This window comes from Phocoena sinus, chromosome 1, assembly GCF_008692025.1.
Source record: "Phocoena sinus isolate mPhoSin1 chromosome 1, mPhoSin1.pri, whole genome shotgun sequence".
In the NCBI taxonomy this organism is placed as follows: domain Eukaryota; kingdom Metazoa; phylum Chordata; class Mammalia; order Artiodactyla; family Phocoenidae; genus Phocoena; species Phocoena sinus.
Genome location: NC_045763.1, coordinates 7,275,302 through 7,402,082, shown reverse-complemented (window position 1 = coordinate 7,402,082; position 126,781 = coordinate 7,275,302). Strand labels below are relative to the sequence as shown.

At 50.4% G+C, this 126,781-nt stretch overlaps 2 protein-coding genes and 1 pseudogene across 4 annotated transcripts; 1 reads left to right on the top strand and 2 right to left on the bottom strand.

Annotated features, from left to right (window-relative positions):
• Nucleotides 1-5,663: 5,663 nt before the first annotated feature.
• Nucleotides 5,664-32,849, bottom strand: TMEM201 (transmembrane protein 201). 3 transcript variants are annotated; one of them, XM_032638903.1, is made up of 11 exons: nucleotides 29,888-32,849; nucleotides 22,919-23,039; nucleotides 22,080-22,274; nucleotides 20,677-20,853; nucleotides 19,172-19,524; nucleotides 18,484-18,687; nucleotides 12,916-13,148; nucleotides 10,769-10,840; nucleotides 9,792-10,091; nucleotides 8,834-8,971; nucleotides 5,664-7,645 (listed from the first exon to the last, which is right to left on the bottom strand). In XM_032638903.1, the coding sequence occupies exons 1-11, from the start codon at nucleotides 29,998-30,000 to the stop codon at nucleotides 7,548-7,550; spliced, it is 2,004 nt and encodes a 667-aa protein (XP_032494794.1). In that variant the 5' UTR covers nucleotides 30,001-32,849; the 3' UTR covers nucleotides 5,664-7,547. The 3 variants fall into 3 exon arrangements, with proteins under 3 accessions (XP_032494794.1, XP_032494801.1, XP_032494811.1); XM_032638910.1 differs by lacking the exons at nucleotides 5,664-7,645; nucleotides 8,834-8,971; nucleotides 9,792-10,091; nucleotides 10,769-10,840 and adding an exon at nucleotides 10,936-12,411; XM_032638920.1 differs by lacking the exons at nucleotides 5,664-7,645; nucleotides 8,834-8,971; nucleotides 9,792-10,091; nucleotides 10,769-10,840 and adding an exon at nucleotides 10,936-12,408.
• A 569-nt stretch (nucleotides 32,850-33,418) lies between these two features.
• Nucleotides 33,419-64,298, bottom strand: SLC25A33 (solute carrier family 25 member 33). Its single transcript, XM_032652419.1, has 7 exons — nucleotides 63,998-64,298; nucleotides 54,901-55,080; nucleotides 43,248-43,325; nucleotides 40,769-40,869; nucleotides 38,496-38,562; nucleotides 35,095-35,375; nucleotides 33,419-33,905 (listed from the first exon to the last, which is right to left on the bottom strand). The coding sequence occupies exons 1-7, from the start codon at nucleotides 64,051-64,053 to the stop codon at nucleotides 33,703-33,705; spliced, it is 966 nt and encodes a 321-aa protein (XP_032508310.1). The 5' UTR covers nucleotides 64,054-64,298; the 3' UTR covers nucleotides 33,419-33,702.
• Nucleotides 64,115-112,416, top strand: LOC116741683 (annotated as a pseudogene).
• Nucleotides 112,417-126,781: the final 14,365 nt, after the last annotated feature.

Genomic DNA, 126,781 nt, shown 5'->3' with positions numbered 1-126,781 from the left:
CCCAGCAGCGATGCCCTGACACACAGGCCACCCAATTCTGGCTAAGGTGCCACAGGCAGTGAGGAAGCCCCTACATATGTATTGCTATTAATTTCCACACGCGATTCAAGCTAAGTAGCAAATAATTCAGCTAAGTAGAGGAAAACACCAAACACAGAAAATGCTGCTATGCTCATAAATCTTGGACTCAGATCTTGGTTCTCCAAAAATTGAACAACTTTTAGTTAAAAAAAAAAAAAAAATCACCACCAGAAAACTCTTTCCACCTTCAGAATTGAGGGGAACAGTGAAAGGACCCCAGCAAAATTTCACCTGCACGTTTAGCCCTGGGCAGTTAGGCTACTTAATGCACTGAGTGGGGTAGGTAAACCCCCTGGGACTCACACCCAAAATTGCTTTCTGTGGGACTTCACTGGCAGTCCAGTGGTTAAGACTCCTGCACTTCCACTGCAGGGGGCACGGGTTCAATACCTGGTCAGGGAACTAAGATCCCACATGCCCCACCATGTGGCCAAAAACAAACAAACAAAACCCCCAAACAAAAACCAAACCAAAACAAAATTGCTTTGTTTAACCCCAAAAACATATAGTAGAAGTGTCACCATTTCTGCCCCAGGGGACTGTTTCTTTGACATTGCATATGATTTTCTCAGCAGCAAGGGCAGAGCCGAAACCCAGCATCCCAGTCGGTTTGATTTTCCCCCCTCAAATTCCAGGGCTCGGGCCCAGTGGGAGACTGTCCACGCTAAGCATGGTTATTGGTCCTTACTTGGTTTAGAAGGGGAAGGACAAATATCCCCAGAGTCAGCTGCAGCTTCATCCCTGGTCCTGTCCAGGTCCAAAGCCAGCAGCTCTGCCCATCACCGCTGCCCACGGTCTGCTTGTGCCCCTGAGGTAGGAGGTTCCATCCCTGGGGTAGTGGATGGAACAGCCAGAGGTCATGTCCCCACCTCTGAGGTGCGGCCTCCGGTCCGGGTGGTGGACCTGTTGTCCCTGTGAGGTCCCTCCCCGCGGCCCCCAGATCCAGCCTGGCCCCTTTGCCTTTGTTGGGGTGAGGGCAGGTTGGCGGGGTCACACCAGGCCAGATATTTGCAAATGCCCATCTGCATCCTCCCCATGAAGACTCTGCCTGGACTTCCCTGGTGTCACAGTGGTTAAGAATCCGCCTGCCAATGAAGGGGACACAGGTTCAAACCCAGGTCCGGGAAGATCCCACATGCCGTGGAGTAGCTAAGCCCATGCGCCACAACTACTGAGCCTGCGCTCTAGAGCCTGCGAGCCACAACTACTGAGCCCTCGCACCACAACTACTTAAGCCCGCGCGCCTAGAGCCTGTGCTCCGCAACGAGAAGCCACCGCAATGAGAAGCCCCTGCACCGCAACGAAGAGTAGCCCCCGCACGCCGCAACTAGAGAAAGCCCGCGCGCAGCAACGAAGACCCAAAGCAGCCAAAATTAAATAAATACATAAATTTATTTTTAAAAAAGGGGAAAAAAAAAGATTCTGCCTACCCCGACCCCCAGCCCAGCCTTAAACCACACAGAAACCTCACCTCTGAGGGTGGGTGGCAGACACTTTCCTCCAGACGATCCAAGAAGACAAAACTCCTAAATCAGACCCATTCCCCGGTGACTTCCAGTACGAGGTTAGAGGCGGGCTTCTCTCCCACACCTCACGCAGCCTGGCTCTCACAGGGACCCTCTAGCATCCTGGTTCAGCTCAGAGAGGAGGGTCAGAGCTTGTGTCTCTCAAGCCTGAAGTGGCACCACACCTGCAGGACCCCTTCTCGACAGTGGCTTCTGCCACCTTCTGCCTTCACCTCCCCCCATCATGAGCGGCCCTCCCCACCTACTCCAGGGTCATGGCTTCCTAGGTGGGAAGGGGCTTTGGATGCCTCCTGGCCTCTGTTGTCCTACCTGCCCTCCAGGTCCGTGAAAGACACTCCAAAGGGGCTCTGAAGCCTAGCATCTGACACTCTCCCCCTGGCTTCAGGGAGCCCTAAATGTGTGTCCTTCCCGACACCTCTCCTTGGAGTCGAGACCCGGACATACCTGCATGCTGGCAGCCTAATGGACATTTCATTCATTATTCATTCAGGCATCAACAGCTAATGAGCCTCAAGTCCAAGCCAAGTTCTCTGCTCTCGTGGAAATTATGTTCTGAAGGGAGAGGCAGCCGAGTAAGTAATCTCAGTGGGCAACCACCACTTGTCATTCATGGCAGAAACCGTACGATATTGAGAGAATAATAGAGGAACCCATTCAGAGCGGGCCTCTCAAGGCGGCCTTTTAGTGGGACCTGAAGCTGTGCAGTCAGAGGAGGAGAGCTCCAGGCAGGGGCACAGCTGTCTCCAAAGGACCCCATGCAAAGGCCCAGCCTATGCTCTGCCCCTGCCACCACGCTAGTTTCCCTAGGTCGGGAGGGACTGCTTCAGCCAGCCAATTGTGCTCACTAAAAACCCAGGGGTCAACCTGGACACTCCTCTGCCCCTATCTCCAGTCACCAAGTCCTGTGGGTTGTCCCTGGAACCTGACAGTGTCACTCTGCCTCCATCCCATCCCAGCTGCCATTTTCTCTCTCCTGAACCATGTAGCAGCACCCCTCCCCGCCCCCAATGGTTCCCTGGTTTCGTTCTTGTGCTCTTCCTACCCATACTCACTGTTCTGATAAATCATCTTTTAGAAATGCACATTTGCTGGGACTTCCCTGGCGGTCCAGTGGTTAAGACTCCGTGCTCCCACTGCAGGGGGCACGGGTTCGATCCCTGGTCGGGGAACTAGGATCCCGCATACCGCATGGCACGGCCAAAAAATTTAAAAAAAGCACATTTGCTCCTGTCCCTCCTTTGCTTATACTCGACACTGGCTTTCCCTTTATTTTTAGGATGAAGTCTGAAATCCCTAATGTGCCCCTCATGGTACCCCTTGTGGGTGGCTTCTGCTCTCCTCCTGGGCTCACCTGGAGCTACCTGCACACTCCCTCCCTGGGTTCCTGCCGCACTAACCTTTCGATTCCTTGAAAGCCACCCCAGGGCCTTTGCATAAGCACTTACTCCCACTTACAGTGATACGTCTCATCTTGCCTTAAAGTTACATCTCCAACCTCAAGGGGCCGTGACCCATGACCTCACAGCTCTTTCAGGTGTGTAATTATGTACTGGGTACTTACCTAAGCCCACCCTCCTGCTCCAGGTAGGCTCTGGGGGGCAGAGGCATCTCTGTTCTGCCCACCATTGTAGCCCCAGTGCCTAGCACAGCCTGGCACATTTATCTTGGAAATCTGGCTGGCAGTGGATGAAGATGCTGTGGAAATCCTGGATCTCTCGCCTCCTTCACTGTGACCCAGCTCGCTCTCGCCTGCCGGACCCTTCGGGGACGGAGGGCAGCTTTCCCCACTTCTGCCCCCTGCGGCAAAACGTCCTCAGAGCTGCTACCACAGAAAGCATTTTGCAGCAGTGGAGCCACTCCGGACCCCTCAAACATCCTCTAATGGGGGGCTTCTGACTCTGATCGCCCCTTAGACCCTTCTAAGGAGGTCATCATCTAGGTCCTTCAGCTCCTGTTGCAGAGGGGTCCAGGCATCACACGGTTGGTAAGGTAGCTAGTATGCTAGCAGTGATTTTCAAAACTTTTTCTTTTTAATCTGCAGAACTTTTTTCTGACATACAACCCAAGTGGAGTCCAGCACTTGAAAATTGAGCTTCTCTGCTAGACATGGTGCTGGGCACCCTGCTTGCTGCCCTTCATCCTCCACCAAGTCCCTCCCTGGAGCCTGAGGTGGGGCGGGAACCATCTCTTTACAAATGTGACCAGAACTTCGATCTGATCTTTCCATCCCACCACATAAGCTGTCTGGTAACCAGGTGCAGATTTCCAAAGCAAAAGTCAGCTCCAGATTTTTGAAAAAACAAACAAAAAACAACTCATCATTTTCTGTGGCTTTCTAGAATGCAACCAGGCAACGCATATAAAAAGCTTCAGAATCCTGAAAACCTTTGATAGAACAACTCAACTCTCAAGAATTATCCTAAGAAAAGTCTTCAGTACAGAAGACGTAGGTTCCTACAAGATACTTACTGCTGTCCCAAGTATAAAAGCAGGGAGAAATGATAAGCCTTCTAGATGCTCAGCAGTAAGGGAAGGTAAAATTACCCGCTTGTGCTCAAGGGGAAGGCAGCCTTTAAGAGGGACGAGAAGTCACCCTTGATATGGAAATAGGCCCATGATGGTGTAAAGTGAGAAGTAAAGTGACAAAATGTTGTGGACAGAAAGATCCCATTTTCGTAAAAGAAAAGAAAAAAAAAAAGAAGATATGTATGTAGAAGAAAAGGGTAGGTGCCAATATTTTAATTGTGGGATTATGAGTCATTTTTTTTTTTTGCTCACTTGTATTTCTAGATTTTCTACAACAAACGTATTTCCCTTTTATAAGAAAACAACAGGACTTCCTTGGTGGTCCAGTGGTTAAGAATCCGCCTTCCAATGCAGGGGAACACGGGTTTTGATCTCTGGTCGGAGAACTAAGATCCCACATGCCACGGGGCAACTAAGCCCACACGCCGCAACTACCGAGCCCGCACGCCACAACTAGAGAGAAGCCCGCATGGCACAATGAAGAGCCCGTGCGTTGCAACGGAAGATCCCGTGTGCCGCAACTAAGACCCAACGCAGCCAAATAAATATTAAAAAAAGAAAAAAAAAAAAAAAACAGGTGACGTTAGTAAGATAATAATAGACACACCTAAAGGAAGAAATCCCTCACAGAAACAACTGTGGTTGAGCCTCCCCGCGGCCCCTTCAGCTGGGTTTCCTCTTCCCAGCACAGGGCTGGGTGTGAGCCCTGAGCAAGGGGACCCGCGTGATTTTTAAGGGAGCCCCTGGATCTTCCTGGGCAGGCACCTCGCAGGCTCAACAGAGGAGAGGGCTCCTAAGAAGTGGGCCCTTTGGCCCCCTGAGGTCACAGCCTCAGGGGACATCACACCCCTGAGGTCAGTGAACTGAGGGTGTTTGTGGCTCCACCTGCAGGCAGCTTGGCCCTGCTGCCCCGAAGGTCGGCTGTGACCTGAGTGCGGTCGGAGTGAGCAGTCCAGCCCCGTCCCTTCCCATCTGCCCCGCCGGCCTCGGGGAGCCAATCACCCACCACCCACCCTCCCCATGGGTGCTGGGCCCAAATGAGGCCCTCTGCATCGTGTGGTGCTTTTAATTATCCCCAGCTCAACCCTGGACGGTGGGCTTGTTCCTTCACAGCATCAAAACAAAGCCCATAAAAATGCAGACTCCGCAGTCACCAGGCAGCCTGGGCCCAGAACCTGTGCTGGGACGCTCAGGACGCTGGCCCGCTGGTTGGGACGGGATCTTGCAGAGAGACGGCTAAGCCCCTGCTCACGCTGTTTGCCCAGAGCCTCCCGTCTCTGCTCAGGACACGCCCGCCGCCCAGGCCCGTCCAGGCCGATAACGTCCTGTTCAAACCCTTCAGTCCTTCTGGGGACACTGCCACTCAGAACCCACCACCCCGGGCTCTGTATCCAAGAAACAAGCGAGTGAAATCACTTCCAGGGCAGCCCGGGCTCCCCTGCCGCAGCCCCGGCCCCCAATCCAAGGCCTGGGCTGCCCAAAGAGAATAAAGACGAGACAGGCTGAGGTATAGTTCAAAGGTTTTGGTTTCCTTTTTTTTTTTGCTTTTGTAAAGAAAAATAAGGTTGTGTTTTTTGTTTGAAAGAAAACGTAAGTCAGCCCCCTCCCCGCCCAGCCTCTCCCCTGCCCCTGGGGGGCGCTAGGACCACCGGCCCTGGGCAGGAGGGGCCAGGCTGGCCCAGGCGCGAGAGGAGGGGGCTGGGCACTCAGTCAGGGCTTCCTCAGAGCCAGAGAGGAAGGGTATTCGGGAATGGAATTTGGCTTGGTTAGGCAAACAGTAAAATTAAAAAACTCAACGGCCACGCCCACGGTACGAATGGAGGCCAAGAGGCACCACCTCCGAGTTGGAACCATCTCTGGCAGCTAGAGTCTGGGACGTGGCATGGCCCCTGGCCCCCAATCCCCCCCGTTCTGGGGTGAGGGGTAGGGCAGGAAACAGTAGCTCTCAGGAGTGGGGGGACGTCAGAGCAACCTCCTTCCCCACATGGTAAAAAAAAATTACTAAAAAAGCACCCAAAGCTTAATAAAACTAAACCTCCCCGGCAGGGAGGACTGGGGGTATCCTGCTTCCCAGCAGAACGCCTTGCCTGGCAAAAATGTGTAGAAAAATAAAATTAAACTTTATCCCTGAATGACAGAGTGAAGACCCTTCCCCTGCCGTCTTGAGCCTCCCCACATGAGTCTCAGAATTCACAGAGGCTGCTGCTTCCTCCTGAAGTGGCACGAACGCGTGCACTGACACACGCACGAGTGTGCACGCACACACGCACACACATACACACACACACACACACAGCCCCACACCTGCGTCCAGGGCCCAGGGCAGCGGGACGGGGATTCTGACACCCACAGGCAGTCTCTCATTCCTCACGGCATCTTGAGGGTCCCTGTGCCAGACTGAGACCCATCCTTCCTCTTCTCGGGGGCAGTGGCAGGACCAAGGGGCGTGGGGTAGGAAGCAGGCTGGCCACAGTGGCCTGGAGACGGAGGTCGCGCTGAGCCCACCGCGACAGCAGAATGCTGAGGGTGGGCGTGAGGGTCCAGTCTCATCAGAGACCTGCAGGCTGAGGGGGTCAAACAAGGCCCCTGTGGACAGTGCATGAGGGAGGGGCCTGGAAACGGGGCGGGGCGGGCCCCGGGTAGTGCTCTCACGGCTGCAGGGCTGCTGCCAGGGAAGGTCACCAGAGGTAATAAAATGGGGACACAAGCAGGGAGAAGTGAGTGTGGGGGGTGGTGCTTACACTAGTCCAATTGGGCCCCTGAGACCCAGGAACTCTGAGGGGCCCTGGGCAGGAAACTCACCTGCCTGCCCAGGAGAGCCAGAGGGAAGGCGTAGCCCACAGCCCACAGGAAGGGGCAGGACAAAACGGCAAAAGATGCTGGCCCTCAACGGGGCCTGCCAGGGGAGGTTTATCCTCCACCCGGCTGGAGACCTCCCCTCCCTCCTCCCCCAGGGAGCCTGAGGCGGCCCACGGGACAGAGGGTTACAGTACAAAGATGTAATCATAGCCCGCGGCTGCGGGCTCAGGGCCACAGCTCCTGATCCCGTCACAGCAGTCATGGCGTTCCCGCCAGGCAGGGCTGGATGGTGGGGAGGGACCCCAGGGTCATGCAGCCCCTCGGCGACCCCTGGCTTCAGGATCAGAGTGTCAGCACCAAACACACAACTGATGTCAGCCAAAGAGGTGGGTGGGGAGGGCTGGGACCCCCAAGACCATGCCCAGCCCCACAGTCTGTTAGGTGGGGAGAAGGCTTCCGGGAACAGGGCTCCCTCTGGCGAGGTCCAGGGCCCTGGAGAAAAGGGCGGAGGCGGCAGCCCCTCGAGGAGGGCTGAGGCCGGCAGTGGTGGAAGCGGCATGCACCTGGGCGCACCCTCCAAGATTCTCTGGGTGCTGGGAGGCTGCGGACCGCGGGTCAGCGCAGGCTCTGGTACAGGTAGGCTGAGGTGAAGAGGGCGTTGACAGTCAAGCTCACGGCCAGGAGGCCCCGGATCAGCGAGGGGGCTAAACGACCTTCCAGAGAGAAAACGAGAGACCTGTGAGCAATGTGGGGCTGAGGTCCCGCCCCCAGGGGAGGCGCTCCTGGGCTGAGGCCCCGCCCCCAGGGGAGGTGCTCCTGGGCTGAGGCCCCGCCCCAGTTCTTTCCGGGCACCCAGAGGCCTCCCCATCTGAAAAGACCCGGGAACGTGGGGTCACTGGTTAAATTCTGACTCCTTTTTTTTTTTTTTCCGGCTGTGCCCCGCAGCTTGTGGGATGTTACTTCTCTGACCAGGTGTTGAACCTGGGCCCTCAGCAGTGAAAGCGGAGTGCTAACCACTGGACTACCGGGGAATTCCCAAGTCCTGACTCCTGGAAGATACCTCTCTTCCTGACCCTGTGCCACCAGGCAGGTACCGGGCTAGGGTGGCACACACCTGCACCTTGCCATGGGGTACACCAGCTTTACAGACAGGACAGGACGAGTACCCTGCCCAGGCCTCAAAGGCGATAAGCTGCTGACTGGGGTCCCCCACCCCAAGCTGATGCTGCGGGGTCACATCCCAGACCCCACCTGATTTGGGAGCAGCACCCATTTCCAGTCAGCTCCAAATGATCATTACAGGGAAATCCTGTCAACATACATGTCTCCCACACATCTGGAGGGGGTACCAGGAGCTGACTGCTGGGCTTTACACTGAACTGGGATTTGACGTCACAGCCCGCCCCCATCCCGCAAGCAGAGGAGCCAGGATTTGAACCCAGGCAACTCAGTGCCCTGCGCAGCCTGCAGCCTCTGCACTGGCCCCCAGGGCGCCCACGCTGACACCCTCCTGGGGAACTTTCTCCCAAGGTGAAAGTGTTCTGTATCTGTTCTGTCCAGTCAAGCAGCCACAGGCCACACGCGGCAGTGGAGCGCCTGCAATGTGGCTGGTGCAGCTAAGCAAGTAGATTTTTAATTGTTATTACATTTTAACTGTTAGATGTAAAGAGCCACCTGTGGCCAGAGGCTCCTGCCAGAGGCTCCTGTAAGAGCGCAGATGCAGACCCTAATCTGAGTGGGGATGCTGTCACAGACAGGTGAGATGGGTGGGCCATCTCACCCTCTTCTGTCACCCAAGAGCCCTCGAGGGGCTGTTCTCGGACAGCTCTCAGGAGGTGGCTGCAGACCCGGAGACCCCGCGCTACCCTGCCCCCCTCCCGCACATCACACGGGGTGCAGACCTCGCCAGGTGGGGGCCTCCTCCGCGCACCCTCTGGTGGTCGTGTCCACCACACAGGAGGACGACCGGGACGAGTCGTCCTCTTTCTTGATGGAGCGGCTGCTGCACGTGCTGCCCCCCTCCGGCGCTGACTTCATGTCTGCAGGGAGAAGGGGCGTTTCAGTGGGAGCTCACGGCTCACCCCCAGGGACAGACGCAGGGCAGCTCCACCTCCAATCCCAGGATGGTCCTCAGACGCGGCCGGCCAGCCAGCCCTGCCGGTCCCAACTTGCTCGGCCCGCCCCAGGCAGTGGGCAGTGGGAGGCCAGGTCCTCATTCAGGTCCTGTCCGTGTAGCTGCCGTGTAGGGAGCTGGCTTTAGATCAGGAGCAACAAACTCAAACACCGCCAGGCGGTAGAAGACGACGGCCACAAGCGAGGCTGTGGAGGGGGCAGGTCAGTGGGGCAGGGAGTGGCAGAGGCTGGGGCGTGGGACCTCAGCCTGCCCTTCTACCTGTCTGGCCCAGCGTGGCCAGATCTTCTGATATAATATGAGACACAGGAAATCCACACATTCATGTGAAAGTTCTAGATTTTAAAGGTTGAGGCCTAATTTTAAAAATTCTAAAATACTTTGCGGAAAAACTTCATTTGAGCAAAACAAAAACATCTGCAACCAGATGCAGCCTGATGCATTTTTGACCCATCCCAAGGAACAGAGGAGCCTCCAGGTCAATTGCAAAAGAAGAAAATAAAATCAGCCAAAAAAGGGCAACGTCCTGGAGGGTTCAAGGTCACCAGAAGCCAGGAGAGCCAGGCTAGGGATGTCTGGACTTGGGAGAGTGGCCACACAATCAGATAAGAGCCAGGACAGGCCCCGTGTGACCTCTTGATGGTGTCCCCACCGCTGCACACTGACCAGAGGCCTCCCATGGCCCGCTGGGCTCTCCCGCCTCCGAGAGGGTGGTCAGAGGGCCGTACCCACGGTGTGCTTCGTGTCCCGCGCCGGCTGCCTCTGTGGGACGGGGGGCGGCTCGATGGTGAAGAGGCTGCCATTGCGGGGCGAGTGTTCGTCGGAGCTGCTGGGGGTGTTAGGGGCCTCCCCAGGGGGCGACGGGAACAGCAGCAGCTTCTGCCCCTTCAGGTTGAGCCGGGCAGGGCTGATGAGGGGCCTGCGGTGGCGCAGAGAGCCAGAGCTGGAGGCCACTGAGCCGGCCACGGAGGGCGCTGGGGAAGGGACGGGGGAGGAGGGGCAGCTCCCCGACAGCAGAGAGAAGTAATCTGGAGGGTGGGAGGATGACAGAAACAAAGATGACGATATCGTGTCAATGTCTGCTCTAGTTATAGGACCGGCTGTGGTCCTGGGGCTCTTTCCTGTATTGACCCAGGGAGAAAGGCAAGGCTGGGCCTAGACTGGGGGGCAGAGGGGAGCCCTGCTGAGAACTGAGGTAGGAGGGGCCTGCACCCCACCAGGCACCCGAGAGAGGGGAGAGGATCCCGGAGCCTCAGCCATGCCCCCTCTGCCCCCTTCCCCCTGACTTCTATCCAAAGCCCCTGGTTCCTCCCTCAGCTGAGAGCAAGGCCCGGGGAGAAACCAACCCTGGAGACCTGAGGTCAGCGACCCTGAGCCCCGCTGACGCCGGCACCCCAAGTGCCGCCTCCATCCGTCACCACTGTAAGGACGACAGCATCGTAGCTGATCCTAGAAACTCTCACGCCCATTTCCCAGAAGAGGAGACTGAGGCACAGGGCGTGAAGCACTTGCCCAGGGCTGCACAGCTGGGAGGCACAGGGTTGGGGTTTAAACGTGACCCCCTCTGGGGGCCCGTCTGACCCCAAAGCTCACGCTCAATGTGGCTGCTGTCCCGCCCTGCACACGCTTTGGAAACGCCGGCCCACGCGCTGCCCTGCCTCAGGCGGCTTCCCGGTCACTCCTCTTGGCGTTCTGTCCTCCTCACCTGAAACCGGAACCTCTCTGGATCGGGACACCTGAGACGGTGGGCGGCTCCCACTGAACAGATACCCTGAGTCTGGAGAGGAAAGAGAAAGGCAACACAGGTCCCTGCGGAGGCAGGGCCCGGGCTCCAGCCCCCTCCCCCCCTCACACGGCTGCTCTGCCAAGACCGTCACCCGTGTGGAGCTTTCACGAGGGCACGTTCCCACCTCGCAGATGAGGAGGCCGAAACCCACAGCAGGCCGCACGGGAGGTCGCGTCCCGGTACCTGACCTGAGCCTTGCTTCAGCCGTTTGGAGCCCTGCCCTGCTCCACTAACCCGTCACCTGACCACCTGCGCTGGGCCCGCTGCCCCTTCCTCAGCCAAGTGCGCCCCAAGGGCAGGGGCTCCATCTCATGAGCCCCTTGGTCTCCCAAGCGCCCTGCTGACAGCCGAGCGTGGAAAGAGCCGGCGGCCTCCACGTGCCCGCGTGGGGGCTGCTGCCCCACTGCCCGAAGGGCTCGGAGGGGTCCGTCGGCCACAGAGCCCCGCCTGCCCCTTCCACCCACCGGTCCGGGGACACAGACCCAGGTCAACCCCCAAGTGACTGTGTGAGGATGGCCACGTGGCCCAAGCACAGCCGGAGTCCTTTCAAGAACTGGGGAGGGGCCTTCCTGCTGGGGCTGAGCTGCAGGGACGCAGGGGTGAGGCCTGCAGCGAGAGGTGCAGAGGCAAGTAGAGCAGAGAGAGACAGACGGGAAGATGGACCCTGGTACTGCGCCCGTGCCCTGGACCACCAGGGCCTCCTGACACCTGAGCCAAGGACCCGCCCCAGCAATGGAGACTCCGGGATCCCACCCTGAGACCAGCCTGTGTTCCACAGAACTGCTCTGCCACCCTCGGGGAAGGGGGCCTCCTGAGCCCTTGCCTCGGGCCTCCCAGGGCAACCGGGAGGCTGCCTGTTGACACAGAGAACTCTCTTCTGGGGAAGGGCCCAGCTTCCGGGCCCTCCAGATCCCTGGGTCCAGGGCATTCCATGTCCACTCTGCTCCCCTCCCCCCGGCTCCAGCTGCTGTTCACGGAGCGCCTGCAGAGGCCCTGTCCGTCAGCCCCAGGGCCTGAGCTGGGACTTGCCGGCCACGGGCTCAGGAACTCTGCTGAACAGCCATTTCCAGAGGAGGGCAGGCGGCAGCCACCCTCCACCAGCAACACGGCTCACATTCGGTGACACAGAAGTCCCTGGAGTCCAGGTCTCCGTACCCCTCGGGGCTCTCACCCCTTCAATCCCAGCCTGAAGGCCTCAAACACTCCCCACCGCTCAGCTCACGAGCTGTGTCCAGCGAGCCGTGTCTCCTGCACTGTGGCCCACCCTCTACCTACGAGGACGCTGGACTGCACACAGCAGACGCTGGGCGGGTCCCGGAGGGAAACAGGTCCAGAGGGGTGTCGGACTGGAGGGGGAGGCCCCTGCTTGGGGGAGCTGCTCAGGGGCTTAAGAGAGACACTGCACGTCAGCAAGCCCGGCTTAACCAAGATGCCGCCCACCTTCCTAGAGGCTGGATCCTGCCGCACAGCCCCGCACCCCAGGCCGCACCCCGAGGGTGAAGCAAACCCCGTGGGCACCGGGTGGCTTCCCAAGGTGAGGAGGGTCGTCACGGAAGACCCTGCTGGGGAAGGAGAGGGATGAGACAAAGCCTCCGGTGACAGGGACCAGGTGCTGGTCACTCCGGGGCTCCATAAATGTAGCAGACCTGAACCGAATCCCTGCCCTGTGGACCACACAGAAAGGCCGGGGGCAAAATTCCCAGCCCCCAGTGTCTCAAAACAACGGCAGTTAATAATAACGGTGAGAACGGTGATAAAAGACAAAACCCCACGGGAGGGGACATGGACCCACCGGATGCCTTTAAATACACCACCCGGTTTAACCCTCACGACCACCCACAGAGTGGGTTCCACCACTGGCCTCAATTTTTTTTGAGGGCAACTGAGGCTCAGCATGGTTAAGCCCCTTGGCTAAGGCAGCCAGCGAGTGGACACAGCAGGGTCTGAACCCAGTTCCGCCCGTCTCTACAGCAGAAGCACCACCACCCACCTCGGGCTCAGCCAGAGTGCCCGAGCCCGGCTGCCCCCAGCCCCGCGCTGCCCACCACGGCCCGAGCGCCACTTACCTGCTCGCGTCAGAGAGGGGATGGTTCCCAGTGAGAGGGCCCGGCTGAGGCGGCCGGGCAGCGAGGAGGGCGAGGCCCGGCGGGGAGACCGGAACAGCTGCTGGTTGGCAAGTGGCAGGAAGCTGGGCGGGGCGGGGATGAACAGAGCCGGCGAGGGGCCTGCGACGCTTCGGCAGGGGACGGCCAGGCTGTGGCCGGCGGGGAAGAGGCCGGCAGAGTCTCCCGGGAAGTACCTGCGAGAGAGAGCCCAGCGGGCATGGGAGAGGGGACTGGGTCAGCCCCGGGGGCCCCCGGAGTGGCCTCCGCACGGCGGGCCCCCTCCCCTCCCACGGTGCGAGGTGGGGCACGAGTCGGGGTCCCAGAGGAGGCGTGTGTTAGTTGCAGCAGAAAAGCAGTCCGACCACATTCACGCCATTAGGAGCGGGTGGCTGGGAGGTGCCAGCGTGACCCACCCCTCCCGGCATGCCCCCTCCGATCCCCCTCAGCCTCACAGCAAACTAGGTCCACTACGAGTCTCGGTATTAAAGTGACACTGTCGCCCTCGCCAGCCTCACGCCAACCCTTCACCTCGAAGCAAAAAACGCCCAGCCCTGCGCTGGCCGCTCAATTGGGCCGACGGCCTTGGGCTCCTCCGCGCCGCTACCCGCCTGGTGCCCAGAACCTCCCGGCAGCGGCCGAGCTCGGGGAGCCCCTGCTCCCCAGGGCCTGACTCTGGGAGTCCTGCCGCTGCCCTCTGGTCTCAGACACTCCTCGAAAGCCCCTGGAAGAGCGGGGCGGAAGGCAGCCAAGCTTGGGAATATCTGGGAAGAGGCTCTGGCCGGACACCAACTTGAACTTAGAAAGACCCGTAACGATCGCAAGGCTGCCCGAAAGACGGAAGGTGACAGTGTCTCTTTAACTCGAGAACGGTACAGATCACACAACAGGAGCCGGTGGCCCCAAGCCAGAATATCAACCATGCTTCTGATTAAGGCAACCGATTACAGAGGGGGAGGGACAGAGACAGTTAATACATGATTAGTCCGCCGTCTGGACGGAGCTGCGGGAGGTCCAGCCTTACCTCGGTCCCCAGGGGACAACTGAGCCCATGGATAATGTGCCGATGGACGGGCAGGCGGGCTCAGTCCCTGCAGCAGAGCCGGGGGGCTGCCTAAGGTACCCACCCCGTGCCCACCACGACCTTGAGCTCGGGGCACCACTGGCCAATATCTCCACGCCACTGATTTCCCTATTTCTCATCCCTGCCCCTCTCTTTAAACAAGTTTTATGAGGAAAGTGTGGGGTCAGCTGATGCCCTCCTGGAGAATCGCGTGGCCTCCTTAAAGCCTTCCAAAGCACCAGGAAGCCACCTGGACTTCAGAACCAAGGCCGGGGCCCAGTGGCTGAGGGACACGGGGAAATCAAGCAAATCTACGGCGGAGTCTGGGCAACCTGGCTGGCCCCAGGCTGGACACGCCTGCATTCCACCCGCTGACCCATCCTGCCTAAGCCCGTCTGACCCCTACACCTCCTTTCCCCCAAAACGCCTGCGGAAGGTCCTGCCTCTAAATACAAGATACGATTTTGTGCTGTCATTTTAGAATGACATACCGTTTGGCAGGACAGACGACCTTGAGGAGTGGCCTGCAAGGTTGGGGGACACTAGGCACGACAGTGAAGGGCGGTGAAGGTGCGCTGGGACCTTTGGCCAACTCGCTCCAATCACGCACGAAGCCCCGCCCCCTGCTGGGGCCTGCACCTCCCAGAGGACCCTGTCCGCCCTGTGCAGAAGCAGCCTGATGAGGGCGGGGCACGTGGGCCACGGGGGCGGGCACGCCCGGGCCCTTCCAGCGGGTGGCAGCGCGACTCTGCCTGCGCTGGGCTTCCTGTGCCGCCCCACCGGGCAGCCCACAGGCCAGGCCAGGCCGCGAGTCTGCCGAGGGCCACCTGCAGTAATTGGCAAGTAAGAGGAGAGGGTCCAAGTCGGGCTGCAGGTTTCAGAGGTGGCCAGCTGGGCCCAGGAGAAGCTGGGTCTTGTCAGCCCTTTCCTACGCTTCCCAGATCCTGCTCACACCTGGGGCTGCCCCGGAGCTTATAGCCTGAGTCTCTCATCCACCCGGTACAGGTGCTTTCCCAATCTCTGATGCTACTAAAAATGGTGGCACCGAGGGGGAGACGGTTCTGTGGTCTGACCCTCTCACTGGGACATGCGGTGGCATCACTCAACTAGCAGATCCTTGTGAAGCGCCAAGCGTGAGCCCTTGTCCTGGTTCCGCAGAAGACAGGCCCCAGGAGGCCCGTCAGAGGAGCCCCATCTCCGCCAGGCTCCCGAGCGCTGCACAGGGACCGACACTTCCTCTGGCGAGGCCCGCCCAGACCGCCTGTGCCTTCAAATCCCATCTCAGTGAGGCCCCGGCCCGGATCCAACTGTGTGTGTCCGCCGGGACACAGGGGCTCCAGCGAGGGGGCGGGCGGCTGGCTGCACTGCCTCCCATCTGACACTGAGGGGGACCTTTGATTTTCCAAGTCAATCCCAGGCCAAGCCGGGAACAACAGGAGAGAGGACTGCATCTTAAGCAGCAGTTTATGGAGACGAGGAGAAGCACGGGCCAGCAGGGCGCCCGAGGATGGTGGGCCCTGAGCCGCTTGGTGCCCGCGCTGCCAGCTCCCAAACCTGGCCCGAAGCCCCCGCCCCCGGCACAGAAGCCTCTGGAGGAACGTGAAAGAAAAAAACCAGAAAAGACGTGGTGCCTGACGCCCACCGGTCAAAGCAGGGCCCCGGAGGCATTTATTGAAAATACAGCATCAAAAACACTACATCTATGGCCGGGAGTTGCGGTTACAGTAATTGGAGGATCACTAGACAATCATCCACGTCTGCACAAGAGAGCACGGGACACTCGGTGACAGCTGCAGGCAGAAGGGACACGGGCCCCTCCCGGCGGGCTCCTGGGCAAGCGTTACGAGTGAGCCTGCTCGGCCTGGGGCGGGGACCCCAGAGCTGGAGGGAGAAGACGGCCCCTTGATCCCAGATGGTCTGACTGTCGTCCCCAGCGGAGGGGAGAGAGGCCCCAAGCAGGGCCGACACGTTCCCAGGTAATAAGTAAGCCACGATCCCAGTGGTGCCCGCACTTCCTCAGCTGTCGCCAGTAATGTCGGAAGGTGCTGGAATATGCTCTATGTAATGAAACTTTAAGGGACAGGTGGGTGATTTTAAAACATCACACCAAACACTAAAGAGGCCGGGAAGCCTTCCTCGATGAGCTCCATCTCAGCGACACGAAGGTGTCTTTCCGTCCCCACTAGAGGGCAGGAGCGACATCTGCTCAGCAGGCTCCTGGCCAGCGAGAGAGCTGGTTAGGGTTGTTATAAATAATTTAACTTAAATACACACGTACACACAGATGTCCTGCTTCTACTCAACACCAAGAAAAACAGTAATTAGCATCGCGCTGCCAGCTTCCTTGAGAACAGGAGATTCCAGAGGGCAGGGCACACACAGCCAACAGACACTGGCTCCCCGCCTGGTGCCCGCCGCGCCTTCTCCCCGAGGCTGGCCGCCGGGCCGAGGGACGGCCAGCCCACTCCCCCTCTGCCTCGTCAGCGCCCTTCCATCTCACGCTCCACCCGGGCGCTCCCCACCCGGGCGCCGAGGGGTGAGTGGCGAGGGGTGGCCGCCTCGGAGCCCGAGAACCCGAGGACGGAGGGGCCTGGGCACGACTCCTGTTCCCCGGGGGCTCTGCGAGGGGCCTGAGCCGGGCATGCTCCACCTGCCCCTCAGGCTCAGCCAGCTGGCCGCCCTTTCCTGAGTGTGACCCGCACACGTGTGTGATCCGCTCTTGCCTTCCCTGGGCTCCCATGTGTACAGCGGAGGGGTTGGCGCACTTGGGGCCACACCTGGAGGGGGCTCGTGCCTGCAGCGAGGAGTTGCAGGACCCAGGGCCCTGGAGGGGCGCACGGCCTTGGTCCAGCCTCCTGCCACGGCCCTGGGAGGGCAGCCCCCAGGCTGGGAACTGCCTCAAAACGTGGACGGCACGTCAGCCTCCAGAGCACATCCACGCCAAGGTCAGCACTCAGGGGCCCTGGAGAGGGGTCCAGCTCTCCACCCACAGGCAGTAAACAGGCTGGCACAGCAGGGCCTGGCCCAGGGAGAGCGAGGCTGAAGCCCTGTGGGGTCTGCGGCTGCCCTACAGGGAAGTGGGAAGCAGGAGCTGTGGTGCCCTCCCTGAGGGGCTCTAGGGGCCAGGAGGAGGGCAGTGACAGGCCAGAGAGGGACAAGGTGACAATGACCTGGTGTCATGGGCCTGCGTGTCCCTTGGGCTCCTTACTCCATGCTAACCTTGGGCAGTTGGAACACTTCCCAGGCATCATACTGGAGGAAGGGGGTGAGGGGAGGAAACTGGGGACACCCCTGGTATGGGGGGAAGGGAACAGGGCCAACGAGAGCAGTTCAGGCCCCACGCTGCCTGCCAATCAGGGCCGCCTCGGCCCAGGAAGCCTGAACCCCGGTCCCTGCAGGGAATGAGTGGAGGGCTTGGCCATAAAGGTTGGGGTCCTGCCTTTCGAGGGCAGAACCCAGGGGCTTCCCAGGAGAGTGGGCAGAGTGTGTGTGCCCAGGTTCTGCCTATCTGGCTCACAGTGGTGCCCAAAAGATAGAGAAGTAAAGGAGAGAGTATTTAGAGCTTAGACCTTCCCCCAGCCTGGGCCAATTCTCACCACGGCCTGGCTGTTAAGATACCTGCTGACCACAGGAGAGGCAGGATTTCCTCCTGTCCACCTTGAGAAAGGCCTCACCCTACACACTCATGGTCAAGGCCTGTCTGGGCCTAAGAACTGCACTCTCCATTCCTGGGGAAGGAGGCTGAGGGATAACAGGGTCTCAGAGCAGGGAACCCAGGGGGCAGCCCTGTCTCCTCCTGGTTTCACCAGCTCCACGGGGCTTACAGGGCAACGGGCAGGACCAAAGGGACAGACCAGAGAAGCGACGGTGGGACGAGGTAGGGGACTCTGCTCTGGCCCCGGCTCAGCAGCACCTGCCCATGCCAAGCAGCCCGAGTGGTCAGGCCATGCGGCCAGGGCCCAGCCTGCAGCCACCATCACCAACCCATGTCAGGGGGCCCAGAGGCACGGCAAGGTGAGAGGAGAAGCAGGCAGCAGGCCTGCAACCCTCTTCCCGTGGTGTCAGAGCCAGGAAAAGGGCCGTGGCCAGTGTGGGGTGCCTGGAGCTGCCAGCAGGAAGCCACGGGTCAGAGGCAGGCAGCATGGGCGCTGCCCGTGTTCCAGGCTCAGGACGGTGAGGGGGTCTTTGGCCAGAGAGGTGGAGGCAGTGAGCAGCTAGAGAGCACTCGGTGGGCTGGGGGCCTGGGCTGGGGAATGGCTTGGTGGAGCCAGAAAGGAAAGGGGGGCAGGCCTGACTCCTCGGGGAAGTGGAAGGGCTGGGCCAGGACCGGGGGCCCTAGGCTGGGCGGGGCCGGAAGTGAGGCAGGTAAGAAAGATGCAAGACAGAGGGGCACTGTCTGCGCTGCGGGCAAAGCCCTGGGCCTGTCCGTCCGTCTGTCCTCCCCCCGCAGTCACTGCTGCTTCTCTGACCTTCGGGGCCGGAACCTCCGTGGGCCCGTCGCCTTCCTCGTGGCCACGGCTGCTGTGAAGCCCACCAGGCAGCACAGGGACGTGGTGCTGAACTTGAGCGTGTCCAGCCAGCTGGGCGAGGCAGCCTGCAGGTACTGCTCGGCCAGGTGCAGCGCCAGCAGCAGGGCCCACAGGCCAGTGGAGAAGGCGTCGATCCTCCGGAGCCTGCGGGGAGAGCGGGAGTGAGGGCCCAGCGAGGCGGGATAAGGCGACCCCTCCCACTCTGCCACCTTCATCCACCCCCAGCCCTGCTCAGAGGACAGAACCCAGGGCCATGAGGAGAGCGTGGGCCTCTGAACGCCGCTTCCAACAGTTACAGGCCGCGTGACTCCGAGTCAGTGTTTCTCTGAGCCTCAGTGTTCTAGTCTGTACGACGGGGCTAAGGAACCTCCCTCAGAGTCACTGGGAGATGATGTGGACACCGTTCGGTACAGGGTCTGCAACCGCACGGGGAAGCAGAGCAAAGGCCCAAGGGCGCCCACTCGACCTCCAACAGCCCGTGAGGCAGGTTATCATCAGCCGACTCCGCAGATGAGAAGCCTGAGGTGGAGCAGCGAGGCGGTGTGGCCCCAGTGGCCCCTCAGAGCCCCGCCCCTCCAGCCTGGAGCTCTGCTCCCACCGTGCCCCGCCCGCCCGCCCCCCCACGCACCTGAGGCGGCCGGCCAGCAGCATGGCCAGCAGGCAGGTGAGCAGGCCCAGCCCCACGACGCCCATCTGGTGGCTCTGCCCAAAGGCCCAGGCCTCGTGCAGCTTCTCCGCCGCGTGCTTGGGCAGCAGGCCCAGCAGCTGCCGCCAGCCCTCGGTCCCAGGGGCTGTGCTGTTGTCAGGCGGGGCCGAGCCATTGCTACCAGGCGGCAGGGCCGGGGGCAGGGGCGCCCCCGGGGCAAAAGGGTTGCTGGTGCCGTACAGCGCGGTGGTCAGCAGGAAGGCGCAGGCCAGGAAGGCGAGGGCTCGGAGCACGATGACCTGGAGCGGGGCCTTCACCACGGACGAGCAGAAGCTCTGAGGGAGGGAGGGAGGGAGGGAGAGACTGGTCGGCAAGAGGGACAGAGCCACCGACACCCATCCTGGTGCCCACTCTGTGCACGGGGGTCTGGCCGGGGCCCACCTGCCGAAGAACCCACCAGTTCCTGGTGATCAGAGACGCCCTAAATTCTCACACCCTCTTGGCTTTGTTTCTGGTTCACCACTGGGTCCCATTACTCTGTCTCATTTCTGGGCCGTCACCCCACTGCGAGCTCCTGTGAGGGGAAGAGCCGTGCTGCCACATTCTCCACAGAAATCCTTTTGAAGTGATGGTGGCCTCTTCTTTCAAGCACGTTTTTTTCAATCGTTTGCAAATTCTCATAAAAAATTCCTACTGCGGCTCTAACTGGAATTGTAATAAGTGTACAGATAACTCTGGCCAAAATTAAGTTTAAAAAAACAGCAGTAAGTTGTTCAGTCTGGGAACGCGGTGCAGAGGAGGAAAGCAAGGGTCAGAGCATCCCACTGTGCAAGTGGGCGTGTGGCTGGCGCGTGGCTGTGTGGTCGGGGGCCTGGCTACAGACTGGAAAGTACACACCAACCAGTCAGCGAGATGGCCACAACCAGAGGGCGCCTCCGGGGACCCAGGGGGTGGGTGGGAGTTTCTCTGGGGAGGACGGATTTTACTTCTAAACCCAGTTGCTACTTATATCACATTCTTTAAAGCCAGGACATTCCAGCATCTGAGTACAGTGATACAAATTAACGGTGGTTTTAGCCAGCCAGTCCTGGGCTCAAATCCTGGTGACACCACACACCAGGTACGTGGCCCTCTGCAAGTGACTTAACCTCCCCAAGTCTGGTTTCCACGGCGCCTTGGAGAGCACCCACCACGGAGGCGCTGGGAGGAACCCACACAGGTGCTGGCAGGTGCCCAGGCTCAGCAGGGCAGCTCAGAAACCCCTGTCACGCACGCAAATAACTAACATTCTCCTTAGGACCCCTGCTCCGCTCCGTGTCTGGGGACAGGTTGGGATGTGGCCCCACGGGACAGTTGTTGCCCCAGGGAAAAGGGCCTCAGCTCTGCAGAGCTGCCCCCCAGTCGCTGGCCCAGCCCTCTGGGAAGGGGTTTCCTGCACAGACCCCAGGGCTGGGATGCCTGGAGTGCCCCATGGACGCCCCTCGGACCTGCGCGTGGGTCTGGTCGGCCTCCCGGCGCCTGAACTGGTGGCTGAGCAGCAGGGCGCGCAGCTGGCGGTTCTGGTGCTTGATGTAGTGCTCGACGGCCGCCTGGCACGGCCGGCACAGCTTGTACATCTGCTCCAGGTGGTGCCGGTACACCTCGATCTCCTCGTCATATCTGCCCTGCGGAGGGAGACAGAGGCTCAGGGTCTCCAGGGCGCGACCGTGTGCGAGTCGTCCCCAGTCTGCACCTGCTTCCCCTGCTGCCCAACAGGACAAACGGCTGGGAATGAGGGCTGCCCAGAGGCCGGGACACAGCAGGGCCCTCAGCTGACAGCAGACACTCCAGCCAATTCTGTCGCTCCGAAGGACGCACCTTGAGGCCAGAGTCTGGGACGCGGCCCCTGCTTCAGGCCCTGCTCCCGGACTCCAGAGCTCCAGGAAGGCAGGTGACCCACGGGGGAAGGTAGCTCTGGGCTGACACCACCTGGACGCGGGCAGATGGACAACCCAGAGGTGGGGCTGCCTCCGCCCTTAAGCCCAGTGGTCTAGAAGACACTGGCGAGCCCCTGGCCGGGCCAGGGCCCTAGCAGAAACCAAAGGGCCTTTACGTTTCAGGAACAGCCCAGGAGACTCGAGTCCCCTCCCACCCCTCCTCCCCCAAGAGATGCAGCAACACGCCCCTCCCTCCCTGCTTCCAGGGGAGGGCGGGAGGGTTATCAGTTTGATCTCTTGCTGGGACTGAATGTGCCAGAAGAGGTGCCCTGGCTGCCTCATTGCACATGCCTGCCCTTCTCTCTGCAGCCTCCCTGCCTCTCCCCTCCCAGCCCCAGCTCACCTCCATTTCCCTCCCTCCACCATTCCCAGGCTGGGCCTTGGGAAAGTCAGTGTCTCTGGGCTTCAGCTGGGATTTTCTCCTGAGGTCACGGAACCCCCAGACTGGGTGAGGTGACATCAGCTAGATGACAAGGCTGCTGGGCTCCACGGTGGACCCGGGGGAGGCAAAGCCCTAACACCAAGCCTCTCGGCAGCACCTGTCTCCCCTCCTCTCCCACAAGCCGGGACATCGTCCACCAACTCCAGAGCAAACTGCCCGCCAGCCAGTGGCTAAGACTGACTCAGAGGGACACGGACAGGATGGTCCAACAGGGCCCCAAGCTGGAGCCCAAGGACCCTACCTCCCCCTACCCAGGGACAAAGCCCTCTGGGCTGGCAGGAGCTGGGCTTTCCACGATGCTCCCAGGCTTGGGGCCCCCAGAGCAGTGACACGAGACAGAAAGAGCGAGAAGCGAGTGGCAGCTGAGATGGACTAGATCACACACGCGGAACACAGGGCCAGCACGGGGCTGGGGTGAGGAGGGGCCTCCCCTCCACTGCTCGAACCCCCAGCCCCTCCCACACCCGCTCACCTCGTCGCGCGGCGAGAAGGCGGCCAGCTGCTTGATCTTGGTGGTCTGGTGGTGACTGCACCGCCGGCACAGCAGCACCTGGCTGCTCACCCACTGCGGGGGCTGCATGGGGGCTCGGGGGCCTGGTGCGCCGCTCACCACGTGGTTCAGGTGCTCCAGGTACTGGGCGGGGATCGGCTTGTTGTAGTCGCCGTTCTGGGCGGGGAGGAGGACTTGAGTCAGGGGGAGCCCCTCCCTGCGGGCAAGAGCCTCCCCACGGGTTCGGGGGCCGGACGGAGGGCCCGCGTGCCCACACTCCACGGAAGTGGATCGCTAACACTCCCTTGTTTTACGTGCAACGCAGAAGCTCTTCTTCCAGAAAAACTTCACGGGAACCCCCAACACAGGCGATACGCTGAGGGTGCAGCCTGGATCCCGCCCCCCGCCCACACTCCCACCTGGTGTCCCTCCTCAGGACCCAACAGGGGCTGGCACAGGGGTTGGCAAACTCTGGCGATGGGCTGGCTGCCCACGTCTGTGAATAAAGCTTTCCTGGGCTTTATTCACAGCCACACGCGCTACACATGTCTGTGGAGGCTCTGCAGTGCCGAGCAGTCGCAAGAGACCGTGTGGCCTGCAAAGCCTGAACTCCTCATTGCCCGGCCCACAGAGAGCCTGCTGACCCTGGCCTGGTGCAAGGTAGAGATTGGGCTTCAGAGCCAGAAAGATCTGGGTCTGAACCCAAACCTGCCAGTTTCAGAGCTGGGACTTTGCACAAGTCACCCTAGCTGCCCAAGCCTGTCTGCTCCTCCTCAAAGGAGGGGCCCAGGGCCCACAGGTCCTGGATGGGAGGGCCGCACCTCCTGGAAGCCGTTGTACTGTTCGCAGTGGGGGCAGTCCCAGCAGTTGCGGTTCCCATAGGGCACCACCGTGTCCTGGTTGCAGAACCAGCAGTTGACGACGGTGTGTGTCGGCTTCATCCTGTGGACGAGCAGAGTGGAATCAGCGGGAAGGCCTCCGTACCCAGGCGACAGGAGACCAGGGAGAGCATGTGGGAAGCGGGAGATGCAGGCAGGCGGAGGAGGACAGGACGCTGTGTGTCCAACGGCAGGACCTGGGCTTCTCCTTGGCCTCTGAGGCCAAGCCTCCCCTGAGCTGGAGATGCACCAAGAACCCAGGGCCAGCCAGGCCACGGGGCCGACAGGGACCAGGCTCTAGGACCACCCTCCATCCCCGCAAGGCCCGCAGACCTGGGCCTGTTCCCAGGATGCGGAAATGGTGCTCCCTGGGGAGTTTCCAGATGGAAGGCACCTCCTGGGCTTCACAGAAGTCCCCAGGAGAGCGAGGGCCAAGGAGGCCAAGGGGTAGGGACTGCAGAAGGCTGCTCAGCCTGGGGCCACCCCTCCCCAGCAGGGGGACAGGACAGGCTGGCCACAGTGGCCCTTGCCGGCCACATGTGTGCTGACAGGTGGGGTGTGCGGGATAATCCCGGCCCAGACACCGACGGATCTGTGTTCTAGGGCCGGCCATCCATCTCCCTGGCTGTTGGGGGTGTGTGTGTCGAGGGGATTGGGGAATGGACATGGCAACTACCAAGCAAACCCCTCTAGTCCCAAGAATCTAAAACAATGTGGGCAACAGGTGGCAGCTGCTTGAACCCTGGGGTCCTGGCCTTGCCACTCCTGTCTCCCTACTCACCCCCAGAGTCCACCTCCAGCTCTGGGGGTGCCGCCTGGGCCTTCGCTGGGATGGGCAGCCATACCACACACGGACACCCCTACTGTCCACAGGACAGCACGGCCCCAACCTTCTGCGAGCCAGAGCCCCCGGCTCTGCCACCTTCTCCTCTCCCAGCCTCGGCCCGCATCTGCAAAGTGGGAGCGATCACAGAACCAGGGCATCTGCGTGTTACAAGGACCCAATGACACAAGACACGTAAAGGTGCCTCGCAACGCAGGGCGCTGGCTGTGTCACTACCCTGTCCCCGGCATTGTCAGGGGCCTGGAAGAAAGGCTGGCTCCCCGGGAAGCAGAGCTGCTGCTTCTGACACTGCTGATGCTTCCTGGCCTTGCCCTTGCACTGACCATGGGCAGGTTACTAGAGTCCTCCAAGCCTCAGTCTTCTCACCTGTCGACTGGGCACAAGACATGTCAAGTGTGGGAAGCGCTTACAGTGCCCAGCTAAATACCCAATAAATGACAGCTTACACGGGGAGGGCAGGGGAGGGGAGGAGAAAGCCCAGACAGAGACAAGGACATGAAACCAGACCTTGCAAGGAAGGGTCCCAGGGTCCACAGAGGGCACCTGCAGCTCCAGTTCAGGCCAAGGCCCTCAGAATGGACGACAAGGGACCGCACGTCTTCAGCATCACTGAACCAGAGGGCAAGGCCCAGAAACAGCAGCACTGGGCAGCGCGGCTCGTGGTCATGGTGTGGCCTTTGGGGAAAGTCATTTCTTTATCTGGCCGAGGGGGATAATGATAATCCCTGCCCACAAAAGGCTGCTGAGGGGATCGGATGGAAGGCACCTCCTGGGCTTCACAGAAGTCCCCAGGAGAGCAGCTGCCAACTGTCGCCCACATTGTTTTAGATTCTTGGGACTGGAGGGGTTTGCTTGGTAGTTGCCATGTCCATTCCCCAAATGAGAGAACTTAGGAAAGCGCTGAGCTGGGCAGGTGATCAGCGGAGGCGTTTTGACAGCTTCACTGGGCTTCAGGCAAAGAGCAGTGGAAGGAGGCGGCTAGCGTATGGGAACCGCTCTGCTGAGAAGCCGGCACTTGGCATCCCTGGGCAGTTAAGCACCTGGCTTTCTCTTTGTTAACCTGTACCTGCTTCACAGGCTTCTCTGTTAGAGTGCATAGTGGTGTGTCCAAAGGGGTGACGAGGCAGGCCGGAAAACCTCTCCCCTCTGCCCCCAGGTTCTGCTGTCCTCGTGATGGGTCCCTCTGCCCCCTTCACCCCAGAAGCTCACCGCACCACACCCCGCCTCTGGAAAGAAGCCAGCAGAAGAGCTGGCAGCCCACGAATAAAGAGAGATGGGAAGGGAATAAAGACGACCGGTGGCAGGCGAGCAGGAACTGAAGCTTTGGTCCAGGGGGCCAGGCACGAAGCCCCTCCCGCCCAGGAAGTCATCATTTCTACCCTGAACCTCCAGCTCTGTTGCTAGGGAAGTGAGCCTGGCCTGGAAGGAGGTGGCAGGAAGGGGAGGCTGGGGATAAGTCCTGGTCCCTGGGCCAGCGGCTCTGGCTTGGTAATCCCTGCCCAGGGTTGGCGGGGTGAGGGTCCTCTCTCGCGGACAGGGCAGCTGCCTGCCACCTTGGCCAGCTGGGGTCCCCGCGCCAGGAAGTCACCTCCCAAAGCTCCCAAGGGGTGAGCCCTGAAAGCGCGTGCAGGCCTGTGAGCGGCAGACGGACCAGCAAAGCTACGGGGAGCTGGGTGTGAATGTCAGCTCCCCAAGCACCAGCGCCGCTGCCGCCTGCCGGAAGCGTCACGCGCCAGACACGTGGATGAAGTGACTCACATTCGCGGGCTGCACTTGACGGCTGACCTCACAGCTCGTACGTACTGTCCCCACAGCCACGGCGCGGGCCCGGCCTCTGGGCCTGCACCCACCGCTACCAGGCCTGACGCAGGAGCCCTTGGGTCAGCCTATTCTGCGCCCACTTAGCCGGGGTCCTGCTGCTGCTCAGGGAAAAGCCCCTCCAGCCTGCTCCCCTCCTAGCCCTCACCCGCTTCTCCCGCAAGCCAACAACCTCCATCCCCAGTGAGGCTCTGGGTCAAAGCACTCTTCGTGGTGGACAAGATCTGAGGGGACAAGACAGAAGGTCCCTGTGACACAGGCAGGAGCAAATTAGGTGGGTCCAGGCCAGGCCAGGCCACCTCAGGTGGAAGGTTGGGCCCCAGAGGGTGAGCGGCCGGGAGGGTCTGGAAGGTACTCACCCAGCTCCTGCTACCTGTGTGCTGAGCTCTCTCAGGCTCTGCGGGGGTTGGAGGAGGCCTGAGGCAGCCAAGGGCAGGATGGGCCCCTGGCGGGGAGCCAGGGTCAACTGCATGCTCTGGAACCGTCCCTCCACAAGCCCCAGACCCACAATGGGGAAGAAAAGATGAACACAGGCTCCCAACAATGGTATCACCCCCTCAGCCCCACACACGGACAGTTAGTTCCAACAGAGCTCGTGCCCTGGCATCCCACCGTGCCCTACAGGTCTGGTGGGAGCGGGGGGCGTCAGCTCTAGCCCACCACTGGCCCATCTCTCTGAGGGCTGCAGCTCCAGGCCCTTGGTCCAGGACCCTGCCAGGGGGTGGGCACCTGCTGTGAGCCCAGCACCGTGCCACATGGAAGAGACACTGATGGGGATCAGTCCCTGCTGGGGGGCGGGGGGGTGGTGCTCAGAATCTGGGGGAGGCCCAGGCGTCCACCAGTCTCCGCCAGGCCCTGAGAAGTTCCCCGAGAGGGTCTGGCACGCAGCCTGTGACCCTGGCACCACGTGCTGGCCTGGCGGGGTCTGGAAGATGGTCTCTGAGAGCCAGGCTGGTTCCCTTGGGGGGCCGAGAGGTCAGCCTCCAGCAGGGCCCCGAGGGGATCCCAGGACAGGCTCACAGGCGAGGGGTCCTTGTTGGACCCCACACGGCTCCTCACTTGCTCCTCTGTGCCCTGAGTGTTGTCCGATCCACCAGAGAGAATCCAAGGAGCAGCCTCCTGGGCAGCGGGACAGCGGCACCAAAGTGCAACTCAGTGCCACCAGGACCCAGCGGGCCTCCAGCCGCCCGCGCCAGCCTCAAGGCGAATCACACTTAGGCCCACAGCAGTCCAGCCAACACCAAGACGGAAAGGCCGGATCCGCCCTCGGTGGACCACACCGGCCCCTCAGCACAGCGCTGGCTGGGTACACGCTGGATCGCAGGGAGGCAGAGACGAGCGAGGCTCTCCACTCCTGACCCGGACACAAGGACGAGGACAACGACCTCACAGGGCAGCTGGTGACAGGTGCCATAGGAGACAGCCAACACGTGGTGCATTTGCCGTCCCCCTCAAGAACGGGTTTGCCGGGCAGCAAGGCAAATGAGCAGGTGGCCCTCAAACAGATGGACTGCGGGCAAGGGGGGCACCACCCGGCATGCGTGCGGAGAGCAGGGTCCCCCCAGCCAGAGTGCGCAGCACCAGGAGAGCCTGGCAAGAGGTGAGCGGGAACCAGGGACCCTGGACGCCAGGCCGAGGCTTAACTCTTTTACCTGGGAGGCTGCATCCTCTCTGTTTCCAAACACCAGAAAGTGGACAATCCAATAACCACCTACGGGGGCCTCCAGAGGTCTTGAGTAGGGATGTGCTGGCAGGAGATGGATACGATGGCAAGCGGCAGAGCCTGGGGGTGGGAGTTTGGGTGGGGGAGGCACAGGAAGCCACCAAGACTGCCTGGGTACAGGGCACGCCAGCCTGGGGAAGTGTAACTGGGGCTTCCACCTGGCCTCCTATGGGTGCAGAGTGACAGCCAAGTTGCTCAGTGAGGACCCAGAGCACAAGGCTTGGTTAGGAGCTGAAGGGCCAGAGTGAGGCAGGGCTCTGCCGTTTAGCAACTTGGTGTCATAGGGCAGGAAGCCCAATCTCCCTGGGCCTCTGTTTCCTCGTCTGTAGAATGGGGCCAACGGCAGCTCCTGCCCCACGCCAGGTCATAACACACAGTCCGGTCAAGAGGACTCCGCGGGTGGGAAGCCAGGGTTGGCCCTGCCGGAGGCTCTGGGGACCGCAGCCCTTCAGAGAAGCGGGCTCTTCCCCCTGCTCCCCGGCCGATCCTCCGTCCAGGTCCCTCCATCGCTGTGCTGAGCCCCCAAACACCCAGCCGGCCAAGTCCATTTCCAGAAACAACTCTCCTCACATGCCCTCCCCAGGGTCATTCTAAACCCACGCTGTGGCCAAAGCCATTCCTCACTGTCACTGTTTCCCCCACAGAGGGAGAAGGGCTCAGCCTGGTCTTGCTTCTGAATCGTGACAGTGGCTAACTTATGACCCCCAGACAAAAGCCAGCGCTCTGGTAGAATCTCAGAGCCTCCTGGGAAAGGCCTGGTCCTTCTCAATCAAAAGGTCCCAATGCCACACCACGACTCTGGTGTCACGCCACACTGGTACCCTCCTGGCTCCCCTCGAAGCAGCTCACCCAACACTGCACCAAGGCCTCAGACTCCTGTCTCCGGGAGAGGGAAAGCTGTGGCTGGCAGCCCAGGGACCCCCAGGAACAGCCGCAGCACAAGACGGGAGCTTGAGGCACAGTGAGCAAACCCAGTGCGAATCTAGCCACACCAACACAAGTGAGAGCTGCAAAGCCTGGAGACAGGACCTGGCCCAGGCTCTGGTCCTTGGGCTGACATTCCCTGCCCCCGGTTAACTGGGAGGCAAACCGGGCTCTGGACGCACCTCTGCTGTCGACACGCTCTGGGAATCTGAGCAACAGCAAGTGGCATGCACCTCTGCACCTCAGCTCCCTCGTGCATAAGATAACTGGTTTGAACCAGTTGGTCCGGAAAGCCCCTCCAGCTTCCAAATTTTGGGCAGAAGCTGGGACACGTAGAGCTGTGCGTTGTCAGGGACCCCTTGAGGCCACCCCCTCCTCAGCCTGCCAGGCTGGCTCATCCAGCAGACACAGCTGACGTCCCTCCTACCCCTTCCTCCCCCAGGAAGCCTGTGACTCAGTCACCCTCACTTCTTTTCCCTTTGGGTGAGAAGCAGTATACGGTGATGGCTAAGGAAGAACAGACATGCCTTCCAGGTTCAAGTCCCAGCTCCCCCACTTGCTGCCGAGTGACCGTGGGCAAGTTCCTTCGCTTCTCCCACCTAAGAGCTGCGCTTCCACATCCCCTGCTGAAGCTACAAGCCCACCCATTCTGTCTCCAGAATGTTCTCACAACCCCACCTTTTTCCCCTATCCCCTGGGAAGGTGGATCAAGTGGGTTGACAGTGGGGCTGCCCCTGAGGTCCTCCTGAAGCAAGAGGCCATTAAGCTTTTATCCCTGACCATGGAGACCAGCTGTGCACAGTGGGGTCAGTCAGCATGATCTCGGAGCCAGGGTCGGGGGTGGGGAGCCGCCACTGAACCCGCTGGGCAGCCCAGCCCGGTTTAAACACCTCTGAAGTATGTCAGGCTTGCCTGCTCTTGGACGCTGTGGAGCCCGGGGGTCAGGGATGCAGGCTCCAGCGTCAGGATACTTCAGCTCACACCCTGACTCGTCTAGTTAATAACAATTTATGTAGTTCTTTTGTCCCTCAGCTTCTCTAGACAGAGCAGGGGTTGTGACTCCGAAATGGGCTTATGTGAGATTAGAACAACGCCCGAGACAGCGTATGCGGCTCAGAAACCACCGGCCGGTGTTCACGCGACCCAACGTGCCCCTGAGGACCAGGGATCGGGGCTCAAGACGGAAAGGAGCAAGGCCCGACCCCCGCTCGACGCTCCCGCAGGGTTTGGGGGCCCTGCAGACCCTGCATCTGGGCCAGCGCAGATCTCCGCGGGGTAGGAAGTTCGTACGTCAAGCGCTGGCTGTCCCCGCCCGCCCCACATTCCTGGGGTCCCCCAACCCACTCTTCAGCCGCTTCCCGACTGGGGATCCCCAGCCCGGTTTTCCTTCCGGGGGCGGGGCGTGCACAGTGGGTCTCGGCGCGGGGACACACGGGCCGGGCCCCACCGCCGCGCCGCGGCCTCGCCGCGCTCACGGACTGCGAGGCGCGGGCGGCCCCGGAGCCGGCGGTTTTGGGAGGACAGCGGGCGGAGGGCGGGTGCGGGTGCGGGTGCAGGGCCGCGGGCGTGATACTAGCCGGCCGCGTGGGCCGCGCGCACTCACCTCCGTGCGATCCGGTAGAGCAGCACGCCGGCGGCGGCGCACGCCGTGACCCCCAGGCCGCCGGCCAGGCCGGCCGTTGGGTAGCGGGCCAGCAGCGCGCTCATTCCCTCCATGGCTCCCGGCGCGGGCGATGGGCTGTGGGCAGCGGCAGGCGGCAGGCGGCGGCGGTGGCGCTGGCGGCTGGGCCGAGGGCCGCGGGCGGGACGCGGAGCGGCGGCGCGCGCCTCCTCCCGCCGTGACCTTCGCCGCTTTGTAGCCGGCGCGGGCCCGCCCCCTGACTCGGCGCGCTCCCGCCGCGCAGCCAATCGGAGCGTGGGGCGAGCCTGGTGGGCGGGGCGCCGGCGGAAGTCATCGTACCGGCCAGAGCGCGCCCTCCCGCGGCCGGAGGGGGGAGGTGGCGCGGGGCCCGGCCCGGCCCTTCTTCGCTCCCGCCTCGCTCGCCCGGCGCCCCGATTTCAGCATCCCGGGCTAATAAGTCTTTCCCCGGCTAGTCCTGTCTTCCCAACGCCTAGCCAAACCGGGCCTATGCGCGCGACGCTGTTTTACGGCAAGTCGGAGCTTCTTAAGCCGCTTCCACTGAAGCCACTCCAATGGTCAAAAAATTAGTTTGCAGAAACATGAACCCCGCCCACTCCCGCCATAGGGAGGAAGGTAACTAGATCATGGGACAGCCACGCTACGGAACGTAATTCAACTATTAGAACGTCAGAGCTATAGGTATTGGCCTAGAGGGATGAAACACTTAAAAAAAAAAGCAACATGCACATTAATTTTGATAATACTTAAGTTTGAATAAACTCCTATAATATGTGTACGTTTATTGGAACAGACGATGGTTAACACTGAACTGCAAACAGCTACCTCGGGGGGGGTGAAGATTCACTTCATGAAAGTGTTTTAGTATTATTGGTTTGTGCTAAATTACTTTTATAACTTAAAATAAAAGGAAGCTCAAGTTGGGAATATTTGTATTTAATTCCGCAGTATCTATTTCAGTGTTTCACAACTACTCGTGTTTTTTGAGGTCAACATTAGAATCCTTACCGTCCTGGACAGTGATGGGTGATTTAGCGGCAAATGTTTCCTGTTTCCTGTTGCTGGTTAATCTGTCCCACATCCTAGTCCTGTGCCTTCACCAGGAACTGCAGACAAGGGAGCAGGGCACGAAGCCTGGGCAGTGATGAGAGTCTGCCTGGACGCTCCACTTTCTTGTAAGTTAAGTGTCAGAGTAGAGGCTTTCCTTCGCTTCATTTCTGCTTTCACCACAAATGAATGAATAGCAGTGAAGCTTCCCTTCAAAATGTGAGGCGTTGTATTTAAGCACCATCCTCTTTCCAAGGAAGATTGTCTGCAGAACGTCCCACTCAAAGGAAGGGCTCTGTGATCCATGTGGACAAAGAATGCACCCAACAGTTCTGTCCTGGGCATGGCTAGAAGCTCACCTTGACTGGGGTGGAATCGTAAGCCTTAAGTGAATTGAATGGAATGGTTTGCTGTACCTTAGCTTCAGAGTCAGATCATTGAGTAGGCTCGGATGCCCCTTCCACCTTACATTCATCTACTCAGCAAGCAGCACAAACCCACGATTGGTCCAGTTTACTACTTATCTCCGGCGAGCCAGGCAAGCCTCAGAGCCTCTCTCATTTGTAAAATGTGCATGATGGTAATACGTGCCTCACAAGTTTGTCAGAATGAATTTAAATGAGAAAGTAAGTAACACCTTGCACAGTGCATGGCACGCACGGATAAGCAACGAGGGTTTAAAAAGTCTTATACGTATGACTACTGAAAAATGGTGAAATGTCAGTGACTAAGCTTGTGGAAAAGAGAGAAATCAATCATGGGATTTTTCCATTAACAGCTCAGTGATATATGCCACTTTAAAATCCAGTAAGCCCCTTTACAGAGGAAGCATCACTTTCTTCCTGCTTGTTCTCTTCCTACTTCTGGTACTCAACGTTTCTTTCATTTCAATGCCCTGGTGCAGAAGCAGAGAACTAAATTATACCAGCTTAATGTCAAACTTATTACCTCAAGAATGTATAAGTGAAAATTATTTCCAAATAATTCTCATACCCAACTAGTGAATATTAAGCAACCTAACTTTTGACCTTCATATTAGATAAAATCTTGAGGAAAAATTCAGGCTTTCGTATGAACATTAAAATAGGAAGGTGTTGCTAAGTGCCACTATTAAACAGTTAAAATGAGCTTCTGGGACAGAAATATCTTTGCTGTCGCGCATTGTAGAATCACTGAAGTTGGACTAAAGTCATTTATTTTGACTTCCATTTAGTGTTGACAGTTGTAGCAAGTTACGCTAGAGGGCGCTCAAAAACACCAACCGACCTCCTTTATGACCAAAGGTGAAGAGAATTAAACTCAACTGTATTTCAATTTGAAAATAACCTCTTCTCATCCCTACCAGAGTATCTGCCACTGAATCTGATGTGACAGTGCATCAGTGATTAGAATCAAGTATCTTTCTAGATATTCAGATTGAAAAATAACCTTAATGTACAGTATATGCAAATTCCAGTGTTAGAGTTCATGGGAAGACGATCTATCTTACCTGCCTTCTGTCTTATTATCTTTCTGTCCTTTATTAAATTTCCTTTAAAAATGAGGGGGGGTTTAAAACTCTGGTGATTTCTCATTTCTAGGATTTTAACTTTTTAACCTTAAATTCTAGGGTATTTAAACAACACCAATGCCTCCTGTCAGAATAAAAGAGCACTCCCCTAGGGGTGGGCAGTCAACCGTGCTCCCTGCCCCTCTTCTCCAGTGGTGGAGCCCCGAGAACAGGGCTGCAGATGCGCCACGTTCCACACTCACAGCTGACTCGGAGGCTGCCCTCTGACACTCTCACAAGGGACCTGGGCTTGACTAGGCTGAACTGGGGCAAGTACATCCAGGGCCAAGGTAATTGGTAAACCATTCTTTAAAACTCTTGCCTTTGGGCTTCCCTGGTGGCGCAGTGGTTGAGAGTCCGCCTGCTGATGTAGGGGACACGGGTTCGTGCCCCGGTCCGGGAGGATCCCACATGCCGCGGAGCGGCTGGGCCCGTGAGCCATGGCCGCTGAGCCTGCGGGTCTGGAGCCTGTGCTCCGCAACGGGAGAGGCCACAGCAGTGAGAGGCCCGCGTAACACAAAACAAACAAAAAAAACTCTTGCCTTTGGTTTAAACTGGGGATAGAGGATAACTTCTGGAAAAGGTTTATAGTTTAAAATATTTAGTGTCAGGAAGCTGTACTTATTTTTTTAAACTCAGCAGCTGGAAAGCTTAAATGATCAATCTGTGGAAGGTTTTTGGAGACTAGCTGGGAAGTCTGTCCTGGTCTGCCCTGTGCCATCAAGATGTGACGCCTCCTACCGGTCCCACAGTGCAGGATCTTACAGTCAGATTAGAAAACAACTGTACCTTGACTTGATGGTTTTTCTCTGCGTTTCTAGGCTTGTGCTTCACTGAAGTCCTTAGCTACAGTTTACCCTATGGGCGGACATAAAAGAGGACACAAAACAAATTTATACTTAAATACCATGATTTAATTTACTGGCTGCTTTATCCTGAATTCTCTTAAGTTAAAACAAAACAAAACAAAAACAACCAAAAGTTATAATTAACTGTTAACGTTAATGAAAATAAACCTTCCAGAAAGCATGAATCCAAAAGGAAATGTCCAACAGGTGACACAAGCCAGATAGTCTACGGCCTTTCCTGTTTCCGTCTCAAACATTCTACACATCAATGGAAAAAAAAAAAATTCTCTAGAGTTTCTCAGTTTTATTCTTCTAGACCATAATTTTATGGTCTGTTACTGAGCATGGTCTTCTAACAGGTATACAATTAACTCATAGGTAGACAACACAATGGCAGTATTTGGTATCTGCCGGATGAGCTGGGCAAAGAGTCCTCTATAAAAGGCCAGGTAGCCTTCTTCCCGGAAGACCAGCCGAGCAGTCTGGACAAAAGACTTGTACTTGGTGCCCTCCTCCCGGAGCCGTGTCCTTATGACTTCTGCAGAGAGAAACACACATTTCAGGCTACAGATGAACTGTACTTCCAAGCAATATGTGCAGAGAACGCGAAGCACACAGCTTTATAAACGTTAATGTACAGCTATGGCTCTTTGCCATCTCAGCTCTATTTGGCTGGGGTAGTCACAGAGAGACAATGAAAAGTTCTTTTCAGAACATTTTCTAACTCTGGGAATCGGTCAATTAGGGAATTGGTCAATTGTCCCAAGACTGATGTATACATACAAAAGTACCAAATAACTTCTAGGGGTTTAAAAAATAAGCTTAGTTTGAATGGGACTCAATTTTAAGATAGTTTACGGTTTTCTACTCTCAATGAAGTAAACACTGTCATTTCCCTGGAGGTGTATTTGTATTACGTATGGTGACATCTCCAACAAAACTGTCTTTCCATGTACTCCCCAACTTTCTCCTCCTACCAGGATCCTTCTCCACTCCGTCCAGCCTCCTCCTTTTTCATACCCTTGCCCACCTGGCCCTGCCTCACCCTGGCACCCACAGCATGACACCTGTGACTGCCTGTCAAGCGGACTTCAGGGCACGTGACCCGGGAAGCATCCAACCCCCTCTCTGCAAGCCCGTGGCGCTGCTCGGTGCCCCAGCACATGACGGGGGCTCAATGACCTGTGAGAAGTTGACCATGTGCATTTGTCACAGCTGACGGTGCAGCGGGTGTTTGAAAACAAAACCTGTTTTTCATGGCACAATAAAATAAGCTGTTTTTTTTTTCCTTTTAAAAGTAGTTCAGTAGAACATTAGGTCTATTATTAATTCCTTAAAAAGTAAACTTACCCCAAGTAGTTTTCCTCAGCACTCCACTCAAAATGGAAGCTGAAATTTTTTTTAAAGCTTGGCTCCTACATCATTTTTTTAAATTGAGGAATTTTAAATAAAATCCAGACTTTTGGCTTCTTTGGAAACATCAGAAGTTCCACAACCCAGGGCCCATATTCCACACAGCCGAGTTTTGGCCACAATCTGCTGCGCCAAGTAAAGCGGAGCTCCCACTGCCCGCGTGAGCTGCATACGTGAGCTGAAGCCAGCCGAGCTGGGCTCAGCTACCCTGTCACCTGCAGGTGCTTGCACGTCCACCTGAGCTACGGAGATCTGGATACACTCACACAAACTGATGGCTATTTTCCTGCTCCGGAAGGAAAAGCAAAACCTACCATGGGGGTAAGCGACACAGGAAGCACACCCCTTGGAAAGAGCAGCAGCTGCCATAAGTCCAAAAAAATTTGTGGAGTTTTTCTCAGTCCCATTTGTAGAAGAGGCTAAGGGAGCTTCTTTCAGATACTTCTTTAAATTTTCATAAATAGCAAAACAGATGATGGTTTCTGAAATTCCAGCGTACGAGGCAGTTAGTCCCCTGTAGAAACCACGAATGCCTTCCGTCTGGTAAACATAGCGAGCACACTGGAGCGTGTTCATCTGCTTGGAGCCTCTCACTCTGCACGAAGGAGACCAACGAGAGGCCGTTACGACAACATGCTCAGGAGCCCGCCTGCTGTACCGAGTCACAAAGATTAGCTAAAGAGGAATTGCATGGTGGGTGCCACAGTCTTCCCTGGTCTGTGGTTGGCTGAGCCCGGCCTGCTGTGAGGCCAGGCCCATCAGCCGGGACACCCGACAGGCCCACAGGATGGGACGTGCACCTGTACTGGGTCACAGACTCGTGCTCAGGGTCTTCGATCTACTTTTGGGAAGAGCTATATGGAAGGTGTTCATCACAGAGGAAAATACGACTGCAACAGGATCAAAACAATCCCAATGTCTACACATGGGGACAGATACGTAAACCGTGGTACATATACTAGATTAAAACAGTTGTGAAGGCAGTCAGATGTGGGGAAGTGCTGGACAAAATTACATGTAAAGTATAATTGCGATTACTGTACACATATGCTTTAAGAAAATACTGAAGGAAAAACTCCCCAACACTCCGACAGGGTGGTGAGTGTGAGTATTCTTTCTTATCGTTCTAGTCTCCAAAGGGTGTATTTTGATTCCATCATTTCTACATTTGTAAAATTATAAACAGAATAGACTCTACAATAACTAAAAAGCCTTTGGCTTGGATGCTCCTACCCCACGACAGGAAGTTTTCATAAACCGCCGGGATACAAACAGAATCCCAGGACTGGACAGTGCTCACACTGGGCGCACGTGGGAGGCCCCCCTGTGGGGCAGCAGACCAGTGTCCTGGGCCCCCCAGCCACACCCCCTACCTGGCGTGACCTTTGCGACACAAACGCCAAGCACCTCGCTCCCCTGCTTAACACCCCCTTGCAGGGCTCCTCGACCTTGGCACTATAGGTATTTGGGGCCAGGTAATTCTCCGCTGGGGGCGGGCCTATGCGTTGTAGAATATCTAGCAGCAGCCCTGGCCTCCACCCACTAGATGCCACCTAAGCGGATAAAGACATCTCCAGACACTGCCAAATATCCTCTAACGGAGGACAGACAGGCCCCCTGAACCACTGCTGCCTCAAAATAAAGCCGAGTCCAAACGCCCATTCCTCCCCAGGGCTTTTAAGGATGTGGCCCTCTCTTTTGGCTTCTCCCGTCTTATCTCCCTCCTTCTCCAGCACATCTGCACCTCCCTCCTTCTCCAGCACATCTGCACGCAGGACACACCCTTTCTTTCTGCCGCTCGGAATGAACAATGCTTTCCTGCCTTCAGATTTTCTGCACAGCAGATTCCCTGCCTGAGGCACCTTCACACCTGCCGCTGCCCACCGGCTATCCTGTAGATGGGAGGGTGGATGCCACAAGAGCCCCTCCCTGGCTGCACGTCCAGCCCAGGCTGCATTAAGGACCCTCCAGGGTCCTGGAGCACCTCAGGCCTCTTATCCCACCAGCCTAGAATTCTCTTTATTTGCTGTAAAGCTGTGAGCTTCTGGAAGGCAAGGCCCATGTCTTATTCCCTGCTGTTTCTGCTGTGACTAGTTGCACAGGAAGCACGCAACACATACTCACAGTTGAGGGCTATGTTAACAGAGCCCACACAGACACGGCTTTCCAATGGCCTAAGCACGGGTCACTTCCAGCCAGATGTAAAAGAATGCGTATAAAGGATGGCTCTCAGCTGACTCATGCATTTATCCGCTGCTAAACAGAAGTGACATTAGGACACTGTGTGCACACCTGGAACTGGGAGCGATTGCCAAAGGTTTCCAGGAGAGGACACTGGTCTGCAGCTTGCAGGACAAGGTGTTCTTGAGGGACAAGAAGGGGAAACGGGATTCCTGGTGAGGGGACGGCAGATTCAGGGAGACGGAAGCATGAGAGCACATGACATTTTTAGAAAATCGCAAAGGACCTTGAATGTTAAGCCAAGGAGTGAGGATTTGACCCTGAGAGTCACTGACATTCATCGAAGGATTCTGAGCAAGCAATCTATTCAAAATGATTAGACCTGATGCATTTTAGAAGGTTCTTTCAGACAGAATGGATTAGGGGAAACACAGAATCAAAGACCAATTCAGAGGCTATGGGGGTCATTGAAGAGAAAAAACAAGCTAAGGCCCCAGCTCCACTTCCAGGGGGCGCACTTGCTCGCTCTCTCCCCTGCTTTCTTTACTGGGTAGCTTAAGGTTAGACTGGACTAGCTGGAAGTTTCCAGCGCCCCACACAACATTTCTAGGCAACCTAGTAACAGAAGGGTTCTTAGAATCCTATCACAAAGCATCATTTACCATCTTCACTAACTTGAAATTATGGTAGTTATGGGGATGCTCTTTGATCTTGTTATTTAATGTGTTAAAGAATTATATTACTATATTGCAATTAAAAAAACCCACTGATAATTGTATTTCAATAATTGGTTTTCACTGCTTTTAAAAATATTGTTCTATGGGCTTCCCTGGTGGCGCAGTGGTTGAGAGCCTGCCTGCTGATGCGGGGGACGCGGGTTCGTGCCCCGGTCTGGGAGGATCCCACGTGCCGCGGAGCGGCTGAGCTTGCGCGTCCGGAGCCTGTGCTCCGCAACAGTGAGGGGCCCGCGTACCGCAAAAAAAAAAAAAAAAAAAAAAAAAAAAAAAAAAAATATTGTTCTAAAAAGCACCTGCAGCCTTCACCAGAGACTGCCAAGAGAACCCACAGCATGAAAAATCCCAAGAATTCCTGGCTAGTTTCAGCACAGGAATCTCGGATATCTGAGGGCCTTGGAGATTAGAATGCCCCTTCTGAGACCAGGGGCATTTGCTGTTCTGCCCTTCCTGGCATCTTCACACTTGAAAGAGAGGCCACCTGGAGGAGAGCCCTCAGCACTCCAACTTGGGGGCGGTGGGGTCATCCAGGAGCAGAGACCCACCGACTACCCTGTAGATCAGGGGCCACAACTGAGCGAACTTCGACACCCCCTTGTGTGTTATTTCTGTTGGCCTTTGTCTCCCCACAAGGCTTGGCAGTATCAACCTCAAGACAAAAGGAGTTTCTACATATGCTTATATTCAGACAAAACAAGGATGGGGATGGCTAAGGACAATCTCACTCCACAGCTGGAACTGGTGGAAGAAAAAAAGCCCTAAGAATTCTTATATTAAGGAAGGAACAATTAACAACTTACTTCCGTTCTAGCTGCATCCGGGTTTTAACCATCCATATAGGATTCATTAAGGAATTTGTGACAAAAGCTGGAAGAAAAAAAGAATAGTAAATGTTATCAGTGAACAGAGTCAATGCTTATTAAAGCTGTCTATTCCATGTGATAAACTTTGAAATCAGGCTTTCAATGGCTTAATAATAAAAACAGATGGTAGGAAGCAGTTATATTTCCATACTACAGATGGAAGCTATAGTCCCCTAAAATGTAACATCTACTGGTATGTAGGACCTAACATTTATCTCTCAATTTTCTAGAGCCCTGTCTAGTCCATTCAGCCGCTAGGTGGTGCTGTTGATATTCCTGTTAATGTGGTTCCATTGGTAAACATATATGAAACTATTTTAAAACTCAATTGAAAGGTTCAGGTTCAGAAATAATTTGTTTTAAAAAGTTGCTGATCTTATCCAAAAGGGTACCTGATATACAACTTAAAATAGAAGAAACTAAATCTCCATTTACCTGAATCCGAACTTCAACATTTTAATACCTGACCATTTTAGGAAATCAAAGTTTTAAGACTGATCTGCCTATAGTAACCATTTTTTTTTTTTTTTTTTTTAATTTTTTTTTAATTTTTTTGGTACACGGGCCTCTCACTGTTGCGGCCTCTCCCGTTGCGGAGCACAGGCTCCAGACGCGCAGGCTCAGCGGCCATGGCTCACGGGCCCAGCCGCCCCGCGGCACGCAGAATCCTCCCAGACCGGGGCACGAACCCATGTCCCCCACATCGCCAGGCAGACTCTCAACCACTGCGCCACCAGGGAAGCCCTATAGTAACCATTTTTAAAGTAAGTCTTCTCCATCTTAATATTGTTAATCATTCCAGACCAACCAAAAAAGCAGTATTGACCTGACACGCAGTGAGTCTTCTGGAATACCTCATCCCCTCCACAGCCTAAGTAGATTGATTAGATAATAGGACCCTAGATAGTGGTTTAAAAATCTCCCTCCACAGATGAACAACAAGGACCTACTGTACAGCACAGGGAACTATATTCAATACCTTATAATAAACCATAATGGAAAGTAAACTGAAAAAGAATATATGTGTGTGTATATACATAAGAAACTTAATCACTCTGCTGTACACCTGAAACTAACAAAACTTTGTAAATCAACTATACTAGAATTACAAAAAAACCCAAAAAACTGAATGTTACCAGGAAGGAGGAAAAAAAAAACAAAACAAAAAACAATAACAGCAACATTAGCTCCTTAAAACAGCAAATTAAAGACTTCATTAAAAAAAAAAAATCTCCCTCCAGGTCTGTTTTATTTACCAAGGTTCCTCTATGTTAATTTTGCAAAAGTTACAAAACTGGGGCACAGCCTTTCGCGTATGGCTAACTCCCTATCGGCCTTGGCAGTGAAGCCTGGCCTCCTCTGAACCCCACGCACTCCTTTCAGAGCTCCGTATCCTGTAAAACACCTTTCTTGTTGTGAAGCAGCTCTGCTAATGTCATTTCCCATTTGGGGTCCAGAAATTATTATCCGTAACTATTCAGATGGATTACTAGTACTTTTATTTGGAGTAACAGGGACAAGACTGATACGTACAACTTGGAGGGTAGAAAGTTTTCATAAAATGCCAATTTAATTCTCTAAAACACCCTTCTATTTAAATAGACATAAAATTTACATCGAAAAAGACATAGCCTTCTCTCAGCAATCTACATGTCCATGTTTTTGCCAAGTATTTCCTGGGGAAAAAATCCTTTTGTGAATTTTCCATGGTAGGTGGAATGATTCCCTCAAAAAAGAACAGAAGCTACCTAATCTATCACTGATCCTACTGCAAGAATCCCGCTACAAGCCCGGAGCCCTCATCATAGAATCCAACTGTTAAGGACAGAAGTGCCAACCATACTCAGGGTAGGCTAGACACCGTCGGGAGCCACAGAAAAAGCAGCTCGAACTTTAGAAAATAATGTAATAAAAAGGCATGAAAACACATTAATATTCCTTTAAAAGATACATCACATTAACCAGGAGCATGCATGAGAACGTCAATTTTGAGGGAGAATAAAAAGCTTTAGGGTAAAAGAAAACGGAAGCAAGTTACAAACCGCTCTCAAACACTCATGTTTTATCACTTCTAACATAAAGCTTTAGGAAAATGATTTTAGATGCAAAAGAAGCAGAGACCTAATTTCTAACTCCTGGAGAAAGCTGTTTGGTACAACACATGCTTTAGCAAAGTGAACAACTCATCTCCACTCACTACGGTAACATACCTGCAGAGCCAGCTGAGAAAATGTGCACAGTATTGCTATTAGGCACGAAAATGCCATTGAACTGCTCTTTGGCTTTGGAGTAGCATGCAAAGTACACAGCCCTGTTAGAACAAAGAGAGAATGCTATCAAGACATTGGTTCGACGCTATATAATATGTATGTCCTTCCACAGCCCCTGAAAAATTTAGCAATATGGGAAAGAAGTTAACATGTAACCGAAAGCTTGACCTTATCTGTGCTAAAAACCAAAACCTGTTGCAGGCATCTTCAGGAAGCTCCTGATTGGCCCTCCAGAAAGTACTCAATGATGACGGGAGTGCCCAAAACAACTGAGGAAAATGAGGTTTTGGTAATATACATACAAAGTCCGTTTACAGTCTTCATCCTGGATGAATGCCAATCCTTTTAAGCACCAACACATACCACAACTGTTAAAATTTATAATACATTTCTAAAACATACCACACTTGTCCTGCCTTACACCGAAATGAGTATGTCAGATGTACTGTGAACTTTTTTCCTGATGACTCAGGATCACATAGGAACATGTACGGTGGCACACGTGTTTTCATCAAATGCACCCTCCACTGACGTGCTCCCAGCCCCAGAAAGGGACCGCTGGGGGTGGCGGGCGCCCCACCTTGGCTCTCCGGTCTTCTCTTCTCTGCCTCTGTCTGCTTCCCCGCTTCTGTCTCCTCTCCTGTTGGGGCTGGAGAGCAGAGCCTGGCTGTGATTTTCCCTGCTTCTTCACCAGCAATGTCAGGGAAAATGCTTTTTTTCAGTTGGCCCATGGATCAATTACAGAATGTATTTTTCAACTTAGGATCCTGACTACATATCATGAACGTGTTATAAAACAGTCTTTCGTTTTTTCTAGGTCCCAACTGTTCTAAATGGGTGTGGTGGCCAGGACTCTATATCAGATTGACAGATGTTACCAAATTAGCACTGTCCACAAGTAGATCTGACTCCATTTTAAAAATTTACTACATATATGCAGTATGTTTGCCTTCTCTTAACAATGCATACCCCATATAACCTCACAGACTAGTATTTTCTATATTTTCAATAGATTATACACATAAGCTACAGAATTCCAAAGGAACAAAAGGATTTAATAAGAATCTGCATTTTTTTATTGGCGTATAATTGCTTTACAATGTTGTGTTAGTTTCTGCTGTACAATGAAGTAAATCAGCTATATGTATACCTATATCCCCTCCCTCTTGGACCTCTGCATTTTTACAACATCCTCAGGAGATCTGCGTATAAACTGGAGCACTGACATGCAAGTATTCTAGAAGCTTTTAGTCTTAACTTTGTATAAAACAAAATTCTCATTTTTGTTATAAAGATGAATTTTGCTTAAAGTCTATTCAAGTACTATGTGGATTCACATAAGTGACCCTTGTCACTGCGCTCCCCCTCCCAGGAGGCAATTTCTAGAAGCAGTTTCTTACCTACTTTTCAGAGATCTGCTGCTATGCGCGCACACACACACACACGCAGAGACATTCACTTTCATATCCACACACACCTATCCTCTGTATCAGCACTGTCGAAAAGAACTTTCTGCAGAGATGGAAATGTTCTATACCTATGTTCTCCAATGCAGGAGCCACTAGCTACATATGAACGCTAAGTAACTTGAAATGTGGCTGGTGAGACCAAGGAACTGAATTTTTAATTTTAATTGATTTAAGTAGCCCCACATGACCAGGGGCTACTGCATTGGGACAATGCAGCTTGATATATTCAAATAAGCTTTAAAGAGAATTAAACCTTGTAACACAAATAAGAATTTTTTAAATAAAGTAAGCTTGGAAGCCTTTAAAATTGCTTTAGATCAGTGCTTCCAAGTGCATATGAATCACCTGTGGGTTTTGGCAGAATGCAAATTCTGATGTAGGTCTGGGGTGTGGTCTGAGATCGTGTAGTTTTTTTTTGTTTTTTTTTTTTTCCGGTAAGTGGGCCTCTCACTGTTGTGGCCTCTGGCGTTGCGGAGCACAGACTCCGGACACGCAGGCTCAGCGGCCATGGCTTACGGGCCCAGCCGCTCCGCAGCATGTGGGATCTTCCCGGACCGGGGCACGAACCCGTGTCCCCTGCATCGGCAGGCGGACTCTCAACCGCTGCGCCACCAGGGAAGCCCTGAGATCGTGTAGTTTTAACAAGCTCCCAGGTGATGCCAATGCTGCTGACCACACGCCATACTTAGAGTAGCAAACACTCAGAGGAGACACCACGTGATGGGAGCAGAATAGTTCTCAACTTAAGTATAAAATAACGAAGAATCTCTTTCTCACGCACACACTGAAAAACATGCCAACAGTCATCACTACTTCCATATGTCAGACGCACTTTGGCAAATCCCCCACAGAAAAAGAAACTAGACATCTAGCCGTATTGCCCCTCCAGTAAGAAAGGACTCAGTGTATTAGATACTGTATGCAGTGAGCTAGCTGAAAGGTTTGCTTACCTTGATGGTGCAACTCCAACCAAATTTGGACCCAAGCCTCTAAAAAGTGACTTTGGTCCTTCCTTCTCCAAGATCGACCTGAATAACGAGAAAAGAGGTATCTTTAAAAACCTTAGGCAAGGCCTGTGCAAAATGATAAGGGCTCAGCCTTCTCATTAGCTCCCTGAGTAAAGAACAGAATGTTTACAAAACCCCAGGGTCTTATCTGATTATATTACAATACAAAATCAGAAGACTGATGAATACTGCTTTCATTACTACAGTGAAAAAACATGTTTCAAAATATCCCTTGTTCAGGCAAGGAGCAAGGTGTTCAGGGTTTGCACTACCCACCGACATCCTAGGAAGGCAGAGAGCAGCAAAGGGTCTGATACAGGAAATGATGTCCTTGTTATGACAAGATTCACTGAGAAACAGGTTGAGAAATTTCTTTGGATGGTATTTCTTTTGGATTTATTCCTTATTTCTAACCTATCTTCTAGATCTTTGCCTATTACAGGAGAGCCCTAAACAGGGAAATGAGGAACAGAAGAATCCAGTAACTTTCATGGGACGATGACTGCTCTTTAAAGCTAATGCTTAGTATCTCAGGTTCAAAGAGAATACTGTGCCTGCTTTTTCTTTAAAAACTTTTTTACTGTGGTACATAAATTTTTTACCATTTTCCATTTTTAAGTGTATAGTTCAGTGGCAATAAGTACATTCACACTGCTGTACAACCATCACCAGCATCCATCTCCAGAACTTTTTCATCTTCTCAAACAGATTCCAGAGATAGCCTCATCCACCAGAGGGCAGACAGCAGAAGCAAGAACTACAATCCTGCAGCCTGTGGAACAAAAACCACATTCAGAGAAAGACAGACAAGATGAAAAGGCAGAGGCTATGCTATGTACCAGATGAAGGAACAAGATAAAACCCCAGAAAAACAACTAAACGAAGTGGAGATAGGCAACCTTCCAGAAAAAGAATTCAGAATAATGATAGTGAAGATGACCCAGGACCTTGGAAAAAGAATGGAGGCAAAGATCGAGAAGATGCAAGAAATGTTTAACAAAGACCTAAAAGAATTAAAGAACAAACAGAGATGAACAATACAATAACTGAAATGAAAAATACACCAGAAGGAATCAATAGCAGAATAACTGAGGCAGAAGAACGGATAAGTGACCTGGAGGACAGAATGGTGGAACTCACTGCTGCAGAACAGAATACAGAAAAAAGAATGAAAAGAAATGAAGACAACCTGAGAGACCTCTGGGACATTAAACGCAACAGCATTCACATTATAGGGGTCCCAGAAGGAGAAGAGAGAGAGAAAGGACTGGAGAAAATATTTGAAGAGATTATAGAGGAAAACTTCCCTAACATGGGCAAGGAAATAGCCACCCAAGTCCAGGAAGTGCACAGAGTCCTATACAGGAGAAACCCAAAGAGAAACATGCTGAGACACATAGTAATCAAACTGGCAAAAATTAAAGAAAAATTATTGAAAGCAGCAAGGGAAAAACGCCAAATAACATACAAGGGAACTCCCGTAAGGTTAACAGCTGATTTCTCAGCAGAAACTCTACAAGCCAGATGGGAGTGGCATGACATATTTACAGTGATGAAAGGGAAGAACCTACCTACAACCAAGATTACTCTACCCGGCAAGGATCTCATTCAGATTTGATGGAGAAATCAAAAGCTTTACGGACAAGCAAAAGCTAAAAGAATTCAGCACCACCAAACCAGCTCTACAACAAATACTAAAGGAACTTCTGTAAGTGGGAAACACAAGAGAAGAAAAGGACCTACAAAAACAAACCCAAAACAATTAAGAAAATGACAATAGGAACATACATATCGATAATTACCTTAAACGTGAATGGATTAAATGCTCCAACCAAAAGACACAGGCTTGCTGAACGGATACAAAAACAAGACCCATATATATGCTGTCTACAAGAGACCCACTTCAGACCTAGGGACACATACAGACTGAAAGTGAGGGGATGGAAAAAGATATTCCACGCAAATGGAAATCAAAAGCAAGCTGGAGTAGCAATACCCATATCAGATAAAATAGTCTTTAAAATAAAGAACGTTACGAGAGACAAGGAACCCTACATAATAATCAAGGGGTCAATCCGAGAAGAAGATATAACAATTATAAATATATATGCACCCAACACAGGAGCACCTCAATACATAAGGCAACTGTTAAAAGCTATAAAAGAGGAAATCAACAGTAGCACAATAATAGTGGGGGACTTTAACACCTCACTTACACCAGTGGACAGATCACCCAAACAGAAAATAAATAAGGAAACACAAGCTTTCAATGACACAACAGACCAGATAGATTTAATTAATATTTATAGGACATTCCATCCCAAAACAGTAGATTACACTTTCTTCTCAAGTGCGCACGCAACATTCTCCAGGATAGATCACATCTTGGGTCACAAATCAAGCCTCAGTAAATTTAAGAAAATTGAAATCACATCAAGCATCTTTTCTGACCACAATGCTATGAGATTAGAAATCAATTACAGGGAAAAAAACGTAAAAAACACAAACACCTGGAGGCTAAACAATACGTTACTAAATAACCAAGAGATCACTGAAGAATTCAAAGAGGAAATCAAAAAATACCTAGAGACAAATGACAATGAAAACACAACAATCCAAAACCTATGGGATGCAGCAAAAGCAGTTCTAAGAGGGAAGTTTATAGCAATGCAATCCTACCTCAAGAAACAACAAACATCTCAAATAAACAATCTAACCTTACACCTAAAGGAACTAGAAAAAGAACAAACAAAACCCAAAGTTAATAAATGGAAAGAAATCATTAAGATCAGAAAAGAAATAAATGAAATAAAAACAAAGAAAACAATAGCAAAGATCAATAAAACTAAAAGCTGGTTCTGAGAAGATAAACAAAATTGATAAACCATTAGCCAGACTCATCAAGAAAAAGAGGGCGAGGACTCAAATCAATAAAATTAGAAATGAAAAAGGAGAAGTTACAACATACACCACAGAAATACAAAGCATCCTAAGAGACTACTACAAGCAACTCTATGCCAATAAAATGGACAACCTGGAAGAAATGGACAAATTCTTAGAAAGGTATAACCTTCCAAGACTGAACCAGGAAGAAATAGAAAAGTATGAACAGACCAATCACAAGTAATGAAATTGAAACTGTGATTAAAAATCTTCCAACAAACAAAAGTCCAGGACCAGATGGCTTCACAGGTAAATTCTATCAAACATTTAGAGAAGAGCTAACACCCATCCTTCTCAAACTCTTCCAAAAAATTGCAGAGGAAGGAACACTCCCAAACTCATTCTATGAGGCCACCGTCACCCTGATACCAAAACCAGACAAAGATACTACAAAAAAAGAAAATTACAGACCAAAATCACTGATGAATATAGATGCAAAAATCCTCAACAAAATACTAGCAAACAGAATCCAACTGATCCATTAAAAGGATCATACACCATGATCAAGTGGGATTTATCCCAGGGATGCAAGGATTCTTCAATATATGCAAAGCAATCAATGTGAGACATCATATTAACAAACTGAAGAAGAAAAACCATATGATCATCTCAAGAGATGCAGAAAAAGCTTTTGACAAAATTCAACACCCATTTATGATAAAAGCTCTCCAGAAAGTTGGCATAGAGGGAACCTACCTCAACATAATAAAGGCCATATTTGACAAGCCCACAGCAAACATCATTCTCAATGGTGAAAAGCTGAAAGCATTTCCTCTTTAGATCAGGAAAAGACAAGGATGTCCACTCTCACCACTATTATCCAACATAGTTTTGGAAGTCCTAGCCACGGCAATCAGAGAAGAAAAAGGAATACAAATTAGAAAAGAAGAAGTAAAACTGTCACTGTTTGCAGATGACATGACACTATACATAGAGAATCCTAAAGATGCCACCCAAAAACTACTAGAGCTAATCAATGAACTTGGCAAAGTTGCAGGATACAAAATTAATGCACAGAGATCTCTTGCATTCCTATACACTAATGATGAAAAATCTGAAGGAGAAATTAAGGAAACACTCCCATTTACCACTGCAACAAAAAGAATAAAATACCTAGGAATAAGTCTACCTAGGGAGACAAAAGACCTGTATGCAGAAAACTATAAGACACTGATGAAAGAAATTAAAGATGATACCAACAGATGGAGAGATATACCATGTTCTTGGATTGGAAGACTCAATATTGTGAAAATGACTATACTACCCAAAGCAGTCTACAGATTCAATGCAATCCCTGTCAAATTACCAATGGCATTTTTTACAGAACTAGAACAAAAAATCTTAAAATTTGTATGGAGACACGAAAGACCCCGAATAGCCAAAGCGGTCTTGAGGGAAAAAAACGGACCTGGAGTAATCAGACTCCCTGACCTCAGACTATACTACAAAGCTACAGTAATCAAGACAATATGGTACTGGCACAAAAACAGAAATATAGATCAATGGAACAGGATAGAAAGCCCAGAGATAAACCCATGCACCTGTGGTCAACTAATCTATCAAAGAAGGCAAGGATATACAATGGAGAAAAGACAGTCTCTTCAATAAGTGGTGCTGGGAAAACTGGACAGCCACATGTAAAAGAATGAAACTAGAACACTCCCTAACACCATACACAAAAATAAACTCAAAATGGATTAGAGACCTAAATGTAAGACTGGACACTATAAAACTCTTAGAGGAAAACAGGAAGAACACTCTTTGACATAAATCACAGCAAGATGTTTTTTGATCCACCTCCCAGAGTAATGGAAATAAAAACAAAAATAAACAAATGGGTCCTAATGAAACATAAGTTTTTGCATAGCAAAGGAAACTACAAACAAGATGAAAGGACAATCCTCAGAATGGGAGAAAATATTTGCAAATTACAGACAAAGGATTAATCTCCAAAATATATAAACAGCTCATGCAGCTCAATATTAAAAAAACAAACAACCCAATCAAAAAATGGGCAGAAGACCTAAATAGACATTTCTCCAAAGAAGACATACAGATGGCCAAGAAGCACACGAAAAGCTGCTCAACATCACTAATTATTAGAGAAATGCAAATCAAAACTACAATGAGGTATCACCTCATACCAGTTAGAATGGGCATCATCAGAAAATCTACAAACAAATGCTGGAGAGGGGTGGAGAAAAGGGAGCCCTGTTTCACTGTTGGTGGGAATGTAAGTTGATACAGCCACTATAGAGAACAGTATGGAGGTTCCTTAAAAAACGAAAAATAAAATTACCATATGACCCAGCAATCCCACTACTGGGCATATACCCAGAGAAAACCATAATCGAAAAAGACACATGCACCCCAATGTTCACTGTAGCACTATTTACAATAGCCAGGACATGGAAGCAACCTAAATGTTCATCGACAGATGAATGGATAAAGAAGATGTGGCACATACACACAATGGAATATTACTCAGCCATAAAAAGGAATGAAATTGGGTCATCTGTAGAGACATGGATGGATCTAGAGACTGTCATACAGAGTGAAGTAAGTCAGAAAGAGAAAAACCAATATCGTATATTAACGCATATATGTGGAACTTAGAAAAATGGTACAGATGAACTGGTTTGCAGGGCAGAAATTGAGACACAGATGTAGAGAACAAACGTATAGACACCAAGGGAGGAAAGTGGCGGGGGTGTGATGAATTGGGAGATTGGGATTGAGATGTATACACTAATATGTATAAAATGGATAACTAATAAGAACCTGCTGTATTAAAAAAATAAATAAAATAAAATTCAAACAGATTCCATACCCAGTAAATACTAACTCTCCATCCCCCCACCCCAGCCCTGGCAACCACCCTTCTATTTTCTGTCTCTGTGAATCTGACTGCTCTAGGGATCTCATACGAGTAGAATCCTACAGTATTTGTCCTTTTCTGACTGGCTTCTTTCACTCAGCACAGTGCCATTAAGGTTCATCTATGTTATAGCATGTGTCAGAATTTCCTTCTTTTTAAGGCTAAATTATAAGTCCATTATATGGATGCCCCACATGTTGTTCACCCTTGGGCTGCTTCTGCCTTTTGGCTACTATGAATGTGAGTGTCCAAATATCTGTTCAGGTCCTGGGGCAACTAAGCCCATGCGCCACAACTACTGAGCTGGCGCGCCTCAACTAGAGAGCCTGCATGACACAAATTACAGAGCCCACATGCTCTGGAACCTGCGCGCCACAACTAGACAAGAGAAAACCCGCAAGCCACAACTAGAGAGAAGCCCGCACACTACAACAAACATCCGGCGTGCCACAATTAAGACCCGACACAGCCAAAAAAAATAAAATAAAATAATAAATAAATCTTAAAAAAATAAAAAAAGTAGGTTAAGTGAAAGGAGCTGGACACAAAAGGCCATATGCTGTATGATTTCATTTAGATGAAATATCCATGAGACAAATCTATATAGACAGAAGGAAGATTAGCAGTTGGTTGTCTAGGGCTGGGGTCCTAGGGATGGGGAGTGACTGCAAACAGGTTAGGGGATTCTTACAGTGGGGATGAAAACGTTCTAGAATTGTTGTGATGGGTGCACAAAACTCTGAACATACTACAACAGGAGAACTGTGTGCTCTAAGTGGGCACATTGTATGGCATGTAGATTACATCTTAATAAAGCAGTTAAACAAACAAAAAAACCCCAGAAAGCCTCACTGAAAAAGTTCTTGAAAACAGAAGACATATTTGTAGGAACAGAGTTTTAAAACAAAATTTAACCCTTGTGCTAAATCAATCGCTTAACAATAGATAAATGATAAAACTGGAATATAGACTGTAGATTAGTTAAAAAGCAGTACATCAATATTAAATTTCCTGAATTTGAAAACTGTACTGTGGTTTTAAGAGAATATCCTTTTTGTAGGAAATAAATGCTAAAGAATTAAGGGTAAAGGGACATAATGCAATGTAACCTATTTTCAAATGGTTCAGAAAAAAAAAACTGTATGTATATAGAGCAAAAACAAATAAGCAAATGTGGCAAAATGTTAAAGACAAGTGACCTGAGGTAGAGTATATAAGCAAGTTATTTGCACTGTTCCTGTAACTTTTCTGTAAGTTAGAAATAATTTTAAAAAAAAGTTCTTAAAAAAAAGCTATAGGTCATAGGTTATAAAAATACTGAACTCATGTTTGTAGCCCACAAAGCCACGAAACAAGGGTTGGGGTAAAGATAATTCGTGGGTTTCTGTAAACCTAACACTCCAAATGAAGGACACGGAGTTTCAGTGCATTTTCACACTGGCCAAAACCAAGCCATTTGGTCCTTAATACAGGCATCAGAGTTTCGTGTTTTCAACTTTAAATACTTTACTGTTACTCTTTCTCAAAACAGGATTGGGCTTTTAAAAAGCCAGGCTCTCTCAACCAAAAATTCTCTCAAATAACACCCTGAAGTGACCTACACCTTATAGTATAGCATGTAAAAGATTTCAAACGGTCAATACATTCAACATTTTTTAAAGTTCAGACTCCATCTTTGGTCCCCACGAATGTTCACCATGCAGCCGCCCAGGGGTCACCTACACACAATTAAGGGAATCTCTGGCTCCAGGGAGCTGGGAGCCGCTCATCTATAATGCAGTAGGGAACGCATGTCCTCAAGTGACTCAGGCCTTTTAAGAACTGCAGAAAGGCTGTCTCCATAGTTACGCATATTAACAGTGGGAAAAAAGTCAAATCTGTTACGTAATTCAAACTGCTAACCTAGCTGGATGTTTACAAAACTTTTCTGGAACAATCAAGTTCCTACTATAAATGGTACTCCTCAGCTTGTTAGGACTCAGACTAATTTTCCCACAGTCATAGAAACTTTCATTTAGGAAAGAAATGCAGAAAGAAATTAGAGTCCTGTTTGGAGCGTTTCATTCTCTTCACTATTTTAGATCATACTATGCATACCACTGACCAATCCAGGACAAAGCTCTCATCTGAACCCATCAGTGTTTAAAAGAGAAACGACCTCACTAACATATTACTTTTCAAAGAGGTACTTCAAAAAACAAAAATAAAGTAACCTGAAGTAGTTTAAAGAACAGGAGTTCTGATTAGGAAAAAAAAAAAGAAGACTAAGTCCTAAGACATTTTAAGGCAGATGCCTGAATAAAAGGAGTATTAATTACCCCGTGGTAAATTTAATACTGAGAGCCTAATTGTTTTAACATCTTGCCTTTTTTCGTAACTATATTCAAAATATAACGGTAATTGATGCTCCATTGGAGAATATTTTTTCTCTAATAGGTTAACCTAACGCGAGACACAAGCAAACACTGATTTGTACTTTGAAAAATCAACTTCCTGTACACAAATTCTGTTGTCTGCTAAGTCTTTAAATGCAGTACTTCTTGGGCTTCCCTGGTGGCGTAGTGGTTAAGAATCCGCCTGCCAATGCAGGGGACACGGATTTGAGCCCTGGTCCGGGAAGATCCCACATGCTGCGGAGCAACTAAGCCCGTGAGCTACAACTACTGAGCCCGCGTGCCACAACTACTGAAGCCCATGTGCCTAGAGCCCGTGCTCCGCAACAAGGGAAGCCCGCACACCACAACGAAGAGTAGCCCCCGCTCGCCGCAACGGGAGAAAGCCTGCATGCGGCAACCAAGACCCAACGCAGCCAAAAATAAAAATAAATTAAATAAATAAATAAAAAGAAGTAAAAAAAAAAAAACCATAAATGCAGTACTTCTTGGAAGAGTAAGACTGATAATAAGCAGCTTAGTTGTAAATGAATAATCATCTGATAAACCCAATGGCTTCTAACACTGTGAACAGACAACCTTGATGGGCTTTGTGGCATAGAGAAAAGGCCTGGATCTCTGTCCTCGGTTTACTATTTCCTGGATAAAGAGCTGGCTCTGCACTAGCCTAGGGGTGATAAGTGGAAGAATCAGAAAGCAGTCCAATGATCCAGATGAGCCAGGAGGGTGGTGGTAAAGTGAAAAGTAGTCACCTTCCATTAAAGCATCCTAAAAGATATGCTTCTTATGCTGGTACACTGTCTGATGTAAGTACTGGGTAACAGACTGCTTTCAGAACTGATTACCAGGAAATAACATATGTGCTTTCTCCAGATGAGAATTATGTAGTATGAGAGCCCCCTTTTTGCCTTGGCTACCAAGAAACTCAGTTATAATTCTTATGTATGTATGTATTATGATAGCAGCTAATATTTATTATTTACACAGTGGGGGGAGGACTGTGTGTTAAGCTCTTTATATTCAGTATCTTACTGGTGTGCCATGTTCTATTTGTCCTGAATTCTTGCTGTGTGACAGGCGGCATTCTCAGTGCTTGGGGGTACCTCGGTGGTCAAAACAAACCGAAGTCCCTGCCTCTGAGGTACTTCCGTTCTGGTGGGGGCAGGGAAAGAAAAGAAACAATATAAATAAGTAAACTACACTGTGTGTTGGATAGAGGTGAGTGCTGTGGATAGAAATAAAGCAGGAAGGAGGCACAGGGCGTGATGGAAGGGCTCAGTTTTCAACAGCATGGTCACTGCAAGGCCTTCCCGCAAAGGTGACAACTGAGGGCCAGCCATGCAGATAATGTCCAATAGAAAGGCCCTGATGTGGAATGTTCCAGAGTTCCCAGTCTTTTAAAGGGACAGGAGGAGGCTGATGTAGCCGAAAGGGTTCGGGAGGGGAAATACGAGGAGGTGCAGTCAGGGAAGTAATGGGAGGGGTGGGTGACAGGGGTGCTGAGACCGGCAGGCCCCGGAAGTAGCTTTGGCTTTTACTGGGGGGTGGGGCATGGGCCTTGGAGGCATCTGGGCAGAAGTTTCTCCGCTGCTCCTGAGGATGGCGCAGGGGGCAAGGTCTCTCACCAGACCACTTAGGAAAATGGGTTGTCTTGCGTGCGGTGTGGGCACTGTTCATGTGTTTTAAAAGATGGAGAGGCTCTTCTTCCCCTTTGGTTTACATTTTAGTAAACAATTGTCCTAATTGGGGAAAAACATACATGGAGAGAGATTTATTGGAGATAGAGAGACAGAGGTACTGGGGGCGCAGAACACGCATCCTGAAATACTTGAACTAGAGAAGCAGTCCCATTTATCTTACGGGCTTGGCCCCGGTGACACCCTCAACTTCCGGGCAAGAGTTTCCCAGTTACAGTAAGTAGATGAATCCACCAGTCATGCGTTGTTGGCAAGCATGTAAGAGGAAGTTCACCTTGGATGTTAGCAGAGTTGGCAAATTACCTGTTTCACTAGCATTTTAAGTTCCTCAGAAGAAAGGCATCATTTGAGACACTGCTAGTGACTACACTTATAAAAAGGCGAACTGAGATGGGGTGTCTTCAGAGCCATGTTTTTGGAGGAAACGGGCTTGTCTCTCTCCTTACTGAGAGCAAAGCGTGCCTCCCGTCTCTGTGCTTCCGCCTTCCCTGCGCCTGTCCCTAACTTTCTGCCTTTTGTGCCTCCCCAACCTTTCTCAGCGTTCAATTAAAAAAAAAAAAAAAAAAAGATTTTCCTCGAGTCTTGGGTAGCAGCCGTCTCTTTCCCGAGTTGGGTTTCTGATTCTCCCACTTGGGACCTTGCCCTCGGCAGCTGGCCCTGCTGCCCAGTCTTGCCCGAGCTTGGATGCACCCTCGTACGTGTGTTTGGCATGGGTGCCTGAGTGACTCAGAAGTCGGCTTTACAAACAAAACGTACCTAAAAATAAATTAAGTGCTTTCCAATCCATTCTGCCTTATCTAAAATGTGACAGAATTCTGCCCAAAGTGCGAAGCGTTGTGGTTGTTACGACAGAGCACTTCCATTGTACTGCGTCTTTTTCTAACACTTCCCAATTAAACACGCACACTCATACACAGCTGTGTCTCTCTTGCGCCCATGCTCTCTCAATGGTCAGTGCTAGAGTTCTGAATGTCAGCGTAGTCAAAGTCAACTATCGTTCACTGAACATCTCTTTTAAAGCACAAGGCCCCAAGCTAAAACGCAGACATTGCCAAGCACGCTTCTGAATTACTGATTTTGCCTTACACATAGAGACTGATAAGCCAAATTTGACCTAAGAATATTTAGCTACTTTGTAAACAAATGAGATATTTTAATGCAGTAAAAATAATAAATTAGGCAGATAGCCTAGGTATGAAACAAAAATTTTAAAGACCATTTTACTAAATATATACTTCAACTTTTCTATAAATGTAAAATTATTTCCAAATAAAAAGTAAAAAATTGTACCATTTTATTTCCATATTACTTCCTCTTAAAATATTCACAACCCTCCTCTTGTGTAATTTAAAAACTTTAATTTCACTGCCACCTCAGAGCTTCTCGCTAGCCCTCAGAAGATGCGGGGCAAGCGCAACACTCTGATGCAACAGTTTAAACATGGATGTCGGGTTTGCTTTGTTAGGTTTACTTTAACTGTCCTTGGACGTTGATCACGTGCACACAGGGAGCCCTCAGGCCAAGACAGCAAGGTCAAAGTTCAGAGGTATTGGTACAGAAACCTAATTCTTAAATTTGGACAAAGCCTGTACAAGCAGAACATTCCATCTGATGGGCCTGATAAACTGCATTGACAGTGGGGGCGGGGGACTGGGGGTAGGAGTTGGAACCGCCACTGAACTTACTTCAGAACCTGTAAGAGTCCAGGCGTCACTGACGTCGGTCTCACCATCCCAGCTCCGCTGATGGTCCCCAGATGAACCTGAGGATAATAGACTGTCCGAAGAGCTAATCTTGAAGACTGCAACCTCGTCTTAATGACTTCTAGTGGACAAGTGAAAATAGCACCAACCGTGCCTCCACACCTGTAAGAGAAGAAATCACAACAGCATCAGAAAAGCTATACTGTTCTGTACACAGATGAAATGGGAAACTGAACTTTTCTCTGTTAAAAAAAAAAAAAAAAAAAGGTACCTATGTTCATCTCATAATTAGAGCACACCAAGAGTTTAAAAAAAAATTAGTTGAAATCCCAGCAGCTTAAAAAGATAACCACTGTTAACACGTTAGTACATCCTTTAGGGCTTTTCATTAGTGGTTTTTCAATCTCACATTTTTTTCTTCTTATCTAGATATCGTGACTGTCTTTCCACGTCAATAGACACCTACGCCACCATTTGTAATGGTTGCATACTATTCCTCTCTATCAGTGTAAAATATTTTAACCTATTTCCTACTGTTAGACGTTCATGTCATTTCCAATTTCACTCTCATGTTGCAATGAATATTCTAGAGAATGCATCTTTTCACAGTGAAACAAAATAGTTATTCAGGTAATGCTACTATTTTGAAAATCAGTATTTATTACAATCCAGATTTTCATTAAAATCTGATTAATCTGGACTCCATTGAAAATCAAACTAAAGCTTACTTTTTAATCATTAAGTCCTTGTGTTTCCCTCAGTCAGAACTAATCAATTCATCCTCTGAGATGTCATGAGATGCACTGTCTCTGTGGGTCAGCGTTCCCCAAACTACCCTTTACAATTTGTTCATATTGAAATATTACCTGAACTTAAAATTTAAATATTTTCACCTATTTATCCTAGAATACCTACTTTCATCTTTTCTTAAATAATAATATCCACGAAACTGCACGTCTGATGGTCTGGTTCTAGGTAACAATGTCCTGTACCATCTAAAGTCACCCCCATACCACCAGTGACACAGGTTCTACTCTTTGGAAAGCACTGAAGATCAGGACCTGCGTTGTATTCATCTTTGTATCCCTGGCATTAAAATGCACAGGTTCGGGACTTCTCTAGTGGTTAAGATTCCGCACTCCCGATGCAGGGGGCCTGGGTTCGATCCCTGGCCAGGGAACTAGATCCCACATGCATGCCACAACTAAGAGTTTGCGTGCCACAACTAAGAAGCCCACGTGCCGCAACTAAAGAGCCCACCTGCCACAACTAACACCCAAGTGCAACCAAATAAATAAATAAATATTTTTAAAAAAGAGCCATGTGCTTGAAAAACAGCATAACATTTTAAACAATGGAAAACTTACAAGCTCCTGAGTAAGATAAAGAAATATCTGAAGTCAATAACCTGACTTCATGTCGCTGAAAAAAAATAAAAATAAAAAAATAAACAGAGCTTTGGGTAAATTCTTTCATCAGAAAGTCAGAAAGTTCCAATATGACACGGGTCAACCACCTTTGGTTTGTCCCCAGGTCAGCAGTGCTCCTTACCTCGGCCAACTGCCATCCACACCAATGCCACCGATCAGAGGATGGCCTGCTGGACGGTGCCTGCTAACAAAGCGAACGCCCAGCGATAGCGAGCCGGGCACCTCCTGGGGATGGTGGGCCACACTCACTCCACAGCCACCATTCTACACATTACACACCGTGCCCAGGGCAGGGGTGGGGTGCTGAAAAGGTCCTGGCCTCCTTCAGGGCAAGCTGAGGCTCTCCAGGTGCCTCTCCCACAAGAGGGATGAGGCAGCCTCGCAGCATCGCAGGGAACAACTAAAAACTGGGAAAGCACTGCCAGCTGTAAACTCAGTAGCTAAGCCCTTCCTCATCTACCAGGAAAAAAAATCTTAGATGAAAAATACCCAAAGGACTTTTGTTTTTTTTCCTGGCTGCACAGCTTGGCATGCAGGTTGGCATGTGGAATCTTAGTTCCCTGACCAGGGATCAAACCCATGCCCCCTGCAGTGGGAGTGCGGAGTCTAAACCACTAGACTGCCAGGGAAGTCCCCCCAAAGGATATTTTAAATCATTAAGCTGTGTTGGATACAAATTCACGAAAATACTCTTAATTACAAGACAAGTTCTGACATTAAACTAAATTGTCCAAAGAAGATTCTTCCTGAAATTTAAGACATTTCACAGCAGAATTTTAAACGTTACTCTTTCAGTTCAACTGCTTTTTCTTTCTTCACGAACCACATGTACTGGACATTCATCAGTCTGAGGAGATAACATCATATGAATCAGAACACTGCCTTCTCTAGATTGGCTTTCCAAATTTTCTGGAGATATTTAGTCAAGTTGAGTCCAAAGCACTTCAGAGTACAACAAATTATATTCTTTGTAGGAAAAAACCGTCCTGTCAATTCTCAATTCTTCAATGCAAAGACCTTCAATATTAGCCCGGCCCCTCACCCGGTCAACTAGCTAGGATGAAGCCCCATCCACCATGACTCTGCAGAAGGCATTAACGGAGCTTTTCAGGAATCGCCATTCAGAGACGGTGTAGACCTCCGCTCTGTTGGCCAGTCCTCCCTGGCACTGCTTTTCAGCTGTGCTCCACCGAATCCTGCCTCTCCTAACCCTTGCAGCTGTTCAAATTCAGTCTCGTGAACACACTGAGGGGACTTGGTCTGCTCTTCCGTCTTTTTTTTCTTCCCTTCCTTTTAGGGCTCTCTGGGCACGAGGACTGGGAGAGAAGCAGTCTTATGTAAATGGTCCAGGTCTAGCTGTGGGTCCACCTGGCCATGTGTTACGTATATTGGTGGCCTCAGAGAACGTTATGAGTCAGTGTAAATGGTGTGCAGGCCTCCCTGGGGTGGCACTCAATCTCCCCAAGAGCCCCGACACTGAGAACCCCTGTATTCGGCCCACCAGCATTCCAGCCCTCAACCTCCTTTTGGCCTAACTTGGCCTGGGAACCTTGCAGGCAGCACTAGGTGTCCTTCCTTCCTCTGGTCCCCATGCTCCTTGACACCAAGCCAATGGAGTCCACTAGTGTCCTTCCACACCCACCATGAAGCAACAAGACTGGCACTGGGTAGGAAGTCAGCCCTACGTCCTTCCCAAGCACACCACACTGCCCCTTCTCATGCTGCTGGCATGGGCCGGTAATGCAGCAGCCTCCCACCTCCAGGAAGCCTCTGGACACAGAGCAAGGTGCCCATCTCTCAGCCTCACAACCTCCCTCAATCTACAGACCAGTAGGGGCTGGTGACAGGGAAGGGGAGAGTGACGGGAAAAAGCCTCTCTCAACAGTCCAAATGCCACAATGCTGACAACCATAAGCTTTCTGCTCTGCATATACAGCCTGGGGTGCAGCGGTCAATGGCAGTCAGGCAAATTCTGCCACCTCCTTCTAAGTCTTAGAGTAGGTTCAGCTGAGGGTCCTGGTAGCCAATGCTCAGAAGGCAGGAAAAGTCACATTCGACATTGAGTTTCATGGTGACGCGGTCCTGGCATCACACAGTCAGGAAACTGACTAATTCTGATTGGATACCCATATCCTGGACCACTAAAATATGCTAAGTACTCTCCTGAATCACCATCCTGCCACGCTGCTGCTTGTTCAGCAGTTAAATTACACATGTCTCAAAGCAGCCACAAGAGGTAGTTGTTCTCTGAAACCTATTTGCCTAATTTTCTTAAAAAAAAACCCATTACCTGTATTTTTCTGCACCTTTTTCATCTTTTACTACTTGTTCCTTCCCCTTCCCCTCATTCTCTACCATCTCTCATTCTTCCTGCCCAGAACTGAAGTCTTGTGTTTATTACATAAAGATGTATTTAACTGTTTACCTTTACCCACATAGGGCTTGCTTGTTTCTTCCACCTGTGGATTAGGCTCCTCCCCTCCACTTTACAGCAGAGCAAAACTGGACTATTTACTACTACAGTATGTACACTACATTAATCTACAATCTTTATGTGATCAGAGACAAAATTTTTAAATTATGTACACAAATTTTTACCTTTTAACTCTGAGTTTCAAGCAACAAGGAGGATTTTAAAACCTAGATGTTTTCAACAAGAAGCTGTTTTCTATATACTCACTCATTTTAGACACTAAAGCCAAGACCAAGATGCTCTTTATTATAATTGCTACCCAACTGATAGTAAACTGGTTTCCAGACTCACAGCTTATACATTAACTACAATATGGATTCTACTAACTAATAATATGGCCAGACAATCTTTGGAGCTTTTGGTAATTTCCTCCTTTCATCTGCTACCTCTATTGTCACTACTTGAAAAAAAAGAGTGCCTCTTTATACACAATTGTCTGGAATGTTTTATTTGAATACCTAGCATAGGGCTTAGAAGATTCTGATTATGCAAATTCTGTATTCACTCAGTAAAAGCAAAACACATATTTTTTGATGCAGGTAACTATCCTTTAGATGCCATTTTCTATATTCTACCTCATTTAGAAAAAAAAATCTGAAACAGCACCCGAATAAAAAAACTCTGTAGGCTTCCCTGGTGGCGCAGTGGTTAAGAATCCGCCTGCCAATGCAGGGGACATGGGTTCGAGCCCTGGTCCGGGAAGATCTCACATGCCATGGAGCAACTAAGCCCATGGGCCACAACTACTGAGCCTGCATGCCATAACCACCGAGCCTGCGCGCCTAGAGCCCGTGCTCCGCAACAAGAGAAGCCACCGCAATAAGAAGCCCGCACACTGCAACGAAGCGTAGCCCCCACTCTCCGCAACTAGAGAAAGCCCTCGTGCAGTAACGAAGAGCCAACACAGTCGAAACTAACTAAATAAAATAAAAAAAATTATTTAAAAAAACCTCTACAGTACCTGCTGAATCTGAAGAGAATCATTATCTTTCACAAACACACAAATCCAAAATAATATTACCTTATGCCAATTCAGTTTCAGCAAATCTTACTACAGAACCATGTTCATAATTCACAAATAAAGTACTGCTTTTCTTTATTTGGGACAATTTAACAGGCCACATCAATTAGTTACTCATTAAACAAGTATCAGTGAAGTATCTCTAACGTATGGGGTGGGCAGTGTACTTAGGATGGACCAGTGAAGAAAACAGACACGGGTGCTACCCTCATGAAGCTTAAATTCTAGCAGGAATCTTTCATCCAAACACAATAAAATTTTTTGAAAATGTCACATATATGAAATATACTGGATGAAATCAAAGTTAATTTATAGCCTTAATACATTTATATAAGCCTTATATAAGATAAATGGGCACACTATATCAAAACTTCTTTCATCATTGCAAATAAATCTTGCATCTTCTCTACATCGTTCCTTAGCAGATATATTAACGTGTCTAACACTTCAAAGCTAACCATTAGCTGATACAGATTAAATCGGCAGGGACAAGGACAGTATAGGAGTACACCAGGTGACAGCTGTCCGTAATGGGGGGAAATACTGAATTATGAACATTATCTTAGGTTACATATTTTAAAAACCTTAAAGACATACCGTATCCCCATTAAAATACATTTTAAAGGCTATGTAAGTACATTTAATGACAAAACCATGCCATAAAAATAAGACTTAATGCATATTATCGAGGCCATCAACCTCTAATCTAAGGGCAGCTTAGCACAGCTATTTCAGGTGCCGAGTACTCTCCTGAATCGCCACCCTGCCACGTTGGGTGCTTGTTCAGCAGGCGAAGGACGCCACTAACACTACACGCACAACCAGAATTCCCAAGTCATTTGATAGGGAAAGTTTAAGAAGAGATTTTTCTCAACAGACATAAGGCCTAGACACAGAAGGGCCACTTTCGGAGGATTTCAGTGTTTCTCTTAATGGTCTGGTTTAAACAGTAGAAAAGGAATGATAGGTTTACAAAAAAATTTGTTTAGGTTTTTTGTTTTGACAACAATACTACCCAGATTTTGGGATAGGAGGAGAGAAAGGAGAAAACAGCAGAATCCCTAAAAATACTAAAAATCGACATCAAATGAATGAGGTTCCCTCACATAGAAGCAAACCACCCTAAGAGATGGCTTATGAAGATGCTGGTAGCTAGCAAAAGCCTTAAAAATGTGTTTTGACTCAAAAATTGTACTTCTAATGGTTTAACCTAAGGAAATAATCAGACAACTACACAGGTACACATAAGGATGTCCAGTTTATAAAGGCAAAAAATTAGCAAAGAAAGATCAGAAAGAAATTATGTAATCAGAATAAATTAGGTAGCCCTGTCATAAATCACTATAAGAGCCTCCCTGAATTCCTGTCACTGGGCTTGGAAACTGTGTTTACCTTCTTCACTGCAACCACAGAACAGTAACGACTGATTACGAGTACATTCAGAGAGTTCACTACCATGCTGCCATCAAAACCCAACATATTTCTAAGGAGGAAGCAATGTATAAAGGATGGGAGCCTATTTTATTTTTTATTTTTTGTGGTACGCGGGCCTCTCACTGTCGCGGCCTCTCCTGTTGCGGAGCACAGGCTCCGGACGCGCAGGCTCAGCGGCCATGGCTCACGGGCCCAGCCGCTCCGCGGCATGTGGGATCTTCCCGGACCGGGGCACGAACCCACGTCCCCTGCATCGGCAGGCGGACTCTCAACCACTGCGCCACCAGGGAAGCCCGGGAGCCTATTTTAAAATTAACTATGAAATTACATTTGGCGTACATATACACACACAGACCTGATTCTTAAGTGCTTATTTCTAGGTGTTGGTTTGTGGGTGTTTCTCCTCCAGTTCTCTTCTTTCTTAAAGGGCACCACTATATTAAAAAGATAACTATTACAGGTTAACTTATGAGTATTTTTGCCTTGCAAAGAAGACACAAAACTGCTTAAAAATTTTTTAAGAAATTTAAAAGACAGTGAGTTATTTTGGGTGTTTTTACTTTCCAGGATCTAAAATTAATTTTCAACTATTCATAAGCCTGTTATACCTGATAAAAATATTTACTCAGTATCATTAGTTAGCTATAGCATTAAACTTGTTTGATGTTAGTTTCCAACGGCTATTCAATAATCAGGAGAAATGTCACAGAGCCCCCCCTTAAAAAGCAGGGGCTCTGACTCCTTTTCAAAGAAAGTACTCAGTTCTTTGGAAAGAGGCCAGCTTAACAGTGGAAACTAGTTACTTGGAGCAAAGCAACACAGCCCTCTACCACACGGGGGGGACCACTGCGCCACTGATTTTCACTGCATGACACACCCATTTGATACTTAGCTCCTTTAATGATCTTCCCTAAAAGAAATGGAAGTAGTATATTTTAGGCTAGTGGGAATGAGTCGAAATCCAATTAGTTACTCTGAAAGCATCCTTTTCGAAGATTTATTTTCTTTCTTGCCTATCTGCAAGGAATCCCGAACTGCTAATGAAGGAAAGGAACCCTATTAAATACAATAGCCCCAGGCACCCCTCTAATAAACTCCAAGTTTTAATCAGTCCAGAGCTGTGCTGGCTCCTGCAGTTTTCCTCCATCACAAGGTAAGAGGCTGGGGCTCCGGGAGGAGAATCAGCACCCAGAGGGCACTGTGAAGGGCGTGTAGGGAGATTCATGTCGACAGGGGAATCAATTACCAAGCAAGCCTCACAGAGGCTGCTCCAGAGCAAGTAACTCTCCTAGTTCGGAATACAAGAGTTTTTTAAAAGACCACCTCACTTAAAAACTGTAAATCAAAAAAAGAAAATGATTAGCTATCCTTCTTAGCTTGAGAAATGACTTAAATAACATGGTCAACTTGTTTAAAATTCCCCACAATGACAAATTAATGTACTGTCTTAATTTAGGAATCCCTCCCCAAACCTTGTGTTACTCTCAAAGTAAATATCAAGGGGGAGATGAAGCAAAAGGAGGGGGATTGATAGGGAAGAGCTGAATGAGAAATCGTTCCTGTGTATGAAGAACCACCAATTTTCTGACCGGAGAAACAACGTAACTGGGTAATCCACTACGATAAAAAGTACAGAGCGCTCAGGAACACTTTCATCATGGTCATTTTTGCAAATAAATTCTCAACCATTACTTGTTTGTAATAAGGAACATATCTGGGTAGTAACTAAAACACTAAGCTGCAACTAAAATACACAAATCAAGATAATAATCCAGGATAAATTCTACTTTATGCAGAATGTCCTACACTTAAAAATGGCTGTGCCAGGCCTGTGAGGTCCTCAAATAAGACTCCAAACATCTACAAGACTCCAAAAGGACCCAAAGGTTGTATTAAAAGAAAACAAATTACTAATACAAAACATTTTTACTTTTATTTTCTGAAAGAAACAAAAACACCAGCTCCCTTCCTAACCCCCTACCACCCCACCTCCCTAAAAATACGTTGCCTCCACTGAAAAAATTCAAGGTGCCATGACGATTAAGCTAATGATACTTTCAAAACAGGGCACGTCTTAGATTTAATGTTGTTTCTGACGTTGGACGCTTCAACCAGCAGGTGAGAAGCATTTCAGCACACCTTCCCGACTCCACTTAGTCCCGAGGTCCCCCATCAGCTCTCCCACAGGTTGTTGACCGCTGCATCACGGTTCACTAGCACTTTCCAGGCCCCTGCTGATGCCCAATACCGGCAGCCCTCTCGACCATCTGAACTCGCCCCTGCGCTATCCTGAGGGACTCCCGGGCCAAACTAAGCATCCCCAAGACCGCCCAGAGCCTTCGGAAAAAGGCCCAGGAGGAGAATCTAGGCAGAGGGTCGTTAAGTGCAGCGTGGCCAGGCAGGACCGCCCCCGAGTGACACTCGTCAGACCAGCCACTAACTGTTTAAAAGGAGAAAAAGCTGGTGGTGCCGTGGGGATGGGGATGGGGTTGGGGATGGGGATGGGGGTGGGCGTGGGCGCGGCGCACGCGGCGTAAAATCACCCTCTGGGGATGCGGCCAGGAGGTGGGACAGGCCCTGCTCCCCCCGGGGCTCCCCACCACCCCCACGCAGGGACTTCCTCTTTCGGCAGGCGGAGCTTCAGCCTCGGGAGGGCCGGTAACCGGCCCCAGCGCACCGAGGGCGCGGGGCGGGGGCGCGGAGTCGGGCCGGGACACTCACCCGCCGGCGAAGAGGTGTAGCAACGTGTTCTCCTTCTGCTGACTGCCCGTCGCCATGGCCGCGCCGGCTCCGCGGCCCGCAGCCGCCGGGTGCCGCGGGCTCGAGGCGGCTTGACGGATGCACGAGGTGGCCTCTCCGCTCTCCCGGTTGTCCTCAGGCGGCCGCCGGCACCGCCTCCATGCGCGCGCGCCCCCACGACTGGCTCCCTCGGCCCGCGCCCTCTGCCGCGTGGCCACAGGCGCCTCACCTACCTCTGCGGCGCGAGCCCGGCAGTCAGCGGGAGCCCAACGGCCAGCGGGAGCCCGGCGCGCCGCTGTCACGTGCGGGGGCCGGGCCGTGACGTCACTAGGCGGCGCGGGCCCGGGGCGGTGCGCGGCGGGGGTGTGGACCCGGATCCCGCACGCCCATTGGCTGGCGGGCGGACATGGGCGGGGAGACTGCCTGAGCCAATGCGCGTGAAGCGAGAACCGGCCGAGGCTGCCTGGTCCCTGATGAGGGAGGTACAGAAACGGGGTCTTCGTTGAGCGTTGTGAGACCCTGCGCCTGGCCTTTTTTCCTTTTTTTAGTCAAGTTTACTTTGTGATACGCTGTGTAAAAAAGTATATAAATTACATATGACATCTCACAGCTCTGTATTCATCGCCCAGTTTAGGGGAAAAACAAGATCCGAATAGCCTTAACCCCCAGTGTACCCGTGGTATCATTTTGTGTATCTTTGATTTTTCTAGAAATAGCATTATATGCTGCGGTACGGTTTTTGGCCTCTTTTATGATCATCTCCAGCCCAGATTTCTGAGCTTCTCTATCCGAGCTGCTTCTCTGCTTGTATGTCCTTGGGTCACCGTCAAACTCAGCCTGGCAACTTCTTAACTCCAAGTCTGGACACACAGGCCTTCCTTGGCCCCCCTTGCAGCACACTCAACCACACGACTCTGCTTAATTTCCTCACATAAGCTTCTGCAGTTACTTTGTTGTTTTATTTGTGTAAACTGTCCTTCCGCCCCTGGAGTGTAAGCTTCAGGATTGCAGGGACTTTGTTTCTTTTGTTCACGGTTTTTCCTGACAAGGTATCTGCCACTAGCAATGCCCAAGAAACGAATGAATAAATGTCCTGAACAGACCTCATGACTTAATTCTTCCCCTCCCCCAAACCTGTCTGCTTCTTGTATTTCCTGTCCTGGAAGATGGTGACACCACCATCTGCACAGTCACCAACGCCAGAAACTTTCCTGTTACTTTGGACTCCTCTATCTCTCCCCCACCACCCCACCCCCCCAGTCCACCTGGCACTTCTGTTTCCTGGAATTCTCCCAAAGTATCCCCCTCTCTGTGCTCCTTCCACTGCTGCTGCTGGTTTCAAGTCCTCATGTCTCTTGTAACAAAACTCTTCTACCTGCTCTCACAGGCCAGCCCTTGAGTCTGTCGGCCTCCACTCTCACCGCTCTCCAGAGGAACCAGGTACAGAATATACCAACACTTTGTTTTCAGTCTCCCGGAGCTTCTAAAAGCAGTACCTTGACCAGACCAAGCTGCTAGATGTCCTGTGTGTAAACACAACAAGAGCTTGAGCAGAAGGGAAATTGTGTGCAAACACAGGAGCTAGGTATTTGATTGCTGGGAGGACTCTTTAAAAACAGCTCTTAGGAGCAGTCATCCAAAATACAAATACAGTGAATGCTGTATATTAAAGCCATTACTGCCCCTGGGAAGGGGGAAAGCCATACTAGTGCTCCATATTTGGGGAAAAAGAAGGAAGGAAGGAAATGAGGGAGGCAGGGAAAAAAGAAAGGTTTTTCTTCATGCTTCCTGGATCTCCCAAATCCCTTGATTCAGTTGCTCAGAAAGTCAGTGCTGGTTTTAGCTGAAGACGATTTATGAGGCATGAGTAGAAACAGGAGAGAGTAATGCAACCCTATTAACCAGGAGGGAGCTGTTCCCATCCAGGTGGGATTCTAAACCCAAGGAGATTCCATCCTTGAAGCACAGCCCTCCATCTTGGCTGTGCTCCCATAGAGGTGTCTGAGACTGGGACCCAGGCTTCTCACACCACAGCAGCACCCTGCCCCCTCCTTCTTTCCCTAAGGACTGTCAGTCTAGGCTGTGCTGGACACAAAAACAGGCTTCCCCATCCCCTTGTTAACAGTAATGCTGCCTTCATGTTAAGAGTTTTTGCAAGGTCTTTCATGTATTTATCTCATTGGATACTCACACTCTTTGGCAGCCCTGTTGTTTTCCTTCCCTTTTTATGGATAAGCAGGATAGATTTGCCCAAGGTCACACATCTAGTTAGTGGCTGATGCAACAATCTTTCATGCCTCCCTGCCTTGGAACATGCTGTTGCTTAGGATGTCCCCTTCCTCCATTGGCCAGACTCCTCTGGACCTTTTCTGAGACCAGCTCAGAAGTCACCTTCTCTGTGAAGCCACTCCCTGCTTCCTGGGGAAATGGAGTGCTTTTTTCTCCTCTCCCTCATGGCTCAGCCAAGGGACTGTGGCTGTGGTTACCAGGCCATGTTGCTGTGCCGTGTGGCAATGAGCTGGACCAGCATTCGTTCCCTGATGTATGTGTTGGTGGGAGAGAAGACTGGGACATTTTCAGAGGGAAGTCTGGACATTTCTGACAAAATGTTGAAAAGCATACATTGTTTGATTCCCATGTCAAGGAAGCTATCTGATTCATTCATTCATTCATTCAAGACATTTTTATTGAGTATCGACTATGTGCAGAAAAAGCATTTGACAACCCAGGATACCCATTCCTGAAAAGAGTTCTTAGCAAACTGGAGCAAGGAACTCCTCTACCTGCTGAAGGGTGTCACAATAAACCTACAGCTGACATCATAATTAATGGCATAAGACTGCATGCCTGCCCCCCTAAGATTGACAACAAGGAAAGATGTCTGCTCTTGCCATTTATTCAACATGGTACTAGAGGTCGTAGTCAGTGCAATGAGGCAAGAAAAAGAAATAAAAAGCATAAAGATTGGAAAGGAAGAATTATAACTGTCTTTAGTCATAGGTGATGTAATAGTTTACTAGGAAATCCTAAGGAATCTATATAACAACTGCTAGAACTAATTAGTAAATTTAGCAAGCTCAAAGGAGACAAGGTCAATATACAAAAAAAGAAATACTTCTTTTGCTAGCTGCAAACAGTGTGAATATGAAGTTTAAAAAAAATTTATTTACAATAGTATCAGAAAACCCCAACAATAACAACAAAGAAGCTGGACATAAAGGAGTACATGATTCTATATATGAAATTCTAGAAAAGGCAAAACTAATCTACAGTGACAGAGAACATATCAGTAGGTGCCTGGGGCTCGGGCTGAGCCTGGGGCTGGGAAGGGGATTAACTACAAAGAGGCCGGAGGAACTTCTTGGGGTGATGAAAGTGTTCTGTATTCTGGTCAGGGTATACACACTTGTCAAAACTCATTAAAACTTACTCTTAAAATGGGTGCATTTTATTGTATGTAAATTATATCTCAATAATATTCATTAAAAAGAAAAAAGTAAGGCAGACTACATAAATGCATATGTGTACATCGCATCAAGTTTAGAAATGTGGAAGGGCACAGACAGATAGTTACACCCGGAGATCCACTTAGGCATTGCTTAGTTTCAGACATGGACTGCTCCCAGACTTGGTGGGGTCTGGAGGAGAGACTTGCTTGGGTTTTTGGTAACCAAACCTGAGGTTTTGGTTTTGAAGGTCCTGAGGCTTCCTGCTGACCTGTTACCAGTTTCTTTTTGCTTTCTTCATCTGACAGTTGACTGTCAAACCTTTAATTGCTTCTTCAATCCTTGTTTTTCTGCAAAAGGGACACTATTGGGAAAACATCCCACTACCCATCCCACCCCCAGGGCCTGAGATTTCATTTCTTTGCAGAGATTCGTAAGGAGCATTTCAGGTTCGCAGAGTCTAAGGCTGGGGCAGGGACAAGTCTCTCCTGAGGGGTCCCACATCTCAGGAGATGCTGAAAGGCCTGTGCCTGCCTGGGGGCTGGAGGGAAGCAGGGGCAGGTGGTGTGACTGGGGGCAAAGGACACAGGCCAGCAGCCTCTCTCCCTCCTTTCCTTTCTCTTTACCAGACTCAGCCTGAGCCGGGTTTCTGGTTACAGTCCTAATGAGGCTCTGCAAGCCAAGCCTTCTCATTAATGAAAGGCTGTGTTGTTCTGGCTCCTGCAAGGATAAGCCACTGCCAGTGGGTCTCCCTCTCCTTGTCCACAGGCTGGAACCTGTTTTTCCAAATGTTTTGTGAGCTCATTATTCCCGACCCCACGTTCTCCTGACCGTTTCTTAGAAGGAAAGCGCCTTCGGTAAAATGTAAATTCTCGGAGGCCCAGACTTGTGCTTCTGATATATTTTGAATAAAGCTTGGGACTTGACTGGACAGTCTGTCCGGCTGGGCAGACGCTGCCGGGGTGGATAATGCCCTTTTTCTTCCCTCCTCCCTCCCTCCCTCCCACTCCTCCCTTTGTCCTGACTTCTGAGAGGCAGTAGAATATAGCACTGTGTCACCCAACTGCCAAGTTACTCAGTCTTCCCATGCCTCAGTCACCCCACTTGTTCAACCAGGCTAGTTATAGTATGTACTTCAAAGTGAAGATTAATAGTAATAATTCTGCTAACACTGAGTATGTGCTACATGCTGTCCTAAGTCCTTCTAGGACACTTTCAGTTGGAACTATGACTGTATCCCGATTTATTACGTCATGGGGTGGGGGGAGGTCATCACACAGCAGGCCTTGCTAATAAGTGACAGAGCTGGGATTTGAACAAAGAGAATGTGCTTAACCACCCAGCTACGTGGTCTGAGGTAGGACACATGAAGAGCTTAGAGCCCTACCCATGATCAATACTGAATACACAGTAGTTATGACCAGGATTCTCACCAGGTATCTATTTGCATCCAGTGAAATGCACAAGAACTGTCATTTCCAATTTAAAAGAGCAGAGCAGGCTGGAGAGAAGGGTTAAGGACGCGTGTAACCCTAAAAGAAGAGAGAACGGTTATTTACTGATCACCTGCTATATGCCAGCCTGTGCAGAGGATGCTATAAACACAACCCCTTATCCAAAACGCTGGGGTGTGTGTCACAAGTCAGAGCTATTCTGATGATTTTAGAAACACTGGACGGTGCACGTACTGCATGCTAGATGACACCCCAGGCCCAGGGCAGCACTCCATCCGCAAGCACAGAACAGTTCTGGATGGTCACACCGTGTGGGATTAAAAAACACCGTGTAAATAGCTTCAGGATCCAGCAAGGTCAGAGTCTGCCGCCACATGAGGTGGCTCCAGGTCAGCTTCTGCTGCCGAGGGAGTTAGCTTCCAATTTGCGGGGCCTTCTGCATTTTAGGATGGTGGATGAGGGATTGTGGAGGAGTGGTTCACTTCATCCTCCCATCAAGCCTGGGAGGTGGGTATTATCCCACCAGGGCGGCCAGGCTGAGGACTTTGCCTGAGGTCACAGAGCCCTGAGACAATGGTAAGAGCATTCACGGTAGCCAGGTCCAGTGCTATCTCATTTAATCCTCCCAACAAGCCACGACCTCTTATTATACCCATTTTGCAGCTGAGCAAACTGAGCTTAGGGGAGGTTAAGCAAGCTACCCTGCCTGCAGAATGGGAGTGCTTTACCACCAAGTGGTGGCAAAGGTTAACCATACCCACATAGAGTCAGGCCATGTGGGTTCAAGTTCCAGAACTTTGGGCAAGTCACTTAACCTCTCTGAGCATCTGTTCCCCTACTCTAAAGAGGAGATAGATACTAACAGTGCTTGCCTCTCAGGGTTGTGGAGAGGATTACATAAGCTAATTGTGCCCTGGCCAGAGAAACTGCCAGTAAACATAAGTCTCATTATTATCATGCTTTTTGGCTCCCCAGCCCCTTGATATGGGTTTAAGCTACACTGATTGGGGAGGGGGCTGCTGCCGGCAGTTGGCAAGGCTGTTGGGCGAGAGACTTTGAGAAGCGGGGTCTGGGTTTTTGTCCACAGGGTGGGGCCTTGAACTGGAGAGAGGCCCCTTGTTCTCCTCAACCTGGTACCCAGTGCTGACTGTGCTGACATCTGAGGGATTCTGGGCCAGGAGCATCAGCGTGGATGCAGCCATCCCACAGGGAGAGGCAACGGTGTCTAGACCCAAAGCAGCTTCCAACCACTGAGGCGGACGGGGCTGAGCAGGAGAGAGAAACAGGGCAGACACTTCTCATTCATTCGTTCATGCATTCATGCAACAAATACTGATTTGCCCGCTTCTCTGTTGCAAACCTGAGCCTGGCACACGGCATCCTTAGTGGATGAATTTTATAGGGTCCTGCATGCCTGGGGCTTCAGTCTCTTGGAGACCTGAAGACTGACCTGGAATGAACCAGGCTAAAAGGAGGGGGGAGAATGGCCCACGGAGGAAGAGCAGCAGGGGCAAAGGGCCTGAGGCCTGGAGAGAAAACAAGTCCCATGGGGCCGGAGAATGGCAGGGAGAGAGGGCAGCCAGGTCAGACTAATAAGGCCCAGGATTTTGCACTTTATCCTGGGGGGAATGGGAAGCCACTGAAGGGTGGTGGTTTCAAAAGGGCAGTGGTACGACCTGAGAAGACGTCTGAAGAAGATGCTTCTGGCTGCTGTGTGGTCAAAGAATTGGTTGGTGGAAGATTAGAATCAGAGAGATGTTTGGATGGTGCAGACAAGAAAAGAGTGGTAGCCTAGAGCAGGGTCAGGACATAGGGGGCAGAGGAAAGGGCTGTGCATTTATTTAGATGACAGACCATGTGAGGGATGGCTGTGAGGTAGGGATACAGACCGTGGTCCCTGTGGCAGACAGCTGGTTTTCTGAGCCCACGTATAATGGAGTGGGGGGCACTCCCGTTACAGCCTTCGGCTGGCAGGGGCATGGCTTCCTCTACCTCCTTCCTCCAACTTGCTGACTGTCACGCTGGGCTCTCCTGGCCTAGCCTGAACCAGTTACGATTTTAAAGTGGGGACCCAGGGACTTCCCTGGCGGTCCAGTGGTTAGGACTCAGCACTTTCATTGCTGTGGCCCCAGGGTTCGATCCCTGGTGGGGGAACTAAGATCCCACAAGCCGCGCGGCAGGGCCAAAAAAAAAAAGAAAATTGTGGGCCCAACGTAGATGGCCTAGAGCCAGGGTGCTTGTGCCAACTCCAACGCTGATGATGGTGGATGTCAGAGCCCAGTGACGACCCCAGTGTTCCCCTTCACCCTGCTCCGAAAACCACCCACCCGTGTAAGCAAAACAGGAGAAAGGCACTGAGGATCTGCCTTGGGGAAGCTGGGTGGAGAAGGGCTCTTTTTCTTGGGGCAGCTTCAGCTCAGTTGTACCTGACAGAACTGGGGGAAATTACAGCTCTCTCTGGCTTTCTGTAGGACCACAGGGGAGTTGGTAGACAGGGGACATGAGAGTAGGGGTGGAGTCCCGGTGGGTCCCTGCAGACGTGCAGGAGGGCACAGGTGCCTGTGTATCCTGGGTCTGTCCTTCAGGCTCTGACGGCTGACTTCTCAATGGGCTTTTTTCCTGGGCTCCCTGGCCCAGGGAGGGGGAACCAGGGCACCAGGGTTTGAAGGCTTCATTAGCTCTTGGCAATTATCCCACGTTTGCTGTCCTCCCAGGGGGAGCTGGCTCTGGTTGCAGGCCTGGCAGCCCCACAGTCTAAGTGGGGCAGAGCTGGGCTGCTGTTACCCTGGGCCCAGGTCAAGGGAGGGGGCAGGTGTACAAAAGGGAGCCAGAATCCTAGTAGCCTTTATAGAGCACCTGTGCCTGTATTAACTCACTCAACTGTCCCAACAACCCCGTGAGGGGAGAATGTTATTCTTGTCCCTATTATACAGATGAGGACACTGAGGCACAGAGGCTTTGAACCAGTGTGGTTGGGCTCCAGACTCTATGTTCCAACCTCCCAGGACTGGATTAGGGGCTCTCAGCAGAATGCATAGTTATTCTTTCTCCCTGATCTGTAAGCCACCTTGCCATCGATCACCCCTCTTTGTGCTGATTTGTAAATCTATTACTAGTGAAGGGAGAGGAAGGCAGGGGTAGGGAAAGAAGACAAGCTGGGTTCTCATTACCAGAGGGCTTTGGCTGCCACGGCCATGGCCATGAGCATCAAAGCTAATGATAGCCGAGCATGTCACTGTGTGCTCTGCCACTTACGGGCTGGGTGACCTGCAGTGAACCTGACTTTCCTCTTTTATAAAAAGATGCTTAAAATGTTTACTTCATCGGGGTATTCAGAATCTCCCCAACACACACCCTCTCTCAGAGTTAGAAGTGGCCCCTCCTGCTTCCTTGGGACTCAGCCCACTCCTTCCTTGTAGCTCTCCCACTAAACTGTGGGGTCCAGGACAGGGACAGGTCGTTCCCAACACCAGCATGCGAGGGCACTGGGGGAGTGTAGTTGGATTATTGATAAATAAATTTACAGATGGGGAAACTGAGGCTTAGAGACGTTGCATCTCGATAGCTCTACAAATTGTAAGGGACAGAAATAACAGGAGACCTGGGTCTTATCATTCCCGATTCCATGGGATCCCAATGCCCATCACTGAAGGCTACGTGTTGGGTGGTTGACAAAGTGTTTTAAATGTGGTCCCTACCGCTCAAAGACAGCCAAGCCACCCAATGCTGTGATTGGGGGCCAAACCCTCTCTCTAGGTGACGTCATCAAGTTTCATGACTTAAAAAACCATCCATATGACATTCGTGTTGACTCCCAATTTCTATCTGCAGCTCCACCCTTTCCCTAGATTTGTTCTGGAATATCCACCTACTTGACACTTCCAGATGGGGATTGAATAGGCAGGTGGGGACGAACATTGACAAAGCCTGTCTACTGATTCCTCAGCCCATCCTCCCCAGCCCACCTCACCTGCCCCACTGGATGGTCTCCATCAGAAGGACATCGCCACCCACGTGTTGCTTTCCAGGCCTGGAATCAGTTCAGGACTTAATGGAGTCACTGAATCATGAAAAGTCTGATTTTTTTTTCTTTTTTCACAGCTTCTAGCTGAATTCCTTCTGATCTGAGCGCTAGGGACTCAGATAAGAACAAGAAGTGGTCCCCACCCATCATGGAGCTCAAATTCCATTAGGCAAGACCATCAATAAACAAAGGAACAAATGGTACAATAAACTATAACCTCGTGTCCAATGCCACGAAGGAAGTAAGTGGAGCACTGTGATGGTAAATGATTTAAGTATCTAACATTTCCTTTGGAGAGGGTGGTCAGGGAAGGCCTGTCTGCAGAAGTGGCATTAGGCTAGATGTGGAAGATGCAAAGGAGCTAGACATGTAAGGACCTGGGGTGAGTGTCCCCACCAGCGATATAGCAGGTGCAAAGGCCCTGAGGTGGGAGTGAGCTTGGATTGTGTGAGAAGTTGGAAGAAGGAGGCCTGTGTGGCTGGGGGCTGGTGAGCAGGGGAGGGGAGATGCCGGGGGATGGAGAGGTAGGTCCTCACCAGACCAGGCAGGCTGTGTGCACAGACACGGACTCCAACCTTCAGGACCTGTTTTTACCCCACCCCCACCCCCTTCCCCTGAGTCTGGGGATTGGCTTGCAGCAACTTACATTCTGAATACATCCCAGTTCATACGCTGAAACTTCACCGATTCAAGCCCCGTGAGTCTGTAGCAGTACAGACATGGCTGAATCACACAGTCAGGGAGGAACAGGCTCGCAAAGCCAACCAACCGTGTTTACAGTTTGTAAAGGGGATGGTGACAGGGACGCCGAGGGACCCTCAAGGCCCTTCACTCCTTGGTCCCAGAGCCTCTGTTTCTGGAAATACGGCTGATTTGAGGTCCCCAAAACACCTTTTGCTACAAAACTCCTCCAAATCCAAGATGAGACACAAAGGATAACGTTTAGAACACAAAACCAAGTTATTCTCTGTATTTATTTTTAATTGTAGTAATACAGACGTCACACGATTTACCATTTTAACCTTTTTCAAGAATACAATTCAGTGGTGTTAAATACATTCACCTTGTTGTACAACCATCGCCCCCATCCATCTCCAGAACTATTTCATCCTCTCAAACAGAAATTCTGTCTCCTCTAAACATTACCTTTCCATTCCCCCCAGAGCCGCTGGCAACCACCCTTCTACTTTCTGTCTATGGATTTGACTGCTCGAAGTACTTCCTATATGTGGAATCCCACACTATTTGTCTTCTTCTGACTGGCTTGTTTCACTCAGCATCATGTCCTCAGGGTTTGTCCATGTTGTTTTTGTCGGTCCTTCCTTCCTTTTTTTTTTTTTTTTAAAGATTTATTTATTTATTTTAGGCTGTGTCGGGTCTTAGTTGTGGCACGCAGGATCTTTCACTGTGGCGTGCGGCCTTCTCTCTAGTTGTGGCGTGAGGGTTTTCTCTCTCTAGTTGTAGCGCGGGCTCCAGAGTGCGTGGGCTCTGTAGTTTGAGGCACGCGGGCTCTAGTTGTGGTGCGAGCTCAGTAGTTGTGGTGTGCGGGCTTAGTTGCCCCATGGCATGTGGGATCTTAGTTCCCTGACCAGGGATCGAACCGGTGTCCCCTGCATTGGAAGGTGGATTCTTTACCACTGGACCCCCAGGGCAGTGCCAGTCCTTCCTTTCTAAGGCTGAACAATATGGTACCATACTTTGTTTACCCATTTATGCGTTGATGGTCACCTGGGTTGCTTCCACCTTTTGGCTTTTGTGAATAAGACTTTTCTGAATGTGGGTGTATAAATAAATGTCTGTTTAGGATTGCAGACAGCTTTCAGTTCTTTTGGGTATTCCACAGAAGTGGAATTGCTGGATCATGTGGTTGTTCTATTTTTAATTATTTGAGGAACTGCCATATTGTCTTCCATAAAACTTCGAGAAATTACTCCAGGGGGTCTATGGAGAGGGAATCACGACTACCCTTCAGTTGTTGGCTGAACTTTGTAGCCAGGATGTTTGGCAATGAGGAGACTGAAGGAATAAGGGTGCAGGGGCCCCCCCAGGGCCAAGAGGCTCTGTGAAGGTGGATTTTAACATAACTGCCAGCAAAGACAGGTGAAGAAACGTGTCTGTCCATCTGGACTCAGGAGGAAAGGAAAAAAAAGCTCCTCTGAAAATTTGTGGACTTCTCTGGTGGCGCAGTCGTTAAGAATCCACCTGACAATGCAGCGGACAAGGGTTTGAGCCCTGGTCAGAGAACTAAGATGCTGAGGAGCAACTAAGCCCGTGCCCCACAACTACTGAGCCCGCGAGCCACAACTACTGAGCCTGTGAGCCACAACTACTGAGCCTGTGCTTTAGCACCCACGAGCCACAACTACTGAGCCCACGTGCCACACCTACTGAAGCCCGCGCACCTAGAGCCCGTGCTCCGCAACAAGAGAAGCCACCGCAATGAGAAACCCGCGCACCGCAACGAAGAGTAGCACCTGCTCGCCGCAACTAGAGAAAAGCCTGCGTGCAGCAACGAAGACCCAATGTAGCTAAAAATAAATAAATAAATAAACTTATTTTTTTAAAAAGACAATTTGTGCCCACAGGCCTGCCTTCATGTGAGTCTGGGTTTTGAAGTTATACCGCCTTGGTGACCCAGAAAGACCCCAGGGCCTGTGAGAAAGCCCGGCTGTGGGCATCTGGTGGGGCACATGGTCCCAGGCTGGGCAGGGTGGGGAGTGGAGGGAGGGAGGGTAAGCGAGTGCCAACGAGCTGTTACCACCGCAGGGATGTGGAGCCAGACCCCACGGGGCCCCAGGGAGGTGGAGTGGACGCAGCTCAGGACGGCCCCGAGGAGGCTGGGGGCTCGGCGTCTCTCCCTCAGATTTGCTCCTGGGCGACCATCTCCTGGTTCCCTCAGACCGTGTGTGTCCCCGGCCCGGGCGTGTCCTCATGGAGGATTCGGGAAGCCACTGGGGCTTGCCTGGGAAGTGTCCGCCATGACTCTGGGGCTGGCTGAGGGGATGCAGGTGGATGCCTGAAAACACTTAATCCATTAAGTTAAATAGTCCGGGGAGCAGGGTTGGGGGCGTCTAGCAGAAGGCCTACGCCCTCAACCATGGCTCTGCAGGATTCCCATCCTAAGGCGCAAGCTGAGTGTGAACTCAAAACCACCATTTCAAAGCACAATCAGGACTTCCCTGGCCGTCCAGTGGTTAAGACTCTGTGCTTCCACCGCAGGGGGCGCAGGTTCGATCCCTGCTGGGGGAACTAAGATCCTGCGTGCCCTGCATCTCGGCCAAAAAAAAAAAGCACAATCTACCCCAGGAGTGTGCCCAGATTCTTCTGCCACGTGACAGTCTTTCATGCCCCCATGCCTTTGTATATGCTGTACCCTCAGGCTGGGACTCTTTCTCCTTTCCCTGCTGTAGGTTTACCTTCTCCCCGACCCAAGCATTCTTCCCCTCTGCACCCCTAGGACACCTCAGCCAGATGTCCCGTTTGTTTACATTTGTCTTTCCTGCCTTAGCGTTCACTGCTCAGCCGGTGGCCAGCCCAGGAAGTACACGTGAAGTGAGTAGATAACATAACAGAGTGGTGAAAGGTACTGCCCTGCCCAGACCTCCCTCTCATCCCCTTGTCAAGGGTGAGCCTTGCTATGGAAAAGTTGGTCAACTTAGTTTCAGTAACCCTGTGTCTGTGAATATAATAACACTTAATTCTTTATAACAGTCTGTGAATTTTAGACCAGGTCTCCCTTTAAAGTGTGGATATCTATGTTTTTGTCTTTGTTTTAAATTGAGGTGAGATTCACCTCCCGTTCAGTGTAGAGTGAGGTTTGTTTTGTTTTTTAAATTTATCTTACTGAAGTATAGTTGATTTACAATGTTGTGTTAATTTCTGCTGTACGGCAAAATGATTCAGTTATACATATATATATATATATATATATATATATATATATATACATTCTTTTCCATATTCTTTTCCATTATGGTTTATCACTGGATATCGAATATAGTTCTCTGTGCTGTCCGGTAGGGCCTCGTTGTTTATGCATAGAGTGAGGTTTTAAATGTGTCTCTTGGTTTGGGGCACGCACTGGCCAACTCGGTGCTGCTTCCTTTCCTTCTCTGTTTGTCCATCCCTGGGAGACCAGCTGGTCCTGGCAGTGGTCCCGGGAACTTGCTGTACCGTGAGGTTGGAGATGTTTCCTTCCTCCGGCTCTGCCCTCTCTCTCCAAAGGCCTTCCCCTGGGGGAGGATAGGGGGCCTCAGCTGATGCTCTAGGATAAGCCTGGGGTTGCCAGCATTTCTTAGGCAACCACAGGGCCAGGCCAGTCTTCCAACAGAGGAGCAGAGCCGGCACTTCAACCCTGGTTGTTAGGGACACCGTGCAGGGACTTGGCCCCATCTGTGCCCTCACAGGGGACCCCACAGTCATGGATCACATTTCCATCCACAGAATTTTAGAAGCAGATTGGTCACAAGTCACAGGTCTTGAGTGAGGAGTAAACTGGGAAAGTGAATTTAAGTGAATGTTTTCATTCCAGAATCAGCTTCCCAGGAGGAGCCGGAGGTGGGGGTACCTATCCTGCAGAAACACTCCTATCTTTTTTTTCTTACTTTCTTTTTTTTTTGGCCATGCTGTGCAGCATGTGGGACCCTACTTCCCCGACCAGTGTCCCCTGCAGTGGAAGCGCGGAGACCTAACCACTGGACCACTAGGGAAGTCCCGCCATCTTTTTCTTTTTTAACTGACGTATGGTTGATTTACAATGTTGTGTTAGTTTCTGCTGTACAGCAAAGTGATTCTTTTATATGTATATATGTATATATATATATACACACACACATTCTGTTTTTAGTATTCTTTTCCATTATGGTTTATCAAAAGATATTGAATATAGTTCCCTGTGCTATACAGTAGGACCTTGTTGTTTATCCATTCTCTGTATAATAGTTTGCATCTGCTAATCCCAAACTACCAATCCCTCCCTCCCTCATCCTCCCTCCTTGTTTTGTAGACAAGTTCATTTGTGTCATATTTTAGATTCCACATATAAGTGATATCATATAGTATTTGTTTTTCTCTTTCTGACTTACTTCACTTTGTGTGATAATCTCTAGTTGCATCCATGTTGCTGCAAGTGACATTATTTCATTCTTTTTTATGGCTGAGTAGTTTTCCATTGTATCTGTAGGTCACACGTTCTCGATCCATTCATCTGTCGATGGACATTTAGGTTGCTTCCATGTCTTGGCGATTGTGAATCGTAGAAACAGCCCCATCTTAGCTTTGATTTTTGTAGCTCAGATATGACATCAAGAATCATATCCATCAACAAGGACTGAAGCAGAGGAACCCTGATGAATCAGTTAGACTCGGGGTCATCTTATTATACATCCGGCTTGATGAATTTTTTTTTAATTAGAATAAGGGTCCTCAAACTATAGCCTGTAGGTCTGTTTTTGTATGTCTCGGAAGCTAAGAATGGTTTTTACATTTTTACTATTTTTTAAAATTTATTAAGAAATAAATAAATTATTTGGTCATGCCATGCGGGATCTTAGTTCCCTGACCAGGGATTGAACCCATGCCCCCTGCACTGGGAACGTGGAGTCCGAACCACTGGACCATCAGGGAAAGCCCTGGTGTTTACATTTTTTAAGGATTGGGAAAGAAGCACCAGAAGAATCGTATTTCGTGACAGGTGAAAACTATAGAAATTTAAATTTCTGTGTTCTTAAAGTTTTGGTGGGGCACAGCCACGCCCATTCATTTACACATTGCTTGTGGCTGCTTTCCCTGCGAAGGCAGAGCCATGGAATAGAGACATAGATGGGATGGCTGCAAAGCTGAAGTTACTCTTTGGCACTTTGCAGAAGGTTCACTGAGCCTTGGGTTGGGATATTGGCGATAAAGGAGTTAATGATGCTGCCGCACCTGGTAAAACGCCCCGCTACTGAGCATTCCTTGCATATCGAAGGAATGGATGGAGTGAGTGAGCAAAAAGATCACACGGTCTCACGTGGAGACCATTCCCAGATCCAGGTTGCACCAATGTCAAGGCCTGAAAAAGGACGTGGTGGTCATGGCCCCCTGGAAACCCACACACTTCTGGAGAATGAGGGTTAATGCCAGCATGATGAGACTCAGGGCATCAGGAGACTGCCCCCTGGCCAGCCACCCAGGAGCCCACCCACTCTACTCAGAAGTGCACCCCTCCCATCCAAGTGGGTGTCAATGCCACTCCCTCTTCTCAAATGTCAGGTTACCTAATGTCTTAGTCTGCTTGGGCTGCCTGAACAAAATACCAGACTGGGTGGCTTCAACCACAGAAATTAATCTTCTCATAGTTCTGAAGGCTGGAAGTCCAAGATCAAGGTGCTGGAGGTTTGGTTTCTCCTGAGGCCTCTCTCCTTGGCTTGCAGACAGCCGCCATCTCCCTGTGTCCTCCCTCACCTGGCTTTCCCTCCCTGGTGTCTCCCTCTCTTCTTAGGAAGACACCAGTCCCATTGGATGAGAGCCCATCCGTATGACCTCACTCAATCTTAACCACATCTTTAAAGGCCCTGACTGCAAATACAGTCACATTCGGAGGTCCTAGGAGTTAGGACTTCCGAAACTGAGTCCATCTCAAACCGAGTTCTCCTGCCAAGTTTATGATTAACCTCTTTTTCCAGAACTTTATTCTCTTGCTCATCCTGCCCCCTGTTACCCTCAGGATTGAGGAGTATCTAAGAAAATGGGGATTGAAAGTAAGCAGGACCCTCCGGGGTCCTATTGGGTACAAAAGCCCGTCCGTGTCCCGTTTCTTTTTTGTAGAAAAAAGACTTTAGTCTCCTAGGCTTCCCCGCCCGGAGTTTCACAGAGCAGATCCAGCCGTTAATGATTATAACAATACAGTTACAACAGGACTCCTGGTTCCTCCGGAAGAGACAGAGATGACAATCTGATGCAGACCTTTGAGCTGTTCTGCAGAAACTAAGACTCCCACCTAGTGGAGGAGGATGACGGCATGCTAACCGCAAGCACTAGACCCCAGACTGGCTGGACCCAGAGGTTGATGAGTGCGATTCTGGAAACATCTCCCTATTACCTCACCACCACCCAGTCAGAAGAAGGTGCATGAGCTGGTCAGGTAACCTACCCCCAACTCTGTCTTTAAAAACCCTTGCCTATAAGCCATTAGAGAGTTTGAGTCTTTTAATCATGAACTGCCCCTTCTCCTTGGTGCCCTGCAAATAAAGCTTTCTTTGCTTCAAACTCTCTGACATTTTGGCTTGTTTGGTCCCACTGTTAGTCAGGCGCATGGATTTGGGTTCGACAATAACTTCAATATATGAATTTGGGGGGACACAGTTGACTCCATGACACTTTATTTTCTTCTTCTTCTTTTTTTTTTTTGTTTGTTTGTTTTGCGGTACGCGGGCCTCTCACTGTTGTGGTCTCTCCCATGGCGGAGCACAGGCTCCGGACGCGCAGGCTCAGCGGCCACGGCTCACGGGCCCAGCCGCTCCGCGGCACGTGGGATCTTCCCGGACCGGGGCACGAACCCGCGTCCCCTGCATCGGCAGGCGGACTCCCAACCGCTGCGCCACCAGGGAAGCCCTCTTCTGTTTTTTTAATGGCAGCATGCCATACTTATTCTTTTTTAAAAAAATTAATTTATTTTATTTGGCTGCGTCGGGTCTTAGTTTTGGCATGCAGGACCTTTTGCTGTGGCGCACAGGCTTTTTGTTGCAGACGTGTGGGCTTCTCTATTTGTGGTGCGGGCTTCTCTCTAGTTGTGGCGTGTGGGCTCTAGAGCGCTTGGGCTCAATAGTTGAGATGTGTGGGCTTCGTTGCCCAACGGCATGTGGGGTCTTAGTTAGTTCCCTGACCAGGGATCGAACCCACGTCCCCTGCATTGGAAGGCGGATTCTTAACCACTGGACCAGCGGGGAAGTCCCCAGACACTTAATTTTCTTTAAATCAAAGTGTATCTGCTCTGGGGCTGGGTCATGTAGCACGGAAGGGAAATTCATTATCAGGCTTTACTGCAGCTCCGCCGTCCTGCTTTCCCACCTTCGGAGATGCTGAGGGTCCTCTCAGGCCATTGAGACGTTGGGGCAGGACCCTCGGAACTTCTGGCCTCATTGGTCGCTGCTGCTCTGCCCTCCGTCCTAGCTGCCCTCTTCTGGATGAAGCTGGGAGACCCAGTCCCACCTGGTCCCCACATCCTCCAGTGGCTGTTCCACTTGGGCCCCCAAGGACACAGGCCGGCCCTCAGTCTGCCCTTTCCCTGCCTGCCACTCCCTCAGCCCCCGGCTGCAGACAATTCAACTCTTTTTGGAGACTAAAAAAATCTCTGAACTTTGTCCCAGAGCAGAGAATTCTGAGTGTCCAGCCCCAGAGCCCAGTCGGTATGTCCTAAGGTGGCAAAAGGGAGAGAGTCACAGATAGTTGCGTTTTTTTCTTTTCCAAGAGTAGGGAGGCAAAATGCTCGTATCCCATAGTTTAGTAGATGACGCCAGCACATTCAAGCTCTCTGCCCTCGCTGGGTGCTCTCCCAGCAATGGCCTCTGCAAACCTCCTCTTTGCTCGGACTCCACCCATCCCCCTTCCCGGCCCCTAAAAGACGCCAGCTTGTCTGCAAAGGGAAAACAGATGACGGGCTGCTGCCTTGAACTCCCGTGGCTTCCTGCCGGGGACCCATGCACACGGCACCATCCCTTCTCCCCTCCTTCCTGGGAGGTGGAAGGGGGTGGGGCCCAAAGCTCCCACAGCCCCTCCAGCTCCATCCCGGTCCCCTCTTATACGTTGTGGCTTTGTTTTCAAACAGACCTTTTATGTTTAGAATCGTTTATGATTTACAGGAAAGTATACAGAGTGTTCCCATACACAGCCCTCCCACCCAGTTATACATTATTATTAACTAAAGTCCATACTCTATTCAGATTTCCTTAGTTTTTTCCTAATGTCCTTCTTCTGTTCCAGGATCCCACCCAGAACATCACATGACATTTCGTTGTCATGTCACCTTAGGCTGCTCTTGGCTGCGACAGTTTCTCAGACTTTCCTTGTCTTTGATAATCTTGACAGTTTTGGGAAGTGCGTGTCAGGTGTTTCTGTAGACTACCCCTCGTTCTGGATTTGTGTGGTGGTTTTTGTTTTTTCCTCATGACTAGACTGGTGTTTATGGGCTCTTGGGAGGAAGACCACACAGGCAAAATGCCATTCTCGTCACGTCATAACGAGGGTGTCTGCTGCCAACATACCTCCCACCGTGGATATGCTCACCTTGATTACCTGGCTGAGGTGATGTCTGTGAAGTTCTTTCTTGTCCTCCTTCCATACTGTGCTCCTTGGAAGAAGTCACTAGGTACAGCCCCTACTTACTGGGTGGGGAGTCATGCTTCACATCCTTGAGGGGGTCGATATATGTATATTTTTAATTGCAGTATAGTTGCTTTACAATGTTGTGTTAGTTTCTGCTGTACAGCAAAGTGAATCAGCTATATGTGTACCTATCTCCCCTCTATTTTGGAGTTCCTTCCCATTTAGGTCACCACAGAGCACTGAGTGGAGTTCCTTGTGCTATAAGGAGGTTCTCATTAGTTATCTGTTTTATTCATAGTAGTGTATATATGTCAATCCCAGTCTCCCAATTCATCCCATTCCCTGAAGAGTCAATATTTACTTCAATTACTTAGAATTTTCCTGTACGGGAGACTTCTCTCCCCCATTTATTTGCTTATTCAATCATTTATTTGTATCAGCGTAGACTCACAGATATTTATTTTATTCTTCGAGTTGTTATCAAATACATTATTTTTTGTCCAAATTGTTCCAACGTTTGCCACTGGGGGGCTCTTTTGTTGGCTTTGTGTTCCTTTGACATAGCCCCATCACTTTGTTTTGGGAGCACTTCCTTGCTGGCTTTACAAGATGCTCCAGGCTCCTCCCCCAGGCTAGAATCAGCCACTTCTCCAAGGAGCCCTGGTGTCTGTTACTGAGGAACGGGCTTAGGAAGCCAGGTCTGGGTGCTGTGTATGCTCCTTGCTACGTGGGTGTCGTTGCTTCCAGCCCTCTCAAGGGACAAAACTGGAAATGTATGTGTAAATATAAGAAACCTGTGTATAGACACGTACTTAGGATTTCTGTGTTTACGCATCTATATTTACATAAGCTAAACATGAGTCCCTACTGATGTCTCCAGCCCTAAACCAGTACCACGTGGTTCATTCTAGCCTCCCCCCTGGCTTATCTGTAACTTCCCTCTCTGACAGGGAGAGACCAGGCTCCCACCACCCGTCATCCCTTTACTTGTTTATTTATCCGTGAGGTTCACGATTGTTAGCCTGTTTACCATGAGAAATGACTCTACCAGCAAGAGCACAGTGCTACAAGCAGCCCCTTTTGTCTGAAGACCCTGTCTAAAGTCTTATGGTTGCCACTCATTCCCAAAGTTGCTTAGGTAACTTTAGATCAGCACCTCTTCTCCCCCACCTCCTTCAGGGAGGTTATGTCACTTTTCTAACGCAGTTAGATTCTCTTCTCACAGTCTGCATTCCGTGCTGGCATCCCTCAACCTCCTAACTGAGTTTTTAAAAATTTGCCTCCATTAAGGTACTCTGTGTTGGGGACTTGACAATGGGCAATGTCACACATCCACCGTCACTGTCATAAAAAATGGTTTCACCTGCCCCCCACAAATCCCCTGTGCTTCACCTACTCAGCCCTCCTTCCTACCCTTGGCAAGCACTGATCAGTTTTCCATCTCCATCTTCTGCATTTTATTTATTTATTTTATGTTATTGTCTTTTCATGGCTTTATAGCTCATTTTCTTTTTAAAAAAATTTTTTATTGGAGTATAGTTGATTTACAATGTTGTGTTAGTTTCAGGTATACAGCAAAGTGAATCAGATATATATATATATATATATATATATATATATATATATATATATATATATATATCTCCACTCACTTTTAGATTCTTTTCCCATATAGGTCATTACAGAGTATCGAGTAGAGTTCCCTGTGCTCTACAGTAGGTCCTTATTCGTTATCTATTTCATATATAGTAGTGTGTATATGTCAGTCCCAATCTCCCAGTTTATCCCTCCCTCCCTTACCCCCTGGTAACCATAACTTTGTTTTCTACATCTGTAACTCTACTTCTGTTTTGTAGATAAGTTCATTTGTACCCCTTTTTTAGAGTCTACATATAAGTGATATCATATGATATATGTCTCTGTCTGACTTACTTCACTCAGTATGACAATCTCTAGGTCCAGCCATGTTGCTGCAAATGGCATTATTTTGTTCTTTTTTCCATCTTCTGCATTTTAACTGAACTCGATTTTCTCCATGGGCTCCTGCCCACCAGCATTTAGCATCTTTGAAAACCCTTCTCTCCGATCACCTTGGGTATCTCCCACTACAGCATCACCTGTCATCTCCCTTTCACAGCCAAACTCTGTATTTGCCCTCAGCCTGACTTCTCTCTTCGCCACTGAAACTGCTCCTGCCAAGGTCCCCAATGGCTTCCTTGTTGCTAAACCCAGAGGGCCCTGCATCTCCTCTGTGGTCACCTCCTGGGGCTGGAAGCCTGGGCCCACCCTTCTCACTCTGCGGTGTCTCTCCTTGGTGACTCATTCCCTCTCTGGGTGCTAATAAGCTTCCACGTGGACCCCTCCCGCCCGAACTTGTTTGAACATCAGCTCCTCCGGATCTCCACTGGACGTCCCACTCAGATGTTCTCACAGGTGCCATTAGCACAGCAGGACCCAAACCAACCTCTATCTCTGCTGCCCTCCATGAGACAAGAAGAAATCATCACGAAGTGGGGAAAAGACAAAAAAAAAAAAAATCAATCCAGAAAAAAAAATATTTTTTATTTTATTTAAAAATTATTTATTTATTTGGCTACGCGGCATGCGGGATCTTAGTTCTCCGACCAGGGATTGAACCCGTGCCCCCTGCACTGGGAACATGGAGTCCGAACCACTGGACCATCAGGGAAAGCCCTGGTTTTTACATTTTTACATCCTAACCACTGGTCCGCCAGGGAATTCCCAGCATTAAAAAATTAACCAGCGGGACTTCCCTGGTGGTCCAGTGGTGAAGAATCCGCCTTCCAATGCAGGGGACGCGGGTTTGATCCCTGGTCGGGGAACTAAGATGCCACATGCCGCGGGGCAACTAAGCCCGCGCGCCACAACTAGAGACAAGCCCTCGCGCTGCAATGAAGAGCCCGCGCGCTGCATCTAAGACCCGACGCAGCCAAAAAAAAAGAATAAATATTAAAAAAAAAAATTAAACAGCTGCCCAGCAGGCAGTTTCCTAGTGCTCTTTTCCCCACATTTGGCTGCAGGCTCTCTGACCTCGCACCGCCGTCGCTGTGGGAGACGTGGGAGCGGTGGGAGCGGTGGAGGCATTTCCGGAAGACTTTTCTACAATAACTTCACATATACCGACTTGACCATAAGCTGTATAAATATTCTCCACCAAACCCAACTCATCTTCCCCGACCAGATCCCCAAACGTGGTTTGCAGCCACTGTAATGTCCCCTGACAGGAGGGGCGGAGAGTTGGAGGGAAAGTCTGAATGGAAAGAAGCAATGTTTAACTAATTGCAGTTGAATACCTCACTTTTGCAAATATTTGACCACAAGAGGACCATTGCTAGGGTCCTTGATGCTTAAGTCACATCCACCTCTGTGTCAAGCCATTGAAGGATTCATGACGCACGCTTTCTTAGTGCTGCAGGCTAGATAGTGCGTGTGACTCTCTTAAGGGCATTTGTACATCTTCTGGCTAGTGATTTCAAAAGGAACGCAACATTTAAAAAACTTGCATACATGAATATTCATAGCAGCATATTCATAATAGCCAAACAGCATAAAAATCTAGATGTCCATCAACCGATGAATGGATAAACGAAACGTGGTCCATCCACGCGATGGAATGTTACTCAGCATAAAAAGGAATGAAGTGTTGATACAGACTACAGCATGAGTGGATCTTGAAAACATTAAGCTATGGGAAAGAAACCAGACACAAAAGGCCACGTATTATATGATTCCATTTATATGAAATGTCCAGAACAGGCAAATCTATAGCCAGAAATAAAAGACTAGTGGTTGTCACTGGCTGAGGGGAGGGAGAATTAGGGGGTGATGGCTACGGGGTTAGGGGTGATGAACACGTTCTAAAATTGATTGTGGTGATGATTGCACAAGTCTGTGACTATACTAAAAACCATTGAATTGTACACTTCGGATGGGTGAATTGTATGCTACGTGAACTACAGTTTAATGAAGCTGTTACAAAACAAAACAAACAAAACCATACCCTTATCGATTGCTTTAAGGTGGTAATCCACGGAGGTTAGTCACACTCGCTGTGAATTCTCAGGCTGACTCAGGGATACTTTCATGACAGCGCCAACTTCGGCTTCAGGCTGACTCAGGACCGGCCAAGGAGGCTTATTCAAAGGTGCCCAGATCTGTCCTCACACAGGAGCTGGCCATGCACACCTGTGAAGCCTCTTAGGCTGTGGGTCCAGAGGTGGAGAAGGTCATGCACAAAGAAAATAGTCACGGTCGTTTCACCTTCGAACCCTCGCCTCCCTCTGCTCCGAGACGCGAATTGGGATTGGAAAGGGGGACAGTTTTGCAAGTGACAGAATTTTAGCCCCGTCTGCAGGACTGTGGCCCCGTCTCGGGGCAGGGACCCCTTTCTGTTGCCAGATCAAATGTGATTACAGCAGAGGGTTAGGAAATAGCAAAGCAGCCAAAGAAATCAGTTCCAGAAGCTAATCTGAGAGGGAGTGTCACGTGTACAGAGTCACACGCATCTGTTCTCAATGAGAGTGACTTGTCACGGGGGAAGCAGGGGGAGGCCAGGTGGCTTTTCAGAGCAATTACGAAGAATTCGCTCTCCCTCCATTTCCAGCTCTGCCTGCAGACCTGTTGGCCTTGCTTGTAACCCCTCAGCACGTCGGTGGGGAATCTGGGTGCTCCGTGTTTCCTGGTGCCCGGTTCTCCCCGTCCACCACCGGCGGGCATTGAAGGAGCTGGTTTATCTTCCCTTTCACCATGAACTCACGTGGGGTGTTAGGCCCCGTGGTGGGTTGAATGGTGCCCTCCCCTCCCCCAAAAATAGGTCCACCCAGAACCTGTGGACGTGACCTTATCTGGAAAAAAAAAGATCTTTGCAGATGTAACTAAAAATCTCTACTTGAGATCATCCTGGATTATCTGTCATTGGCCCTAAATCTAATAACTGGTATTCTCACAGAAGACAGTAGGAGGAGAAGGTCGTGAGGAAGAGAGGCAGAGACTGGGGTGGGGCAGCCACAAGGCAAGGAAGGCCTGGAACCACTGGAAGCTGTTAGAGGCCAGGAAGTTTCGTCCCCTAGAGCTTCGGAGGGAGCCAGGTCCTGCCGACACCTTGATTTCAGACGCTGCCTCTGGAACTGTGAGAGAGTACGTTTCTGTTGTTTTCCACCACCCAGTTGGTAGAAATTTGTTATGGCCGCCCCAGGAAATTAATACAGTCCCGAGTCTCTGTTCTTCATCTGTAAGGTATATTAAAACAAAGCAGCATTCGCCATGTGTCAGGGACTATGTAGGCTAAGCCTTAACCTACTCACACCACCTAATCCCTGGAATAACCTGCGCGGAGGACACTAGTAGTCCGCTTTGCGCACGTGGGAGGGAGATGCGGTGGGAGGCTGTGATGGGGCCGTGGCCAGGCAGGGACCTGCTCTGTGGTCAGCTCCCCCAGGGCTCTTGCCCTTGGCTCCCTAATACTCAAAAGAGCACTGGGAATCTAATTCAGAGAGCTTCTGGCCTGGCCTCTCCCTGAGATCTTCCATTCCGGCACCAGCTAGCACTGCAGGAACCTGAGGGGCGTGGGGTGGGGGGCTGGGGAGGATTAAAGGGTTAAACCCAAACCTCAGTGGCCAGGCCTTGGAAGTGGTCCTGGGGGTCATCTATTGCCCTGCCCAGAAGGTCCTCTTCTCGGCAGCTCTTCCCACCCCTAAAGTACCCTAGTCAGGAGAGGGATGCTTAGTCAGGCTGGGAACCAGAGGTCAGACCCAGAAGTGGCCCCAGAGAGCATCCTCTCTTTGTACAGGGAGACACTGAGTCTAAGCTGGATGGTGACAGGCAGGTTGGCCTGTTGCTTCCTTTTGGTGTGTGTAAGCGGGAGCGATGGCAAGATGTTGACAGCTTGGCAGGGCACAGCCAGGCCCCGTGAGAAGGGACAGTGCCCACGGGACAATGGGCTCACTGAGACCCCCTGAGGGTGGTGACCCCTCGTCCCTGCACACAGCCACAGCTTCTAAGCCCGATGGCTCTTAGGAGTCTGCCCACGTGCACCCCTCCTCTCGCATCCTTTCGCCCTGGAAGAAAGCAGCACGGTTGTTAAAACACGTTCAAAAAGAGTCATGTACCAAAATGTTCATTGCAGTTCTATTTACAATAGCCCGGAGATGGAGAGAACCTAAGTGCCCATCGTCAGATGAATGGATAAAGAAGATGCGGCACATATATACAATGGAATATTACTCAGAATAAAGAGAAACGAAATTGAGCTATTTGAAATGAGATGGATAGACCTAGAGTCTGTCATACAGAGTGAAGTAAGTCAGAAGGAAAAAGACAAATACCGTATGCTAACACATATATATGGAATTTAAGAAAAAAAAATGTCATGAAGAACGTAGGGGTAAGACAGGAATAAAGACACAAACCTACTGGAGAACGGACTTGAGGATACGGGGAGGGGGAAGGGTGAGCTGTGACAGGGCGAGAGAGAGGCATGGACATATATACACTAACAAACGTAAGGTAGATAGCTAGTGGGAAGCAGCCGCATAGCACAGGGAGATCAGCTCGGTGCTTTGTGACCACCTAGAGGGATGGGATAGGGAGGGTGGGAGGGAGGGAGACGCAAGAGGGAAGAGATGTGGGGACATATGTATATGTATAACTGATTCACTTTGTTATAAAGCAGAAACTAACACACCATTGTAAAGCAATTATACCCCAATAAAGATGTTAAAAAATAAAAAACACATTTCATAATAAACATGTTTGGGTCCCAGGCTGCGGGGCTCTGAGGGACACTCGTTCAAAAGGCAAGTAACATTAGCCCTGTGACCTTTCCCACGCTGGCTGGCTGGAAGCCTGTCTACTTGTGGGGCCAGAGCAAGTGCACCCATGAAGGTCACCCGAGCCATCTTCTGCCACTCCCTCCTTCTCTAGCAGCAAATAACAGCTCGCTGATGCCACGGGTGCCAGCCGAGGCCCAGGCGGGACGGCCTGTACGTGCTGGCTCCAGGGCTGGGGCCACGCCACAGTTATTTATAAGCTCTGGCTGCCGCCAGCCCTCCTGGATCAGAGCGGTTTGTTTGAGTCTCTGGTGCCAAGTGTTTTCCTGTTTCTCTTTCTCCAATGAGAATCTGAACCTGACCATCGCCAGGGAAACCCAGAATCAAATCACTGGATCAATACTTTCTGTCATCCACTGTCAAGGCCTCGAAGGTCCAGATGTGTGGTTTGTCTTCCACTCTCCCCCAGGACAACAGTGGGGCTGTGGGCATGGTGGGGGGGCCCCAAGAGCATCTGCCTGGAATTTGTCCTCCACTGTGTCCTTTTCAGAGCTTCGTTGTTATTTGCAAAGTGGATTGACATCCCCGAAGAACGGGCGTCCAGAACGTTCGCACACTGTAGGGTTCAGGGCTGTGCTGTGACTTCCACGGGCCCTGAGAACTTCTGCTTTCCTGGGTCCCTTCCTTCATGAAAATTGTTTTAAGATATATTTTATAAGTGCATTGGTATAAAGACAAACATAATTCAGGCTGGATTTGCCGCTATACGTTCATTACTAATATATTCACTTTTTTTCTTCCGATTTTGTAAAGTAATTAAAACAGGTTTGTGGTCTCCTAAAGGTCCCAGAGCCCGGTGCCTCTTGCTGGGCCTCCATCCCACTGCTGTTTTATTCTTTGATGGTCACCCGTATCCAGGTTTACGTGCTAAGCGATTTACATGCAAAGTCCTATTTCTACTCCGCAAAAGGCCCGTGGGGTGGGTGGGTAGCCTCGCTGCCCCAAACCCACAGATGTGGAGGCTGAGAAATGAGATGACTGGTCCAAGGTCACGCACAGCTGGGGCTGAACCCGTTGCTCACCACACCCACAGCCTTGTTCTCGATCTCCATGCTAGATGCCTCTTCACCCACACTTGACTTTGAAAAGTTTACACGCCCACAGCTCATGGTAAAAGCCACACACAGCTGCCTGGAGGCCTCCATTAATCAGTAGTCACTCGTACCTGGCCCAGTGGGAGCCACCAGGAGCACAAAGTCCAGAACAGGGGGAAGCCCAGGGCTGAGGCTGCATCTGGAGCCATGCTCTCCCCTCCCCCTCCTTCCCTCGACTTCCCTGGGCCCAGCGTCCTCAGTGCTGTTCAGCACCCGAGGCAGCTGGCTTCCTCCAGCCTCGGCTACCTGAGGCCCAGGGCCATTGCCCTGTGAAAATTCGTAAAAGGCATCTCTTCCTCAAGACCCTTGATTGTCAAGAAACTGGTGCACTAAACACACAAATCTATGATGTCCAGCGTGCCCGTGATGTGAATGGTACCCCCTTTGATGTGCAATGTGCACATCCCGCCCGACCGTACAGGGTGGCCCTGTCCGGGCTCCCAATGCCCAGTGCCACTGAGCGCTTTCAAGGATGCTTTAAATGATGCTTCTCTAGTCTTGGGAGAAGGCTGGAGATTAAAGTGCTTGCAGCAGAAAGGAGGGGGACTGGGGAAGGTCTCATGCTGGCACCAGAGGGAGAATTGGGGGGAAGCAGTTGGAGCTGAAAGCAGAAGCCCAGGCTGCCTGGTGGGACATGGTGGCCACATAGGGACCAGCATTACACTCTCCTGGGGAGTTGTACTTGGGGTCAGGAATATCCAGTGTAGCGTGAACCAAAGGTGGGCCTTGGAGCATGCATCAAATGCTATAAAAGCAAAGACCAAGGGGCAATTAAGTCTGCCTGAGCAGAAAGGACAACCAAGAAACGATTCATGAAATAGAAAACATTTGAGCTGAGTTTTGCAGGATGAATAGGAGTTTGCTGCACCAAGAATCCAGGAAGAACTTTCTGTTTTGGCTGTGGCTCGTGGGATTTTAGGTCCCCAACAGGGACTGAACCCAGCTACAGCAGTGAAAGCGCCGAGTCCTTAACCACTGGACCGCCAGGGAATTCCCCAGGAAGAACATTTAAAAAGGTGAGTAGAAGAGAAGGAACAGAGAGGCTGGAGGCTGCAGAGCTTCCAAAGACCCCTGTGTCACCCTTGTTCTGGCACTGACTCCCCAACTGTGTTACAGGGGTTGGTTTACTCACATCTCTTTCCCACAGCACTGAAGGCTCCTGAGAGCAGGGACTGGGTCTAGTTCGCCTTGTATTGCAGAACCAAGCTTAGGGCCTGGCATAAAGGGGCTCTTGGTAATTATGTACAGGATGAATGCACCACCCGTTGATTTATTGTCTGTTGTAGCCAGAGTTTAAGGGGCCGGGAACTGGAGTGGGGAGATAAGAGGAAGCAAGGCTGAAAAGACCAGCTGGGGACATTGTGTGGGCCTAGGGGCTCGGCCACGGAGCCTGTGTTTCACCATGTAGGGGATGTAGAGTCAACAGGAGGGCGATCCAGACCTGCTAGGCCCCTGATCTGTCGCCTAAGGTTTGGGGTGGCTTCCAGTTCAAGTGGGCAGAGCGCTGAGATAGCAGAGGAGAGAGGAGGAAAGTGTCAGGATTGTGGGCTCCTGGCCATGTCTACTTGCTCTAAAAAGTTGGAAACTGAGGGAAGGAGGGAGTTCTCCAAATCAGAGGCATGAGTCAGGATGAGCATTGCAATCTCACGCGTCAACTTTGTTGGGGTGCGTGGGTGTGGTAGCACTTGAGATGCATAACCTGTCACAGGGCTAGTGCATAACGTTATTCTCTCAACACCGTGACCAAGTGGGATTTATGCCAGGTATGTAAGGCTGATTCTACATTCAAATATCAGTGAATGTAATCTATCACATCAACAGCGTAAAGAAGAAAAATCACACGATCATATCAATAGATGCAGAAAAAGCATTTGACAAAATCCAACACTCATTCATGGCTAAAACTCTCCGCAAACTAGGAAGAGGGGAACTTCTTCAACTTCATAAAAAAATCTACAAAAAAACTACAGCTAACATCATACTTTTTTTAAATGTATTTTTAAAAATTTATTTTTGGCTGTGTTGGGTCTTTGTTGCTGCACGCGGGCTTTCTCTAGTTGTGGAGAGCAGGGGCTACTCTTCGTTGCGGTGTGCGGGGCTTCTCACTGCGGTGGCTTCTCCTGTTGCGGAGCGCGGGCTCTAGGCACGTGGGCTTCAGTAGTTGTGGCTCGCGGGCTCTAGAGCGCAGGCTCAGCAGTTGTGGTGCATGGGCTTAGTTGCTCCGCGGCTCGGGGGATCTTCCCCGACCAGGGATTTAACCTGTGTCCCCTGCATTGGCAGGCGGATTCTTAGCCCCTATGGCACCAGGGAAGTCCCAAGACTATGGGAAACTTAAATGTATGTTAGTAAGTGACAGAAGCCAATCTGAAAAGGCTACATACTTTATGATTCCAAGTACATATATGACATTCTGGATAAAGGCAAAACTGTGGAGATGGTAAAGGATCAGTGGTTGCCAGGGGATGGGGAGAGAGAGGGATTAATAGGAGGAACCCAGAGGATTTTTAGGCCATCAAACTGCTCTGTATGACACTCCAATGATGGATACCTGTCCTTATACATTCCTCAAAACTCATAGAATGTACACCACCAAGAATGAACCACACAGTCAGGTATGAACTTTGGGTGATGACGTGTCAACGTAGGTTCATTGACTGTAGCCACAGTACCACTTGGTGGTGGATGGTGGTAGTGGAGGAGGCTGTGAGTATGAGGGGGCAGGGGGTAAATGGGAAATCTCTGAACGTTCCCCTCAATTTTGCTGTGACCCTAAACCTGTTCTAAAATATAAAGTCCATTAAAAAATTATTCACTGGGCTTCCCTGGTGGCACAGTGGTTGAGAGTCCGCCTGCCGATGCAGGGGACACGGGTTCGTGCCCCGGTCCGGGAAGATCCCACATGCCGCGGAGCGGCTGGGCCCGTGAGCCATGGCCGCTGAGCCCGCGCTCCGCAACGGGAGAGGCCACAGCAGTGAGAGACCCGCGTACCGCAAAAAAAAAAAAAAAAAAAAAAAAATTCACCGAGCCAAAAAACCCCTCACCCTGGTCATCAGCCCCTGAGCTGGGAGTGGAAGGAAAGCTGGGGCTCACAGGAGAAGGGCCCCCAGGAGAGGCTGTCCAGAGAGGCGAAGGACTGCCGTTGTCCCACATCCATGCCTGCCTGGGTCATCCTCATCTCCCCAGGCCTCATCAGCCTTGGAGGGGACACTTGAGGTGCCAACGGTGACCATAAAACAGGGGCTGGGTGGGGACTTCCCTGGCGGTCCAGTGCTCCAGACACTCCACGCGTCTACTGCAGGGGGCGTGGGTTCGATTCCTGGTCGGGGAACTAAGATCCCACGTGCCGCGCAGCCGACAACAGCAGCAGCAGCAGCAAAAATAAAAAACAAGGGCTGGGTGGTCTCCCACCTGTGGGCAGACTGCTTCTGGGCTCCAGTCCTGCTTCACCACTTTTCAGCGGGGAAACTTGCCAAGTCTGTGGCTGTCTGTAACATGGCGATGGCACCTCCCGTGGGCGTCGGTGAAGATTACCGAGGTGACACGGGTGGATGACCCGGGGTCGACAGCTGGACAGCAGTGGCGGGAGGGCATTGTTGGCGGGAGGGGATTGTCAATTCCCCGAGCTCCTGCTGGCACCGCTGCGCCGCCTGGTGGCCGCATCGGGAGCGGCCGCTCCGGCCGTCTCTTGGCCACACTCGCCCCTGCAGCTGCCTGCAGCTTGCTTTGCCAGCGGTTTATGACGTACTAATCAAGGTCCCCAAAGGTGGCCATGCTGAGTTCTCCCAGCTTCCTCTTCTCGGGTCCTGGGGTCGCCATCCCCAGGACAGGACTGGTGGATGCTTGCAGGATTCTGCTCTAAACCCTTTCACACACCCATAACCAAATCTACCTGGGATGGAGACCCTACCCCTGGTCCTCTGTCTCCGCCTACCCCATGCCCTTTGGGCTCTCCCAGGACACATCCGCAGAGGTGGAAGGAGACAAGCCCTTCCCCTCTGGAAAGCCCACACCAGCCCTGGACAGCCCACCTCACTAAGGCGGACTGCTAGGGCTGGGTATACAGACAGGTCCTCCCTTGGGACCCTCCCTCAAGGGGCAGGAAGTCCAGAGAAGGGCCCTGCCACCTGGTTTTTGAGGGACGCTGAGTGCCAGCACTTGGAGGGGATTTACCCACTCCCATCTTCTCCAGCAACCACAAATAAGGATAAAAAAAATTGGCAAAGTACGTGTTTCAAATTCCCAGATTGATGGGACTACTGGTTAACTCATGAAAGGAAGAAATTAAGAGAAAATGATAATGTACTGGTGAAGTAATTGATCGGTCATTAGGGGAAAATTCTAGATTCCACTTTAAAAAACTCTATTAGTAACGTGTTTGTAAGGAAAAGTATTTATTTATTTATTTAAACATTTATTAAAAAAAATTTTTTTTTAAATGTCATGAAGAACCTAGGGGTAAAACGGGAATAAAGACACAGACCTACTAGAGAATGGACTTGAGGATATGGGGAGGGGGAAGGGTAAGCTGTGACAAAGTGAGGGAGTGGCATGGACATATATACACTACCAAGCGTGAAATAGATAGCTAGTGGGAAGCAGCCACATAGCACAGGAAGATCAGTTCGGTGCTTTGTGACCACCTAGAGGGGTGGGTTAGGGAGGGTGGGAGGGAGACGCAAGAGGAAAGAGATATGGGAACATATGTATATGTATAACTGATTCACTTTGTTATAAAGCAGAAACTAACACACCATTGTAAAGCAATTATACTCCAATAAAGAGGTAAAAAAAAATAGATAAAAAATAAACAAATAAAAATTTTTAAATGTTATTATTTTTTTAATTAAATTTATTTATTTTTGACTGTGTTGGATCTTTGTTGCTGCGCGCGGGCTTTCTCTAGTTGCAGTGAGTGGGGGCTGCTCTTCGTTGCGGTGCGCGGGCTTCTCATTGCGGTGGCTTCTCTTGTTGCGGAGCACGGGCTCTAGGTGCGTAGGCTTCAGTAGTTGTGGCTTGTGAGCTCTAGGGCACAGGCTCAGTAGTTGTGGCGCACGGGCTTAGTTGCTCCGCGGCATGTGGGATCTTCCCGGACCAGGGCTCGAACATGTGTCCCCTGCATCAGCAGGCGGATTCTTAACCACTGTGCCACCAGGGAAGTCCCGGAAAAGTATTTATTAATAACATCTTTCTGGATTATTTTCTGGTGCTGTCCTCAGTTGACTGGTGGCAACTTTCATGTCAATGTGCCCTCAGCTCTAGCCCAGCTAAAGAGCCACCCTCGAGCCCTCTGAGGAGGGAGCCCTGGAGCCCCACCCACCTGGCCATTAGTATCTTAGTAAAGATACCCATTCCAAGACATCCTAAGTGTGATTGGATTCTGGAGGAAACTGGCAAGGGGCACAGGTCTGCTGACCAGAAGCTGAATGGAGGTCCCCCAACCGCTGCCACTGCTGGGAGAGCAGGGTGGGAACCACAGGGGAGGAGAGGAGAACACTGTGTGTCGTGTGTCCATTTGGGGTTTTAGTCTGGACCTGAGCCGGTTGTGAAATCAGGACATCTGAGCCATGTTTATCTAAATTTCAAAGGGCAAAGTTGGCCCAAAGTGACATCTGAATCGGTCACAATATTTAAAATCACTGATGTTGCCTTGGATATCAGAGTGCTGCCAGCAAACAGGCTGTGTGACGGGGCCACCAGGGCTGGAGGATGGCAGACTGTTCTGGAAGGAGAACAGAGGAGCGCCTCCGAGCTCAGGGAAGAGGGGCAGCTAAGAGAGAGGGGTCTAGGGCTCCCTGTGTAGACTGGGGCCAGCCTGGGAACTGAGCGGGGGCCTCACCTGCCCAGACCTGGACTCAGGATCTCAGAGATCCTTGTATTTCTCACCGCCTCCTTCACAGGCTTGGAAATCTCAGAAGGACTTGGACAAATTTTAGGTTCGGGTCATTTGAAAGACATCAATTGTGTGGTATTTGTCATTTTTCTCTGACAGAGTCTCAGGTGTATTTTCTGTCCTAAAAATCATTTTTCTATGATAAAAGTAATAGAGCCACAGAGAGCTGAGAAAACTGGGACAGAAAAGCAAATAAAACTGTAGCTCCAACCACAAACACGGTTGGCATGTGGCTCCATTCCCTCTGTTTGTGAACACGGCTGCAATCCCAGGCCACTTGCAAATCTAAATTATGTGTTAAAATAGAAAAACACTGAGAGAGTAGGTCTTAAGTGGTCTCACCACCACCACTCACCCCCCCCACATAACTATGTGAAGTGATGGATGTGTTAATTAGCTTGATTATGGTAATCATTTCACAACGTATACGTATATCAAATCTTTTTGTTGTACATTTAACGTATATAATTTTTTGTCAATTATGCCTCAATAAAGCTGGAAAAAATAGAAGAGCAGTTTTCTTCAAGAAATAAGATGCAAGATGAACAGGGAGCCTATAACCTTTTTATCTAAAAGAAATTTAAATGTCAGACCAACCAAACTTAGTGGATCCTGATTCAGTCTGTTTAAAAAAAAAAAAACGAATATTTTTGGCATTGAGGAGACTATTGATAATATGACACTGGTAATTTAATTATGTTGAAGATTTTTTTTTTAGGTGTGATAGTATTGTGATGAGATTAAAAAGAGTCTATCTTTCACGCATTCAGAAATATTTACAGATGGAATATTATGCTCTCTGGGATTTGGTTTAAAATAATACAGTTGGAGGGAGTGGACGGAGGTCAAGACAAAATGAGGATGAGACTGGCCACAGTAATTGGTAATTGTTGAAGCAGAGTTTTGGCTACGTAGGGGTTCATTAGACTATTTCTTTATTTTAAAAATGTTTGCAATTCTCTATAATAAACGCCCATAATAAAAAGGATTTAAATTTTTTAAAAAGGGTCACACAGGGGCTAGAACTGACCTTCTTTGGGTGCAAAGGGACTCAGACACCAAGAGGTACCCCTGTGGGCTGGGAAGAGTATGCCAGGCTATTCAGACTGGTCCAGCCGCCAGCTCCCTCCGTATGCCCCTTTCTAAGGCTCAGTCCCCAGTGTCCACCAGGGGGCGGCTGAGACCACGTGAATTGACCCAGAGCAGAGGGGCTGGACAGGTCCTCCTGGCTCTTTTCTCCACCTCCTGTGAGATGTGCTGAGATTTGACTCCTCCGTGGGGGAAAGTTTGGGCACAAACCTAAGAGATGTGCATGAAGGCAAGGCGAGGACCGAGAGTGCAGGAATGTTGCTGAAAACTTGTAGATGAAAACTGGGCTTTCCTGCTGCTTTCTTCAGAGAACTTTATTTTGTTGGCTTCTGTCCCAGAGTTTCTCCAGTCTCCCTTGTGGGTTTTTTTTACACAATTGTTTTGGGGGATATAATTTACATATCATACGGATCGCCCACTTAAAGTGTACAATGCAGTCTTTTTTAGTATATCCAAAGATATGTGAAACTATCACCTCCTACAGTGTTAGTTCTTTTTTAAACACTTTAAAAGGAAACCATATATGGTTTCGTTATCCCCCGACTATCTTCCCATCCCCTGTCCCCAGCCCTAAGTCACCATCAATCTACTTTCCGTCTGTAGATTTCTCTACGCTGGACATCCCCTTGTGGTTTTGACAAACGAGGAGGCTTTTTTCTCTCCCACCCTGGAAATGAGAGCATCACGGGACACCCCAGGGGCCTCCTGCCCCTCCCTCAGCGAGCTTGGTCCAGAACACGGAAGCTGCAGATTGCCATGATACTCTCTAGACTGACGATAAAACTGGCTTCTCTAAAATTAGAGTCTAAAGAGGTTGGGGTCCACTGGATCACATCCACCCCGTACACACATGTGTGCACACACAAAGAATTAGAGCAGGGTGATGAGCGGTTACAGTTCAAAAAGACTCTGACTGCCCTCATACATGGTTGGGGGGTTGTACAATGGCGCAGCCCCTGTGGAAAATGAGTTGGTAGTTCCTCAAAAACTTAAAGTCACCACAAGACCCAGCAATTCCAAGACTAGGTTTACACCCAAGAGAATTGAAAACATAGGTCTGTACAAAGAACTTGTACACAGATGTTCATGGAAGCATTAGGCACAAAGCCAAAAAGCGGAGACAACCCAAATGTCTCTCAACAATATACAGTGTAGTATAGCCGTACTGAATACTATTCAGCCATAAAAAGCAATGAAATGCTGATCCATGAGTGAACCCCGAAAACATGCTCAGTGAAAGAAGCCAGACCCAAAAGGCCACGTATTGTATGATTCCACTGATAGGAAATGACCTGAATAAGCCAACTCATAGAGACAGAAAGTAGATTAGTGGTTGCCTGGGTTGCGGGGAGGGGGATTAGAAGTGACTGCCAGTGGGGGTGGGGTTTCTTTTTGGGGTGATGAAAATGTTCTGGAGTCAGATGGTGGTGACGGTTGTGCAACATTGTGAATAGGCTCAAAACCAGTGAATTACACACTTTAGAATGGCTAAAATGGTGAGAGAGGAAAAAAGACTGAACCTGAGGGGCCGTCTTTCACCCAGGTGGGCAGAAGATCTGAGGTCTCCTTCTAGAACTGGGGTGCAGAGCGAGACCTGGAACGTTCCCAGTCTCAGGCTCCGGGCTGCTGTTGCCCTCACCGTTCCCCTGAAATGGCTCTTGGGTCACGGGTGATGCTCTTCTGGTTTTCTCCTGCTTCTCTGGTGGCTGCTTCTCAGTTCCCCCTGCTGGTCCCTCCTCCTCTGCCAGCTGGCAATGCTGGTGTGCCCTACACCCAGCCCTTGGACCCCTGCTCTTCTGGTCACCCCCAGGTGCCTCCCAGCCATCAGTCCAGCCCGAACTGTCCCCTGACTCCAGACTGCCCCATCCACCTCCCTCTCCATCTTGCCGAGTTGCCCAACAGGAAGCTCAAACCTAACTTCTGTAAATCCACTTCTGCCCTCCCCACCCCAACCGGCTCCTGACCCCTGTGACCTGCACTCCATCCTGCCAGTTGCCCAGGCCAAAGACATCGGGGTCATCCCTGGCTCTTTCTCTCACACTCAACATCCAACCTGTCAGGAAATCCTTTCAGTTCTACGCGACATGAGAAGATGTTCCGGATTTGACTGTTCTCACCACCTCCCCTCGCCCGATTACTGTAATAACCCCCTATGGCGTCTCCCTTTTGCCCTTCTAGAATCTTCTGAACACAGCAGCCACATTGATCCTTTTAACCATAAATCGGATCATGTTTCTGCTCAAAACCTCCTGCGGCCCCCACTTCACTCAGAGAAAAAGCTGAAGTTTGTACAAGGTTCACAGGACCCTCTTTGATCAGACCCCTTGTGTGGGCCGAATAACAGCGCCCCAAAAGATGGCCATGTCCTAACCCCTGGGACCGGTGAATATGTCACCTTACCTGGGAAAAGGGTCTATTGATGATGTGATCAAGTGAAAGATCTTGAGAGGAGGAGATCATCCTGGATTATCTGGGTGGGCCCTAAGTATGGTTTCAAGTGTCCTTATAAGAGGCAAGCAGACGGAGATTTGACCCCAGAAGAGGAGAAGCCTCTGTGACCACAGAGGCAGAAGTGGAGGGGCCATGAGACAGAGAATGCGGGCGGCCTCTGGAAGCTGGAAGATGCAGGAACAGACTGCCCTGGAGGCTCCGGCGGGAACCAACCCTCCCCACACTTTGATTTTAGCCCCATAGGACTTGTTTTGGACTTCTGACCTCAGGACACCACAGGAAGATTAATTACTGATGTGTTAAAGCCACTAAGTTTGTGGTGATTTGCTTCAGCAACGTCAGAAAACAAATACACCCTCCTCATCTCTTTGACCTCATGGCCTAGTCCCTGCTCCCTCCCTTCTCGTGGTGCCTCCAATTGGCCAGGCACTTGCTGGCCTTGGGATGTTTGCTCTGGCTGACCTCTCTGCTGGGAACACCCCCAAATGAACCCATGGCCAGCTATCTCGCCTCAAGTCCTGAGAAAAGCCACCTGCTCCGGGAGGCCCACCCTGACCACTCTGTTTAAAAAGGCAGCCCACCCCATCCTTCCACCCCGAGCACTTCCAAAATCCTTTCCTTGCTCTGCTTTTCATAGCACTTACAGGTATCGCTTTGAGCACAGCATGCCAGTGACTTGGTAGCCAAAGCCAGGTACCACTGATGATAAGCTTCCAAAGTGATAAAGCATAGAACTTAGAGCATGATTTGCACGTGCGTGTGGAAAAGACCCGGAGAGGATGGAACGAAGACACCACCAGGGATGGTCTCCAGGTGGTGGTATTCTAGATGACTGCTGCAGTCCGTAAAATTTCCTATATTTTCAAAAATTTCTGCCAAAGCTTAAAAAGTGCCATTTTCATTTTTTTATTGTGAAAAATGGTGAGCATATACAAAAGTGGACGGAATATTATAATGCATTCTATGTACCTGCCAGCCAGCACCTGCAGTGGTCAACTCATGGCCAGTCCTGTTTTGCCTACATCTCCTCTCACTCCTCCGCGTATCCCCATCCTGTATTATTCTGAAGCAGGTCTCGGCCATCATACTGTCTACAAATGACAAGACCCCCTGAGGCTAACTCCGCTTCGTTGCTGTAAGGAAAACGCCTGGGCCTCCATCGTATCTTGGAGGGCAGAATGGGCAAATGGGCAGTACGAGATCATATCAGGTTCCCTTCCAGCCACTTTACCCAGTGAAGGATGGTAGAGCTGTTGTGTCCGCCAAGAGGGGTCTGCAATGGCAGCCTGGAGCCCCATTTAATTTTCGTTTATTGTGGTAAAACACACATAACATGAAGTTTGCCATTTTAATCACTTTAAAGTGTATACTTCAGTGGCATTAGATACATTCACCGTGTTGTGCAACCATGACCATTATTTAGTTCCTGACCTTTATCATCACCCCAAAAGGAGGCCCCCACACATTAAGCAGCCACTTCCGGTTCCTTCTTCCCTCCAGCCCCTGGAAATCACTTGTCTGCCTTCTGTCTTTATGGATTTACCTATTCTGGACATTTCTTTTCTTTTCTTTTTTTTAATGAAGAAAAGAACTTAAAAAAAATTTTTTTTTTGGCCACGCCGCGTGGCTTGCGGGATCTTAGTTCCCCGACCAGGGATTGAACCTGTGGTCCCTGCCATGGAACCCCAGAGTCCTAACCACTGGATCCCCAGGGAATTCCCTCTGGACAAAAATAAAATGGAATCATAGAATATGTGGCCCTTTGGGTCTGATTTCTTTCACGGAGCACGTTTACAAGGTTCACCCGGGCTGTGCCGTGTGCCAGCGTTTCATTCCTTTTTATGGCCGAGCGGCATTCCATTGCATGGCTGTGCCACCCTGTGTTCATTCAGTCGTCTGTCTACGGACACGTGGGTGGTTTCCACCTTTTGTGAATAGTGCTGCTATGAACATTCGTGTCCAAGTTTGTTTCATGTATTTAATATTAAAGGGGTAAATGTTAAGGCCTACCTAGAAGAACCAAACACCAAGTGCTCAAGTACAGGAAAGTTCTGGGCCCCGAATCTGGAGTTTTCCTGCATTCTCATCTCATTAAGGACCGACGGTGTGACGCAGTTCTTGGGGAAGTAGATGCACGAGTGCAGTCATTGGAGTATCTTTTGCTCAGCTTGGATCAGAGACCAGAAGCGCATTGGCTGTTTACTGTTGGAGGTAGAGTAGTGTCTGGAGAACAAGTCCCTCTTTTTTTCTTTTTTTTCTTTTTTTTTGCGGTACGCGGGCCTCTCACTGCCGTGACCTCTCCCATTGCGGAGCACAGGCTCCGGACTCGCAGGCTCAGTGGTCGTGGCTCACGGGCCCAGCCGCTCCGTGGCATGTGGGATCTTCCTGGACCGGGGCACAAACCCATGTGCCCTGCATCGGCAGGTGGACCCTCAATCACTGCGCCACCAGGGAAGCCCGAAAATGTCCCTCCTTACCAGAAGTACCAGCTCCACGGTGTCCCGGCTGATCGGCCACAGCCACTGAGGCATTACGGGTTCCACAGGAAAGGTGAGGCCTTGGGTTCAAATTCCAGTCCGGCTGCTTCCCGACTGTATGGCCAAGTTTGTTACTTAACCCGTCCAACCCTAGTGTCCACGCCCTATAATGGAAACCCCCTAGGATTGTTGCTTCAGAGGAAGTAAGATAATGTGGCCAAGCCCTCCGGCGTTACCTGCCACATGGAAGATGCTCCACGGACATTTGCAGGGGCCCTGGGATGCAGGAACGACAAGCAGAGGTGGCTGGCGCGGGCCCAGGGCTCCAGGATTACCTGCTGAGCCCCACGGCTTTGTTCCTCAGGTTGAATGTGCTTTAGGCAGAAACAGATCATAACACAAAGTAGTTTCCTCTTACAGCTTGATAAAGAGGATCCAGGGAGAGCAGGAAAGCAGGCTGGGAGTGGGGAGAAAACCCACGCTCAGATAGAGCATGTGATACCACGAGTATCGCAAATATGCTCGATCCAGCCAAAATCGTGTCTGCAGTCAGGCTGATGAGAAGTCCTTGCACAAAAATAGCACCTTGGAGATAAGAGGATGTTTCTTACTGGGAGAATTTTCTTTTGGGTCTTCACATGGAGAGTGCACTGGCGACCCTGGAGGGAATTTTGAGGAGAAGAGGCAATAAAAGTGATGAAGAGGCTGGAGGGCCTGATTATGAGCAAAGATGAAACGACAGCTTGGCCGTAGCACAGATTTTGGGGAGACACGGCCTCATCTGGCAGATGTGAAGGGTCCCAGATGGAAGGAGAGGTTGGGAAAGTCTGGGAGGATGTAAGTAGGAGTAAGGGTGTGATATTATGAAAAGAAAGTGATAGGCTGTGGATCAAGATGATTTCTGGGCAAAGAGCCTGTTTAGGAGGATAATAGGATCCCAAGGGCCGTAGACATGCTCCAGGGATCGATACAGCTAACATTTGACAAGATCAAAGTCTTAGAAGCTGCTCTGTTGGAGGTGGCCACCTCCTCCCCAACTCAGATGTTTCATCTCCAGGCCCCTTGTCTCTTTCACAAGTTTGGAAATGCCGTGTGGGTTTGCAGCCCAGGTCTTCAGGGCGGTGGACGGGGCTGTGGCCTGTGAACACAGGCTTAGAAGAGAGCTTAGCAAAGAGAAGCAGATGCGTAAGCCGGCTGGAGAGCATCTTTATCCACACAGGGAGCAAAGGATGGATGGAGGACCAGATGAAGGGGATGCTGTTGGAATCCCGGGGTAAGCAAGCAATGCCCTTCTGGCCTCAGGTCTGAGCCGAGCACACACTGGGCTGGTCGCTCCCAGGCCAGTCTCTGATTTCTATGGCTCCTCTGCCCACGGGGTCATGATGCCTCAACGTTTCCGGCTGACAAGGCACTTGCATGCCTATTGCCTCCTTTATCACTGTTACTACTTGAAGCTGACCTTCAGAGCGGCAGGAGTATTCGCATCACCTCCTCTGGTCCCCCGATTCGCTGATGAGGAAATTGAGGCCTGCACAGAGCAAGTGACTTGGTCAGAGGCAGCCAGCGCTCCCAGACCTTGCACGTATTACGCGGAGACCACGGCGCATGACCCCACGCCCGTGACACCTACGAGGGCGGTGCTTCGCTGAACTCCAGAAGGTTGTCTCTGGGAGGAGAAGTGGGTGGCTGTGGGTGGACAGGGGTTGGAGAGAGATTTACTGTATTTCCCTTGCGTACATTAAAATTTTTTTTTAAATATATTTATTATTTTTTGGCCACGCCACATGGCTTGCGGGATCTTAGTTCCCCGACCAGGGATTGAACCCGGGCCCCAGCAGTGAAAGGGCTGAGTCCTAACCACTGGACCGCCAGGGAAGTCCCCCCTTGTATACATTTTAAATTCGAGGCCATATACATGTAGTACTTATTGAAAAATAATATTTACAAGAAAGAAAGAAGGAGGGGACTAGGGTACCTGGGACAAAGGTGCTCCCTTTCTGGTGGAGCAGCTGACCTCAGAGAGTGTGAGCAGGAAGGCCAGTGTCAGGAATTTGAGTTCTATCATGGCTATAGCTGTGTGGCCTTGGGCAAGCTACTTAACCACCCTGGGCCTTTGTTTCTCAGGCCCTACCTCAGGGCTCTGCTGAGGGACAATGAGTGAGGCGCTTCAGTGGTGCCTGGCAGACAGACCCCTCTTAAGATCATGTACTTGTCCATGGATATGGGCGCCACGGGAGGGCTCTGAGCAGAGGCGTGACTTGCCTGAGAGCTTATGCTGTCACAGGGTCCCTCTGGCTGCTGTGTGAAGGGAGGTCAAGCAGAGACCAGGGAGAGAGGAGACCAGTTAAGAGGCTTCAGCCTCCATCCGGGTGAGAGGCCAGTGGCTGGGGCCAACAGGAGCAGTGAAGGTGGTGAATGTATTTTGAGAGTCTGGCCAATTTTATCCAAATTTATACAATTTGGATTTTCTGATGGATTAGACAGGGGCTGTGAGAGGAAGAGAGGGCTCAGGGGTGACCCCAGGATTTGGGGGCATGGCACCTGAGATGGGGAAGTCTGTGAGAGGAGCAGGTGTGGGGCATGGAAGCCTCGAGATGCCTGCCCCATATCCACCTGGAGATATGAGTGGGAAGCTGATGGCCTTAAAGCCCCGACGTGGGGTGAGCTCACAGAAGGTGTGAGGGTGAATGGAGAAAAGAAGAGCCCAGGCCTGGGCCCTGGGGACCAACAACCTTAGGGACTAGGAGAGGAGGGGGAGGGGGAGGGGGGAAGGAGAAGGGGAGGGGGAAGAGGAAGGCTGAATTTTTCCTACAAGACTTTATTGAGCACCTACCATGTTCCAAGCCCCGTGGAGGCCCTGGGATGGGGATGGAAAGCCCAGGCTCTGCACTTAGGAGCTTCCAGGCTGATGCCTGAGGCCAGGGAGCAAACCGCTGTCCTCAGACTTGGCATCAACCACACTGGGGCCCAGTTTTGCGGCTCAAGCGATAAAGAGAAGGGCATCTAAACCTGACTGTGTATTGAGAGAGGCTTCCCAGAAGTGGTATGCTTGAACTGGGCAATCAAGTGGGGCTTCCCTGGTGGCGCAGTGGTTGACAGTCCGCCTGCCTATGCAGGGGACACGGGTTTGTGCCCTGGTCCGGGAGGATCCCATGTGCTGTGGAGCGGCTGGGCCCGTGAGCCATGGCCGCTGAGCCTGTGCGTCCGGAACCTGTGCTCCGCGACGGGAGAGGCCACAGCAGTGAGAGGCCCGCGTACCGCAAAAAACAATCAAACAAAAAAAAACCAATCAAGCGTAGGAAAGGGAGGAAGAATGATCCAGAAGGACCCACAAGAGAGGTGTGAACTGAGAACCGCAGATGTTACGTGGGGTCCGTGGGGGGTCCAGGGGGCCCTAACTGGCGGAGTGTGAGAAGCCTTGTGCTTGGGTTTGATCCCAAGGGTTGTGCAGCCACCATGTCAGGGGTCGTTGGCCAAATCCATCTACAACCTGTTTTTGTACAACCTGAAGACTAATGGTGGTTTTCACCTTTTTAAACACTTAGGAGGGATAAAAAGCAAAAGAAGAATGTTATTTCATGACATGTGAAAATAATATGAAGTTCAAATATCAGTGTCCATAAATAAAGTTTTACTGGGACAAGCCAAGCCCATCCTTATGTACTGAACAAGACAAAGCAGCTGTGGCAGAGTGATGGTCTCAACCGGGTGGTGGGACCTGTGGACTTAAACAGCTGGTTGTCTTGTCTTTTACAGGACGATTGTGGGGCTTTGGGATGACAGACGTGGTGAAGAAGACAGAAGTCGGGCCCTGGTGGAGTTTCCATCCGGGTGAGGCTGTCCCAATCCAGAAGGTGTCCCTTTCTGAGAGCAGAGACCATTTGGAACATGATCCACTCCTGCTTCTAGAATTTCACCCATCCATTTTCCCAGGAGAGAGTCAGCTCTCCCGAGGGAGGCTGCAAGCTCCTAGCCAGGCCGCCCTCTGAGGCTCCTTCCCAAACCCCTGGGAGAGGTGATGAGGCCGCCGGGGCCTCGGAATGTTCTCTCTGGCTGGCATTCACGTGGTGGTCAGAGGTCCAGGCAGAAGGGACCGCATGGGTCCTGGACCTCCCTCTCAGAGCCCATCCGCCCTCACTGGTAGAAGGAGAGGCCCTTTATCCAATGTCAGGTTTCATTGTGCTGCTTTCCCTTCAAAAACAAACGGTTCATTCAAATTGAATGGGGGTGTAAAACCTTGTTCTGAGGGGTGGGAGGCCACCTCCTGCTCTGCACTGCACGGACCCATGTGGCTCCTGGAGTCCACCCCTGATGGCTGGTGGACAGAGACAGAGCTCTCCAGCCTGAGAGCCCTACAGCCCTGCGTGGAGCCCTCGGCTCGGCTGACCTCTGACCTCAGAGTCATTTAGATCCTGGTGGGCTGGCTAAGAGCAGGACCACAGCTAGACTGCTGGGGTACAAACAGCACTCTGCCACTTAGCAGCCGTGTGACTTTGGGCAACTCAACCTCTCTGTGCCCTGTGCCCCCCAGCTTCCATAAAATATGGTTATAATAATACCGACCCCACAAAGCTCTTATGAGAATGAAATGGCTTAGTGTTTGTCCTTAGAACAACGCCTGGCACCGAAGGCTCTGTAAGTTCTTGTCACATAAACTAAATCAGTGAGGGCGAGAGCCTCGGAGGGACCCCGGCTCTCTCGTTCTCTCGCAGGTCCCAGAGCACTCTGTCACTGTGCTTTTCCGGCACTTAGCAAGTATGTTTTGTTTTTGGCATGCTGCACGTCTTGCGGGATCTTAGTTCCCCTACCAGAGATTGAACCCGGGCCCTTGGCAGTGAAATTGTAGAGTCCTAACCACTGGACTGCCAGGGATTTCCTGGGCACTCAGCTATTTTTAACTCATATTATTGTTATTGGGTCCAGGGTGGGCACTGCCTTAAATCTCTGCACCCCACACACTACCTAGCACAGCGTCTGGTTCATAGTGGCTCTGGATGAAGGTTTAATAAATGAATAAGTGAATGAAACACCCCTCTTCTCCCACATGAATAGACTGCTCCTGGAAAAATGAATCCTTAAGAAGCAACCTTTGACTCCCGGGGCAGCTGGGTCCCGTGCTCATCCGCTGGGGCAGCTGGGTCTGGTTGGGAGCTTGTAGGGTCACTGAGTAACCCTGGAGGGGAGTGCAGGGCCATGCAGGTGCTTCAAATGCAGGCAGCTACCTGGTGAGTGGCTTGGCTTCTCAGAGGATGAGGCTTCCGGTGCGCCCGGTCCTGACCTGCTGACCCCAGGAGAGAAGCCAAGAGTGGGTTCCCCAATACCTGCCAGAACAGTGGGACCCATTCTCCCTGAGTGAGTCCTAGGATGGGCCGGGTTATTAGAATTCTAGGGCCCCGGTGTGCAGTTGGTCCAGGGAAGTTAGACCAGCATTTGCAGGAGGCACAAAGTGTCCAGAGAGGCAACATTTTTTTTTTAAAATGTCATTTCTACAAATATACAGCCCTCCTTTTATTTTTTTTTTATAATTTTATTTTTATACAATTTGGAATACTGTGCATTTTTAATTAATTAATTTATTTATGGCTGTGTTGGGTCTTTGTTTCCGTGCGAGAGCATTCTCTAGTTGTGGCAAGCGGGGGCCCCTCTTCATCGCTGTGCGCGGGCCTCTCACTATCGCGGCCTCTCTTGTTGCGGAGCACAGGCTCCAGACGCGCAGGCTCAGTAGTTGTGGCTCACGGGCCTAGTTGCTCCGCGGCATGTGGGATCCTCCCAGACCAGGGCTCGAACCCGTGTCCCCTGCATTAGCAGGCAGATTCTCAACCACTGCGCCACCAGGGAAGCCCCAGAGAGGCAACTTTTACTCCCTGACAAGTAACTGGAGGGACTGGTAGGGGAAGGAAACCACTGGGAACCAGCTAAAGTTGCCTATTATTGAGACAAAGGCATCCATGCATCTTCATCCTTTGACTCAGGATAGCCAGTTCCCAATGTCCCCGGTACCCAGCTCAGCCCCACCCCACCTGTTCACACCTTAAGCGGCATCCAGAAGGGGGGTCCCTTCTGGGACACCCAGAAACAAGGAAAGGTGTGCCTGGCAGGCTCCTAGCTCCACCCTGCCACTGTCACCTCCCGACGCCCCTCTCTGCTCACGGAGGCTCAGACATTGCATTTAAGTGCATGGAGCCAGCTAGCCCGAGGCAGGCAGAGGCCTGACACGATTGCCTTGGCCGGTCTGCAGATCAGACATCGGTGAGGAAGGGGGGACGACAGGTGACTCCCTCTGACAGCCTCCAGGCTCTCACATTTAAAGACATGATTGTGGCCGCTACGAAAAGCCTTAGACAGGCTTTGGGTGGCATCGAAGGGCCTGGTCTGGATCATCCCAGGCTGGGGGAGAGATCTCCGTGCTCCCGGGCCTCAACAGTAGGAGTCAGAGGCCTCCCTGTGAGCGGGTCCCATCTCTCCGCTTTCTCGCCTTCCCCCAACCATGGGCGGGGGTGGTGTGGCTCCAGAGAGGGGAGGGCTCCAGAGTCCAATCTCAGCCAAAACAAAGACCAATCACTGAAATATTAGACACTGCATCCTTTTTTTTTTTTTGATTTTCAGAACCTGAATTTTTATTTTTTTATTAATTAATTTTTATTGCAGTATAGTTGCTTTACAATGCTGTGCTAGTGTCTACTGCACAGCAAAACGAATCAGCCACACATATACATATATCCCCTCCCTCTTGGGTTTCCCTCCCATTTAGGACGTCACAGTGCATTAAGTAGAGTTCCCTGTGTTATACGGTATGTTCCCATCACTTCTCTATTTTATACATAGTATTAATAGTGTATAGTGTCAATCCCAATCTCCCAACTCCTCCCACCTCGCCCTCCCTTCCCCCTTGGTATCCAAACATTTGTTTTCTATGTCTGTGTCTCTATTTAGACATTGCATCCTTAAGTACAGGACAGAACAGAGCTGATGCTTGCCTGGATGAAGGCTGCTGCATAAATTTAAATCTTTGGGAAAAACTTGGGAAATAAGCTTTCTTTTAAAGCAGTTCAGGGACTTCTCTGGTGGTCCAGTAGTAAAGAATCCGCCTTCCAATGCAGGGGATGCGGGTTGGATCCCTGGTCGGGAAACTAAGATCCCACATGCCTCGGGGCAACGAAGAGCCCGCACCACTGCATGGAAAGATCCCGCAGGCCTCAGCGAAGACCCCACACACTGCAACTAAGACCCAATGCAGCCAAAAAAATAAAGGAAAAAAAAAATAAAGCAGTTCAGCCTCACTGTGGCCCAAGCAGTGTACTGTCAGCAGAGCCAGGCACACACTTGGCCCTGGAGGATCCCTGTTTGGGGGGTGGGGGGGAGGGTGGGGCCGGGGGGGGGGGTGGAGACCAGACTTGGGCAGATAATGAACAACAATGTGTGGGCAAGATCTGTGACTGAACCACACTCAGGGCGGTGTGGAGCCCGGGGGACACGCCTTTCTGCTGGAGGAGAGGTGGGGCACTGAGTCAGGGAAGGCTTTTTGGAGGAGGTAAAGCCTGAATCAAGTGATAAGGGATGAGTAAGTGTTTGGGAGTCGGGTGGGGGTGATGAGAGCATTCTGGACAGAGGAGACAGAAAGAGCAGAGACCCTAAGGCAGGAAAAGCATTTTTTTGGTGTGTAAGTGTGTGTGTGTGTGTGTGTGTGTGTGTGTGTGTGTGTGTGTGTGTGTATGAACTGTGTGGCTGGCATAATAAACGAGGAGAGGGTGTTACATGGGATGAAGGAAGAAGGAGACAGGGCTGCATCAGGAAGACTGTATGTTCCTTGCTAAGGAGCTGTATTTTGTTTCATAAAGGATGGGAGTGTGCAAAGGCAGGTGAGTGAAATGCCACATGTATTGTTTGGGTCTCTCTTAGTTGCATATTACAGAAACCCAGTTCCATGATCACAACAGGATGTGATCGACTTTCAGAAGTGAAATGTTTTGAGAATAGAGCTACCTTCAGGCAGAGCTGGATCCAGGTGCTCCGACAATGTGGACAAGAACCAGCCTCCCGCTGAAACCGACTAATTTATAATTTAAAAAATTTATAATTAAATTAAAAAAATTTTAAATCTATAATTAAAATTTATTAGTTATTATAATGACTAATTTATAATTAAAATAATACCCAGGTTTCTGTTCTTGGTCTCCTTATTCCTCTCTGTCCTAGGCCATACCTGTTTGATCACATGTTTGCCTAATTAATAAGGAGTAGCGAAGGTCATGGGCCTTGAGCCACAGCTTTCCAATAAGCATCACCGTTTCTGTGATGTTCTGGGCTATCTTCCAGGTCAAGATGACCTGTACAGATTATGTTGACACAGATGCCCCCGGGTCACAGACCACAGGTTCAAAGACACATAGACCACAGATGATTAACCCCAGCTCCTTTGTTCTTCCCCTTTAGAAATCCCTAACTCAGAGACCAAGTTGGAGTGGATCTGAGACTTGTCTCCCATTCCCTTGCTTGGCACCCTGCAACAAGATCCTTGCTTTGTGGCAAACTCCCACCCTCAGTTTGGCTTTCTTTGCTTCGGACACACGAGCCCTTTGCACGGATTCAGTGCTTTGTCTCTGCTTTCCTTCAGGTGCGTTTCTTTCCCAGGTGGGCACTCCTTCCGTGGTGGCAAAGGTGGCTGCCAGCAACCTCGGTCTCCCATTCTGCTGATGCAGTGAGCCAAGCAGAGAAGCCGCTTGCTCCGGAAGTCCTGTGGCTGCTCTCATTGGGGGAGACTGAGTCGCAAGCCCATCCCTGAACCAATCACGCTGACTGATTTGCCAGGTTTGAGTCATGCGCCCGCCCCTGCACGCAGCGGGTGGGCAGCCAAGTGGACTTAGGGGAGCTGTGGGGTGGCTTCCCCAAAGTGAAATATGGTCGCTGCGATCAGAAGAGGGGGAAACGGAGCACTGGGCAGCTACGAACAACAGATGTCTAGTTTCATATTGTATGACTCCATTTATATGAAACGTCCAGAACAGGTAAATCCAGAGACAAAAGGCAGATTGGTGGTTGCCAGGGGCTGGGAGGAGGGGTAACGGGAGTGATGGTGGTTTAACGGGCAGGGGCTTTCCTTTTGATGTGATAAAAATGTTTTGGAACCAAATAGAGGTGGTGTTTGCACAGCACTGTGAATGTACTAAATGCCACTGAGTTGTTCACTTTATAGTGGTTCATTTTATGTTATGTGAATCCCACCTCAATAAAAAATTGTTTAAAAACCCCAGAAAAATGGCATACCCAAATTACGAGAAGAATTTCTTTGGAGAGACATTAGATGAAGAAAGTGTGACTCTTACATTGGTTCCAGTTAATGAGGGAATTGTTGAAGACCGTCAAAGGGAACCAGGTGTTTCTTCAACTTCACAAGTCAACGTGGAGGGACCTCCCTGGTGGCCCAGTGGGTAAGACTCCGCGCTCCCAATGCAGGGGGCCCGGGTTCGATCCCTGGTCAGGGAACTAGATCCCGCACGCTCGCCGCAACTAAGAAGAAGTCCGCGTGCCGCAACTAAGAAGTCCGCGTGCCGCAACTAAATGATCCCTCGGGCCACAGCGAAGATCCCGTGTGCCACAACTAAGACCCGGCACGGCCAAAATAAATAAATAAACAAAAATATAAAAAAAGAAGTCAGTGTGGAGCCACTGAATACAAATGATCAAGCGCATCCTCCCGAAACAAGTGAAGGGTTCAAGGCTTGCCCCAAATCTAGTTGTAGTAAACCAGTTTATCCCTTGCCGACCATGATGCCTCCAATTAATAAAGTGGCCAGAAAATAGGGCTTTATCTGAGACTCCAGAAACATGCTTATTCCGAAAAGGATCAGTATATTCCTCAATCATCACGGGAGTCCAGACTGCAGTCACGTTCAAGGAAACGCGAGATGGTGACCAATAGAACAAGTGTTCGGAAAAGTAGGATGAGGGAGAGCAGGAAAGGACTACTGTGGTTGGAATGGTAACTTCAGCTCAGGAAGCCATGCTGGCAGCATGGTCAGGAACTGCTGCGAGAACGTTCAGCCTAAGGCTATGAATTCACAGCCCCTTCCCACCTCCGTTGAGTCCTTTCTGCCACAAGCCTCAGCTGTCCAGTGGTGTGTGGTCCCTGGCAGACCGCTCTTGGCAGACACAGAGGTTGGGTTCGCCTGCAGTTCCGTGCAGGTCAGGCCTGGGTGCCTGACACTCCCTGGGGGATGATCTCTCTCTTTATGTTACCTGCCTGCACTTTCCCATCCCCAGACCTAGAAGATAATATGTTATACCCTGAATGTGCTAAGAGGAATAAGAAAATTATGAAAAGATAAATCGCAATGGGGAAGAGGAAGAAACCTGGTTTGGACACACCAGCATCATTGCTTTTAGATGGTCCATGTCGGGAATTCCCCGGTGGTCCAGTGGTTATGACTCGGTGCTTTCACTGAACAGCCAAAAAAAAAAAAAAGAAGTTAAAGAAAAAAAGGGGGGCTTCCCTGGTGGCGCAGTGGTTGAGAGTCCGCCTGTCGATGCAGGGGACACGGGTTCGTGCCCTGGTCCGGGAAGATCCCACATGCCGCAGAGCGGCTGGGCCCGTGAGCCGTGGCCGCTGAGTCTGCATGTCTGGAGCCTGTGCTCCGCAACGGGAGAGGCCACGACAGTGAGAGGCCCTCGTACCGCAAAAGGAAAAAAAAGAAAAAAAGGAACATAGATGTCCATGTCTTAATACAAAATAAAAGGTTACCAGAGGGGAAGGGGGAGGGGTGGGTGAAATCGGCAAAGGGGCGTGATTGTATGGTAATAATGGTAACTAGACTTACTGTGGTCTATTATTTTGTAGTGTACACAAATTTCGAATTACCCTGTTGTACATCTGTAACATAATGTTATATACTAATTTTACCTCAGTTAAAAAAATGTTTATTACAAACGAACCCCAAACACAGTGGATGTCTACTCTCCAGGCATCCTGGAATGCTTCCTTATTTCACAGGGCCGCCTGGATGGTGCGACTCCTTTCTTTCCTTTTTTCCCTGTTCTTTCCCTTCTTAAACCTCAGAGGGTTTGGGACTTGCAGTGAATTTTAAGCCAGAGGTGATTCTGGGTGTGGCCACTGGCGGAGCCACTGCCCACTGCAGTGGCCCTGGAGACCTGGGTGGTTGGTCCAAAAGCTGAGCTCATGTCTTTTCATGAGACCTGGTACAGAGGGCTCTAGTGAGATGCCAAGGACGTCTTGTTCACCAGCTGTACCTGTTTTCCTCCCCGCTTTGGGTGGTGGACAGGAGCTGTACTCCGTAGGGTACGAGGCTGCAGCTCCAATTGGCCGGGAAGACTTGGAATGCCGATTTCCATCATCGCTTGGCACTGAGGATGCACAGATGACGCCACTATGAAAGGGCTGGTCTTGGGGAAAAGCTATTGGCGCTGGAATTGTAAAGGGGAGAGAGGGTTTTGGCTCATTCTCTGGGCCTTTCCAAATCCTCCATGCTGGGGTTTGGGCAGAGCCCAGAGCTGCCTTGGGGCTCTCCCAGAATGAGCTTGCATTAGCTCCTTCAGGAATGGGAGTTTGAATCCAAACACTCCTCCTTGGGTTGCTCGGCACCAGCTGGCTGTGGTGGGATGAGGCCCTCTGGTCCCTGGCAGGCCTGGCCCTCTGGGCTCATCTGGCACAGACACGGGGAGCGGTCGCTCTGGCTGAGCTGTGCTCCCTGCTCCTGCCTTGAGCTGTGACGGGCTGATCTTAACCCCAGGGTCTGATCTCAGTGATGCTTCGGGGATTCTCAGGTCACGGTTTTGGACCCGCCTGCATCACCTGTACCTGGTCATCTGGGGTTTAGGGTTCTGTTTACAATGCAGATCCAGCTGACTGGGTCAGAACCCCTGAGAGGGATTTTACAAACCCCGTTCGGGGATTTGTTCACCAGCTGAAGTTAGAGAGTGACTGGAGGATGGGACTATGTTTTGCTCCCAAAAGCTGAGGATTTCCTACTTGCTTTACCTCCTGCCTGGACGTGCAGGGTAGGAATTCTTGCAGATGCTGGGCTCCGGCAGAAATATTACAGTGGGTCCTGGGGCCATGGGGCCTGGGTGTGAATCCTGACTCCGCTCTGTCACTTTCCAGCTGGGGGACTCCGGACCAACCACCTTGCTTCACTGGTCCCCGGTTTCCTCATCTCTAAAAAGGGGTCCCTCAGGAATTCCCTGGTGGTCCAGTGGTTAGGACTCCGTGGTCTCATTGCTGAGTGCCCGGGTTCGATCCCTCGTGGGGGAACTAATATTCCACAAGCCGCAAAGTGTAGGCAAAAAGTAAAAACATAAAAAAAATAAAAAGGGGGCTCTCAAAATTCATGTCCACTCAGGCCCTCCGAATATGACCTTATTTGGAACCAGGGTCCTTGCCTATGTCATTAGTTAAGGACCCCCCAGATGACATCAGCCTGGATTTAGGGTGGACCCTAAGTCTGATGACTGGTGTCCTTGTAAGAAAAGGAGAGGAGGGGACTTCTCTGGTGGTGCAGTGGTTAAGAATCCGCCTGCCAATGCAGGGGACACGGGTTTGAGCCCTGGTCTGGGAAGATCCCACAGGCCATGGAGCAACTAAGCCCGTGTGCCACAACTACTGAGCCTGTGGGCCGCAACTACTGAAGCCCGTGCACCCTATAGCGCATGCTCCGCAACAAGAGAAGCCACCGCCGTGAGAAGGCCGCGCACCGCAACGAAGAGTGGCCCCCGCTGGCCGCAACTAGAGAAAGCCCGTGCGCAGCAACGAAGACCCAACGCAGCCCAAAAATATAATCAATTAATTAATTAATTAAAAAAAAGAAAGAAAGAAAAGGAGAGGAGGACACACGGAGATACACACAGAGTGGAAAAGGCCATGTGAAGACAAGGCAGAGAGGGGAGTGATGTGGCCATAAGCCAGGAAGGCCTGGAGCCCCCAGAGCTGGAGGAAGCCAGAGAGGATTCTCCCCAGCAGCCTTCAGAGGGAGCATGGGCTGACAACACTTGGATTTCCAGCCTCCGGCCTCCTGAACTGTGAGAGAAAGAATTTCTGTTGTTTTAAACCACCCTGTTTATGGTCATTTGTAGTGGGCACCCTAGGAAACAAAAACACTGCCTCAAAGGACAGTCATCACCTAGAGCATCTGACACACAGCATACGGAAAGGACTCAATCACTGTGTAGACGGAACAGCAGAGAGCTCAATACATTTTCAGGGAGCAGCCCGTGGCTCTGGAGAGGACCAACCAGTCAAAAGGAGCATGCCCAGTGTGTCCGGGCCCGGCCCTGCCGGTGCACTGCCTCACTCCACTCCCTCCTGGCTTCCAGAGGCTGGAGCCTGGGCAGGGAGCCGGGAGGGGACAGCACCAAGGAGAGGGCCGGGAAGGGCAGCCCTGGCCCAGGACGAGGAATGCCCGCCCCTCGAATCGTGGCATGCGCGCCAGTGGCTGCCTGCTGACATATCACACCCCAGGGGCAAGACAGTGGTGACCTAATGCTGGTGTCAAACACTCAGGGCCCCTCCCAGCACCGCCCTCATGCTTCAACGTTGCCCAGAGGGAGCTGTCCCCACCCCACCCCTGCCCAAGCTTGTGTGCTCCTCCCTCCCTCGCACACACAGCAGGACAAGCAGACTGCCTGAGCCAGGACTTCAGTGGAGGTTTATTATTTGGATGCTTCGGAATGGGCGAGGCGAACAGTTTCCACTTCCCCGAGGGCAGCCGCATCGTAAATCCTGGAATACGCACTGCACATCTGCCACAGCTGCCCAGGGAGCGTGTGATGGGATGAGCTTCGCAGGGACTGTTCCCGGGGCTGGAGTCCCACTCTCTCTCTCACCTCCGTCTATAAAAATAATGGCCTACAGATGGGGAAACTGAGGCCCAGAGCTGCTAAGGACCTGTTATACACCTCCAAGTCAAAGAGCTTCTTGGCAACAGAGCCAGGATTGGAATGGAGAATTTATCTTGGGCGAAGTTCTGTTCTACTTCCTGGACCAGGGTTGTCATCTTCTCGGCCACTTCTGCAAATCTCAGCTCACCTGCTCCTGGGTCCTGGAGGTGTCCCCCACCCCCACCCCGCCCCCGAGTCAGGGCATGGTGGCTTCTGGGCTCTAGAAACAACTCTTATTTTCTTGGCCCTCACCTTCTGAAAGTGAGTATATCTTACCTTCAGCAGCGATTTTAGCTCCATGAATTTCCTCTGTGCCCACCCCACCTTCAGAGAGAAAGTTTTCCCAAGGCTCTGGATTGGGGTTCTCGGCCCCTGTATCACCACACGACCGTGAGCAAGGATTTTAGGACAGTCTGTCGAGACCGGGCATCTAGTATGGTGAAGGGTCCCTGAGTATCCGGGACACACGTGGCCCCTAACCTGTGCTCCGTTCCCCAGGAGAGAGCTCCATGCTTCTCTGCTGGTGAGCCAAGTCCAAGTCCTCGCAAGGGCTTTGACAGGCATCTGGAACACCGGGCAGGGCCACTTAGAGCTCCCCAAGGCTTCTGCTTGTTTATTTTACCATCATAACCTGAAGCCAATATTTAAGCATTACCAAGGCAACAGCCGAAATCGCCCAGCCCTTGGCCCCCGGCCAGCCCCACATGGAGGGGACAAGGGCAGGAGGGGAGAAAGGAAAATGAGTCAACCGTCCCCCCACCCCCCCCGACCACCTGGGAAAACAGTGACCCAAAAAACAGATCCCAGCTTCTCTTACAGGGTAACTGTTCTTTTCGGGGGGCCCACGGCTCGGCGCTTTTCACACAACAGGAAGAGAATCGAGCAAGGCTCTACCCCGATATTTTATTTTGTTTTCGCCATTATGGTTGGAAACGAGAGGCTCTTCCAATGTTTTATTGAAGCATAATGTACATGAGGAAAGTGGACAAGTTATAAAGGTGCAGTTTTTTTTCTGCAAAGTGAACTCTCCTTTCACCAGCACCCCAACAAGAGCAGCCCCCCCAAAGGTCCCCTGTCCCCTCGTCACTATACCCCCAGGGTGACCATGATCCTAGCGGCTCACAGTTTTGCCAGGTTTTGAACTTCACATAGAGGGATGCATATGCTATGTTCCATCTTGGGTTGAAGCCAACAGCATGTTTAGGTTCTAGGAGGTTCCCGTGGCCCTTCTCACCACCATTCCGGGGAAGAGAGAACACAGAGGAGGAGAAGACACCTTCCCTGTCCCACAGGCCATGTGGGTGTCAGGACAGGGATGGAGAGCATGTAGAGAATGGGGCGGGGGTGGTCTGATATTCGAAAGAAGCCACAGCATCCGTTTCCCTTGTGCTGTGGATCTCGAGTCTCCACCTGACGTGCAGGATGGGAGAAAGGAGGGGGCCGCGGGGTCACAACAAAGCCTGCCCAGTGGGTCTCCAGAGCCCCATTCCCAGAAGTCCTCGTGTCTCGTGGCAGGACGCTGGGGGCACCCACATCCTCTTTACTGTCCAGTGAACCTCTCCACTGCAGGGCTGGCTCTGATCGCCCTCGTTCTTATGCCTGGTCGGGGCAGGGCAGGGATTACCCTAACCTGTGTGTCTTGGTGGGGTTGGCAGTCCTGGGCTCAGTACCCCTGTGTAGCCCCTGCTGCCACGTGGATTTCACTCTCTGTCCCAGGATCGAGGAGGGGGTTCTTTTTTTCTGTCTCTCTCTCTCTTTCTTATTCGGGGGTGTCAGCTTGCGGGATTTTAGTTCCCCGACCAGGGATTGAACCCGGACGCCCTGCAGTGGAAGTGCGGAAGCCTAACCACTGGACCGCCAGGGAAGTCCTGAGGAGGGGTTTTTTTTCTTGCTGCTTCGCATCCCTTGGGCCAGTGAGTATCTGCAGAGAAGGACCAGTTTTCAACATTTCCAGGCCATCACAGACTGCTGTCTCTGTGAAATACAATAGCCATGACACAGGTGAGAAAAAGAAATGGGAGAAATAAAAGCCATCCAAAGTACAAGCTCCCACTTCTTTTCTTATCATTAGACTCAATGGTCACAAAATTGCATTTCACAAGATCTAATAGGACAAACCTAACGAGGGGCAAAAGGCATATAGAAATTTCTGAGTGCTGACTCTCGATTTCTATCCTTATTCTGTGGGTTGTGGGCACGCTGTTCGCTGACCAGCGCAGGTCTGTGGGCCACACTTGGAGCAGCCTTGCCTTAGACCGCCCTCTGCCCCGCCCTGGGCTGACCTGGAGTGGTCCCTCCGGTTTGCGTCTGCCTGGGGCCCCCTTCCCAGCTCCTCGCAGGTCCCGTCCTCTTCCTATTCCCGTGTATGTTGCTTTAGCGGAAGTAAAAGAGAGAGAAGCCTCTGCCCGCCTAGTATGAGACCCTGAGTGCAGAAGCCTTGCTCTTCTCAGTTTCTTACAGATCCTTTAGGCATCGCACCTTGCTTCTTTTGGCACCTCGTGGCTTCTCTGCCTTAGATGTGGGACAAGTTTCCTCTGGGGCTGGGTTGGAATACTGCACTGCTGACATGAAGACGGTGCCGCACCCCGATTTCCCTGTGCTGCCCCGTCCCCCAACCCACTGTATCCTGGCAGCCCGATGTCACCCTCCGGGAGATGCTGAGGGCGTGGGAAGGGGGTGCCTGGAGGGGGTACGGGGCATCTCTGCCCCCTCCTTGCTTAAGAGTCTCCGTCCTGTGGTTCAATCCTGAGCCCGCACGTCCTGGGCTTTTCCTTGAGGGAAGGCTCTCAGGATCCAAGTGGGCTGGCAGCTTTATCCCGGCTGAGGTCACCACCAGGGACGTAACCACGCCCTCCGCCCACTTCGTCCTCGGTATTCCCGCAGGAGATCCGTGGTCTCGGCTCCTTTCGCTCAGGGGCGTCTCCGAGGTTGCTCATCGTCCGTCACCGTTGCGGAGGGACAGCTTCCCTGTGACCAGCCACGGTGTGACCGGCCCCTCCAGAGGGCAGCCCACGTGACCTCTGTGGCTCTAAGAGCCCCCAGCCCCATCTGACCAGAGTGTCATGGGTACGTGTGGGATGGTGAGGAGGGAGGAGTGCGTTTTCTACCTGCGATTGGTTTTATTGGGGCTTCTTTTGGGACAGATGGGCTCAGTGAGGACCCAGTAAGCCCAGCCAGAGACACATGCAGAACCAGTGGCATTGGGATTTACGAGCTGTCACCGGTCCTGCTGTGTACAAGCCTTCCTGCCTTTCCCTTTCCTCTCCTCATTTTTCTGCTTTTTTTTTCCTTTTAAACCCTGGCTGCATATTTTCTCTAAACCAAACCATCTGTTTACTAGCTTTTCTAAGCAGTAATAAAGACAGCAGAGACCCGAGAGCCCCTTGGGTCCAGGAACCTTCTCTGGCTGTCCCCAGGTGGCCCAAGGAAGGAGTTAAGTGCCCCAGAGTGGGGCCTGGAGGTCGCGTGTCCGGCAGGGTTCTTTCCTTTCTGCCTGAAGTTGCCTGTGCAAAGCAGTGTCTCCTTGGAAAGGGGCCTGTGTCTGCCTCTCCACTGCTACCTTTTGCAGTTGATCACGGGACGGTGGGGTCACCTGCCCGCGGCAAGCTGCCTGCTGGACGCGGACGGAGCTGGAGCAGAGGCGCTGGGCAGTGAGGCTGCTGGGCCATCCGGGCTTCCCGGGCGCCAAGTTCTCTCCGAGGGAATGTACTGAGTTACCAGGATGGGTGAGCCCAGGAAAACATTTCGACAACAATGCCGAGCACCTAGGTGACAGAGGAAAAAAAAAGAGGAGTCTGTTTGGGAACAGATTTCGGCCCTCACATCCAAGGCATTAGTAATTCAAGCAGCAGTGAGTGTCATATTTACTTGGGAAAGTATGAAAAGTCAAATAACAATGTTCTCTTTACAGCTTTCATCATCGGCTTGCTGGGTTCCCAGTGCAGTCAGCCAGCTAATCATAAACAGGGGTGCGCTCTGCCATCTGGCAGCAAGGGTGAGCGTGCTGCTGGCAGCTGGGACCCAGACCCCTCAGTGCCAGGTGGACTCCACCACCAGGCCTGGTGTCAGCCGCGCGGCCCCTGGAAGCCCAGAATGTCCCCCTCAGGCACTGTTGTCAGGACGGCACCACCGCACACCGCCTGGACTAGGAAGCAGCCGGGGATGGCGGTGCTGACAGCACCATGTCTGGCCCAGCAAGCTGGCCGGAGGAAAGATGAAATCTTAGGTCAAAAAACCTCCACTTTTTTGTGTTATGTCATGTCATCATTATTATTTTTTTGGCCGTACGGCACGGCTTTTGGGATCTTAGTTCCCCGACTAGGGATCGAACCTGGGCAGTGAAAGCACTGGGTCCTAACCACTGGACCGCCAGGGAATTCCCTCGTGATATGATTTTTGTTGGGAGAGAAGGATGGAAAGTGAGAGGGAGGGTGACCAACCATCCCGGTTTATCTGGGACTGAGAGGGTTCCAGCCTACAGGACTTTATGTTCTAAAACTGGGATAAGCCGGTCACCTTGGTGGAGGAGATGTTCACAGCAGGAAAAGACGTAGGCTTCAATGTCAGCATTCATGGTTTGCCCCTAACTCACTATTTGCAAAATGGGGTAAACTCCCCGGGGTTTATCTATAAAAAGGAGAGACTGACTATTAGGGGAGGAACAAACTCAACTATTTACAGGCAGGGTAGATAACCTGACAGGGAAGGGGGCAGGTCTGGGGACACAGGTGGCCTGTGGGATGGTGAGACCAAGGAGACCTGGAAAAGAGGCTCCTCCCCTCAGCCAGCCCATCACCTCCAGGCAAAATGCGGGCCCTGGGCTGCCAGACGTCTGATTTTTTAAAAGAATTTTTTGTGAAAATTCCCAAATTCTGAAATGTTGGCTCACAAATTAAGGACATCCTGTATAGGCCACACAAACACCTCCGGTTGCCAAGTTGGCCTCTGGGCAACCAGTCTGCAACCTCTTCACTACACAATTTCTAAGTTTCCCGTCAGTTCTAAAGTTCAATGATTTTATTTAACCAGCCAGCCGTACCCTCAGTTAACCGGAAACGAATCACATCGTTTACTTTGAGTGAGATATATAAGCAGATATATGTGTCACAAAAGCTGATTCCAGGGGGTTCATTCTAAAAAGCGTCTTCTCCAAAGGAGGCATTATGCTTCCAGAAAAATCTCAAGGGAAAGTATTGCAAGCAGCAGTAGTAGCTGTTGGATTGGGCTCTAAAGGAAAGGGTGGAGAAATTCCACCAGTTAGCGTTAAAGTTGGAGATAAAGTTCTACTAGAATGTGGAGGCACCAAAGTAGTTCTAGATGACAAGGATTACTTCTTATTTAGAGATGGTGACGTTCTTGGAAAACATGTAGACTGAAATACTTCACTATGGAAGTGGCGTCACGTGAAGGAGCCCATTCCACTGAAGTTCTGACATCTTTTTCATCGTGTAAATAATTTCCATGTTTCTTATAATAAACTAATGATTTTTTTTTTTTAAAGAGGTTTCTGCAAACTTTCCAGGTTGGTCTACCTCTCCGTTGATTTAGGTGCTCTGGATCAATACTGTTAAGATGTCTGTTATAACCTAGATGAACCTGGGAAGCAATCTGCTCGGTGAAAGAAGCCTGACACAAAAGCTCACATGTTGTATGATTCCATTGATATGAGATATCCAGAAGAAGCAAATTCATAGAGACAGAAAGTTGATTAGTGGTTGCCTGGGGGGAAGGAGCGATGGGAATGAACTGCTAACGGGTACAGGGTTTCCTTTTGGGGTGATGAAAATGTGCCGGAACTTGATAGTGGTGATGGTTACACAAGGTCGTGAGCATACTAAAAACCACCGAACAGTACACTTTAAAATGGTGAACTTTATGGCATGTAAATTATATCTTAATTTAAAATATACTGTCAAGTTTTTAATTCTCAGATTGGTCTGTAGATTGTATGCAATCTCAGTCAAAGTTCCAGCAGGCTTTTTTGGGGTAGAAATTGACAAACTGATTCTAGAATTCAAATGGAAGTGCAGTGGACTTAGAATAGCCAAAACAACTTTGAAAATGAAGGGCAAAGGAGGAGGTCTCACACCACCTGATTTTAAGCCTTGTAAAGCTACAGTAATCAAGACAGTGTGGTATTAGCATAAAGACAAATAGATCAGTGAAGCAGAATAGAGAGCCCAGAAATAGACCCAAACAAACATGGACAACAGATTTTCAACAAAGGTTCAAAGGCAATTCAACGGAAAGAGGAGAGTCGTTTTAACAAATGTTCTGGAACAACTGGATATCCATATGCCAAAAAAAAAAAAAAAGAAAAGAAAAGAAGAACCTTGATCCATACCTTGCATCATTTAAAAATATTAACCCCAAACAGACTTAAATGTAAAACTTAAAACTATAAACTTCTAGAACACGGGAGAAAACCCTGTAATCTTGAGTTAGGCAAAGATTTCTTAGATATGGCACCAAAAGCACAATCCATAAAATAACAAATTAAAAAATTGAGCTTATCCAAATTTAAAAGTTCTATTTTTTTGAAAGACACTGTTAGAGACTGAAGACAAGCCACAGACTGGTCGAAAATATTTACAAATCATATGTCTGATAAAATATATAAAGAACTTTCAAAAGTTAAGAGAAGAACCCATTAAAAAATGGGTGAAATATTTGAACAAATAAATAATGCTTATTTTGTTTAATAAGCTTGTATTTTTGGATGGTCAATAAGCCTATGAGAAAATGCTAAAATCATTACTCATTAGGGAACTGCAAATTAAAACCACTGAGATAACGGCTACACACCTATTAGAATGGCTAAAATTAAAAAGACTGACCATGCCAAGTGATGGAGATGTGGAGCCACTGGAAGTCTCATATATTTCTGGTGGGAATGAAAAATAGTACAACCACGTTGGAAGATAGTTTGGCAGTTTTAAAAAGAGTTAAACATACACCAGCCTTGGGCTTCCCTGGTGGCGCAGTGGTTGAGAGTCCGCCTGCCGATGCAGGGGACGCAGGTTCATGTCCCGGTCCGGGAGGATCCCACATGCCACGGAGCAGCTGGGCCCGTAAGCCATGGCCGCTGAGCCTGCGTGTCTGGAGCCTGTGTTCCGTAACAGGAGAGACCACAGCGGTGAGAGGCCCGCGTACCGCAAGAAAGAAAAGAAAGAAAAAAAACATACACCAGCCTTATGAGCCAGCCATTCAACTCCTAAGAATTTATCCAAAGGAAAAGGAAATATATGTCCATACAAAAACAAATGTTCATAGCAGCATCACTTATAATAATCAAAAACTGGAAACAACCTGAGCCTCCATCAACAGGTGAGTGGATAAATTAATTGTATATCCATACAATGAAATATTGCTCAACAATAAAAAAAAATGAACTAGTGATACATGCAAAAACATAGATGAATTTCAAAATAATTATGCCTCATGAAAAAAGAAAAAAACCCACACATACTTATATTAATTTGTTAGGGCTGCCATAACAAAGTACCACAGATTGTGTGGCTTAAATAACAGAAATTTATTTTCTCACATTTCTGGAGGCTAGAAGTCTGAGATCATAGCATTGGCAGGTCCGGTTTCTTCCCAGGCTTCTCTCCTTGGCTTATAGATGGATCTCCTTCTGGTGTCCTCACATGGTCATCCCTGTGTGTGTGTTTGTATTCTGATCTCCTCTTCTTATAAGGACACCAGTCATATTGGATTAGGGCCCTCTAATGACCTCATTTTAACTTAATTACCTCTTAAAGACACTATTTCCCAGTTTTATATTTTACATTTGTTCAATTTTTATGTCTTAATATATTTTTTTAACGGCCGCACCGTGTGGCATGCGGGGTCCTAGTTCCCCAGCCAGGGATGAATCTGCAACCCCTGTAGTGGAAGCGTGGAATCTTAACCACTGGACCACCAGGGAAATCCCCCTGAGGTCATGGGGGTCAGGAGTTCACCATATGAATTTGGGAAGGGGGGTACAATTCATTCCACAAAATACCGTATGATTGTTTTTATGTAAAAGTCTAGAAAATGCAAGCCAATCTATAGTGACAGATCAGTGGCTGCCTGGGGATGGGGGAGCAGAAGCGGTAGGAGGAAGAACTAACAAGGGGCTGAGGAAACGTTTTGGCATGATGGATATGTGCATTAGCTTGATTGTGGAGGTGTTTCCATGAATGTATACGTATGTCAAAGGTTTTCAAATTGTACACTTTAACTATGTGCTGTGTATTGTGTGTCAGTTATATCTTAATCAAGCTATTTTTTAAAAAAAAAATCAATTTCAGGGGTTTAATTTTCAAAGGCAGTCTCCTCCAAGTGTCCTGGGCTTGGTTTACTTCCAGCTCTGTCCTGTCCACGGCTGTCTACCACAACCCTGATGGTTGAGAGGGTCTCGCCCTGCAGCCTACCCCCTCTCAAGCCATGCTCCACATCACATGCTTTCCTGCAGCCCACGCTGGCCTTTCCGTCCCTCACACAGACCAAGCACCTTCCTCCCCCAGAGAGGATGCTGCCTCCAAAGCCCACATGTTCACTTCTTCCTCCTGCTCCAGGTCTCATCTTCAACCTCTGCTTTTGCAATCCCACTCCTGGGCATATATCCGGAGAAAGCCATAATTTGAAAAGATACTTGCACCCCCAGTTCACTGCAGCACTATTTACAATAGCCAGGACATGGCAGCAACCTAAGTGTCCATCGATGGAGGAATGGATAAAGAAGATGTGGTACATACATACAATGGAATATTACTCAGTCATAAAAAAGAACGAAATAATACCATCTGCAGCGACATGGATGGACCTAGAGATTGTCATGCTGAGGGCAGTAAGTCAGACAGACGAAGACAAATATCATATGATATTGCTTATACGTGGAATCTAAAAAAATGGTACAAATGAACTTGTTTACAAAACACAAATAGACCCACAGATGTAAAAAACAAACTTATGGTTACCAGGGGGGACTGGGTGGGGATAAATTGGGAGATTGGGATTGACATATACACACTACTATATATAAAATAGATAACTAATAAGGACCTACTGTATAGCACAGGGAACCCTACTCAATACTCTGTAATGACCTATATGGGAATAGAATCTAAAAAAGAGTGGATATATGTTGTATAAATGATTCACTTTGCTGTACAGAAGAAAATAACACGACATTGTAAATCAACTATACTCCAATAAAAATTAATTTAAAATATATAATAATCTGTAGGTCAAACAAACAAATAAACCTCTGTTCTTGGCAGAATTATAAAAATGCCCTTCCCCATTCTATGTCCTAAACCCTGGAAGCTGTGAATATGAGGAGACATCACATCACTCCTGCTGTTGTGCGATGTTCTGTGACACAGCTGACCTTAAGGTGGGAAGACACGAGACCTTAAAAGCAGAGTGCTTTCTCCAGCTGGTGACAGAAGAAGTCGAGGGCTGCAAGGTACGAGGAAGACTGGATATTGCTGTTGCTTTGAAGATAGAGGGGTCACGTGAGAAGGAATGTGGGTGCCACAGAGCTGCTGAGAGTAACCAACACTTTGCTGACACCAGCCAGAAGATAGTACCTCAGTCCTTGCTTTTGTTTTGTTTTGGCCGAGCCACGGGGCTCGCGGGATTTTAGTTACCAGACCAGGGATCGAACCCGTGGTGCCTGCAGTGGAAGTGCAGAGTCCTAACTATTTGACCACCAGGGAATTCCTATCTCAGTCCTTGCTATAGACTAAATGTTTGTGTTCCCCCAAATTCAGATGTTGAAACCTAGTCCCCAGTGTGGTGGTGTTTGGAGGTGGGGCCTTAGGGAGGTGATTAGGTCGGGAGGGTGGAGCCCTCAGGGATGGGATTAGTGCCCTTATAAAAGAGACCCCCGAGAGCTCCCTGACCCACTTCTGCCATAAGGGCACAGCCAGAAGAGAGCTGTCTACGAACAAGGAAGTGGCCTCTCACAAGACCCTGAATCTGCTGGCACCTTGATCTTGGACTTCCCAGTTTCCAGAACAGTGAGAAGTAGATGTTTGTTGTGTAAGCCGCCCAGTCTATGGTATTCTGTTACAGCAGCTCCAACAGAATAAGACAGAGTCCTACGGCTGCAAGAAACTGGATTCTGTGAACAACTGGAATGCGTTTGGAGGTGGATTCTTTCTGAGAGCTTTCAGGGAAGACCCCAGCCCAGGCAGCACCTTGATTTTGGCCGTGTGAGACCCTAAGCGTAGAACCCAGGTGAGCCCAACCAGACTTCTGACCTACAGAGCTGAGAGCGAATAAATGGGTATTGTTCTAAACTGTTGAATTTGCGGTAACTTGTTATGGCAGCAAAACTAACCTACCTCCTCAGAGGGAATTCCCTGACCATCCTGTCTGAAGCAGCCCACCCCTCCCACCGGCCATCCAACACCTCTGTAATTTTCTCTCATTCCTCTGTTACCTTCAAAGAAATAATTTTGTCTGCTTTGTCTGACTCTCTCTGCCACACTACAACTTAGCCCAGGAAGGGAAAGACACTGTCTGTTTTGTTCGCCTGTGGATCTGGAGCACCCAGCCCCCAGGCCTGACCTGCAACTGGCCCTTAATTAGTGCTAGTGAGGGGCGGAGGGAGGGATAAATGAGGAGTTTGGGATTAACAGCTACACACTACTATATATAAAACAGATAAGCAGCAAGGACCTACTGTACAGCACAGGGAACTATATTCAATATCTTGTAATAACTTATAGCAGAAAAGAATCTGAAAAAGAATACATATATATACGTGTAACTGAATCACTCTGCTGTACACCTGAAACTAACACA

Bases quoted from the DNA above. Each gene is read 5' to 3' on its own strand.
- TMEM201 (XM_032638903.1), bottom strand. From the start codon at position 30,000: ATGGAGGGAATGAGCGCGCTGCTGGCCCGCTACCCAACGGCCGGCCTG. The intron at 18,688-19,171 runs GTGCGTGGGGGG...CTCTCCCCGCAG, and splicing joins CTGCTGGCCGGCCGCCTCAG to GCTCCGGAGGATCGACGCCT. The intron at 7,646-8,833 runs GTCTGCACCCCG...TCTCTCTGGAAG, and splicing joins GGAGGCCCCCACCTGGCGAG to GTCGTTTAGCCCCCTCGCTG.
- SLC25A33 (XM_032652419.1), bottom strand. From the start codon at position 64,053: ATGGCGACGGGCAGTCAGCAGAAGGAGAACACGTTGCTACACCTCTTC. The intron at 55,081-63,997 runs GTGAGTGTCCCG...CTTCTCTTACAG, and splicing joins CTACACCTCTTCGCCGGCGG to GTGTGGAGGCACGGTTGGTG. The intron at 43,326-54,900 runs GTAAGTTCAGTG...CTCGTTATTCAG, and splicing joins GGACTCTTACAGGTTCTGAA to GTCGATCTTGGAGAAGGAAG.